Source organism: Geotrypetes seraphini, chromosome 16 (genome assembly GCF_902459505.1).
Source record: "Geotrypetes seraphini chromosome 16, aGeoSer1.1, whole genome shotgun sequence".
NCBI lineage: Eukaryota > Metazoa > Chordata > Amphibia > Gymnophiona > Dermophiidae > Geotrypetes > Geotrypetes seraphini.
The window spans coordinates 55101757-55233140 of record NC_047099.1 but is presented as its reverse complement, the minus strand read 5'-3'; the positions used below and the strand labels follow the sequence as shown (position 1 = coordinate 55233140).

Genomic DNA, 131384 nt, shown 5'->3' with positions numbered 1-131384 from the left:
ACCCCCCCTTGTAACTTTTTTTATCGTAATACCCCCCCTTGTAACTTTTTTTATCGTAATACCCCCCCTTGTAACTTTTTTTATCATAATACCCCCCCTTGTAACTTTTTTTATCGTAATACCCCCCCTTGTAACTTTTTTTTATCGTAATACCCCCCTTGTAACTTTTTTATCGTAATACCCCCCCTTGTAACTTTTTTTATCGTAATACCCCCCTTGTAACTTTTTTTATCGTAATACCCCCCCTTGTAACTTTTTTATCGTAATACCCCCCCTTGTAACTTTTTTTATCGTAATACCCCCCCTTGTAACTTTTTTATCGTAATACCCCCCCTTGTAACTTTTTTTATCGTAATACCCCCCCTTGTAACTTTTTTTTATCGTAATACCCCCCCTTGTAACTTTTTTTATCGTAATACCCCCCCTTTGTAACTTTTTTTATCGTAATACCCCCCTTGTAACTTTTTTTATCGTAATACCCCCCTTGTAACTTTTTTATTGTAATACCCCCCCTTGTAACTTTATACCCCCCCTTGTAACTTTTTTTATCGTAATACCCCCCCTTGTAACTTTTTTATCATAATACCCCCCCTTGTAACTTTTTTTTATCGTATTACCCCCCTTGTAACTTTTTTATCGTAATACCCCCCCCTTGTAACTTTTTTTTATCGTAATACCCCCTTGTACCTTTTTTTATCGTAATATCCCCCTTGTAACTTTTTTTATCGTAATACCCCCCTTGTAACTTTTTTTATCGTAATACCCCCCCCTCGTAACTTTTTTTATCGTAATACCCTCCGCTTCTAACTTTTTTTTAATGTAATACCCCCCCTTGTAACTTTTTTTATCGTAATACCACCCCTTGTAACTTTTTTTATCGTAATACCCCCCCCCTTGTAACTTTTTTTATCGTAATACCCCCCCTTGTAACTTTTTTTAATCGTAATACCCCCCCCCTTGTAACTTTTTTTATCGTAATACCCCCCCTTGTAACTTTTTTTATCATAATACCCCCCCTTGTAACTTTTTTTATCGTAATACCCCCCCTTGTAACTTTTTTTATCGTAATACCCCCCTTGTAACTTTTTTTATCGTAATACCCCCCTTGTAACTTTTTTTATCGTAATACCCCCCCTTGTAACTTTTTTTATCGTAATACCCCCCCTTGTAACTTTTTTAATCGTAATACCCCCCCTTGTAAACTTTTTTTTATCGTAATACCCCCCCTTGTAACTTTTTTTATCGTAATACCCCCCCTTGTAACTTTTTTTATCGTAATACCCCCCTTGTAACTTTTTTTATCGTAATACCCCCCCTTGTAACTTTTTTATCGTAATACCCCCCCTTGTAACTTTTTTTATCATAATACCCACCCCTTGTAACTTTTTTATCGTAATACCCCCCCTTGTAACTTTTTTTATCGTAATACCCCCCTTGTAACTTTTTTTTATCGTAATACCCCCCCTTGTAACTTTTTTTATCGTAATACCCCCCCTTGTAACTTTTTTTATCGTAATACCCCCCCTTGTAACTTTTTTTATCGTAATACCCCCCCTTGTAACTTTTTTTATCGTAATACCCCCCTTGTAACTTTTTTATCATAATACCCCCCCTTGTAACTTTTTTTATCGTAATACCCCCCTTGTAATCTTTTTTTATCGTAATACCCCCCCTTGTAACTTTTTTTATCGTAATACCCCCCTTGTAACTTTTTTATCGTAATACCCCCCTTTGTAACTTTTTTTATCGTAATACCCCCCCTTGTAACTTTTTTTATCGTAATACCCCCCTTGTAACTTTTTTTATCATAATACCCACCCCTTGTAACTTTTTTATCGTAATACCCCCCCTTGTAACTTTTTTTATCGTAATACCCCCCTTGTAACTTTTTTTTATCGTAATACCCCCCCTTGTAACTTTTTTTATCGTAATACCCCCCCTTGTAACTTTTTTTATCGTAATACCCCCCCTTGTAACTTTTTTTATCGTAATACCCCCCCTTGTAACTTTTTTTATCGTAATACCCCCCTTGTAACTTTTTTTAATCATAATACCCCCCCTTGTAACTTTTTTTATCGTAATACCCCCCTTGTAACTTTTTTATCGTAATACCCCCCCCTTGTAACTTTTTTTATCGTAATACCCCCCTTGTAACTTTTTTTATCGTAATAACCCCCCTTGTAACTTTTTTTATCGTAATACCCCCCTTGTAACTTTTTTTATCGTAATACCCCCCTTGTAACTTTTTTTATCGTAATACCCCCCCTTGTAACTTTTTTTATCGTAATACCCCCCTTGTAACTTTTTTATCGTAATACCCCCCCTTGTAACTTTTTTTATCGTAATACCCCCCTTGTATCTTTTTTTATCGTAATACCCCCCCTTGTAACTTTTTTTATCGTAATACCCCCCTTGTAACTTTTTTATCGTAATACCCCCCTTTGTAACTTTTTTTATCGTAATACCCCCCCTTGTAACTTTTTTTATCGTAATACCCCCCTTGTAACTTTTTTATCGTAATACCCCCCCCCTTGTAACTTTTTTTTATCGTAATACCCCCCTTGTAACTTTTTTTATAGTAATACCCCCCTTGTACCTTTTTTTATCGTAATACCCCCCTTGTAACTTTTTTTATCGTAATACCCCCCTTGTAACTTTTTTTATCGTAATACCCCCCTTGTAACTTTTTTATCGTAATACCCCCCCTTGTAACTTTTTTTATCGTAATACCCCCCTTGTAACTTTTTTATCGTAATACCCCCCCTTGTAACTTTTTTTATCGTAATACCCCCCTTGTAACTTTTTTATCGTAATACCCCCCCTTGTAACTTTTTTTATCGTAATACCCCCACCCTTGTAACTTTTTTTATCGTAATACCCCCCTTGTAACTTTTTTATCGTAATACCCCCCTTGTAACTTTTTTTATCGTAATACCCCCCTGTAACTTTTTTATCGTAATACCCCCCTTGTAACTTTTTTTATCGTAATACCCCCCCTTGTAACTTTTTTTATCGTAATACCCCCCCTTGTAACTTTTTTTTATCGTAATACCCCCCTTGTACCTTTATTATCATAATACCCCCCCTTGTAACTTTTTTTATCGTAATACCCCCCTTGTAACTTTTTTTATCGTAATACCCCCCCTTGTAACTTTTTTTATCGTAATACCCCCCTTGTAACCTTTTTTTATCGTAATACCCCCCCTTGTAACTTTTTTTATCGTAATACCCCCCCTTGTAACTTTTTTATCATAATACCCACCCCTTGTAACTTTTTTTATCGTAATACCCCCCCTTGTAACTTTTTTTATCGTAATACCCCCCCTTGTAACTTTTTTATCGTAATACCCCCCCTTGTAACTTTTTTATCGTTATACGCCCCTTGTAACTTTTTTATCGTAATACCCCCCCTTGTAACTTTTTTTATCGTAATACCCCCCCTTGTAACTTTTTTTATCGTAATACCCCCCTTGTAACTTTTTTATCGTAATACCCCCCCTTGTAACTTTTTTTATCGTAATACCCCCCTTGTAACTTTTTTATCGTAATACCCCCCTTGTAACTTTTTTTATCGTAATACCCCCCCTTGTAACTTTTTTATCATAATACCCCCCCTTGTAACTTTTTTTATCGTATTACCCCCCTTGTAACTTTTTTATCGTAATACCCCCCCCTTGTAACTTTTTTTATCGTAATACCCCCCCTTGTAACTTTTTTTATCGTAATACCCCCCTTGTAACTTTTTTATCGTAATACCCCCCCTTGTAACTTTTTTTATCGTAATACCCCCCTTGTAACTTTTTTTATCGTAATACCCCCCTTGTAACTTTTTTATCGTAATACCCCCCCTTGTAACTTTTTTTATCGTAATACCCCCCTTGTAACTTTTTTTATCGTAATACCCCCCCTTGTAACTTTTTTTATCGTAATACCCCCCCCTTGTAACTTTTTTTATCGTAATACCCCCCTTGTAACTTTTATTATCGTAATACCCCCCCTTGTAACTTTTTTTATCATAATACCCACCCCTTGTAACTTTTTTTTATCGTAATACCCACCCCTTGTAACTTTTTTTATCGTAATACCCCCCTTGTAACTTTTTTTATCGTAATACCCCCCTTGTAACTTTTTTATCATAATACCCCCCCTTGTAACTTTTTTTTATCGTAATACCCCCCTTGTAACTTTTTTATCGTAATACCCCCCCTTGTAACTTTTTTTTATCGTAATACCCCCCTTGTAACTTTTTTATCGTAATACCCCCCCTTGTAACTTTTTTATCGTAATACCCCCCTTGTAACTTTTTTTATCGTAATACCCCCCCTTGTAACTTTTTTTATCGTAATACCCCCCCTTGTAACTTTTTTTATCGTAATACCCCCCCTTGTAACTTTTTTATCATAATACCCCCCCTTGTAACTTTTTTTATCGTAATACCCCCCTTGTAACTTTTTTATCGTAATACCCCCCCCTTGTAACTTTTTTTTATCGTAATACCCCCCTTGTAACTTTTTTTATCGTAATACCCCCCTTGTAACTTTTTTTATCGTAATACCCCCCTTGTAACTTTTTTTATCGTAATACCCCCCCTCGTAACTTTTTTTATCGTAATACCCTCCGCTTGTAACTTTTTTTTATTGTAATACCCCCCCTTGTAACTTTTTTTATCGTAATACCCCCCCTTGTAACTTTTTTTAATCGTAATACCCCCCCCTTGTAACTTTTTTATCGTAATACCCCCCCTTGTAACTTTTTTATCATAATACCCCCCCTTGTAACTTTTTTTTATCGTAATACCCCCCCTTGTAACTTTTTTTATCGTAATACCCCCCTTGTAACTTTTTTTATCGTAATACCCCCCTGTAACTTTTTTATTGTAATACCCCCCCTTGTAACTTTTTTTATCGTAATACCCCCCCTTGTAACTTTTTTTATCGTAATACCCCCCCCTTGTAAACTTTTTTTATCGTAATACCCCCCCTTGTAACTTTTTTATCGTAATACCCCCCCCTTGTAACTTTTTTTATCGTAATACCCCCCCTTGTAACTTTTTTTATCGTAATACCCCCCTTGTAACTTTTTTTATCGTAATACCCCCCTTGTAATCTTTTTTTATCGTAATACCCCCCCTTGTAACTTTTTTTATCGTAATACCCCCCCTTGTAACTTTTTTTATCATAATACCCACCCCTTGTAACTTTTTTTATCGTAATACCCCCCCTTGTAACTTTTTTTATCGTAATACCCCCCCTTGTAACTTTTTTTTATCGTAATACCCCCCCCTTGTAACTTTTTTTTATCGTAATACCCCCCTTGTAACTTTTTTTATCGTAATACCCCCCCTTTGTAACTTTTTTTATCGTAATACCCCCCTTGTAACTTTTTTATCGTAATACCCCCCTTGTAACTTTTTTTATCGTAATACCCCCCTTGTAACTTTTTTAATCATAATACCCCCCCTTGTAACTTTTTTTATCGTATTACCCCCCTTGTAACTTTTTTATCGTAATACCCCCCCTTGTACCTTTTTTTTATCGTAATACCCCCTTGTAACTTTTTTTATCGTAATACCCCCCCTTGTACCTTTTTTTATCGTAATACCCCCTTGTACCTTTTTTTATCGTAATACCCCCCTTGTAACTTTTTTTATCGTAATACCCCCCCTTGTAACTTTTTTTATCGTAATACCCCCCTTGTAACTTTTTTATCGTTATACGCCCCCCTTGTAACTTTTTTTATCGTAATACCCCCCTTGTATCTTTTTTTATCGTAATACCCCCCCTTGTAACTTTTTTTATCGTAATACCCCCCTTGTAACTTTTTTATCGTAATACCCCCCTTGTAACTTTTTTTATCGTAATACCCCCCTTTGTAACTTTTTTTATCGTAATACCCCCCCTTGTAACTTTTTTATCGTAATACCCCCCCTTGTAACTTTTTTTATCGTAATACCCCCTTGTAACTTTTTTATCGTAATACCCCCCCTTGTAACTTTTTTTATCGTAATACCCCCCTTGTAACTTTTTTTATCGTAATACCCCCCCTTGTAACTTTTTTTATCGTAATACCCCCACCCTTGTAACTTTTTTTATCGTAATACCCCCCTTGTAACTTTTTTTATCGTAATACCCCCCTTGTAACTTTTTTATCGTAATACCCCCCCTTGTAACTTTTTTTATCGTAATACCCCCTTGTAACTTTTTTATCGTAATACCCCCCCTTGTAACTTTTTTTTATCGTAATACCCCCCTTGTAACTTTTTTTATCGTAATACCCCCCCTTGTAACTTTTTTTATCGTAATACCCCCCTTGTAACTTTTTTATCGTAATAACCCCCTTGTAACTTTTTTTATCTTAATACCCCCCCTTGTAACTTTTTTTTATCGTAATACCCCCTTGTAACTTTTTTTATCGTAATACCCCCCCCCTTGTACCTTTTTTTATTGTAATACCCCCCTTGTAACTTTTTTATCGTAATACCCCCCCTTGTAACTTTTTTTTATCGTAATACCCCCCTTGTAACTTTTTTTATCGTAATACCCCCCCTTGTACCTTTTTTTATTGTAATACCCCCCTTGTAACTTTTTTTATCGTAATACCCCCCCTTGTAACTTTTTTTATCGTAATACCCCCCCTTGTAATTTTTTTTATCGTAATACCCCCCCTTGTAACTTTTTTATCGTAATACCCCCCCCCTTGTAACTTTTTTTTTTTTTAATTCTTTATTTATTGGATTATTCATTACAATACCTTAGTAACAAACATTCATGAATGAACACAAAAATTGCAAATGTAAATTCCATTCAAGGAACAACAAAAATATATGAGGAAACTAATCAACCATATCCTAGTCCACATTATTACTGGTAGCCAGTATTTTAAATTAAAACATCAAATCTTTATATGTACTATCTAGGAACAGGCAAATGGCTTTTATATATATTATACATCATCCTCCAAAAGTAAACTCAATATTAAAAATTAAACTTTCAACAAAGGTTTATCTTTAATAAAATCTTCCACCAGGGCTGGATCAAAAAACACATATTTATCACTTCCATATGAAATCAAGCATTTACACGGAAATTTCAAAAAGAAAGTAGCTCCGACTGCCAAAACCTTGGGCTTTAGCTGAAGGAACTGTTTCCTCTTGAACTGGGTTTGTCTAGAGACATCTGGAAAAATTATCACCCGTTGACCACAAAATATTTCTTGTTTTTTCAGGAAATATAATTTCAAGATACAGTATCTTGTTTTTCAAGCTCTGTCTTAAGGTCACGAGAAGAGTTGCTCGTTTATCAATTATGTCTTTAGATGACTCCAAAAACTGTGATACATTCAAACTATCAGGTAACACTATTCTATCCATTCCACCTTCATCTACCTTTTCCTTGGTATCTCCTGAGATGTAATATAGATTATCAACCTCAAAGGTCTCCACTTTAGTATAATGCAATATCTCCCTCAAATACATTCTCAAGAGCTCCATCGGAGAAAGGTAATGTGTGATTGGAAAATTTAATAGGCGAAGATTTTTAACTCTGATAGCATTTTCCATTTTTTCTAATTTAACATGTATCATCATACTATCCTTTATATTAGAAACAGCACTAGCTTGTAAATTACCTACTACCTGATCTAACTTTTCACCCTTCACAGCTGTTTCTCCAATTTTATCATCTTGTTCTTTAATTTTCACAGTTACATCAGATGAAAATTGACATAAGTTCAAAACGGTTTTTTGTAAAGATGACTCTATTCTGTTAATACAAAGCCAAACATCATTTAGAGTGATCACTTTATCCCTGGGGAGAGCATCCGAGCTTTGCCCAGTAATCATTTGTACTGGGGTTAGTTCTTTAGTTTGCTCCAGGGATTGTCCTGAAACCTCCAGACCAGATAGTAAAGATGATTGAGGGGAAGAAGAAATTATTCCTTCCTTGAAAGGGGAAGGAGATTCTTCTAACCGTAAGGAATATGATGGTTGAGGAGGTGGTGTTGGTTCCCCAGAGGATAAGGAAACAGCTTGAATGTTAAAAGTTACCTGTTCCTCAACATGTGGCAAGATAGGAACCACAAGATGACGATCCATCGGGCCTGTTGTCCCAGCAGATGGTGTTGCTTTAACCTTCCTCTTGCCCATATTGAAGATTCGATAGCTCTGCTCCCTGCTCCTCTTGGGCTCCGAAGGGGCTCAAAAGGGGCAAACCCCTTTAGCCACGCCCCTTCAGCTCGCGACCCCCCTTGTAACTTTTTTTATCGTAATACCCCCCTTGTAACTTTTTTTATCGTAATACCCCCCCTTGTACCTTTTTTTTATCGTAATACCCCCCTTGTAACTTTTTTTATCGTAATACCCCCCCTTGTAACTTTTTTTTATTGTAATACCCCCCTTGTAACTTTTTTTAATCGTAATACCCCCCTTGTAACTTTTTTTATCGTAATACCCCCCCTTGTAACTTTTTTATCGTAATACCCCCCCTTGTAATTTTTTTTATCGTAATACCCCCCTTGTAACTTTTTTTATCGTAATACCCCCCCCTTGTAACTTTTTTTATCGTAATACCCCCCTTGTAACTTTTTTTTATCGTAATACCCCCCCCCTTGTAACTTTTTTTTATCGTAATACCCCCCTTGTAACTTTTTTTATCGTAATACCCCCCCCTTGTAACTTTTTTTATCGTAATACCCCCCTTGTAACTTTTTTTATCGTAATACCCCCCCCTTGTAACTTTTTTTATCGTAATACCCCCCTTGTAACTTTTTTTTATCGTAATACCCCCCCCCTTGTAACTTTTTTTTATCGTAATACCCCCCTTGTAACTTTTTTTTATCGTAATACCCCTCCCTTGTAACTTTTTTTATCGTAATACCCCCCCTTGTAACTTTTTTTTATCGTAATACCCCCCCTTGTAACTTTTTTTATCGTAATACCCCCCTTGTAACTCATTTTTCTGATAATAATGTCTATGAAATCAGGCATTTCAGTACTTGCCAAACTGATCATGTAGTTTATATAATGACATGCTCTCGTTCCAAGTTTTACGTCGGCATGACAACTAGACCTTTTAAAACTCGTCTCGCTGAACACAAGTCCAATATCAAAAGAGCAAACATCAAAGAACCGCTTGTTCAACACTGTATAGATTGCGTCCCATACATTCAACAACTTGAAAGGTTTTGTTATTGATACAGTTAAGGGGAGGCGACAGAATTTCAGCTCTTAAACGAAGGGAAACAGATTGGATTTATACTTTAAACTCGCTGTTTCCAGATCGATTAGTCTGTATATTATTAATAATCTATCCAAACTTTGGTTGGTTAATTCTTCTGACTTTAAATTGTATTTATGACAACTCCATTTGAAAGTTTAAGGATTTACATTAATCAGTATGCTGAAATCATTAGGATGTTTCACGTCCATTACATCATCACGTATTACTAAGGGCTCGGCATTTTCAATAGCCGACGCCATCTTGAAAGCAGCATATTAGAATGAATCACAAATCGTGTTCCGTAAGTTTGCCATCTTTAAGCGCTAAGGGTTTCAAGTGCAGTGCCGATTCCTAAGATTAGTTATGCACTATCATATTGAATGTCTGACATCATTTATCTTTGAAGCGTTTTACATAGAAAAAATTTTTTACAAAAAATTTTTATATTTAAAAATATTTTAAAAACTTAAAATTTATGTGCTACAAGCCTGTGATTGAGACTCTGACCTTTCAATCTATTCAGCAGCACACTGCTAGACCAAAAGGTCTCTGAGGCTTGTTGCTTTTTAGACTTATCACTACGGTCGCTAGTTTCAGAGGTGATTTTTGGCTCAGACTGTCTTTAGTACACCTCTTTTGTATTTGATTTTTGGTTTCTGTCTATAATCCTCATAGCAATAGGGTCAATGTACAGATGGATCAGAGGCCCTCATTACTGATCCCCACTGTCTGTCTTCTGTTGCAGAACCACCGCCATGGCTGGGGAAAGACATGGGCACCGAAGAGCAGGGTTTGCCCATTGGAGGAATTATTGGCCTTGTCCTGGCGATTGTGGGCCTTGTTTTTGCAGTAACGCTAGGGCTGGTCAGCTGGCAGAATTGGAGGCAAGGTAAGAAGGAGAATCTTCTGCCAGTGCAGGATGACTGAGGGGCAGGGGAGGGGGGTCTATCAGCAGGTATCCCCCCTCCCCTAAGAGTAGAAAAGTTATTACTGTACCCCTATAATTTTCTGTGGAATAAAATGTTCCATGCAGGACCAAAAACAGCATCAACAAACAGAAACTCCCTAGGAAGTAGGAACAGTCCTGCCACCCGCAGATGTCAGGTCACATAAGACGTTCACAGCGGTGCCCCTTAAGGTGTCTCCCTGCCCAGTTGGCATGTCTGCGTGGCCGGTCCATTAAGATGCTGGTCCCTCCCATGCCCAAACGGGTTTGATTTGGACGTTTTGAATGTGGATGCTTTTGTATTCAAAAATGGTTCAAAAGGTTAGATATCCTAAGGGCCAAAGTGGGTCATTTAAAAAAAAAAAATTTGGATGTTTAGCGGTTTCGAGAATGGATGTTTCTCCGCCCTTACTTATGGACGTCTTGCGAGAAACGTCCAAAGTCTGACACACTATTGAAAATGGCCCTCCACGTACTATGTAATTCTATGCTGCTTGTAACCCGCCTAGAACTCTGATTTGTGAGGATTCAGCAAGATATAGCATAGCATACCATACCATAACATATAACATAATATAATATTCCTTCTTATTCCTCTCTCTACAGCTCCACTCTCAGCCTGTCCCTATCACCCAGCCTCTCTTCCCCGTTTAGTTCCTTTCTGCTCAGGTTATATATATATATATATTTTTTAACAGAGGCTCTTGGAGAAAGGTTCATCGATACCTGAAGCTGCTGTGCCCCCCAGAAGGGGTCTCCCTGAAGCCCACCTGAACACTAGGACTGGGACACATCGACACTTATCTTCACTGTATTTTATGCTCTTGTCTTAAATATCTTTATCCCTCATTGCCTCAAGTACTTTCCTAGGTTGTAATCTCCATGGGACAAGAACGTAGCATATTGAATAATTATCACCATTGTACTGCTCTGTGAATGTCCTTCGACATGGAAGATTGACCAGATTCAAAAGCCCCATTAACAGTGAAAGTCCGTTGCTCCAACAAACCCGAGACCGAGACATCGCTTTCCTATAACTCAGGCAGTGGCGATGCTGGATACAAGGAAGCCAGACATACAGTAATGGTACAGGGGAGGGGGGGGGAGGAACACCAGAACATCATTGATATAGAGATATCAGTTTTTAGTGATTATCCTGTAAATCTTGTGGAGAGAGAGAGAAGATCCTTAAGTTCCAAGAAATGCTGACCCAGACCTCGAAAATGTGACAGAAAGATACAGAAATATTTTCCATCGTTTTGGATGCCACCAGATTTTCCCGAAGGAAAATCCAGACCTATGGCCACGCCCCCCAGACACACCCACTCTGGCCCCGTTCCGCATGTGTCACATCCTGTTCCATCCCCCAGCCCCGCCCCCCCCAGCCACGCATGCACGGATGTGACATTGCCGCGTTGCGTCCATGCGTGCCCCTTCTTGATGCAATTTTGACGGGAAGCTTTTCAAAACCCGGACAAAATACCGGGTTTTGAAAAGCCGTCCGGACCCCCGGGCATGCCCTCGAAAAGGAGGACATGTCCAGTAAAATCCAGACATCTGGTAACCCTAGCCACAAGCTTGATTAAAAAAAACAAAAACCATCCAAGTACACCCGGATAAGTTGTCTCTCCATGTTCCATCTTATGAATTGCACAAAGAGGCTTTCTTTGGCACGATGCAAGTCCTAAGGCGAGCGATGGCAGTACATTTGAGAGACTGAGATAACACTCCACGTTCCCTGGCTTAGGAACGAGGTTCATTAATGTCATGATATGTACAAAAATAATATATCACCACCTAAAGATATTCATTTAATAAATTCCGTTATCAGAGATTATTTAGAGCAGGTTCCTACTACGGAGAAAAGACCTCAGTGTTCCCCGAGAATAAACTTGGGAAACTACTATGACAGTGACTAAGTTGTCATAGGAAACACATCCTCGGTCAAAAAAAAACTCCGTTAAAGTGCAATCAAAGCTCAGGCTTCTTAATAAATATATTTTCAAAGTCTCTTCAGATAGAAATACTTTAAAAAATGTAGGAAACCCGCACTTATCTTAATAATGTCCTCAGATACGGGAAAGATCACCGCAGCTCGGTAACATGGTGTCAGGTCAAAAGCGTGCTGGGACAAAGGCGCGTGCAGACAATTGAGCGCAGTGCGGAGGTGCGCGCCGAAGAAAATTACTGTTTTTAGGGGCTCCGACGGGGGGGGGGGCGTGGGGGGAAACTCCCCACTTTACTTTATACAGATCGCTCCGCGTTGTGGGGGCGTTATGGGGGGTTTGGGGGGTTGTAACCCCCACATTTTACTGAAAACTTCACTTTTTCCCTGTTTTTAGGGAAAAAGTTAAGTTTCCAGTAAAATGTGGGGGGTTACAATCCCCCAAACCACACACAACGCCGCTGCGATCTGTATTAAGTAAAGGGGGGGGCTCCCCAACTAAACCCCCCGTCGGAGCCCCTAAAAACAGTCATTTTCTTCGGCGCGCGCCTCCGTCTTGCACTCAGTTGTCGGCGCGCGCCTTTGTCTTCCGCGGTTATGTCTATGAACCCGGTAACATACACTCTCTCAGTGTGGTTATTCAATTTATCATAGTGTGGAAGATCATCATAATTTATTAAATGAATATCTTTAGGCGGTGATATATAATTTTTTTGATATTCTGCTTGCTTAGTTTTACTTTATGTACAAAAATAACCAATGTGGAAACGCACTGCCTCCCAGAGGAAACATGCCACATTGTAAGAAGAAAAATCAGTCTTTACAGGCAGAAATTAACACGCTGCAAAGAGCAAAATGACCCCCTCAGCAGGGGAACGTATCCCAAGGGAAGCTCCCTCACAGACCCCGCAATCAGGGCTTAGGAGGAATTCCAGAAACACGGGAAACATCCCGTTCCGGGCTCCTTTGAGCAACTGAGCAAATAAATAAATAATTCAGAACGATCAAAGGATCTGGAACACAGAGGGCCAGATTCAGTATATGGTGCCCTAAGTTAGCCAATCTTGAATGAAATTCAGCAGAGCGCAGTACAAATCCAGCTCGACAATGTACGTGTTGGGAGCCTCGACCCTGAAGAAAAATCGTGTCGGTGGAGGCGCTAAATACTACTGATAAAAGATAAGTTCACTTTATTTGGACTTTTTCACTAAATCATGCTGCACAAAATATATATATATATATATGTATATGTATATATATATATATATATATATATATATATGTATATATATATATATACAGGAATTGCACATCTACTATAATAAAACCCTAAGCGCGCATGCGTATTCTTACCGGCGTGTTCCGTGATCTGTATGTCTGTGGCCGGCGAGAGTGCACATGCGAGCTTACAAAGGCCCCGCACTCGCGGTCTGGCTGGGTCCCTTGCTAAAGTTTTTCACGGTGGCGGCTCCTCTTGCATCCGGCCCTGTGTCCAAAGCTTCTCCGAAGGCTGGCTCCCATGAAAATGTTATATTTCTGTTCAAAGCCACTGCGGCAGCTTCTCTCAAGAGGCGCACCAGCATCGGAAACCTTGTAAATATATAAACTGATCCGGTGCATGAAAAAAAGCATCCGAGAGGTGAAAAGAACCTGCTGAGAATAAAAAGAAATTCTTGTTTAAAGTATTATATACTGGATGTTGTGTTCTCTTGATTGATGTATATATATTATATGGTTGATAAATAACTCAATGCTATATCTGATATTCATGTATCTAAACGGTAGCAAGACAAATGCACACAGAAATTCGGGCACAGACAATTGCACGCAGGACAAGTGCACGCTACACATATTCGCGCAATGACGCGGAACAAAATGCGTGCAAAACAAACGCACGTGAGACATTCAAGTGCACGACAAAAATGTGTGAGACATTCCCGCGCCACACAATCCCACGCAATATAAATGGTGTATGCGCGTCAGAAAGACGTGACATTGCGACGTTACCGTGGGTCACTCGCGCCACCCAATCACGCGTAATATAAATGGTGTATGTGCGTCAGAAAGATGTGATGTTGCGACGTTACCGTGGGTCACTCGCTCCACCCAATCACACATAATATAAATGGTGTATGTGCGTCAGAAAGACGTGACGTTGCGATGTTACCGTGGGTCACTCGCACCACACAATCACGCGTAATATAAATGGTGTATGCGCGTCAGAAAGACGTGACGTTGCGATGTTACCGTGAGTCACTCGCGCCACCCAATCACGCGTAATATAAATGGTGTATGCGCGTCAGAAAGACGTGACATTGCGATGTTACCGTGGGTCACTCGCGCCACCCAATCACGCGTAATATAAATGGTGTATGCGCATCAGAAAGACGTGATGTTGCGACGTTACCGTGGGTCACTCGCGCCACCCAATCACGCGTAACATAAATGGTGTATGCGCGTCAGAAAGACGTTGCGACGTTACCTGGGGTCACGTGACCATCTTGCGCTCAATTGTCCTGAGCGTATTTGACTACGCGCATTCGTCTATGAACCATCTTAAACAGTGGCGAGGTTAGACAATGGTCATGTGTTATATGTCTTATAATACGTATGTTGGTTTTTGTGGAAACCGCTTAGGCTTTGGCGGTAGGTACATTTTGGTCTTATCCTCTCTTTTCAGTTAATGATGCTTTGCTGATGGAGGTGTTTGTTTTATATCAGTTTTTACTTTGCTTGATTTGTAAACTGCTATGGTGTGGTAACGAGCGGCGATATACCACATCAAAAGAAAGATTTTATAAAATAGAAAATTACGCCAAATTAAACGGCGCCCCCATCCATGCCAACTGTTGCAGGGTTACCATATGATTCCAGAAAAAGGAGGACGGATCCAGACATCCTAATCTCTTCTCTCTTTTCCTCGACCCAAGCTTTCTTGAATTCAGATGCAATCCTTGTCTTCACTTCCAGTGAGCAGTTCTGTAGCCAGACACCCGGCTTTGGGTGGTACTGGGCTCAAAGTGGGTGGGCATAAGAACCCTGCCCCCCCCCCCCCACATCTGCCATCTCTCCCTCCTCCTCCCCCCTGCAGGCAAAACAGTCTCTCAGCTCCCCCACCGTGTACCTTTTACACATCAGTTCTTTGCCAGCAGCGGCTGATACAAACTTCCTGCTTCTGCATAGGCGAGACGACATCAGAAGGAAGGCTGCGAGGCCAGCACAAGCAGCCTGTATCAGCCCCTGCTCTTTGTCGGCAAAGAGCCGAGGCACACGGGAGGGAGAGATGCTGAGAGTTTTCAGCTGTATACCACAAAACTTCTTTCAACTGGAAAATGTACTGTGGAGATACTGATATCGTGCGCAACTCCACACAAAGTGGCAGACTGAGGGGTCCTTTTATGAAGGCATGGTAACCGATTTACCGCACGCTAAATGCTAAGGCGCCCATAGGAATATATCGGATGCCTTAGCATTTAGCGGGCGCTAAATCGGTTAGCGCGCCTTCCGTAAAGGAACCCCTAAATTAGCAGAATATTTGAATGTGGATAACGGGGGGTCCTCAGCTTTCACAACTCTACACAGGAACCCCTGATTACGAGAGGTGTTGATTTTCATTGGCCCAATCGGGTGACTTGCTGTGAAACATCCCTGGATCTCTCGGCACAATGTGCTACATCAAAATAATGATCCAGGCGGGTGGAGGTCGGCCATATTGCATCTGATTGGCGCAATGGCTGACTTCTGCGTTAGACAGGGAAAGGTTTAATATGCTTTAGAGGGGGCCTCCATCAGCTGGGATGTCCATAACTTTTGACTCTCTATAATCATTATTTCCTATGTACGTTTTAGGACTGCTAAATATTTTCATTATTATTATTATCACAGTCTCTATTAAGCATCCATAAAAAATATCCAGTTCAAAAGGGAAGCAATTCAATCTGTGCCCAAAGATTGATATAATGAAATAATAACAAAAAAAAGAGATCAGGACTTAGGGATATTTGGAGTATTGAGATAGGACAGATAATTTCTCCATCTCAATGGCAAAAATTTTGGTCCTGGAGAATACATACTACAAGATCAGCATCTATGAGTCAAACATGGTTGTTTTTATTACATAGAGTTTTATGGACCCCTACGAGATTACAAAAATTAGATAGTAGTAGATCTAATAGATGCTGGCATTGTAGGATAGAAGTGGGGACATTGGACCATTTACTATTCTTTTGTCCCTGCATTAATTCCTTTTGGAAATTAATTTGGCCCCAAATTAATAATTTATTAGAAAATCATGTTGGACTATCATATGATACAATATTATTTGGAACAGCAATGAGAACACAAAGTCCGATTTCAGCTAGCAATAATAAACTTTTATTAATTTTAACAGGGGTCGCCATACAGCAAATTACTCAGAACTGGAAGGATTACACTAAATTGAATTACACTTTTTGGTGGAATTCAATTTGTCATATATATAAAATGGAAAAAGTATTGGCATTACAACAAGGTTATATTAAAAAATTTAATAAAATATGGGGACCATTGACAAATTATTCTACTGATCAGATATAATAACACATGTATAGAATATATAGAAGGGGTAGGGAGGGAAAACTATTGTAATATTAATATGATATAAAATTCTGATAAAGGGTTTATTTAATTCAAATTGTAAGAACATTTAATAATAATTTCAAGTGTTTTTTCATAATTGAATGTATTACATGTATTTCACTTGATGTAAGAATTTAAAAAAAGAATAAAAAATATTTATTAAAAAAAAAAAAAAAAGAAATAATAATAATAATAATAACTTTATTTTTCTATACCGCCATAGTCAAATTGACTTCTAGGCGGTTCACATAGAAAGAAGGCTGGACAATCAGCGAATTACACAATGTAAGAAGAAGGAAGTTACATAATAATTAGGGAAGGAATACATGGGGTTATAAGGGGAAAAAATACCCGAGAGAGGTCATCTGATTAGGCAATGAATTTGTCAAATAGAGCAGTTTTAATTGATTTTCGGAATGTGTTGTAGGTCTGTCTGGCTTTATTTATGTGGTTTCCCAGCCATGATTGCTGTCTTTACTTATCTTAAAGCTGAATGAATTCGCTCGACGGAGGTCCGTTTCGCAGGTCTCTCCTCCGTTGGGAGCAAACCCACTGCTCGGATCGAGAAAAGTCATCTACGTGAAGAGGATAAAGAAATTAAAACGGGGCTTGGGGGATCCCTGCCAGCAACATCATAGGTGTGCCGCTACTGGGTGGGGCCTTAGTCGGTGGTGCAGCGAGGGAGGTTGGCACCCAGCATCGCTGTGCCACAGGCACTCCTGATACACTGCATGCCCCCACCTCCTGGCAGCTTGGGCAGCCCCCAATCTTCCCTGACAGCATGAGTGCCCCCTTGCCTCCCCCCCACGTACCTCTTGAAACGTTTGCCACGTGAGCAACACCTTCCACCAGCTGCTTGCGCCGGCATCGGCTCGCTTCTGAAATCACATCCTGGTCCCGGGGCCAGGAAATGACATCATAAAGGAGCTGATACTGGGCGGGGCACCAGTTTTCATGAAGAAAACTGCCCAGGGCAGTCCAACCCCCCTGCCCGTTACTATACCACTGGCCTCAGCCCACCTGGACCCACTCATGGCTATTCCACTGCCATTGAGGCCATTCCATGCAAAAGAACCTAAGAACATAACAATAGCTTTACTGGGTCAGACCAGTTCTCACGGTGGCCAATCCAGGTCATCAATACCTGGCCAAAATGCAAATAGTAGCAACATTCCACACTACCGATCCCAAGGCAAGCAGTGGCTTCCCCAATAACAGACTATGGTTCCATGACTCCATGAACTTGTCCAACCCTTTCTTAAAAGCAGCTATGCTATCTACCCTTACTTTATTCCTGAATCTACAGAGATGCCGAGTTACCCAAGTAGTTCCAGACTGGAGACTCTGTGACAGTCCTGTTGTGGAACTTACATCCCAAATCAGGGTGGAACTTGGACTGAATGAACTGCCCATTGAAATCAGTGCTACAGGTCCCATAATGCACCAGAAATCCAGGACTGTCCTTAAATCTCCAGCTTGCAACTGGGTAACTTGGCATTTCTGAGTTTATTCCCTTCTTGATAGCTGCCTCCGGAGCTTCCTTTCAACTGAAAGAGACTCAGCTCCTGCTCATTTATAGTTAACAGTTTATCAAAACTTGTGATCGCTTTTTCTGAAACACAGAGAAAAGAAAACAGTCAAGCAAACAGGACAGAAAACACTCAAGCAAAAAAAAAAAAAACAAACGTACATCCGGCCAACAGAGAATAAGTTTTACATCACATCTTAATCTGAGAACATTACCAGTTTAAGACAAATTTTTAAAAATTCAAATAATGAAAATAATGAAAAGCCTCCTTTTCTCCAGAGAGAAGAGCCCCAGCCTATTCAGCCTCTCGGCGTATGAGCAGTGTTCCAGCCCTCTTACCATTTTCGTTGCTCTCCTTTGGACTCTCTCAAGTACCGCCATGTCCCTATTGGTCGCCGCACCTCAAGAAGGACATGGCGGTACTTGAGAGAGTCCAAAGGAGAGCAACGAAAATGGTAAGAGGGCTGGAACACTGCTCATACGCCGAGAGGCTGAATAGGCTGGGGCTCTTCTCTCTGGAGAAAAGGAGGCTCAGGGGAGATGTGATAGAGACCTTCAAGAATCATGAGGGGCATAGAGAGGGTGGATAGGGACAGATTCTTCAGACTGAAGGGGACAACAAGTACGAGGGGGCATTCGGAGAAACTGAAGGGAAACAGGTTCAAAACAAATGCAAGGAAGTTTTTTTTCACCCAAAGGGTCGTGGACACTTGGAATGCGCTACCGGAGGAAGTGATCAGGCAGAATACGGTACAAGGATTCAAACAGGGATTGGATGGATTCCTGAGGGATAAAGGGATCGTGGAATACTGAGGGAGGAGCTGGGATGTAACACAGGTATAAGAAGTAAACCAGGTAATGAGTAAACCAACCAGGTCGTGCATGTGCAAGACCGGAGGGTTAGGACTTCGATAGGAAGGCAGGACTTAAAGGGGAAACCAAGGTGGCAAGGGAGCCCCTTCTGATGATTCAGACAGATCTTGATCTGTTTGGGCCGGCGCGGGAGCGGACTGCTGGGCAGGATGGACCTATGGTCTGACCCGGAAGAGGCACTGCTTATGTTCTTATGTTCTTATGTTCTTATAAAGTAATTTTAGAGGCAGATTCGCACCAGAGGACAGGCTTTTCTGGCCTCTCACAAAAACACCTTTTTTTTAAAAAAAAAGAGAATAGTTTTTAGGCATTTTGTCAATTTCTTAAGTGACAATTCTGCCCGACGTTCCAAAGAAAAACGATTTCATAATGCCGGTGCCACCGAAAGAAAGCACGACGACAGGAAGATTCATATCGCACCCTTGCTGGACTTGAAAACGTCAGCCTAAAACCATTTAGGGGTCCTTTTGTTAAGGCGTGCTAACCGATTTAGTGCGTGTTAAGGGCTCCTTTCACGAAGCCGCGGCGGCGGCTTTAACGCACGTGACTTTTCATCCCGCGCCAACCCCCGCACTAGCCGGAAAACTGCCATCTGCTCAAGAGGAGGCGGTAGCGGCTAGTGCGCATTGAACCGCCAGCGTGGCTTAATTAAAGGAGCCCTAAGTATCAAGGGACAATAGTACAGAGTAGATGATCCAGTGTCTCTACATCGAGATGACAGTGCCAGCATCTGCAGTAGAGCTTCTTACCGCGGGTTCAAAGTCATTGCTCTGACACTCAGAGCATTTACCTTTGCGGGCCTGCGGTAAAAAGCCCACCCGCGGTTTAGTAATAGAAGCCCTAAATAAAGCATGGAACGGTCAGTACTCTATAACTTGCAAATCCAGGGGGTCTCTGTCCCAGTACAGACCCTTGGGTCACATAAGAACATAAGAACTGCCATCTCCGGATCAGACCTTCGGTCCATCAAGTCCGGCGATCCGCACACGCGGAGGCCCTGCCAGGTGTACACCTGGCGTAATTTATAGTCCACCCTATCTTTATATGCCTCTCTTAAGGAGATATGCATCTAGTTTGCTCTTGAAGCCTAGGATGGTCGATTCCGCAATAATCTCCTCTGGGAGGGTATTCCAGGTGTCAACCACTCTCTGAGTGAAGCAGAACTTCCTGACATTAGTCCTGAACCTGTCCCCCCTTAGCTTCATTCCATGTCCTCTAGTCCGTGTCAAATTGGACAATGTAAATAATCTTCTCTGCTCTATTTTGTCGATTCCTTTCAGTATTTTGAAGGTCTCGATCATATCCCCACGCAGTCTCCTTTTCTCAAGGGAGAACAATCCTAGTGTTATAAGTCTATCTTCGTATTCCAGTTTCTCCATACCCTTCACCAGTTTTGTTGCTCGTCTCTGCACCCTCTCCAGCAGTTTTATATCCTTCTCACTCCACTAGTGTTCCTTTTCCATGTGGCTAATTGATCGTTCAGTCCTCCTCTCTTTCCTGTCGTTCAGCCACTTTGCGTTGTCTCCTCTTAACCTCTATAACCTCCTAAGGAGTATCTCGTGAGGGACTTTGTCAAACATCTTCTGAAAATCCAAATACACCATCTCATCTTTATCCAGAGGTCTGCAGACGTCTTCAAAAAATATCTAGTGAATTGGTAAGGCAAGACTTTGTTGGATCCCTTGGAACTCATTCCCATTAATCTAAACTAAACTAAACCTTAAGTTTATATACCGCATCATCTCCACGGATGTGGAGCTCGGCATGGTTTACAAGAACTTAAAATATAGGAAGAGAAGGAAAAAAAGGTTTACATGAACTTATATATAGAAGAGAAGAGTAAGGGGGGGATAGAATTACATTTTAGTGAAAAGCCAGGTTTTCAGTTGCTTGCGGAATAATTGGAAGGAGCCCAGTTTCCGCAGCAGGGGAGTAAGGTCGTTCCAAAGACCTGTGATTCTGAAGAGAAGGGATTTTCCCAGTTTACCTGCATAGCGAATACCGTGTAGAGAGGGGAAGCTGTGTCTATCTATACGGTTAGGAATTCTGTATTTCTGAATAGCTCGAACCATCTGCCTGGCACCGACAGGCTTCCCTGCCCGGCCCTCCAGTCATATTTGAGACTTTCTTACTGGATGAGGAGGGAGGAGTCAGGTATGTGGAAATGTTCGTTGCTTACTATTAATACAGAACACGTTTCTGGTGTACAGATTCCAGGTGACATTTTAAACCTGTTCCCAGGCATGGGTGGGCGGCTGCTGTCTGTGTGTACCTGACGTTCTCACTGGATTATTTCCCATCGGTTCTTCAGTCTTAGCAAAGGAGGTGCCTGTGTCCTGCCGCCCTCTGCCGCTCCAGCCTGTGGTGCGGTATAACTCTCCAGCCGGTGCCCAGGGTTGGCACAGAAGATCCTGCTGCAGCAGGTGGCAGGGATTGGAGAGAGGGCACCAGCCCTAGGATGCACCTGCTGCCTCTGCTCCTGCTTCTGGGCTGCCTCTGGGCTCACAAAGCTGTTTCTGGTGAGTACCAGGGAGAGGAAGATCTTACCTTGAAAAGTCAGTGCCCTCTGCCAGCCTGTCCTGTGTGGGAAGCAACATTATTTGAAATATGCCAGACAAGCTGTGTACAAGTGGATGTGTATTGATGAGAGATGGGTGGGAAGGGGGTGCTGTTTCTTCCAGGGCGTGTGGGGGCTCTCGAAGATGCAGGTGGGGGGTATCGGGCTACAGGACACTTTCTGTTAACTGAGGGTTCAGATCCTTGCTTCAAGACTTTCAAAACTTCATGAGTCACAGTGTGCAATCAGAGCAAAATTCCTTCTTCTCCCCCTCCACCGAGAAAATTTATACCGGGAAAAGCTTGAAATATTTCAAGTATCTCATAGAATATCACAGGTCTACCCCCAGCTTAGAAAAATATTTACTTTTAACAGTATATGGACTTTTGATGTGATGCCACTGTTACCTCTCTTGCTTTCTCTGTCTTTTTTTGTGCCAGAGAATCACTCTCTGACATATTTCACAACAATCGTAGTCGGTGGACCGCCCAACTCCCCTTATTTTTTTGACGTTTCATATTGGGATGACGTCCCCCTGGAGTGGTACGACAGCAAGACAGAGCTGTTAGAGCCTCGAGCTCCATGGATGAAGGACATGGTGGATCCCGCCTACTGGTGGAACAGAACGCAGGAACTATGGTACCTTCAGAAGATCTCAAGGTCCACGCTGCTCTACGTAATGAAGGAGATGAACCAAACGAAAGGTGAGTTCCGTCAGTGGACTGTTAACAGGTGAAATTATCCACCTCATAAATCGCAGAGTCAAGCTTGCACGCACATAACAGCTTTTTAGAGGATCCCCCAAAACTGGACCTGGCATGCATTTCTTTCCCAGAGCTGAGAGAGAATAACAGAGTTTCCGCACAGGAACGAGCAGGTAAAACTCTGATGCATATCTGTCTAGGGATTTGGTGGGAACAGACAAAGGTGTGTCTTGGTAGGGTGGCAGGGCTGTGTGACAATGTGTTGGGGGAGGGGTCTATCGAGAGCAGAGGGGTGTTATGTTGAGGGTGGGATGTGGGCATTGGGGTGAGGGTAAGGTTGTGGGGGTGGAATGGGTGGGCAGGTGTCTCTGTGCGTATGGTGAGATTGGGGTTGTCTGTGTGTGTGCTAGCAAGTCTGGGGTTGGTGGGATGGGTCTGGGTGGGTGTTTGCGTGTGTGTGTGTGTGAGAGAGCAAGCCTCTTGGCATAGAGGCTTCCTTGCTTACACACACGCTCTGCTCCCTCTCCTCCAACCTCCTTGTTTTTGCTTCCTCTGCTCTTTCATCTCCATTCTCTCACCTCCTCTCTCCCCACCCCCCTTTCTCCATGCCATCTTGCTACTTTTCCCATCCTCCCAATCTCTTTCCCTCTCCCCAGGTCTTCCCCCTCCTCTGCTTACTTTCTTGAGCCTTGGGGCTTTGGGGCCCTTGTGGCTGTGGCTCCATTTTGCTTGCCTGCTGTCTTAGCTCTTCCGTCCGGTGGTGATCTGCCAGCACCATTCCGCCACCAGGGAGGTGGGAGGGGTTGCGGCTTCTCCCTTTTCTTTGTACCACAGGGGCTTCTCTTCCAGCGTCGGGGGTCCAACTTCTTCGCGGCTCCGCTCTTTGTTCTGAGCTCGCCCTCCCTCTGCTTAGAAGCACGGAGTTGTTCGTTTAAGCACAGAAAAGCTTATGTCTACAGATGAACGGACACGGGGCCATAGTGAGCCACGTGTGGCGGACAGAGTAGTTGCATAGGGCTCAAGGGAGGTGGGGCTCCAAATTGTGTCCCTGCTTGGCTGCAACAAGGTGGGAGGGATAGGGAATGACTCATGGGGTTCATTTTTGGCTTGGGACATTTCTGGATGGACATAAAGATAGACGGATGGATCCTCCATAACAAGCATAATGTGCCAATCTCCTTCATCCCCTCACCCCCGCCATCTATAGAGAACCCCGGTTGCAAGTAAGCAGCTACCAGGAGGATAACATTAGCTACACTTACGGGAATGTCCAGCGCTTAGGGTCGCGTCTTCCATTCCATGCAAGTTCCAGTCAAAGTGAACAATCCAGTGAAAAAGGAGGGAGAGTTCACTAGTAGTTAAATACGACTGTATCTGAATCTACTATAATTCTGGAAGCAAATCTAACTCGTGCTTTGAAAGACTGGGAGTGAATACCAGTGCTCGCACCTTGCAGAGTTTTTCAAAGGAGAGGTTCTGGCTCTTTGGGTTATTGGTTTGGTTGGGCCGTGGAGGTTCCTGTTTTCTCGCATTAGGTTTCGCAGTCTCAGTTTCGTGAAATTAGAATAGAAGAACATAAGTTTTTTTTTTCCCACACTGGGACGGACCAAAAGTCCATCAGGCTCAGTATCCTGTTCCCAACAGCGGCCAATCCAGGGCACAAGTACCTGGCAAGATCCCAAAACGGTGAAACAGATTTTATGCAGCTTAGCTTATGGGCATTTCTTTGGAACTTGTCCAAACCTTTTTCGAACCCTGTTAAGCTAAGCTTTTAGCACATTCCCTGGCAACGAATTCCAGAGTTCAATTACACACTGAGTGAAGAAATATTTTCTTTGATTTGTTTTAAATATACCACTTAGCAGCTTCATTGCATGTCCCCTAAGTCTAGTATTTTTGGAAAGCGATTCCATTCAGTATTTTGTAAACATCAATAAGAACATAAGCAGTGCCTCCGCTGGGTCAGACCACAGGTCCATCTTGCCCAGCAGTCCGCTCCCGCGGCGGCCCGAACAGGTCACGGCCTGTCTGAGTCACCAGAAGGGGCCCCCTTGCCACCTTGGTTTCCCATTGAGTCTTATCTTCCCATCGAAGTCCTAACCCTCCGGTCTTGCACATGCACGACCTGGTTGGATTTCTATACTTATTACTTGGTTTGCTTTCTATACCTGTGTTACATCCCAGCACCTCTCTCAGTATCCCACGATCCCTTTATCCCTCAGGAATCCGTCCAATCCCTGTTTGAATCCCTGTACCGTACTCTGCCTGATCACTTCCTCCGGTAGCGCATTCCAAGTGTCCACGACCCTTTGGGTGAAGAAAAACTTCCTTGCATTTGTTCTGAACCTATCTCCCTTCAGTTTCTCCGAATGCCCCCTCGTGCCTGTTGACCCCTTCAGCCTGAAGAATCTGTCCCTATCCACCCTCTCTATGCCCCTCATGATCTTGAAGGTCTCTATCATATCTCCCCTGAGCCTCCTTTTTTCCAGAGAGAAGAGCCCCAGCCTATCCAACCTCTTGGCGTATGGGCAGTGTTCCAGCCCTCTTACCAGTTTCGTTGCTCTCCTTTGGACTCTCTCAAGCACTGCCATGTCCTTCTTGAGGTACGGCGACCAATATTGAACGCAGTATTCCAGATGTGGACGCACCATCGCTCGATACAATGGCATGATGACTTCCCGCGTCCTGGTTGTTATGCCCCTCTTTATGATGCCCAGCATCCTGTTGGCTTTTTTCGAGGCTGCTGCGCACTGTGCAGATGGCTTCAGTGATGCATCCACCAGCACACCCAAGTCTCTTTCAAGACTGCTGTCTCCCAATAATGCCCCCCCCAATTTGTATTTGAACAACGGGTTCTTTTTCCCTATATGCATGACCTTGCATTTTTCCACATTAAAGCGCATTTGCCATTTGTTTGCCCAGTCTTCCAGCTTGTCCAGGTCCCTTTGCAGGTCCTCACACTCCTCCCTAGACCTGACTCTGCCGCACAGTTTGGTATCGTCTGCAAATTTTATAACCTCGCTCTTTGCCTCTTTTTCCAGGTCATTGATAAATATGTTGAAGAGTAACGGCCCCAGCACCGATCCCTGTGGCACACCGCTTGTGACTCCCCGCCAATCATATCTCCCCAGAGCCATCTCTACTTTGTTGAAAAATCCTAACCTCTTTGACCTTTCCTCATAAGGAAGCTGTTTCATACCCTGAAAATAAAAGCCTCCACTTAGCTGAAACATAACAGAGAACAGTAGGGTGTCATAAGAACATAAGAATAACCTTACTGCAGGGGTGTCAAAGTCCCTCCTCGAGGGCCGCAATCCAGTCAGGTTTTCAGGATTTCCCCCAATGACTATGCACGAGATCTGTTACCATACAACGAAAGCAGTGCATGCAAATAGATCTCGTGCATAGTCATTGGGGAAATCCTGAAAACCCGACTGGATTGCGGCCCTCGAGGACCGACATTGGACACCCCTGGTCTAGCCCAATATCCCGTCTTCATGGTGGCCATTCCAGGTCACAAGTGCCTGGCAAAACCCCAAATGGTTGCAACATTCCATGCTACCGATCCAGGGCAAGCAGTGGCTTCCCCAATGTCTGTCTCAACTTACCACATCCTCTGGCAACGGGTTCCGGAGCTCACGTATTCTCTGAAAATACATTTCATGTCCCTGTAACTTCACCGAGTGTCCCCTAGTCTTTGTAATTGTTGATGGAATACAAAAAAATCGATCCACATGTACCCGTTCTACTCCACTCAGGATTTTGTAGACTTCAATCCTATCTCCATCAGCTGTCTCTTTTCCAAGCTGAAGAGCCCTAACCTCGTTAGTCTCTCCTCATACGAGAGGAGTTCCATCCCCTTTAGCATCTTAGTCGTTCTTCTTTTAACCTTTTCAGGGAGTTCGGCTTGGGTTCTTTCTGCTTTCATGGCTGGCATGAACGCCAGAATAACATAGGGACCCCTGAGGAAGACTATTTTGGGTCCATAAGTTTCCCAGAGGTTCAGGCCCTAGACATTTTTATGTGGATTATTTATTTGTTTGAATAAAGCCTTCATATTGGACGCCGACTCTCCACGATCTCTTTGTTTCTCTGGCAAGAACGCCAGGCCCCACAAGCTGAAAATGTCCCCTGCACCAGTCCAGCCTTTGCTGAAGGAGCGGCCCTTAACTCAGCAGACAGGCTTTAGCCACTACTGCTGGCTTTTCCGCACGAGCTCAGTTCAGCAACTGAACTGAACACGTGCCAGCCAGCCAGCCAGCATCAGTGGCCATAGCGTGCCTGCTGAATTAAGGGCTGCTTTTTCAGCACAGGCCGGACTCATGCAGATACCTTTGACTGGCAGGGCTCGGCATCCCTTGCCAGCCATGAATGCAGAAAGGACCCAGGCTGAAGGTGAGGGGCCCGGGAAAAGTTCTCAGCCCAACCGAGAAGAGAATGACGTGGATATGGTTCAATCAATGATCTGAAACAATGTCAAAACATAGAATTTCATTCCTGCAAATTGTCACGTAATGAAATAAGATAACACTCTTTGCAGGGAAGGGGTAAAACGCAGACCTCACGGACCTGACGGACCTCGCGGATCTAAACCCGCACGTCCTTAAAAATCTGAGGTCCGTGCCACTTGTAGTTAGTTTCTGGGTCTGACAGACCTCGGTCTGACAGACCTCTGGGTCTGACAGACAATTTAGCGCTGACGGATCCGTATCAACATAGGGAGGGAAAAGTATTAGGATCCGTCAGCGCTAAAATGTCACCGAGGTCTGTCGGAGCCAGAGACCAGTGCTGGAGCAGCTGTAAAACAAATCCTTTAAACTGGTTTCCTGCAGCCCCAGTAAATCGGCTCTGACAGACCTCGATGACATTGTAGCGCTGACGGATCCTAATACTTTTCCCTCCCTATGCCGAGACAGATCCGTCAGCGCTAAATTGTCACCGAGGTCTGTCAGACCCAGAAACCAACTACAAGAGGCACGGACCTCAGATTTTTAAGGACGTGCGGGTTTAGATCCGCGAGGCCCGCATTTTACCCCTTCCCCTCTTTGCAGCTACAGTCGCAAAATAACGCTCAGAATTTAGGAAGCTGGTTGGTTGGGCTAAGAACTTTTCAGCACCCCCTCCTGCAGTGTTCCACCCCCGAAAATCTTGTTGTGTTCCAGTTGCAACAAGCGTGGCCTATCAATTTAGGTTTGCAAATGGAGGGATGTGAGGAACGCAGTATTGTAATATCACATGAGAAGCCCGAAGTGCAGTTGGGAATTTTCTTGATTGTTTGCCAAATCTCAGACCAAGCGGAGTGGGTCGGGGGGGGCATTCATAAATCACGTGATCAAAGGGGCCAGGAGAAAATGAACAGTGCCAGCAGTTATCATGTGGTAGAAGTTTGGCTCTCCACATTTTCCTTGGAGTCCAAAAAGCTTTGAATAAAAGCAAATGAAGAGTCTGAGACATACCAGCAAAAAGTAAAGGACCCCTAACTATAAACTAGGTGTCTTTTTGATGCCCGACATTAGCGCCTAGTTCATGGCATCGCCTTCCACGTGTCTCTACACATCCTAGGCCCCTATGGCTGTATTTCACTGTATTCGGGTGGGTGTGGATGTGGGCTATATTGGGTATTTCTGGCTTGTAAGTGCTGGCGTTGGCGATTATTGGCTGTAACCGACAGTATGCCTCCGTTTTCAGGTGTCCACACTTACCAGATTATGGAAGGCTGCGATGTGTCGGAGAACACCTCTTTCGGCTTTTTTAGGACGGCGTTCGACGGAGCGGACTTTCTCTCCATCACTACAGACACCGAGTTCTGGGTGGCAGAAATGCCAGAGGCCGAGGCAAAGGCGGAGGCTCGGAATGCCAACGAGACCCTGACTCAGCAGTTCCTACAGTACCTGGACGTACACTGTTACAATGCGGAGGTCTTCCTTTCCTTTGCGAATGAGACTCTCCCTCAAAGCGGTAAAGGAGGGGGGGGGAGGGGGGAACAGGCATGTAATTACCCTAAGGGGGATTGGGACTTGATGTACTGCCTTTTCTGTGGTTACAATCAAAGCGGTTTACACATTTTTTTTCGACAGATGCTTATTTTGGCGTGTTAAGTGACTTGCTCGGAGTCACAAGGAACGGCCGGGGATTGAACCTGCATGCTCAGGGTGCTGAGGGCAGCAGCTCTAACCACTGGGCATAACTACCCCCAAAGTCATCTCCTCACTGCCCCTACTGGATAAATACCCCCATTTTGTTTCCAAGGGGGGCACATCTAACTATTGCCTTATAATTGAGCCTTTCAGGCTTGATCTACCCCCCCAATTCCACTCCAAGAAAGAGGTACACCTCTATGTCCCTTTTATGAGATGTGAGAGGGCTCACAATTGTTACTTGGGCAAAGAACCTCCAAGAACCTCCCCTCACCCTGACCAGCACCACATTAGCAGTGGAATGGAACGGGCCACTAGGGTAATTTTCTCATTCATATTTTGCCAGCTCCGTATCAGCAACCAGAGAGGGTTGAGGGCAGGGATGAAGATTAGTTTGTTGGTCCTTACATCCAAAAAGGGGTTCATAGACAACCCCGCGAAAGACAAAGGCGCGCGCCGACAACTGAGCGCAAGACGGAGGCGCGCGCCGAAGAAAATGACAGTTTTTAAGGGCTCCGACGGGGGGTTTTGTTGGGGAGCCCCCCCAGTTTACTTAATAGAGATCACGCCGGTGTTGTGGGGGGTTTGGGGGGTTGTAACCCTCCACATTTTACTGTAAACTTAACTTTTTCCCTAAAAACAGGGAAAAAGTGAAGTTTTCAGTAAAATGTGGGGGGTTACAACCCCCCAAACCCCCCACAACGCCCCCCCAATGCGGCGCGATCTCTATTAAGTAAAGTGTGGGGGTTCCCCCTCACGCCCCCCCCGTCGGAGCCCTAAAAACAGTAATTTTCTGCGGCGCGCACCTCCGCGCTGCGCTCAATTGTCTGCGGTCGCCTTTGTCCCGGCGCGCTTTTGACCTGACACCCCAAAAAGGTGTTCCGTTGGTCCTGCCCCACATCACCTCCTCACCCCTCATAGGGAATATGCTTTATGGCCTTTGCCCTTACCTTGATTCCCTGGAGTGGGACCAGAAGCGCCCCATTCCCATCCGGTTCTTATCAGTGACGGACCATCGAGGCTACTAGGCAGTCAACGTCAACCACTTTTTTCTCACTCTGTCTCTCGGTTTGTGTACAGATGAACCCAACGTAAGAGTCAAGGAGAGGCGATTGCCGAATGATTCTGTGACCTTGTACTGTCACGCCAACGGGTTCTACCCCAGCTATATCGAGATGACGTGGATGACAAACGGAGCGGAGACGCAGGTCACATTGGATCCAGAGAACATTCTTCCCAATCCAGACAGGACCTACCAGGCCATCATGTCCTTAAGTGTCACTTCTGAGACCCGAGACGATTACTCCTGCCTGGTGCGGCACAGCAGCCTTGAAGAGGACAAGATCGTGCTCTGGGGTGAGGGGCTGGAAACCGGGTCAGAGTGTACTTAAAGGTTCATGCTGGAAAAAGCATTTGAGAGAACAGCCGAACCTGATTCATGTAGCGATAGGATAAGATGAATGCGATTCAGAGAACAAGCTGCTTCCTGGAAACCAGCCCCCTACACAGAGAGGCTTGAGATATTCATACGCTGTCTCTGAAAGGAAGGGACTATTTTGGGGACCCTGCGTTATACACCCCTGTTCCCAGTCACACACCAAGGTCCTTCTGCTACACATTCCCGCTCTCTTATGTCACCCCATTCCCACTCACACGCTAGGGGCCCCTCTGCTCTATACCCCCATTCTGTTACATCACAAGGTCCCTACGCTATGTCACCCCATTCTAGGGTCCCTTCTCTAATCCATCTCCAGTCCCTGTCATGCAATGGGAACCCTCCAGTATACATGAGTCCATGTATCCAAACAGTTTGCCATGGGGCTTTTGCATAAAACCCTTTCATGCATGCCATTTGTTACATGGGGTTCCCTATGTTCTTCTCTTCTTGTATTGCTTTGAGTTTCCTGACAGACCTTTCGATTCTCAATTTCACCTCCTTATCCCTGACCCCCAGGGGGTCTGATGAATTGGATTGATTATTTGATTTACCGCTATTGATATGAGTATTTAGCGGTATACAATTTAAATTTTAAAAAGAAATCAACTATAGGACAGAAACTGGTCCTGATCCGCGGCTGCTGTGTGTCATTCACTACTCACCGAGAGTGTGGGTCTGTGATGTCATTAGTGACCTCATTCCTAGCACAGATCTATCAGAATACCCTGAGTGGGTGATATCATTAGTGACCTCATTCCTAGCACAGGCCTATCAGAATACCCTGAGTGGGTGATGTCATTAGTGACCTCATTCCTAGCAAAGGCCTATCAGAATACACTGAGTGGGTGATATCATTAGTGACCTCATTCCTAGCACAGGCCACTCAGAATATCCTGAGTGGGTGATGTCATAAATGATATCGCTCCCAGGACAGGCAAATCCTGGAATTTCTATCCACCAGTACCTTTGTGTGAAACATTCTTTCTAGGTTTCAGAACTCATACTGTGCTCTTCAGTCCATTCTGCCTCTCACTGAAGAGGTGACAGGGGAGGGGGAAGATCTGATGTCAGGCTGCTGTTTAAGCACCCCGCGACACGGTGCCTATGATCCCCAAAAAGTAGGGTTAATATACAGATGGGTCTCAAGCCCTAATGTCTCATTACTGCGCTCAATTGTCTTTCTCCTATTACAGATAGAGGTCAGATGGAGCCGCCACCAGAGCAGGTGATAGACAGGGACAAGGACCAGGAGGGTCTGTCCATCGGGGGAATTATCGGTGTGGTCGTGGCCCTTGTGGCTTTTGTGTTTGCTGTGACCCTGGGGCTGGTTGCCTGGCAGAAGAGGAGGCGAGGTAAGAGGAAGAATCCTCCGCCAGCGGAGTCTGACTGGAGGGAGGGGAGGGTCAGCTGGCAACCCTTCCTCTAAGAATGTACAAGTTATTCTATATCCCACCCACACCCACCCACAAAATGTCCATATTCAGGTTATGTGGAATAAAGTGTTCCATGCAGGACCAGAAACAACAACAGCATAAAAGGATCTTCCTAGGAAGCTCAGGGTCTGTTCTCCTCACAGCCAATGTCATCGCACAAAGCAATGCCATTAGTAGAGGATGACAGTCCTGGACGTTTCGTCAACTCAGAAGCAAAGAATAACCACAGCAAACTGAAACAGCACAAAAATGTGGGCTTCAGTGCAGAAAATTATAGAATTATCAGGAACGAACTGACTGAGTACAGATTTTGCCCAATAAATGCCCTTCAGTCTACATGCCAAGACACTAAGGTGCCATTTTATCAAATCATGCGTAGCCAGATTTTGATAATCGTATGAACATTCTGATCATTTAAATTTACTCATGATGCCTAAATATTGGGATCCTCATTACTGAATTATTCCTTTTGCGCATTTATAATGAATTTTTTAAAAAGCAACAAAATTATTTAAACTAAGGATAGCTGAATCCTTTTTTTAATTTAGTGAATTTCTCTCTTTTGTATTAATTTTGGTCTATGACTCTTCAAATCCATGCCAATAATTAGGTGAAATTTAATGTTATAATTTTCCACAGCCCATACTTTAAAAAAAAAAAAAATGTTTAGTTCATGTAAGAACACATCCTGGACTTTGTCTTCCATTGTCACTCTTGCAGTAGCTGATTGTAAAAAGAAGTGACTTCCAAACAGTAAGTGGATCAGTTCTCAGTTTGGAATCATAGGGGAATAAACACACATTAGAAAACAGCCGGAAGAATTGTCTAGTAGCTACAGATCTATCTTCAGGGAGGGTAGTTTGTGTTGTAATTTGTGACATCATTCCTAGCATAGGCCTATCAGAATATCCTGCGTGTGTGATGTCACTAGCGACCTCATTCCAAGCACAGGCCTATCAAAATACCCCGAGTGTGTGATGTCATAACGGATGTCACTCCCAGAACAGGCAAATCCTGGAATTTCTATCCACCGGTAATTTTGTATGAAACATTCTTTCCAGGTTTCAGATCTCATACTGTGCTTTTGTGTTTTCCAGCGGAAGCTTTCGGAGAGAGGTTCCTTAATACTTGAAGCTGCTGTAACCCTCACCCTGAAAAGATTCTCTCCTTTCCCGCTGGACACTGAGGCTGGGATCCATCTCCTTACTGCAAAACACACGGATAATGCTTTATGATTAAGCGGTTTCACCTACCAGGGTCTCAGACCTCTATTTGGACTGTTAGGGACTTAATTGAACCTATTTATCATCATTGTACAGTGCTGTGTATGTCAAATAACACCATAACATAAATGTTATTATTAAGTCACCAAGTATCCTCAGTTTATCAAAATAAAGAACATATACATTGTATATGAGGGGGTGCTGAAAAGTTCTCAGCCCAAGAAGGGAATGACGTGGAGCCATGAAACTGACAAGTTATTCCACATATTCGCCACTAAGTTTAACATACTTGGCACGTCATAGAAACATAGAAGATGACGTCAGATAAGGGCCATAGCCCATCAGGTCTGCCCACTCTACTGACCCACCCCCCAAGTCTACTATCTTAGGGATCCCACTCCTGGTGACAGGTTCCCTTGGCTTAACCCTCTAAGGGATCCCACATGGGCATCCCATTTGCTCTTAAATTCTTGCACGCTGTTTGCCTCGATCACCTGCACCGGGAGCACGTTCCAAGGATCGTGTCTGATGTTTCTGTAATCCTTCCAAAAATTTCTCTGCTATCTGGTCACTGAAATACTGCTCCGCTGCTGCATTCACCTCCGAATCGCTCGAAAAGTGTTGCCCTTTCAAACTCTTTTTAAGGTTTAGAAACAGAAAACAGTCAGATGGAGCAAGATTTGGTGAGTAACGCGGATGGTCTGAGCACCGAAACCCCAACTGCGTCAAGACATCCATCATTTTGTCAGCCTTGTGAGCTGGTGCTTTGTCTTGCAAAAAGAGACAACTCCTTCCCACAGCTTGCCTCTCCCTTTTTTCTTGCAATGCCTTCTTTAATTGGCACAGCCAAGTTACAGAAGTATTCTGCATTAACTGTTTGGCCTCTTGGAAGATAGTCAGTCATTGCAACACCTTCCTGATCCCGTGACCTTTCCTGCTGACTTTTGGGTCTTGAATTTCTTTGGCCTTGGAGAACCTGAGTGCCTCCATTGCATGGACTGTTGTTTTGTCTCAGGATCATAGTGGTTTTAACCATGTTTCATCAACAGTAACCAGTCTTTCCAAAAAGTTGGCACCAGCTCGCTGAAAATGCTGCCAAATCAACTTGGAAGTTCCCACAGGACGTCTTTCTTGTCAGCATTCAAGCATAGGGGCACCCACCTGGCTGACAGCTTCTGCATACCCAGCTGCTCATGGATTATACACCCCAAACCTTCCCTGGATATTTGTATATCCAGCAATTGTTTAAGCCGATATTCCCCGATCTGCGAAAATCAGGTCATGGACATGGTCAACAATATCGGGAGTTGACACCGTTTGAGGCCTCCCAAACCTTGCCGCAACTTCAGTTTTGAAATCTCCACACTGAAAGTTTGCACACCACTTCTTCACCGTCTATCGACTCCTTCCCAAATTGAATTGAGGTCAGCTCGCCGTCCTTACAGCACCTCTTGTTGTACACCGTCTTGAACTGAAAAGGTATGACGGGATATAAATAAAGCTATTATTATTATTCACTGTGGAGCATGATGGGCATTTGTCACTCAGTGTTTGCATCGTACATTCATGGATTTCCTTTGGAGTTTCTTCTGCAGGAACAGGAACTTCATGACGGCTCGGAGTGCCACACTTTTCGTCAACATGGTTCAATCAATGATCTGAAACAATGTCAAAACATAGCGTTACGATTCTGTAAATTGGTACTTTGCAAAAGAAAATAACGCTCTTTTCAGCTACAGTGACAAAATAACACTGGTTGGGCAGAGAACTTTTCAGCACCTCCTCTTAAACCCCATGTCCACCATCGACCTACCACACCCATGGTGATGCATGCGTAAGTCCCAGTGATGACCCTGGAATACCCTAATCCCGTCCACCCCCCCCCCCTGCTTGCACAAAATGATGCGCCTGCTCCTGAATTCTATATACTGCGACCACAGTTGCACGCACGAAACTATGTGCATTGCCAATCTGCACCGGCAGCTTAATTGGTTAACAAACCAATCAGCGCTAATTGCCAAATTAACAAGCAATGCTGGCGTGAATTAGAATTTACATGCAGAACTTTCTAAGTGTGTTCTATATAGTGGTGTGCGCCCATTCTACGTGGATTCAAAAGGGGTGTGGCCAGAGGTGGGGCGTGGACATTCCTAAAAGTTAGGCGCTCTGTTATAGAATGCACACGATCCGCGCACAGTTTAGGCGCAGGCATTGAAGCCTGGTTTTCATTTGCAGAACTGTTAATTACGTGGAGGGGCATTACGCATATTCTATCAATCATGCCCACCTATGGAGGCGGTTTATGGAATAGCGCTGAGCGCCGATCTTTTCGGCGCCAATTTTTGGGGTGACATATATAGCATTCGATCCGTAGTGCAGAGCTGCCGGGAGGGGGGGAAGCCCGATTTTTGAGAGGACGTTGCACTCCACTCTGTGCTCTCACCAAATGCCTTTTTAAATAAAAAAAAACAACAACATTTAAAATGTTTTACATGACAATTCTGGCCAAAGTTCCAAGGAAGAACTATTTCAAAACGCTGCTGCCAAAAAAACAAGAAAGCTCAGTGACAGGCAGACGCATGTCAAGCCCTTGCTGGACCTGAAAGCATCAGCCTATAATAATTTATCCCCTCCCCCCTTTTACCATAACCCGGAGTGCTACATTTATCTACTCCGATGCTCACAGAATTCCGAGGAGCGTTTAGCACCCCAGGCTACGGTCGAAACCTCACCCGCGGCTTAATAAACAAGATCCCTAATGAATAAAGTAACCGTGAACACATTTAAATGTTTCTCGTATGAGGGTGGTTTGAAAAGTTTGGTTAAAAAAAAGCAAGTTATACAGCGTAGTCTCCATCAAGAGCTATACACAGAGTCCAGCAAGTTTGCAGGGTTGTTTTTTTTTCATATCGTAGGAAAAAACTGGAAACTCGCTGAATTAAGTGTATAAACCTCGATGGAGACTGCGCTGTTTAACTTGCTCTCTTACCAAATGTTTCAAACCACCCTCGTAGCTCCCAGACCATTTTTCTTCTAATTATCAGCTTCTACTAAATTAAGTATGTTATAACTTGTGAATGCACACCCTTGGGTCACTCCACTGGTGTCCTTTCTCTGTGTGGCTAGTTGATCAGTCAGACTTACTCTGTTTCTTGTCATGTATCCAGATTTCATTGCCTCCTCTTTAACCTTCTCTCATGAGGGACTTTGTCAAGCATCTTCTGAAAGTCCAAATGCAGTATCTCAACCAGCTCACCTGTATCTATTTGTGTGAAGATACCTTCAAAAAAAAATCTTAATAAATTTAGAGGCGAGTCTGCCGACTCATTCCCATTAAGCTTTATCTATCTGTACGGTCAGGAATTTTTAATACTTTCTAGCATTTGCCTGGCACCGACAGACTTCCCTGCCCAACCCTTCAGTCATTTTTGGGACTTTCTTGGCCTGCATAGAGGGAGGAGGGAGGAGTCGGGTGTGGAAATTACTGTTGATTACTATTAACACAGAACACGTTTCTGGTGTAAAGATTCCAGGTGATTTTAAACCTGTTCCCAGGCATGAGTGAGCGTCTGATGTCTGTGTGTCCCCGATGCCCTCACTGGATAATCTCCCATTGGTTCTTCAGTTTTAGCAGTGAAGGTGTCTCCGCCCTGCTACCCTCTGCCACTCCAGCCTGTGCGGTAGTATAAAGCTCCAGCCAGTGGCCAGGACTGGCACAGAGGAGCCTTGGTACCTGCTGTTTGCCTTTCAATAGTATCTGGAACATAGTAAGTCTTAGTAACAATTGGAAAGGAAGTAGGAGGCTTATGAAGAATATTACCAAAATATTTTCAACATTCTTTTAGTTGAAATTAAATTACAATAAGGAAAATACAGGTGGTTCACTTGCCTCAGGCACCAGAATCTGGGTGGCCAGTGCTTAATTTTATGCAATCAACAAGGGACGTCTTGATTAACGTGGAAGCAGATTTTAACGATGCCACGTCACACTAAGAGACTTACAGAAAAAGCCTCATCCGCTTTGTTCGCTGCTCTAAATCTACCAGACTTGGGAACGCTGGAGACCCTCAGCCATGTTTTCGCATTTGAACTGGCGGCTGCAATGCATCATGGATGCTTATTCTGGAGGCCACCAAATAGGACACTGAGAAGTGAAATCCTGGAAACAAAGTGGGGGTCCTGGTCACCCTATCCTCCACAGCAGTAGCGAAGCCAGACAGCCAATTTTGGGCAGGCCTGAGCCTTAAGTGGGTGGACATCGCTCTCTTTCCCTCCCCCTCCAGAAGACTCTCTCTCCCTACCTTCCCACCCACCCCCCAGCCCATGAACCTTTTCTTCAGGTCATTGGAAGCGGCTTCCAAATGCTGGCAGCCTTCCCTCTGACACGTTTGCATTTTGCATCAGAGCAAAGGCTTCTGGGTCAGCCGTCAGCAGCAAGTAGAAATTGTTGCCGGCGACCTCAAGAAAAGGTATGCGGGCTAGGGGGGGGTGGAAAGGGAGGGAGCGAAAGAGGGAAGGCTTCAGAGATAGCTGCCGGCAGTGTGTAGGACCCGCTGCTGGCAGCCTGTATCTGCTGGGCGGACATGCCTGAGCCCAAACTGGGCGGGCAAGGCCCATCTAGCTCTGTCCACAGCTAAGCCCCTGCTCCACAGAGAGCCTAGGATAACACTCCCACATCAGAGACCATCTGGTAATGACACGGACACCTTTACTCTGCCGTGTTGGCAGTTGCCGACAGCGTGTCAATAATGCGACAGCATCGAGTACAGAATCGTAGGCCAGAATTTTCCAGAGAATGAGGGCCTAAGTTATTTGAAAGGTAACGAGTTTAATAACAGTTTCTAGAGAAAGGCAGTTTTTTAACCCCCAAATCTTACTCAAAATTTATTTTACAGTCCTGTTTTGAGTCTAGAGTTCCAAGCTCCTTGCTGATGTATTTCATTTTCTTCGGTTCTGGAGTGCATTTGGGTTCATTTAGGAATACACATTCATATACATAAGCTTGAGACGGATACATCTCATAAGTGTCAACCCACACATCTGGCAGGGGCAGGTGTTAATCTCCCACCGCCTCATTCCGAATCCCCGTTTTGGGTGAAGTGCCTCTGGACCAGTCGATGGTACATGCCCTCCTTCTGCATAAGCTGTCCGTGGTCCCCTTGCTCCACCACCCGTCCGCTTTCAATCACGATGATTTTATCTGCGTTCTCCACCGTTTTCAGCCGATGAGCGACGACCAGCACCGTCAGCCCCTGCATCTTGGAGAGCGTTTCCTGGATCTGATGGGGCAGAGACGGACAGTTAATATCACAAGGGAAAAATCCTGAAGACAGAATGGATGGCAATCACCCCGTGGGTGCGTGTATCTCATTTTCATGGTTGAGAACTGAAGAGAGACACAAGGGGGTTCTCACCTTGCTCTGTCTGGCTATGGGTTGTGAGCACATCAAGGTGAGAGAGTACTTTATGCATTCAGTATACATATAGGCAATGGCATAGTAAGGAAGGACGGGTTGGGGACCGCTCTGGGCTCTGTCTCAGTGAGGGTGACGGCACCTCTCTGCCCCCCCTATGCCATGCTCGCATCATCCCTCCACCCCGTATCTCTGTAAATCTTCACCTGCGCGAGCAACTTCTCCTGCCTGTTGCTCGCGCTGGCCTGTCTCCCCTATGAATCACTTCCGGGTCACAGGGCCAGGAAGTGACATCAGAGGGGAACCCAATGCCGGTGACAGCAGCACGCTGGAGAAGCCACTCACGGTAGTGATGATTTACAGAGGTATGGGGGGAGGGAGAGCGCAAGTAGGGAGTGGGGAAAGAATGGGGAGTGGTACCCCCCACCCCGGGCACCTCTTAACCTCACTACACCACTGCTTATAGACAGAGGGGCATACTCTAGCATTTCAAGCGGCTTCCCACGATAGAGAATTTCGATCGTTATTGCTCAGAGCTTGCTCCTATAAACATTTTAGAACCCAATTAAAAACTCATCTTTTTTCAAAATACTTGGTCAAATAATTGTCCTAAATAAACCAACCCTAGTGGAGTATATAGTCCAATAATATACTAGAAAAAATTCCACTATCACTTATTCAGAGAAGTGCACTCACTTTTTAGCTTTAATTTCAATTTCAACGGGAAAAGGCCTCAGAAATGGAGCCTACGCACAGTCATAGACAGAGTTGATCAAATTGATCATCCAGTCATCGGCCAGCAAAAACCCGTTTATTTAACTTACTTTCTAGAATGCTTAAATCTTATTCTATCTTAATAAATTACTAACTTTGTGTTATTTAAAACTTAGCTTATATTCCTTCTGAAAATAGCTGATGGAATAGCACAGTGTAGTAAGTATTGAAAATTTTCTATCTTTGTCTGGTTTTGTTGTAGACAAGAATAATAAGTGAATATGTTTTTTTCTTAGGTCAAAATTTGGTGGAATGCCCTGAATTCGGCCCTGACGCAGCGGTTTTTTTGATAGATCCGCGAAACGCTGGCCACGTTGGCGTTTGTGGGAGGGATCCGTACCACTGTGTGAAGCTAAGTTACAATTACAGCACTGTTTTCAGGGAATATAGAGCTGTGCATGAAAATTTATATAAAAATGAAAACCCATAAAAATGCTTTAGAATATAAGCTAAGTTTTAAATAACACAAAGTTAGTAATTTATCAAGCTAGAATAAGATTTAAGCATTCTAGAAAGTAAGTTAAATAAACGGGTTTTTGCTGGCCGATGACTGGATGATCAATTTGATCAACTCTGTCTATGACTGTGCGTAGGCTCCATTTCTGAGGCCTTTTCCCGTTGAAATTGAAATTAAAGCTAAAAAGTGAGTGCACTTCTCTGAATAAGTGATAGTGGAATTTTTTCTAGTATATTATTGGACAAATAATTTTCCTGCCGTTGTTAAATTGTTTTTAGTTTACAATCTTTTGTAAACCGCGTAGAGCTTATGGTTACGAGGTTAAGAAGCACGATGTTATGTTGTTATGTTATGAAACAGCCTTGCAGCGTGTCAAGCTGAGACAGAGAGTGCTTTGTGCTTGCCGTCTATGTAGAGGCAGAGACAGTACCTTGTGTTCGCTCTCTATGTCCAGACTGCTGGAGGCCTCGTCCAGGATGAGAAGCCGCGGTCTCCGGATGAGCGCGCGAGCAATAGCGATGCGCTGCTTCTGTCCCCCGGCCAGCGTCCCACCAGCCTCACCCACATCTGCATGGAAAAGAGAGCGCCACAGTCAGTCAAAGGGGGGCGGGGGCCTAACGGAAGCCTTTTCTCCTTTCTCCCAGGATTAACTGAAAGGGACAGAGGCGCAGAGACTTCTCGGCCTGTCTCTCCCATCCCCCATATCAAAAATGTGGGATCACTCTTGCCTCCGAGACCTGGTGCCCCTTTTGTAGGTCGACAGCAACAACTGGGAACAAAATTTAGCACTGATACCCCAAAAATGTAAGGATCTAATCTAAGCTAATCTAACCTAAGGCTTGGCTTTATATACCGAGTCATCATTCTAAGAAAGCTCGACTCGGTTTACAATAATTAACTTAACAAAAAAAAAAACCCATAAAAAATAAGACTAAATTTCGGGAAATTAATTTTCAAAGTGTTTAGCAAATAAAGTAGTTTTTAAAGATTTGTGAAAAAATTGAAGTGAGCCGGAACTCCTCAAAAGAAATGGAAGATCATTCCAAAGTTGAGATAACTTAAAGATCAGAGATTGACTAAAAATCTTGACTCCTTTAATCCCTTTTTTGGAAGGAAGAGATTATTTAAATTGTTGGTTCCCTCTTGCAAAAGAAAGTCTGTAAGCATTCCAAGATAAAGGAAGGAGAGGGGTACAGATACCATATAGGATTTTAAAAACAACACCAGCACATTTAAAGGGAACTCTAAAATAAACCGGGAGCCAATGGAGATTCTGGAGCAACGGAGTCACGTGATCAAATTTACGCTTCCCAAAGATCAATTTCGCAGCAGTATTTTGAATCAGCTGCAATCTATAAAGACAGGTTTTTGTGGTACTGTGGTAGATAACAATGCAATAATCGAGGCGAGATAATAGAATTGACTGAACTAATATGGAAAAATGACGATGGTGAAAGAGGTGTCTGACCTTCCTCAACAAACGCAGAATTAATTTGATCCTTAAGAGAGAGAGAAGTCAAAGAGGACTCCCAAAACATTACATTACATTACAGATTTCTATTCCGCCATTACCTTTCGGTTCAAAGCGGATTACAAAAAGAGTTATGGAAGAAGGGTTACAAAGTTAGATCAGAGATCGTTTCCAAGAGAGGGATAAGAAGGATCAGGGGTTGGGGAGGGGACGGTAGGAAGGGATATTCATGGTATTAAGCTTTATTAAGGGATTTCTTGAAGAGTATAGTTTTTATTTCCTTTCTGAACATCTTGTAGTCTGGGGTTGTTATCAATAGGTTGGAGATTTGGTTATCTATTTTTGCTACTTGAGTGGCTAGTAGGCAGAAAACTCAATCTGATAAAACAGGATGGTTTTGACTCCCCTGAAGGGGAAGCCCGAATCCGACTAATTTTTTTGAAAGTTTTGATATGTTCTCCAGGCCCCCCCCCCCCCTCCTCCCTTAGTCACACTCTCAGCCGAGAAGGCTAAACGGATGCTTTTGAAGTCTTATTTTAAAAAGATTTAGGACACTAGGTTTAAACTGTATTTTCTTACAAGGTGCTATTGATTATTCCCCTAAGGTGATGTTGTAGATCACCCTTAATACCTTGTAAAGTGTAGTTACTTACCTGTAACGTAGGTTCTCCGTGGACAGCAGGATAGTCAGCCACATATGGGTGTTGTCCCAACAGCTCCCAATTTACGGATAAGCTCTCCAATAGCTCAGAGAGATTTTTTTTTTTTTTTTTTTTTTTTCTCTGAGCACGTGCAGAGCCCGGGCCCCACTGGGCATGCCCGAGCCCTACCCATTTCCCCCTGCTTCCCCCTAATCCCCAGGATGTTCCTAGCTGTGGCCGGGTCGGCCGTATGGGGAGGCGGGTGGGTTGTGTGGCTGACTATCCTGCTGTCCACGGAGAACCTACGTTACAGGTAAGTAACTACACTTTCTCCTAGGACAAGCAGGATGAGTCAGCCACATATGGGTGACTCCCTAGCCGAGGGATGTACCGACTGGACCTGCGCCTTAGCGCTTTGTGCATCCCTCGCCTGGCTGTGGAGGCCGAGCCGGGCAGGGTAATCAGGCAAAGCAGGTAAAGTTGTGGAAACAAGGTTTTAGATAAAGTGCTGCGTTAACTGAGCAATAATACTCACAGAACAGTGAACTGGTCAATGACAATCAATGAACAGTGAGAAACCAACTGGTCAACAGTGACAATTCGTACTTGCATGTGAGAATTCATACTTGTCTATTCCACGTTCAGTCTAGACAGGAGTGCTGGGAGACCTACTTAACTCGCAGAACAGCGAAAACTGGTCAATGACAATCAATGAACAGTGAGGAAAAACCAACTGGTCAACAGTGACAATTCGTAACTGGTCCACAGTGACGATTCGTGCTTGCATATGAGAATTCATACTTGCCTATTCCACGTTCAGACTAGACAGGATTGCTGGAAGACCTACTTAACTTACAGAACAGTGAAACTGGTCAATGAAAATCAATGAACAGTGAGAAAAACCAACTGGTCAACAGTGACAATTCGTAACTGGTCAACAGTGGCGATTCGTACTTGCATATGAGAATTCATACTTGCCTAGTCCACAATCAGGCTAGACAGGATTGCTGGAAGACCTACTTAACTCACAGAACAGCGACAAGTGGTCAATGACAATCAATGAACAGTGAGAAACCAACTGGTCAACAGTGAAAATTCGTACTTGCATGTGAGAATTCATACTTGCCTATTCCATATTCAGTCTAGACAGGCGTGCTGGAAGACCTACTTAACTCACAGAACAGCGACAACTGGTCAATGACAATCAATGAACAGTGAGAAAACCAACTGGTCAACAGTGACAATTCGTACTTGCATATGAGAATTCATACTTGCCTATTCCACGTTCAGACTAGACAGGATTGCTGGAAGACCTACTTAACTTATAGAACAGTGAAACTGGTCAATGACAATAAATGAACAGTGAGAAACCAACTGGTCAACAGTGGCAATTCGTACTTGCATGTGAGAATTCATACTTGCCTATTCCACATTCAGTCTAGGCAGGAGTGCTGGAAGACCTACTTAATCAATATCTATAACCCCCTACTTGATCAGTGTTTGTCGATATTTATAACACCCTACTTGATCAGTGTTTGTCAAGGCTGTGCTAGTGGTTGCTGTCCCTCCTGGGAGGGAAGAGACACTTCCAAGACTGCTCGGCCGAATGCATTTGGAGCGTGGAATGCTATGTCGAGGCAGTAGTGCTTGGTGAAGGAGATGCACTCTTATATCCAGCGCGAGCGCCTGCGTTTGGTGGCCGGAAGTCCTGGTCTGTTTTGGTCGTAGGAGACGAACAATTGAGGCTTGTTTAATCTGCTGCATAGTCAGGGCCCACACACAGTCAGGAGGTGTTGCTGAGGTGGCAGTGTGCCTCCCTGTGGGAAGATGTAGAGTGCCGGGAGGCACGCTGAAGCTACCTTCGGCAAGAATCGGGGGTGGTTCTGGGTACCACCCTGTTCTCATGGGGGAGTGTGTAGGCAGAGACGATGGTCCGGGTTTTCCCGGCCAGGAATACGGGATCTGCCTCCCCCAAAGGTTTGAAGGGGTCGAGGTGAGCTGATGCGGCACCAAGTTGAGGTCCCATCCGGGCGGTGGTGGTCTGCCCGGTGGGTGCAGATTGGACAGTCCCTTCATGAAATTTTGTGATTACTGGATGCCTCGACACTGGTTTGTTGTCTAGGCCAGCGTGGTATGCTGCGATTGCACTTAGGTGGACCTTGATGGAAGTGGGTTTTAGGTCCCCCTGAGATAAGCTCAGTATGTACTGCAGGATTTCCGGTATGGGGCAGTTGTAGGGGTCTCGCTGCGTGTCTGTGCCCTGGTAGCGGAGCCTTCTCCCTTTCAACCCATAGCGTTTTCTGGTTGAAGGTCTTCTGACTGCCATAAGAGTGTGCTTCACGTCTTGTGGTAGGTTCATCCTCTCATCATCAATGCGGTCAAGCTAAGGAACGCAGGTTGTGGTGGAGGGTAAGGTTCCCGCGTTGTGTAATGAGAACTGCACTGATCGGGAGGGGGGAGAGGAGGGTGAACCGCTATCCCTTGCCGGAACGGGAACCATGGTTGCAGGGGCCCGAACAGGGCAATCATGATCACCAATGCTCTGTCCTGAAGAATCTTCTGCAGGACTTAGGGTGTGGCGGGTAGGCATATAAGAGACCTTGGTTCCAACTCACAGACAGACCGTCGGGGCTGAGACGGCGAAGGGTTGATCTCTTTGCGCAGAAGGTCGAGTATTTTGAGTTTGGTTCGGTTGCAAACAGGTTGATACTCGGTGTGCCCCAGGTGCTGAAGATCTTCTTCATCGCCGCTGGGTTGAGACACCACTCATCGGGATCCAGCTGGTGGCTGAATCTTTCTGCCAGGTCGTTCTGCTCCCACGGGAGGTAAGTTGCCTGGATGGGGCATTGAATGGAGTTGGAGAACTCCCACATGTGGCAAGCTTCCTTGCATAGCGAGGTTGACCCTGTCCCTCCCTGTTTGTTGATATAGTGCAAGGCCACCTGGTTTTCTGTTTGGGTGAGGACTGCCCTGCCTGTTTGAGGGTTTCGCGGGCATTCCCTAAGGCCCTGAGCTACAGTAGGTGGGTGGTCAGAGGTTGGGTACACTGGTCCCAGTGACGTCTGAGGTGCCCTTTCCGGGATCACATGAGTAGTCAGGTGTGCTGCACAACAAAGACCAGAGCGTGCTGACGATGAGCTGCTGGCAGGGAAGCACTGGGCCAGGGATGTCATGGCGGCGATCTGGAAGTCCCGTAGGACGGCCTTGGTCTGCGTGGTGTCGATGACTGCCCAGATGAACGATATCCCCTGGGTGGGTATCAGGTGGGATTTCATGTAGTTGATGAGGAACCCCAGTTCTTGGAGGAGGGTTATGGTGGTTGACGGGGCTGCTAGCTGTCGAGATAAGATAGGACGCGCACCCCTTGAAGGCGAGGATGTGCCACTGCCACGCACTTTGTGAACGCTCTTGGAGCCGTTGAGAGTCCATGGTGACGCGGGGGTTCCTGGAGTAGAAACCCCTTGGTGATCTCCTCTGTTCGTCACCGCCTCTATTGATTTTGCCGAAGCAGGTCCTCTCCTTGCTGCGGGAAAATTAGATCGTCAGATGGAGGGTGGCCTCCTGATAAAGCCGCATCTGGAACTGGAGCGCAGCAATACGTGCGCTCAGCATTGCGCCCTTGAAGGTCTTTTTCCCCGTGGAAACCAGGGTTTTTCAGTTCCTTCCCTGACGGTAGTTGGAGGGGGGGGGGGGGGGTCGTGCTGCCCTGTTTCTCTTAAGCTACCGCAATGTCCATGTATGGCTGCTGCGGGTTGTGGAATCCCTGGGCTGGAAAGATCTGGTACTTCAATCCCAGTCTCCTTGATGTTGGTTGCCCTGAGGAGGGAGGCAGCCAAATCTTGTCTCTGCAGTCCAGGAGGTTCTTGTGGGCTGGAATCACCACTGCCTGCGTGAAGTACTGGTACTGGTAGTTCAGGCCTTGTAGTACTCTGCCTTGGGTACTTGTTGTCCACCCACATGGATCTTGAGAAAGCTGTGAGATTCTGGAGGGACTTGGGGTGAGTCCTCGTTTGTGGGGGTTTTTATTTTATTTTATTTATTTATTTATTTTATTTTATTTTTTTTTTTATTTTTTTTTTTTTTTCGGGGGTGGTGACTCGGGGCATGGTTGGAGGCTGGTGTGTAGCTTGTTCCTCCGTTGCTTGGTTGCATGGCATGCCGCTGGACCGCGCCATGTTGTTGTGCGTGGCTCCCTCTAAAGGGCAATGTGGGGAGTGTAGCCCGCTGAGAGAGGAGTGGGTCAGCAGGAGGATTAACTGTGGCTGCTGGTCCCACCCCTGGTGGTTCGCAGGTTCATGTGCTGCTCCACTTGACTGGTTGGGTGGCTCCATGTATCTCACCGCCCTTCTCTGTCCATCTTGAGAGGGGGGGGGGGCCTGCAGAGAGGGGGCAGGGTGCACCCCTTCATCTGTGCCAGTGCTCCTGGCTGCGTTTCCCACTGTGCCTGTAGGCAGAGAAAAGGGGAGAGATAATGCCTCTTGCGTGGGCTTCTCCTGCTGTACTGCCTATTGTATATTAAACTGTACAGCACTACATATGCCTTTCAGTGCTATAGAAATCATGAAAGTATCAGAGTCCCTCATACTAGCTGGAAAAGCACTCTGCCTAGGTATTATGAAGAGCAAACAGCTTTTTAGACTGAGGAGTTTCAAAGCCCCACCTTTGGAGAGGCAAGGTCTGACCTGCCGCATCTCTGAAGATATCAGCACCCTGCTGAGAAAAAACCGACTCCTCATTCCCAACATGAGAGGGGGAGGGGGGCAGGGAGAGAAAGGTGTGAATTGTAGACTCTGCAGGACCCCAAGAGAGAAAGAAACATCGAGGAGTTGTTTTTTTTTTTTTTTTTTTTTTTTTCAGCATGTCCTTTATAAGCTGAACTCTGGGGCAGCATGTCTCCTACTGGGGGGAGAGATCTGCAGGTCCCCTCCAAGGGAAAGAAGCATGAGAGATTCTTTCTCCTTAACATTCAGATTGGGAGGAGGGTGGGGCAGAGCCCTCGGAGCTGCAACAGATTATCAGAGGTTTTTTTCCCAAAAACAAGCAGATAGGACTTACCTTTGAACCCCGATTCTTCTCCCTGCAGCGTGCCTCAGTTGTGCCCCTTTCTCAGGCTGCTTGTAGCTGAGCCGGCATCCTGAGATGATCGGGGAGGCGTGCCCCTGCAATCTCCCTGCCTGCTGATGTCAGGAGGGGTTCCCCGAGGAGTTCTCTCTTCGGAGAGGCGGGTCTGGCTGCTGGTTGGCTGGTTGTGCAGGAGGGGCGGACCTGGGCGGCGATCCCCTGCTGCTGGGAGGCATGGCCGATCGGGGATTGGCTCCTCCGTTGCTAGGGGGCGTGTTAGGCCGGTAGCTGGCTGCTCCTCCATTGGTGGGAGGCGTGGCTGCATGCAGGCTGGTTTCTCCCTGGGCTCCCTTTCCATTTGCTGCTCCCTCGTTGCTGGGGGGCGTGGCTTCACGCTGGATCGGGCTGTGGAGGAGCAGGGAGATGGCTTCTCTTCCGGTCCACACGTGGGGGTAGGTGCGAGACCGGGAGGCGCCCCCAGCGATGTGCCCATTCGGGCAGAGGCCGATGGTGTTCCCGATGACTTCGGGAGGGGGGGGCCGGATGGCAAACCCCGATCGGCTTCTTGCAGGGGCCGACGGCTAGCGACAGCATGCAAGACCTCCGGGAGAGATTTCTCGACCGGGCAAGTTGCAGTCGGGGGGGTCGACTGAGCCAGGACGTCCTGGAGGCTCCTCACTGGATTCTTCTGTGGATCCCCCGCTGCTACACTCCGATGAGGATGGCTGCTGGAGGACGATTCTCGGGCCTCACTTCTCTTCAAGAAGTCTCTCAGTGCCCTCTTCCTTAGCTTGCGTGCCCGTGGAGACAGACGGACGCAGAGCATGCAACACTGTTCCTCGTGTGCTGTGCCCAAGCAGCGAACGCACAACTCGTGAGGGTCCAGTGTGCTCATCCTTTTCCTGCAGCGCGGACATTTCTTTGATGTTTCTGGCATCTTCAAGATGGTAAGTAGAACAAGTTTTGATTGTAGAAAAATGGAGAGCTGTGGAAAAATCCGACCGATGGGAACGGGCGGAAACTAAAGACTGGGGATTAGGGGGAAGCAGGGGGAAATGGGTAGGGCTCGGGCATGCCCAGTGGGGCCCGGGCTCTGCACGTGCTCAGAGAAAAAAAAAAAAAAAAAAAAAAAAATCTCTCTGAGCTATTGGAGAGCTTATCCGTAAATTGGGAGCTGTTGGGACAACACCCATATGTGGCTGACTCATCCTGCTTGTCCTAGGAGAACTAAGGTGTACCAATCAACTTTACATGGCCCTCAGAGATGTCACCCAGGGATCAACACGATCATATCCCTCGGCTTTACACACCCAATCGTCATCGGGTCAAATCTAATGTGCAAATAATTTTAACGTTAAAATTTATAAATTATTTGCACATTAGATTTGACCCGATGACGACTGGGTGTGTAAAGCCGAGGGATATGATCGTGTTGATCCCTGGGTGACATCTCTGAGAGCCATGTAAAGTTGATTGGTACACCTTAGTTACAAGGTATTAAGGGTGATCTACAACATCACCTTAGGGGAATTATTTTAAAAAGAAACACGTGTTCTGTGGACAGAAGATCCAAAAATTTCTGGAGGTTCTGACCACGACAAATCTTCCTAAATTTGTGTCCTGTTTTTAGCCAAACTAAGATGCATTAACGGATTTAGTGCACGCTAAATTCTAAGAAGCCCATTTTATTCGATGGGCTGGAAAACCTCAACTAGAAACTGAACCTCCCCGGGCCTCTTATGTACCTATCTATTGGGGGATGAGGGCGGTCTCACCTGTCAGGTACTTCTTCTCCATCTGCTGTATGAAAGGATCAGCGTAAGCTTCCTGGGCGGCTCTCACCACTTCCTCCATCGAATAATCTTGCAGGCCAAAAGTGACGTTTTCTGTCACGGAGCGAGCAAAAAGCACTGGCTCCTGCCCCACTAGTGAAACCTATGCACAGAGAGAGTGCGACGGCGTGAGTTAATACGACCAGTGTCATTAAACCAGAGAGAAACACTATCCCCTCCCATCAGCGAGAGTGTGCGACAGGGAGCTAATGTCACTAAACCGGTGACCCGTCAAAAGCGCGCCGGACACTGGCGCGCTGACAATCACGCCCTGACATTTGCGCCCAGGACAAATGCGTGCTGCCCCTCTAACCGCTTTCAGGCCTGCCCGTTTGCGCTCTGAGGGGTGTGTGGGGGGAACCCCCCAACACACTCGCACTCTCATGAGGGGGGTGTGGGGGGAACCCCCCCCCCACTACAGTACAACTTGCGTTCTCCTTCCATAAACTTCTCTTTTCCGCTCTTTCGCTCTGAGGGTGTGTGTGTGGGTAAACCCCTCCCCCACTACAATCGTGGCAGATGCCGACGTGCTCGATTGCCGTTAACCCCCCCAACACACTTACAATTCTGCCCCGAAAATCCCACTCCTTTCATGCGTGCACTTGGCAGTGGGTGCATTTGACGGAGCGGAATTGTCAGGGCGCAATTGTCCTACGCGTTACTGACGGTGTACCCATCAAACTAGAGAGAGAGAAAGACTGCACCCCCTCTTCCACCAGCGAGAGCCATGAATAAGTGCCCCTGAGATTTGGGGATTTCTGCCCCGATGCGAAATTCCCCGTTTCGTACCTTGGTATGGAGGTATTTATGATCGTAGTCCCGCAGGGGTCTTCCATCCAGCAGGATCTCTCCCTCCTGGGGCTCATAGAATCGCTCCAGCAGTGAGATACAGGTCGTTTTCCCACCTCCCGAGGGGCCCACCAGAGCTGTGACTTTCCCGGGCCTTAGCTCAAAAGAGACATTCTGAAAGACACAGGAATGAGACAACAAATGGTCATATATGCGACATCCATAAAACGTGGGTGTGGCTATCCTTTCCTGCCTCTTGTGTGCTACGTATGAGCACAGAAGCTGTACACAGAGCAAAGGAATAGTTTTATTAAGGAACTGCCACAAGGCCATGAGTTTTGGATGAAAACGGCTCATGTTTCCACCTCAAAAATCTCCCCCATCCATCTTCTGCTCCAGTTTGGCTCATGGTATTTCCAGCACTTAACAGGGTCAGTATAGCAGATTGTGACATCATCAGCCATTGATAGAACTGCTCGGCTGCTGTTGATTAGTTGCATTGTGATGTCAGCATCTGCTAACACAGGCTAAGGGCTTTGTGGTATTCTTTTAAGGAGCAGCCTTCTACGCCCCCAAACTCATGAGAGTACGCCCTCAGAGCAGTGCTTCTCAACCCAGTCTGGCTTTCAGGATACCTGCAATGAATATGCCTGCGCTGTCTCCTTGGTAGGCAAATCTCTGTCATGCCTATCCACTGTGGATATCCTGAAAAACCAGCTGGTTGGATGTGCCACAGGGCATTGGATTTACCTTTAACGCTGGCACATCCGGACGGGTCGGGTAGGAGAAGGACACATTTTTGAACTGCACAGAGCCCTTTGCGCTTTGGGGCTTCAGGACCCCCTCCAAGGTGACCTCTGGCTTCCTGTCCAGGTACTGGAAGACCTTCTCTGCGGCTCGCATGGAATGAAGCATGTCCCCGTATATGTACACCAGGTTCTGTAGGAAGAGAGGAAGAGCTCGATCACTGTGTTTTCTTTTTTTTTTTAAACTTTATTTACGTTCATTGCTGTCATCGTGTTATAGACCAAAAGTGTTATAAACCCTAACCATATCATTTTGATTTCAGCTGCTTTCAAAAGATACATCGCACCCAACATCCAACGCCCGGATCCTTTTAATTTTCTACCCTGACTAGTACCTTATCTAACATTATCGTCCCTTCCCTTGTGTGCGTTTATGCCAGCACAATTCTAGGAACCTAAATGGCCCTTGCTGATCCCCAGGGAACTATGGGCAAATAGAGCCCAACCTAATTTTGATTTCAGTTATGGTGCCAAAACCAGTCCATAATCCTTTTTCTCTCTAGTTTTGGCTCAAAGGTTATTTTAATTTTCAGCCATTGTTTCAGTTTCAGCCAAAAATGACCATGTGTTTTTGGTGCAAGCCAAAAATTTGTGCTTTTTCTCATGGTTGGATAGGCTGAAGTGAGCTTGGTTGGCAACTTCAGCAGTTGGAACCTAGGACGATACCAGGTGGACTTCATTTTAAGGCGCAGAAATATCAAAGAAGAGACAAGTTAATTTAATCGTGTATTTTTAATGGGTTCAACTAATGGGCCGTTTAGGTCTTTATCTGCTGTCATTTACTGTCACTATGCAATGTCCCCATACTTTCTTGAATTCAGACACAGGGGCTAGATTCACTAAGCAAACCGATCATGTACCGATCGGTTTGCAACCCAATTTCCCTCCGACATGATTCACTAACCTGTGTCCCGACCATCCTCCGATCCGCGCATGCAAATGAGGGGGAATGGCATTCAAATGATGGCAGGCAGCGATTCACTAATAAAAAAACCTGCAACACCGTCTGAGCTGGCTGATCACAAACAAGCGACTGCCGAGGACCAGTCGCTCAGGTCCTTTCCGACTGCCCTGCTCTTCTGCTCTCAGCCCCAATCTCCTGCAGCCCTGATCTCCTGCCTGCCCCGAATCTCTCCTGCCACCCCGACTCTCCCACCCTTCCCCGCAGTGCAAGCCCGTGGGTTTTAACCCGCGGGCTTAAAGCGGGTTAAAACTATGGGCATGGGAAGAAAAAAAGAAATTTCCCTGCTCTGCCGAGCACAGAGGGCCAGTACATGCATGAGGGCGATTCGTGAATCAGCCTCCTGACACAGATCGGATCCCTCATGGATTGGATCCCATCTGTGCCCTTAGTGAATCTAGCCCACAGTCTTTGTCACCACCACCTCTACCAGGAGACCATTTCACGCATCTCAGATTATTTCTGAGCTCATCACCTCTTAACTTCATCTTATGCGTACGTCTAGCAGTGCTATAGAAATGATGAGTAGTATTTATAGAAAGACATAAGACAAACAATCTTACCCTTATATATCTCCCCGACTCTGCCTGGTACATGATGAAGACCACCAGGTTTCCGATGGTCATCTGTCCGGTTCGGATTAGATGCTGTCCATAGTATAACATGACCACCTTCATTGCCAGCTCTGCGAGCTACGGAGATAACATTTGGACAGGTTCACTATCAAAATCCTGATCTCTTCCTCAGCTCTGTTGTGTGACTGGGTAAAAGGTGGATCTCACGGAGCCCGCGGACCTTAACTGCATGCCCTCAAACATCTGCTCCCTTTGTTCAACCTGATAGGATGAAAGGATCTAGCATTTAGGACTTGAGGAATGGAAACAAATTTCCTTGTTCTTCTGGGTGTTTAATTCTGGAGATAACGCTACAGAAGGATGTAATTGGAAGCAGATAAATACATCGGCATGGGGCAACCTCCCAGTTCTGATCTGTGAGCTACATCTGGACAGATTTACTGCTGCTGTACAATTTCCCAGATACACCTCAAGGTCTTGCAGTAGCGTATTACCTAACTCGGTGTATCGCAAACTGTGTGCCTCCTAAGATTTCAGATGTGCCGCGACACACTGGCGAGGAGAGTTGTCCACGCTGGCGGACTGCCTACAGGATCGTGCCTCTCACGGCGAGAGGCACGCGTTGTAGAGAGTCAGCTGGCACAGATGACTCTCCTCCTCTCCCTGCATCCCCTGGATCCCTCCACTGAAGCGGGTTGCGGCCAGACGGGCGTGTGCGGATGTTGTTGCGATGATGTCATGCATGTGTGTGATGTCATCGCGTCGACATCTGCACACTTTTGGATTTAGTGTGCTGCCGGCCAGAAAGTTTGCGAGACACTGAGCTAACCGATAAACCTGGTGGGTTCCTAATAGTGGAATGAGTAAGAGACTGTTGTTACAGACTATTTGGCACAACTCATTTAATAGCACCCAAAGTTAAGTGCTGGGAAGTTCCACACTAAATTAGTACTCTGCATGGAGCACCCTTTAAGAACATACTGAGTCAGACCAATGGTCCATCGAGACCAGTATTCCTCAGTGGCCAATCCAGGTCACAAGTACCTGGCAGAAATCCAAAGAGTAGCAATACTAGCCTAGTGCAGATCTCATGCCTGACTTTGGGCGTGGCACTTTCACCTGCAGAAACCTGGTATAAATGCTGGCACTTAATAATAATTTTTATTGATAAAGCAGCCAAAACCATAACAAGAAAAACATAGGCATGGTATACAAAGTAATTAAGGCGGAGGGGCAATGCAGAGACAACCAGTAAAGGGCAGAAAGAAAAACCAACCAACAAATGCCAGGCCTCAAGAAGAAGGAGAGTGTCATCACACTTTGGGGTGTCAGGTCAAAAGCGCACCAGGACAAAGGCACGCCCAGACAATTGAGCTCAGCGCGGAGGCGCACGCCACTCTAAATTACTGTTTTTAGGGCTCCGACGGGGGGGGGGGCGTGGGGGTAATAGACATCGCGCCGCGTTGTGGGGGCGTTGTGGGGGGTTTGTGGGGTTGTAACCCCCCAAATTTACTGAAAACTTCACTTTTTCCCTGTTTTTAGGGAAAAAGTTAAGTTTACAGTAAAATGTGGAGGGTTACAACCCCCCAAACCCCCCCTAACGCCGGCGCGATGTCTATTAAGTAAACTGGGAGGGTTCCCCCCCAAGCCCCCCCCGTCGGAGCCCTAAAAACAGTAATTTAGAGCGGCGTGCGCCTCCGCGCTGCGCTCAATTGTCCGGGCGCGCCTTTGTCTTTCGCGCCGTTGTCTATGAACCCACTTTGGAGTTGGGTAAGTATAACCTCCGAGGACATGGACCAAATCTGGTGCTCTACAAGGCTACCCCTCAGGATAGCTAGTCAAGGCTGCAATAACCTTTTGGGAATAAGTACCCCATTCTCCACTCACATCCACAGCCAGTCCAACCACTAGCAAACATACCACACTAACCACACCAGTTAAGCCCCAGACAGACCCCCAGTCACTCACCAATCAGACTCACACCATCCATACCGGATTGAGAGTAGACAAACAACAGCGGGGGAAATGTTAGGAAATTCTACTTTACGGAGAGGGTGGTGGATGCCTGGAATGCGCTCCCGAGAGAGGTGGTGGAGAGTAAAACTGTGACTGAGTTCAAAGAAGCGTGGGATGAACACAGAAGATTTAGAATCAGAAAATAATATTAAAGATTGAACTAGGCCAGTTACTGGGCAGACTTGCATGGTCTGTGTATGGCCGTTTGGTGGAGGATGGGCAGGGGAGGGCTTCAATGGCTGGGAGGGTGTAGATGGGCTGGAGTAAGTCTTAACAGAGATTTCGGCAGTTGGAACCCAAGCACAGTACCGGGTAAAGCTTTGGATTCTCGCCCAGAAATAGCTAAGAAGAAAAAAAAAAAAAAAAAAAAATTTAAATTGAATCAGGTTGGGCAGACTGGATGGACAATTCGGGTCTTTATCTGCCGTCATCTACTATGTTACTATGGTTAAGGGGCTGGAAGAGTTGCCGTAGAGCAAAAAGCGGACCCTAGAGGTCCAACAAAACAAAGTTATCGCTGGGCAGTAGGGAAAGCCGCCTCAGACAATTGGAATGCCTTCCATAGAGAGGCATAAATGCGTTCATTGCTAGGTAGTGCTGAATGATAGGTACATAGCTCAAAAGTAGCAACCTCCTTCATCTTCATCAACCACTATAGAAAGGAGGTGGGCGTCGGCTCCACCCAATGATGTAACAAAAGCTTTTTTACCAGCAGGAGCGCAGTGTATAGAAACTTCCTATAGGGGAGAGCGAATCCCTCCCGGAGGAGCTCCCTCTGGTCCCCCAAGCCATCGAGGGGGTATTGTCTGCCCCACCAAGCCATCGAGGAAGGGGAGAACCTGGAGCCATATGGCCACATGAGGGCACTCCAAAAAATAGGTGGACTAGAGTACCCGGGGCCCTCTGGCAGTGGGAGCAGGTGGCGTCATCCCAGAAACCCAAAGTCTTCCCCCATGCTCTAGAGATATAGGCCAGGTGCAGGATTTTAAATGACCCTATTTTAGAACATTGTCCTTCCACTTAAAAAAACAATTGTTAATCTGTTTGATCATATACGTTATGGTGCGATTCATTTAGTACTTCAGGGAGAAAATACAAATGCTTAAATAAATTCATAAAACCCAGCCATGTACACTTGGTGAGAAGAAATGTGCATACACACCCTGCGGACCAGCACATACAATGCCCGGATCACATCCCGTCGCACCTTCAGCTGGTGCGTCTCCAGGAGTCGAGCGTTATAGCGCTCGGCCTCCTCCTGCTCGGTGGCAAAGCTGCGCACAGTCCTAATGGCGTGAATAGTCTCCCCGGCCACGTGGTTGGATCGGGCGATGGAATCTTGCACTTCCTTGACCACACCCTGTGAAATGGTACAGAGAAAATCTCTCAGACTCAGGCATAACATGGGCAGGTGGGAACATAAGAAATTCAAAGGCTTACTAAAAACTGATCTTTCTTAATCATTACTTTTTTCTTTGAACTTATCTGGACAAGGAACACCATTAAGTAGAAATTAAGTGGGTACCGTCCCCTAACCTTTTGTTTCCTTACCCACCCTTTTATTTATTTTTATATTGTATTTAATCCTTTTTATTTCCCTCATTTTCTTTAGTGTTTTTACGTCATAATTGTCTTCAATGCCCTGTTTGTTGAAATTTTTTTATTTTCCCTACTTTTAACTTTGTAAATCGCTTTGGATTTGGATACTGCGATTATATCCAATATTATAATAAACTTGAAACTTGAATTGCCATACAGAAGGTCCATCAAACCCAATATCCTGTTTCCAACCCAGATCCCAAGTACCTACCTAGATCCTATGGAGAAAAACAGATTTTATGCTGCTTATCCTAGGAAAAAGCAGAGGATTTTCCCAAGCCATCTCAATAATGGCCTATATACTTCTCTTATAGGAAATTATCCAAACCTTTTTTTTAAACCCCGCTAAGCTAACTGATTTCACCATTCTTCAGCAACATATTCCAGAGTTTAATTACACATTGTGTGAAGAAATATTTTCTTCAATTTGTTTTAAATCTACTAGTTAGTAGCTTCATCGCATGCCCCCTAGTCCTAGAATTTTTGGGGCGTACCACTCTTAATCTATGTCAAGATTTCAGGATGCACACTAAGATGTTCCTTTAAAAAGCATTGATTCCTGGTTCATTAAAGAGAAGGTCTACATACTCAGCAAATTAAGCCAGTGCTCTTGTTTCACCATTTATCTACCATCTTTTTGAAGAAATTCACCTAAGCCAATGTTCATCATTTGCAATCTAGGCATAAATCAATTACAGCAGTACAAATAGTCATAGCACAGCACAGTAAAGGTTTGAAATTAAGTTAGAAGCATGCTACTTGTAATGTCAGTAGGTGGCATGGTTGGCAGACTAGATAGGCCATATGGTCTTTATCTGCCTTCATTTTCTATGTTTCTGTATTGCCATGTGCTATCACCTTCCTCTCCCTTAGAAATCCAACATACAGTAGAATCTCTGGTCATGAACGCTTCCGAATACGAACAAGTCGGTTCCCAACCAAAAAATTTGCCAAAATTTTGCCCCTGGTCACAACCACACGATCGACTGCCGACTAAACACAGCCCCGGCCATTTTCCCCTTCTGCTTCGTACGCACCATTGTTTTCCCATTTTCCGTTGTTTGTGTATATGTACTTCCTTCTCACAAGAAGTCAACTCGTGCAAGGTTAGTTTTCGTGGTTGTTTATGGTAAGTTTTTGTATAATTAAGGATTTTTCAAACTTTTATTTATTTATTTTTTTCTATGCTTAAAACTCATTTTTAAAAAAATGTTTACAGCGAACGGTTCGTAGGGGCCTCGTACGGGCTCGTGCAATATTAGTTTTCTCTGTTGTTCAAGGTTTTCTCAGTGTTATTCAAGGTTTTTGCATTTAGTTTGCATTCTATAATATAATTAACTATTTTTGTGCTTAAAAATCTTAAAAAAAAACAATATTTACATACAGTTCATAGGGTCTGGAATGGACTAATCGTATTTACATACAATCCAATGGGGAAATTAGGTTTGGGTCACGACCAGAGTTTTGGAACAAATTATGGTCGCGACCAGAGGTACCACTGTACTCATTCCAAGCTTCCTTGAAGTCAGATACACTTTTTGCCTCCATGTCTTTCACCAGGAGGCCATTCCACGCAGTCGCCACCCTTTCCACAAAAAAAAAGCATTTTTTTGAGGCTACTTCTTCCGAGTCTGTCCCCTTTCACCTTCATTCTGTGCCTTCTCATTTCAGAATTTCCTTTCAATTGGAAGAGACTCATCTCACGTGCATTTATGCCGCCTAGGTATTTAAATGCCTCTATCCTATCTCCCCTCTCCTGCCTTTCCTCCAAAGTATACAGATTGAGATCATTAAGTTTGTCCCCGTACACATTCAAACATCTCAAATTAGCCATATTCAGCCAGCATCTTTATTTTTTTGTCCCCAATTGGCACTAAAACCGGCTTTGGCACTGACTTTCCATTTATTTTTTTTAAGCTGGTTAATGCATGCCCAGCTGAGTCAATATTCAGAATGGACCAGCGCTTAAAGAGAGGACAGATGTTTATACGATCCAATTCATGTGCTAAATGTGCACGCTTGGCTCTGATTATCGGGATCTAACCAGGCCCCGTATCTGAAACAGCCCCAGAATTCCCCTGTTAGCCGGCGTCTACTTCAGCAGCACTAACCATTTAACCCCCCCCCCCTTTATGAAGCCGCGTCAGTGTTTTTTTATCGACAGCTGCAGCGGTAAAAGCTCTGGCACTCATAGAATTCCTAAGAGAGTCAGAGCTTTTACCGCCATGGCGGGTGATAAAAAATACTAAGTGGGCTTCATAAAAGGGGGAGGGGGAGGGGTAAGTGCTTCTGAAAATGACCAGTAGCTGCGTACAAGTGAGTTAACTGGTCAGCAGCCATTCCCAGTCAATTAACTCATTTGAATATTGGCCTGAAAGGAGATAAGCAGAAGTGGAACATATAGACAGGTTAAGTTAGACTAACAGCACACAGAAATGAGGATATCCAATGACGTAAAACTGGACATGGAAATGTCCAGTTTTCTTTTTGATGTAATCCGCTTAGAACTGCAAGGTACAGGCGGAATAGAAGTCAATGTAATGTAATAAATGCCACGCCCCCCATCACGTGTGAATCGGCTGGGTAAAGATACCAGCCCTGAGCTGCAGTACTGTGCTGTGTCAAGCTAGCCCCTTTCCATATTCACTGGCTCTCACTCCTTTTATGTGCTGTCCAGCTAGGGGGCTTTGCTTCTCCAGGCCCTGTACAAATCTCATTCTGTTTCCTCATCATTGCTCCAGACCAGTCCAGAAATGTGAGTATACACTGTCCTGCCAGCAGAGGGAGACTAACTACTGACCATCCACGGGCACACACTCCCCATGTTCACGCATCCCCTCCCAAAATAGCAGCTCTCCTTCTATTACAGGCCAGGGAATTTATTTAGCGACTCATACCTCGTAATAGCGGTTGTAGATTTCCTGGATCAACACAGTGACAGGCGGGTCAATAAGAGTGAGCAGCGTGAATTGCCAGGAGAGGCTCAGCATGAAACAATAAACCCCTATCACTTTCACCAGGCTACGCACAAAAACATTCACGTTGAGTGCGATGGAGCGGCTCATCTGCGCTGTGTCTGTGGCCAGGCGGGAGGTGATCTCACCTGCAACAAAATCCAGCACATGAAAGCTCAGGAGGGCGTAAGAGGCAGCAGAAGATTACTTCATTAAATGTGAAATCCAGTGCAGATATCATGCCTGGGGACAGCTTCCATTAGCCACAGAATAATGGCCAAAAATCATCTAAATTGCATTTTTATTACAGTCTCTAAGCTGATAAGTTATTTAAAACAAACAACACAAACAATTAACTTAAGATTTTTTTTGCCTAAGGCATAGAGTATTGTACTGAATAGCTTTACCAATAAGATTTCAAAGGGTGGTAAACCTATTTATTCTGCCAGGAGGGGAATGGTTTATATGTTTGGCAACTGATATCATTATGTAGGGCTGGCTTGAGGCCATAAGAGTCCAAGATGTTGGCCATCCTAACACTCATCGGTGAGAAGATTTAGGGGCTTTAGGGGGAGAGGTGGATGTAATTTCAGGCACAGAAGTCCACTCTTGGTAATAAAAATTCCACATACATTAAATTCAACTATTTTAATCTTTGAAAAGAAACTATACAATATGGATATTGGAACACTTTTTGTGGATTCCTGCATTTCTATGGGTGTTTACAGTAACACAGAGAGGAAGGGTGTTTTCTCTTCTTTAAAATTGGGATTACAGTGTTGATTATTATACTTTTCTAAACAAGTTTGAGTACTTTATACAAATTTGTTCCTTATCTATTTTCAATTTCTGATGTTTACTGAAAGAAATCTCAGTGAACTTAGAAGATGTACTGAACCATATCAACAAGTTAAAGAGTGATAAATCACCTAGACTGGATGGTATACATCCCAAGATATGGAAAGAACTCAAACATGAAATTACTGATCTGTAACCTATCGCTATAATCATCTGTAGTACCTGAAGACTAGAGGGCTAATGTTACACCAATTTTTAAAAAGGGTTCCGGGGTGATCTGGGAAATTACAAGCCAGTGAGCCTGGCTTCAGTGCCGGTAAAAATAGTCGAAATCATTATAAAAAAAAAATAAAATTATGGAACATTTAGACAAACATGGTTTAATGGGACAGAGTCAGTATGGGTTCAGCCAAAAGATGTCTTGCCTCACCAATTTGCTCCATTTCTTCGAAGGTCTGAATAAACATGTGGATGAAGATGAGCCGGTTAATATAGTGTTTCTAGATTTTCAGAAAGCTTTTGATAAAGTTCCTCACAAGAGGCTCCTGAGAAAATTAAAGAATCATGGAATAGGAGGCAATGTTTTTGTTGTGGATTAGGAATTGGTTATTGGACAGAAAACAGATGGTAGGGTTAAATGGCTGTTTTTTTCAATGGAGGAGGATAAATAGTGGAGTGCTGCAGGGATCTGTACTGGGACCGGTGCTATTTTACTTATTTATATATGATCCCTCTATCCTGGAACTCCCCAACCCCTACCTCCTCCAGATCCTCCCAAACTCTTAAACTATCCTTCCCTTCCACAAAAGGTATTTCTCATGCAGGCAAACTTGGGTCATCCCTCCCCTTTAGAATCACTGAGATCTGGAATAACCTCACCTCCCCACTCCGATCCTCAAGCTCCCTCCAACTTTTCCGTAAACACCTAAAAACCTGGCTATTCTCAAAACTGTAACTTTTCCCCCCTCTTAGGCCTCTCCCACCTTCCCCACCCTTTTACATCTAACTCTTAAACTCTCCACTGGAGTTCCTCTCTCATCCAAATTCCTGTAAATCGTGCCGAGCTCTGCATTTACTGAGATGGTGCGGTATATAAACCCAAGGTTTAGTTTAGTTTAGTTTATGATCTGTAAATTGGAATGATGAGTGAGATGATTAAATTTGCAGAGGACACGAAACTGTTCAAAGTTGGTAAAACAAATGTAGACTGTGAAAAATTGCAGGCGGACCTTAGGAAAGTGGAAAACTGGGCATCCAAGTAGTAGATGAAATTTAATGTGAACAAATGCAAAGTGATGCCCATTGGGAATAACCACCTAAATCACAGTTACCAATGCTAGGGTCTACTATCTATCTAATTTATTTGGAGCAATGGGAGATTATGTGACTTGCCCAGGGTCACAAGGAGCAACATGGGATTTGAACCCATAACCTCAGGGTGCTGAGACTGTAGCTTTAACCACTGCACCACACTATCCTCCATAGAGAGAACCTAAGCACACTACCGGGCAGAGCTCTGGGTTTCTGGCTCCGAAATATCTAAGAAAAAGGACCATTAAATGATTGATCTATAGAGTATGTACGGTTGGGCAGACTGGATGGACCATTCGGATCTTAAATTGCCATAGTGACATAGTAAATGACAGCAGATAGTCTATTCACTTTCCTTGCATAAGAAAGCTTTAAAAGAATTTTTAAGGGTCTTTTAACTATATAGCAGCGACTGAATGGAATCATTTCCCAATTGCATCAAGGTCTTTGCCACTTTATGGTTTTTTCATAGAGATTTGAGATCTTACCTTTTACAAAATATTTATGAAGAGATTGAAAATGATTAGCTACTGTTTGCATTATCCAGGTGGAGTTTGATCCCAGATATAACTGTCTCTTAAATTATAATCTGCTCTGAACTCGAAAGGGGATAGAGTGAAATATGACTCAGATAACATCCCTTTTTATTTGAAACTCCATTAGTTGCCGATAGTCGAGAATTCTGTTCAAATTTTCTTGTATTTGTTCTAAATCAGTTTCGGGTTTGTTACCAGGTTGTCTTGCGTCATGCCAAAAAGACCCCACGTAGAGCGCACTTGTTTTCATATCCCTCCATAAAATCCTGTCGTTATAAGAAGTTCCTTGAGAGAACCCTCTCATTCCCTGCCATGCCAGTATTTTCTGCATTATATTGTAAATGTTTTCTGTCTGTTTTTAAGTCCATTATTCTAATTTGTATTTTATCTGTATCTCATGTATTAGCTCACCTATTGTGAACCGCCTAGAACTTTTTCGGGATGGCGGTATATAAGAATAAAATTATTATTATTATTATTAAATATAGGAGTCTGCACCTTTTTGCATTGGTTGCAGAGCACTTAGCCACTCCTATCAGTTTTTTTTTTAAGTCATTCGATGTCTAAATCCGTCCTCCCTTTTCTGGAGCCATATGGTAACCCCTAGTCATTCTGGCTACTCCCTTAAGGGAGATCTGCAAAAACTTGAACCTCCACCCTCCAAAGCCTTTTCTAGCCTAATAAAACTTGCTTTTTCACTCACTTTCTCTTCACAGCTCCTGTTATCCAGGCAGCCTCTGGACCTGATCTGTCCATGTGTTTCTTGAAACCTGTGGCTTAGAATTCAAATTTTAACATATATCATAGATGTCACCTGTTCTGGTGGACTCAAAGAATCCAATTTCTTGCTGTACCACAGACTTGAAGAGCAGGACCCGGAGTCGCCGGGTGAGTCGGGCTATGGTGAGAGTGAATAGTCCACCTCTGCAGCCAGTGGACAGGGAGCTGGTGGGAGAGAAGGGAAATCTGCGTTAGGAATGGAGAAACCTGTCACTGCACAATGCAGAAATACAGCAGTGATAATACACACACTGGCCTCCTCGTGTCCGGTAGAGAGAGCAGGAGAGCAACTCTACCAAATGGTATCAAAACTGGAAGCAAACAATGAATCAGTTGTATTAATCATGAAACATTTATCTACCCTTTCCTAAGGCTTCCTCTCCCTAATCCCCAAAGATTTCCTGAGTGCGCTGATCTTGCCACAGGGTACATAGACAAGATAGAGATGCCAGAACCCTGGGGCCCCTCTTTTTTATTTTGGGGTTCTCCCATTTGTACTAACCTTGCCATGGAGTACAGAGCCATGAGGGAGATGGTGGTGGAAAACTCAGTCTCTTTGTACTGGGATCCCAGAATATCAATCACTCTTCCTGTGTAATAAGGAATAAACATTTCACCTGGGAAGAGAAGGAGTGGAAAAAAGGTTTTAGAGAAAGGAGTGCAGTCAGAGACCGTGAAAATGTGGCAAAATACAGAAATTGTCCCAACTGTGTTGGGTGCCACCAACCTGAGCAAAATAACTTCCTGTTTCCTGTTTTAATTTTTTATTGAATTTATATAGACAGATGTGAACCAAATTAGCATCACATAATATTTACTATAAAGGCAAAAAGGTGCCTGTAAATTAAACTGAAGTCTAAAAGTCTCCAAAAATTGTTAAAATTTGATAAATTGTACATTTTAACAGCAGCTCTCTCTTCATATTTCCTTACTAAGCAAACAGCATTCCACCAAACACATTCAGACAAAACGGAGTTATTTTTTCCAGTTTGCTCATATTTATTGTAGCTTCCAATTTTTGCAAAATATGTGATAAAGTTAAAGATCGTAAAACAATATGTTTATAAGTCAATGAAATATGACTTCAGTTTTACCCCATATGGAGCACCAAAACTTGGTATATTATCTATATCTGTTACATCCTATAAACTCCAAAAGGAGGCGCTGTTTGACACAATACAAATTTGAAGTGAAGAATAGCAATATAGTTGAAAGACTGGGGCATAACATATTCTGGTTTAGGAGTGAAGTTCATTACTTTCAGGGTATGTGAAAAATTCACCCATCTAGAGACACTATCCCATTCTCCCCACCCCAGAGACTCACACACACAAGGACACTTACATATAACAGCAAGGGTGAGGAAGACAAAGCCTCCAGACAATGGCACTTTGTCGGGTCTAGAGTAAGCCCAAAGTCGCCCCAGTGCCTCCCGGGCTTTCCTCCTGCCATTTGCCTCTGTTCTGGCTCCCTCATTGTCCCTCACAGGATGCCAGGGGAACAGGAGCTCCCAGAAGAGGCCAGAGAGAAGGCAGACTAGGTACAAGGGCAGCAGGGACTGTGCCACACCAGAGTGCAGATCCACAGGTTCCTGCAGGAAGAGGAACCAGATGGTGTCACACACAGGAGATGTGAGGGTGAGCACCATCAGGTGTAGGAAGACATGCTGGGGCGGAACCATCTTCTCCAGGAGTTTGCCTGCCACCACGGAGAGAGACACTAATCGCAGGAGTGCCAGAGCCCAGGTGGCACTGAGGGGAGAGAAGGGATGAAAATGTAGGTACAGCCATGTCAAGAAAGAGGTAAGGGCAACATCCAGGAGGAAGAGAGCCAGGAACAGAGGGCCAGCCTTCATCAGCATCCTCTTCATCCTCCTGGCACGGGAAAAAAAAAAAAAGTATCTGGTTAATAGACATGTAGATCTGCAGACACCCGCTAGAGGGCACCAGTCCCTTGCATTTCATTCTACTGACAGCATTGAGACTGCTAAAGTGAAGTCTATGTAATCATAACCCAAACAAATTAAATAAAAGCAACTATTCAAATTCCTTCAATCGGTCCCTTCTGTCGCAGCCTTGCAAACTTACCTCTTTCCCGGAGAGCTGCACTCACGATCTGTCCCCAGCCTTCTGCTCAGGTTCAACGGGGAGCAGAGATCTCGAGGACCCAGGCTGCAGTTGGGTGTCTCGGAGCTCGTTCAGCGTCGTGTGGGACCAGTCTCAGCCACTACCTGTCCATCCCTGCAGCCTGGTCCTCTGACTCTCCGGGATTCCCCGCGCCGGCAGCGCTTTCACTTTCACTTTCACTTTCGGAGACTGTTCTGGGGCGGGGGAATTCTGGGGGTTGGAGACGCGCAGGGGTAGATTTTGCGTTCAGTCTGCTGCAGGGGATCTCCAGAAAAGACGGACATCGGTAGCTTGCCGGAGACGGTAAGAAGAAGCCCGGGTGGAGAGAGACTGAAGAAAGGGGGTAGCCCTTGCACTGGGCATGCTGCAGATTCAGTGGAGCCCCATTTCTCTTGGGTGCTGCATCATCTCAAAAAGAAGGCAAAATTATTTTTATGAAGTCATTACTCTTGCCTTTTATTCCCAGATACCTCTAGCACTGCACCGGCTTCTCTGCTATAATGGGATGCTGCCATGTACTGGGCTTCCTCTGTAATCTCTTTCTTTGTGCCGTGTCTGAGCTCTGGCTGTCTTTATGCATTGACTGTCTCTGTGCATCATCTCTGTTTCTTAGGTCTCTGGTTTGAAGCCCCCCCCCCCAACAGTCTGAGAAGGATGAAGGCTGCGCTGGCCCTGTGCTCGCTCCCAGCTCTGGACTTTGCAGCCGTGCAGCTGCTCCTGATGCTGTCTCCTCTGCTGCAGCTGCAGGGGCTCCTGGCCATTACCTGGATCTCACTAGCCCGCCTGGGCCTCCTGGTTGTCACCTGTCATACTATATACGCAGTCTGGGGTCTCCCTGTATGGTTGGAGCGGGAGGTGCTGCTCCTGTGTGTCGCACTCCTCTCCCTACTACTCCCCTGCTATACCACTCTGACCTCTTTCATTGACCCTCAGGCCACGGCAGAGATCCTATGTGGCTGGGGCAGAAGCGATGTGTGGGCAATCTCCTACCTCATCACCGTGGTCGTGGCTGTGTTGTGGTTCCACCTCTCCCCCTTTAAGGATAAGAGTGGGGCAAAAGGGCAGCCCTCAGCTTCCCTGGGCAAACTCCTGTCCTGCCTCACTCCATATGGAGGCCGCTTCCTGGCTGTGGCTATTCTTCTGGTTGTTTCATCCTTGGGTAAGTTGTATTCACTGCACCTTTTGGTATAATGTATAACAGAGAGACGCAAAGTGAGCTGGCCATATAGTCTTGATCTAAACTAGAATCTGGGTTCCAATCCCACCTTTACCACTATATGTCACCATGTGACAGCAGTGAGTTGTGCCACCTGCTGACCTGAGTTCTAATCCTACCTTTGCCACAAGCTGTCACTTTGTGATAGCCTAATGCTGTCACCTGCAGACTCCAGTTCCAATCCCACTGCTAACACCAGCTCTTATTGTGTGACCTTCAGGAAATCACTTAGGGCATTATATACAAAAGGTTGGGGGTTTTCCCTGTAGCTCAGAGGCCTCTAATATCTGTTTTATACTATATAAGTAATAGATGGGCAAAGGGATAAAGGGTTTTATCATAAGTCAACAAATGTTAAGGTCTTTGTTAGTAAAATTCAGAGTCCAGGCATTTTTAACCACATGTAACAGCAATCTGTAGGTATTACAGGGCTGTGATCCCCCCCCCCCCCCTCCGAGGTATGACTTTATTCGGAGAAGCTGCCCTGGGATCAGACAGTTGTGCATGAAACCACGTGAAAAGTTCTCTTGCTCTGTTTTAATTCCTCCTGTGCTCATTCACCAAGGTCTGTATCCTCCCCCCCCCAACTCTCCCCACAGGTGAGATGGCCATCCCTTATTACACGGGACAGATGACAGACTGGATCCTGAATGAGGAAAACCCATCAGCATTTTGTACTGCCATCTTGACGATGTCCCTCTTGACCACTGGAAGGTAGAAAGCTCACGACCCCCAGACATGTTGTTGATGGGCCTGAATCAACCTAGTTTTGTGTCTTCTCTTTCCCTGAATGATTGTTTGAGGGGCTCACTCTGTCCTTTAGCTGAGGTTTTTGTTTTTCTGTAGATTGTGCATGCATCCTCTATAATAAAACCCTAAGCACGCATGCGCGCTTAGGGTTTTGTGATCCCTGCCACTGTGCTGTGTGCCTCCGTGCAGAATTCGATTTGTGGCACGTGGAGAGATGTGAGCGGCAGTGGTGATTTGACTCCTGTGCTGCTGCTGCCGGGATGCCTCTTCTCACCCCTGGATCAGCAAACGCAGCAGCCTCAGGGCTTTTGCTAGGCCGGCCCACTTCGATAATGCGAGGTGGGCCGGCCTAGCAAAAGCCCTGAGGCTGCCCGGGCTAGCAGATGCTGGATAGGCAGATCAGGTAAGGAGTGCTGCTAGACACGGGGGAGGTAAAATGAAGGGAGAAGGGCTGCTGCTGGACAGGGGGAGCAGGGAAGGGGTGGTGGTGGACAGCCGAGGAAAGAGAGAGACAGAAAGAAAGACAGACAGACAGCAGCCAAGGAGAGAGAGAGAGACAGAAATAAAGAAAGACAGACAGACAGTGGCCAAGGAGAGAGAGAGAAAGAAAGAAAGACAGATAGATAGAAAGCAGCCAAGGAGAGAGAGAAAGAGAAAGAAAGACAGACACACACATCTATTCTAGCACCCGTTAATGTAACGGGTTAAAGACTAGTATAATAATATTCTTGTAATTGCATTATACAGTTTAAGGAGGTCTGAGGGGTACATTGAAATATTAGATTCTATTGTAAAATAACTTTGTTGGGGGGGGGGGGTGTCTTGTGTCTCTCCTCAGTGCAGTGACAGAGTTCCTCTGTGATTTTCTCTACAATGTTACCATGAGCCTGGTCCACATGGGGATCCAGAGCCGGGTCTTCTGCTCCGTGCTGCAGCAGGAGATGGCTTTCTTTGACACTGCGCAAACAGGTAATGCCTGCATATTTGTGCCACAGCTCTTTGAGGATGCTCAATCCACACAATATCATCACAGTGATAATTAGGAAACATGTTCATATCCCCCAGTGTTTCTAGTCTCTTCTTCCTGCCAGCTAAAAGGACCACTTTTTCCCTTGTTGCATTTACAGGAAGCAAAGAGGGCCTAGGCAAGGTGAGGGTGGTAGACTCTGGTCTGGAGTCTCTGGCCAGACTTTAAATATCCTAGATCATTGATATTCACTGTCCTATTAACTCTGAAACTGGCTCTGCTCTATCTCAGTAGTGGTTACTAGTATTCCACATGTATAGAGCACAGTACTTCACTCAGAAAACTTTACAATAAATTACATACAAATACATTTGGTCCCTAACCATGTATTATCTAATTGGGTACTTGAGGCAAGAGGAGATAAGATGGTTTGGCCAGCATCATACCAAACACTAGTAGCAGAAACATGATTTGAACTGGTCCAGTTTGTTAATAGGAGCCCAAGACCTCGTGTCGACGGGCGTAAAGTAACGCGGGGCTGGTAGAGCCCTCGCGTTGCCCGTCGGCTGGGGGAGTAGGCGGGTTAGTGTAGTTAGGGGGAAGGGCAGAAATAGACAGGCAGCGATTGGCTGCAGAACCTGTCAGGGTAGATAGCTTTGAATTAATTGGTGGAGTGGTGCGGGGGCGAGGGCTTATAGCCGGCACCCTGGAGGACTCAACTCCTCCTCAGGTCCTCCAGGGCGGTTTTTCCCGCCCTCCCGCCCTCTGTTGGGGGTGGCTATAGTAGTTTGGGGGAGGCGGATTCCCGAGCTACAGGGTCAGGAGGCTCATCAGGTGATGAGCGTTGGGACAGCAGGGAGCCGTGCCCGGTGGGTCAGGTGACCCGGAAAAGGGGCATGAGGGTCATGCCACCCCTCTGACTCTTGCTGTGGTGGCAGGGTTGAGGGAATAAATTAAGACATTCTGTAGCTCGGGAGGTTTTGGTTTATTCAAGTTCATTAGCGACTCGGTAATGTTAATAATGGTGTCTCAGATATCTTTGGTTATAATTCCAGTGGCTTTGGTATCACCGGTTACGACTCCCACATCTTCGATTCTCTTGCATCCCCAGGTGACATCACCTCCCGCATCACGGCAGACACGCAAGCGATGAGCGAGTCTCTGAGCAAGAATCTGAATCTTCTCATGTGGTACCTGATGAGGGTCATCTTCCTCTACCTCTTCATGTTGAAGCTGTCCTGGAAACTCTCCCTCTTCACCCTCCTTGGGCTCCCTGTCATCATGGCCATCCCCAAACTCTCAGGAACCTTCTACCAGGTAACACCCCCCCCCCTTCCCCCAGTAGTAAGAGTGTATGGTGAAACAACAGAGAATGCAAAATATACAAACATGTCGCACAACATGAGACAAAAACATACAATAACCTCTGAAGTCCAGGTCACCAAGTTTTAGAATAACAGATCGACCTAGTAACTATATAAGCCCCTCATCCCCCTTCCCCCCACACCCGCCCATAGCTGAAGGAACAAGGCACAACAGATCTTCCAAAAAGAACCTAAAAAAAAACAACTTAAGACAAACAGAGCCCATTATACCATTACCCAAGACCCATACTTTGCATACAATGAGCAATCCGTCCATAGTGTATTATGATACTTCCCAGAGGCTCCCATCCCAGTAGTGCCACACCTGTATTGGACACTGAAAATATAAAAACCCATTAAAAAAAAACCCCAAAACGTGAACCAAACCATACCTCTTACAAGGGTGTATATCCCTACCCATCACCCCCCATCCCGCACTGTTCAATCTGAAGAGTGTAGATGTCAGGATCCCCAAGTCTCAGTGATACCCAAAGCAAGGCAGAGTCTGTCACCAGAGCACAATAACATTATTGACAAAGAAGGCCTTAGGATGTCTGTGAAATAAGCAAGAGCATATAATAATTATATAAGTTCCAGCACGCCATTAATGCACTCCCACACTGTACAACCATGACCCTTCAGATAAAGCTTTCACTCTTCTGACCTTTCAGTGACACCCTTTTTCTAAATCTCATGTGTGGAATAAAGACAGTATGTTGTCCCTAAGCCAGCTACACTCCTTGGTCATGTCACTAATTCACTCTGGTCTTCCCAGCTTAGGTGGTTCAGCAGAGCCTGAACTTGTTTGCCTTTCTAGATTATTTTTTGCCACTTCAACGTATAAGGAGACACTAGAAACATAGAAAACATGATGGCAGATAAAGGCCAAATGGCCCATCCAGTCTGCCCATCCGCAAGCATCCACGGTCTATCTCCTCCCCCTAAGAGATCCCACACGCCTGCCCCACACTTTCTTGAATTCAGACACAGTCTTTGTCTCCACCACCTCTACCAGGAAACTAGTCTATGCATCTATCATCCTTTCTGTAAAAAAGCATTTCCTTAGATTACACTTGAGCCTATCACCTCTTAACTATGCCCTCTCATTCTGGAGATTTAAGAGTCTGATGGAATTCCTGAAAGTCTTGATATCACAGATCGTTTCCTTCCTCTCTTCCAGAACCTGTCCTTCCAGGTGCAGGCGTCTCTGGCTCGAGCTAACCAGGTGGCCTCAGAGACCCTGGCAAATATGAAGACCGTGCGGAGCTTTGCAGGCGAGGAGGAGGAGGCGGAGCGCTACGTGGAGAGACTGAGTGAGACTTACCGGCTGAACAAGAAGGAAGCCGTGGCCTATGCTGGTTTTACGTGGGCCAATAGTGTGAGAGTTTATTACTGATTATAATAATAATTATGGGGGGGTTACAAACTCACAGCCTTAGAGGGAGACCTAGTGGTTAAACATTGGAAATGATTTCATAGAGAACTACATTATTCTGCTGTAAACATTGTCCTTTGCAAGGTAAAAGGTGTGTATGATGACTTCCTGATGAGAACAAAATAGGAAAAAAGTCACATATTTATTTATTCAATTTTCCCAGGGGAGCTCATAATGGTTTGCAATGAATATATTCAGGTACTCAAGCATTTCTCCCTCTCTGTTCTGGTGGGCTCACATTCTATCTAATGTACCTGGGGCAATGGGGATTAAGTGACTTACCCAGGGTCACAAGGACTGATGTGGGATTTGAACCCACAACCTCATGGTACCAAGGCTGCAGCTCTAACCACTGCACCACATTTTCTATGAAAATCAGGGGTGGGAAATTTCATGGCGACACCAGAAAATATTTCTTCACCGAAAGGATGGTTGATCGCTGGAATAATCTTCCACAACAGGTAATTGAGGCCAGCAGCGTGCCAGATTTTAAGAAAAGATGGGATTGGCATGTGGGATCTCTTCATGGAGGTAGTTAGGGGGTGGGCCATTAGGGTGGGCAGACTGGATGGGCCGTGGCCCTATTCTGCCGTCATGTTCTATGTTTCTATTTGGCATGTGGGATCTCTTCATGGAGGTAGTTAGGGGGTGGGCCATTAGGGTGGGCAGACTGGATGGGCCGTGGCCCTATTCTGCCGTCATGTTCTATGTTTCTATTTGGCATGTGGGATCTCTTCATGGAGGTAGTTAGGGGGTGGGCCATTAGGGTGGGCAGACTGGATGGGCCGTGGCCCTATTCTGCCGTCATGTTCTATGTTTCTATTTGGCATGTGGGATCTCTTCATGGAGGTAGTTAGGGGGTGGGCCATTAGGGTGGGCAGACTGGATGGGCGGTGGCCCTATTCTGCCGTCATGTTCTATGTTTCTATTTGGCATGTGGGATCTCTTCATGGAGGTAGTTAGGGGGTGGGCCATTAGGGTGGGCAGACTGGATGGGCCGTGGCCCTATTCTGCCGTCATGTTCTATGTTTCTATTTGGCATGTGGGATCTCTTCATGGAGGTAGTTAGGGGGTGGGCCATTAGGGTGGGCAGACTGGATGGGCCGTGGCCCTATTCTGCCGTCATGTTCTATGTTTCTATTTGGCATGTGGGATCTCTTCATGGAGGTAGTTAGGGGGGGTGGGCCATTAGGGTGGGCAGACTAGATGGGCAATGGCCCTTTTCTGCCGTCATGTTCTATGTTTCTATGTTTCACACACTCTGTCCTATGCTACTACAATAATGAGATCCATATGCATAGAACTCCCTGATAAGAGCTGGTGGAGTGCAGTGGCTTCCTGACAGGAAGGTATACAAAGGATGCCGGGAAAGCACAGGAGCCCCTCCAGCTTCCTAGCATGCAGCTGTGTCTGTAAATCATTCAGTCACTCTTCTGTTTGCTTGTCTGCCTGAGATGTTACAGGACACAGAGGGGGAAGATGACAAACAAGAAGAGATCTCTTACACACAGTGACACTCTGTGATTGGCAGACTGGATGGGATGATTGGTCTTTTTCTACCATCATCTACCATGTTCCTGTATTGTTAATATGGCAGTGTCTTATATCTCACATTGTCTCTAACTTTTGTGGTTGTCTGTAAAAATGAAGCATTCCAGAAATAAATATGTAATGTGACTGTCTGTCCTACCTCTGTGTCTAGCTGTCAGGACTGGCTTTGAAAGTGGGAATCCTGTACTATGGGGGCCGTCTGGTGACTTCAGACTATATCAGTAGCGGGGACCTGGTTGCATTTGTCCTTTATGAGTTACAGTTCACATCTGCAGTAGAGGTGAGTGCTTCATGTGAACTCAGACACACTAACAAGGTCTTGTACTTTCACCTCAAGAGCAGGATGTGAGAGGGGCAAAGACTATCATAGAAATCCCACTGCTAAACTAAACTAAACTAAACCTTAAGTTTATATACCGCATCATCTCCCACCAGAACAGAAGAGAAGAGGGGGTAAAGTCTGAGATACCATAGAATCTCCTTCCCTTCCCTCCCTTCCCCTCCCCTCCCCTCTCCAGAGCAGGATTAGGGAAGCAGTCTCTTTCTGTTGGTAATGTCTCTCTGTGTCTTAGGTGCTGTTACGGATGTACCCAGATGTGAAAAAAGCAGTGGGAGCCTCAGAGAAGATATTTGAGTACATGGACAGGACTCCCAAAATCACAGCCGCAGGGATTCTGACGCCAGAAACCCTTGAAGGTCACGTGACCTTCCAAAATGTGACCTTCTCCTACCCCAGCCGACTGGACACCTTAGTGCTGAAGGTATTCAGAAGAGGCCTGCAAGTTTTGGTGTCGGGCAATTTGCAATGGGCCAACTCTAAGTCTTTTCGTCTGTCCTACAGTAATACAATGTGTATAACAGGGCTTGAGGGATATTCTGGGTCAGCTGTGAAGGGCATAAGTGTTGTGTGAAGGAAACCTGGTCTACCACATCTTCACCTTTCTCTCTCTACTGATCACTCATATCTGCTTTCCACCAGTCACTGATGTTCTGTCTCTGTCTCTCTCTCATGCCTGCAGGATGTGTCTTTCCAGTTGAGACCTGGCGAGGTTACAGCCCTGGTGGGCCCTTCCGCCTCAGGGAAATCCACCTGCGTCTGGCTCCTGGAGCGGTTTTACCAGCCACAAGGGGGAAAGATTTTACTAGATGGGAAATCGATTTGGGAATACGAGCAGAAATATTTCCACAGCAAGGTAGGGGGATAACAAAGCCAAATACATAAGCAGTCTGTAAAAGTTACATGTTTGTAATTTAAAAAAAAAAAAAAAAAAAGTTACAGGAGTTCAAACTGTTTGCCCTAACAGAATTCATTAAACTTTCCTTTTTTGTTTCTGGAGAATTGGTCACCTTTTCCCAGAGATGGTTTCCAAATTGTCAAGTTTATTTTGTACTTCATATACCGTCTGTCAAAGTATACCTAGACAGTTTACAATAGTAAATTTTAAAAAGTTTGACAAAAATAAAGAGGAGGACTTTTCATAGTTAAAATATGTATACAGATACAAAAGGGATCTGGGGGAAGGAAGGTGCAAAGTACATCGAGATAAAAATTAAAAGAGGGGGAGGTATGAAGGGATGGAAAGAAAAGTAGGGGGGTTTTCATTTCTGAAAAGGGGTTCTTTTTTATTTTTGTGCTTAATCTTGTTAGCTGGGAAGAGGGTCCTTTCTGTAAACCACTTGTAACCTTGTTTAATTGATGTGAACCGCCTAGAACTCTTCCGGGTATGGCGGGATACAAAAATAAAGTTATTATTATTATTATTATTTCTCAGGTAAGGTAGGCAACCCCAAAGATAATTTTGAAAAAAAAATCTACAGTTCTGAAATAAAGAACATTTCAGGATTTTTATATCAGGACTAGTCTTTAAGCCTGTTAAATTAACGGGTGCTAGAATAGATGTCTGTCTTTCTTTCTGTCTGTCTCTCTGGCCCCCTGTCTGTCATTCTTTCTTTCTCTCTCTCTATCCTTGGCTAGTGTTTGTCTGGGGGGGGGAGGTTTCTTTCTCTTTCTCTGCTGTCTGTCTGTGTTTATTCTATCTGTCTCCCTGGCCCCCTGTCTTTCTTTCTATATGTCTCTCTATCTTTCTCCCTGGCCCCCCTGCCTACCTGTATTTATCTGTTGTCTCTCTGGCCCCCTGTCTGTTTGTCTTTCTTTATGTCTGTCTCTCTCCCTGGCCCCTGTCTTCCTTTCTGTATGTCTCTCTGTCTTTCTCCCTGGCTCTCTGCCTACCTGTATTTATCTGTTGTTCCATGCCTGACTGTCTCTCCGTGGCCCCCTTCTGTCTCCCTACCCCCTCCCGAAAGCAAGCCCATTACATTAACGGGTGCCCTGTGCATCAGCATTAGCGTTTCCTCTACCCCTTTCCCTTCCCGTGGTCCCGACTACAAAGCTGGTGATTCCAGCAGCTTGTGCAGCAGTCTTCACACGCTGCTTCGGGTCCTTCTACTGCTCTGATTTACTTTGGCACGTCCCTGATGACATCATCAGAGACGCGGAAGAGGAAATCAGGGCAGTAGGAGGGCCCGAAGCAGCGCGTGAAGACTGCTGCACACGCTGGAATCGCAAGGTTCGTAGTCGGATCCGCGGGAAGGGAAGGGTGAGGGTGGCAAAGGACTCGAGTCCCGGGCTGCAGGGTCAGTTTTTCGGTTCGTTCCGGGGGGGGAAGGAGGCGCTCTTTGTGCCCCAGTCCCGGCTTGTGGAGGCGATCGTCAGCGTCTAAAGAAACTTCCGTATTGTGAGGTGGAGAGCAGGGAAGCTTGTCTAGCGCGCATGCGCACTCGTGCCTCTGCGACAGATCAGGGAACACGCGGAGCGAGTGCGCATGCGCGCTTAGCGTTTTATTATATATGATTGTAGTCAATTGCTTAAATTAATTCATTAAAAAACAACAAAATCTAAAGCGGATCTGCAGATTGGGCTGTGCTACTTTTTCCTCTTCCTGCGTTGCCACATGCAGATTGAGAGAGTGGTTGGACCGGACCTCTTCACTCCTCCGGTGAGAAGCTGGCTGCCTCAAAGGAGGTTTTAGAGTTCTCTGTTTAACTCCCACTTCCAGCTGAGGACTTTTCTTCCGGAGCCCCTTTAGTTCCACGCTCCACAAAGGCATCCATTGGACCAGGTAATTGTTGAGCTGACCCAGGTTCAACTAGAAAAACATGGGACTTTGCCTTCCTTTTGGCGTCTTGCTGAGCCATCTTAATCTTACTCCGCCCCTGAAATGTTTACTTCAATTAAGAAGGTGCCCAATATATTCTAAATATGTTTTCCATTTCTGATTTCCTCTCAGGTGTTTTATTGACATTTAAATCAATCAATCAATCAATCATTACTTCTGCAAACATTTGAATGTTGAGACATATCCCCTTGCAATATTTTCTCTGTTACCCGACAGAATTATAGAGAGGGGACTGCAGGTGGTTTCTCTAGACCAGGGGTGTCAAAGTCCCTCCTCGAGGGCTGCAATCCAGTCGGGTTTTCAGGATTTCCCCAATGAATATGCATGAGATCTATTAGCATACAATGAAAGCAGTGCATGCAAATAGATCTCATGCATATTCATTGGGGAAATCCTGAAAACCCGACTGGATTTCGGCCCTCAAGGAGGGACTTTGACACACCTGTCTCCTTCTTCAAGCAGGATCTCCGCTGTACCAAATCCATTTCAGGCAAAGTGTCTAACCTGTTCTTAAAATCCTCCAGTAACCGTGACAGTGTTTCTTGGTGCATGTCCCGGTTACACAGGTATCTCTGCACTACCCTGTGATCAATAACAGATATAAGAAAGGGGAGAGTTGAAACCAGGTTCTTGAATAAAGAGGAGTGGGCTCGGCTAGGCCCCTGCTCTAATTCTTGCATCTTTTTCTCTGGGTCCTCTTGTGACTTACACTTGTTGTTTTTGCAGGTGGCTCTCGTGAGCCAGGAACCGGTGCTTTTTGCACGTTCAGTGCGTGAGAATATCGCATATGGGCTGGGAGACTTGCCACAGGATGATGTGATCACAGCTGCAAAATACGCCAATGCGCATGGCTTCATCACCGGGCTGAAGGATGGCTACCAGACTGGTAAATACCCCCTCCTGGAAATAATTGAGCCAAAAGCTTCTCATGCCCTGCACACAACTGGTCCCTTTACTTCTAAGCTGCAACATTTCAGATCTTGCTTTCTTCTGTCTTCCCTGAAAGCCTCTGTGTTGGGGTACGGGGCATCAAGGATCTGTGGGGTTTAAAACAGAAAGGATTTCCATCTGTGTAAAAAATGTTCCACTAATGCTTAGGTTGAATATTTGTTTCTCCGCAGATGCCGGTGAGAAGGGTGGGCAGCTGTCAGTGGGGCAGAAGCAGAGGGTTGCCATTGCCCGGGCACTGCTTCGAGACCCTCAGATCCTCATCCTGGATGATGCCACCAGCGCCCTGGACACAGAGACGGAACATATGGTGGGTGTGATCTTGAGGGCGGATGAGGGTGTGATCTCTAATACTTGTAGGTAGGTGGCTTTCATGACCTCCAGAATGACATTTCTATTGGTCAGGGATCTCAAATTCAGTCCTAGACTACCACTAAAGGGCATGCGATCAGTGAACTGAGTTAATTTTCCTGTATTGGTAATCTGCAAAACCAGGCCCACTGGTGGTACTCGGACTGGATTTGAGATCCCTGACCAATAGAAGTGCCACAGCTTGACCAGCCTAGTGGACTACAGATAAGTGCTGTGCACTGTTCCACAGGCTAGACTGATGGTCAGGGCTGGCATTGCTGTTGGGTTGAGGAGAGAGGGAGTTCATTATTGCACAATAGTGACACCTATTGGCCAGACTCAAAGTCTATATGAACTGGGCTCGGACGGATCAGCACTACAGTGGGGGTTGAGAGGGAATACTAAAAATAATGATAAAGGCCTAGCTAGGTATAGGATCATGAAGTCAGTCGGAACCAATTTTAAGTGCAGCTGAAGTCGATAAAATGTATATACAGTATAACCTTGGTTTACGAGCATAATTCGTTCCAGAACTACGCTCGTAAACCAAATTGCTCGTATATCAAAGCAAGTTTCCCCATAGGAAGTCAGGGAAACTTACTTGATTGGTTCCCCCCTCCCCCCGAGGCCACTGGCGCTGCTTCCCCCCCCTGCGAACACCTCCTCTGAGAACCGGCATTGCTCCCCCCTGCAAACTCCCCCCCCCCCACTCGCACCGGCACCCCCCGCCCATCCGAACAGAAGCCTTACCCCCATCTGTCACCGGCACACAGCCCACAGGACGTGCCGGTGAACGAAGATCCTTCCTGTTGCCTGGGCCTTGCGCATCTGCGTATGCTCAAGGCCTTCTGGAGAGAGCGAGAGCCAGAAGGCCTTGAGCAAGCGCAGATGCTCAAGGCCCAGGCAGCAGGAAGGGTATTCATTCACTGACACATCCTGTGGGCTGCGTGCCGGTGACAGATGGGGTAAGGCTTCTGTTCGGGTGGGGGGAGGGGGCGTTTGCGAGTGGGGGAGAGCCGATGCCAGTTCCGGGGGGGGGGGGGGGTGCTCGCAAATCGAGTCAATGCTCGGTTTGCGAGTCACGATTTGTGAGAATGTTTTGCTCGTCTTGCAAAACACTTGCAAACCGCATTACTCGCAAACCGAGGTTTGACTGTGTATATATACGGTATATATAATTTTTTTCAAACTTCAAATAATGGCAGTGTTCTTCAATGCCAGGCCTAGGGGGAGGGTCCAATGGCGGCCCCTTAAGTCCTCTGGGGTGGCCCTCATTGTTCTGGGTGTTTATCTACTACTCTTTGCCTGTCTACACAGCTCGTGACACAAAGAGGAAAGCGGATGGGAGGAAAATTCACATGCTCGAAAGAGAAGGCATTTCTTAGTAGATGAAGAAAATGCATTTAGAAGACAGGCTGGTGGGGTAGATGTCATTGACACACACACTGGTCAACAATGTCACAGTCTCACATGGGAAGATAGCTGGAGGCTCTCCAGCTCAGTTGGATCCAAAGTGGCTCCAGCTTAAAAATGAATGAAGACCACTGGCCTGTGGTCTTTTAGTCCTTAGTTTGTACATAATTGTACTGACTCCACAGCCCTGTGAAGATGCAAATGAAGGCCAGTGGTGCTGTAGGTCAACTGTGGCCAGTTCTGATTGAGCTGGAAGCCGCCTCTTCTCCTCCACAGCTCTCAAATGCTAGGGTCCTCTTTTAGAGAACTGTCCAGGTGTCAGACAGTTTCCTGTACTGGTGTGAATTTGTCTGGATTTTGGACTCACGCTCTCCAGTCCAGCCCGCACCCCCGGACTTCAGTATGGTTCTCGAGTCTCCCCTGTCCCCTCGTACCTCCTCCAGCTCTCTTGTTTCAAAACGCTGGCAGGCAGTGGCGTTAGTGGCTGTTCCGCCACTAATTTCTGACAGGTGGAATGATCAGTAACACTCAGGAAAGCACCCAGACAATATAAAGCATAAACAATAACAGTTTATTATACACACATATAAGAATTAAATATAAATTATCCTCACCTTGACCCCAGACCCCATCCTCACTATTGAGAACCCCTAAAATAGATGGATGGAAAGACCAAAGGACTGTCCCGTGAGACGTGGCCAACCGTCATGGATTCTGGATTCTAGGAGCGGAATTCCGTCCTTATAAGCTGCTGAGTTAAACAGCTGGTCCTGCAGTAACAGCGTCCTTTGATTCAGGCACACCCCAGGTCGGTCCCTTTGAAGTTGTTTGGGCAACATTCAGGTCAAAGAGGTCAAAATGTCAGATAAACAGACTTGTGGATTCATGTCAGTTACCCCTCTGGCCAGTTTCTTTGTTTGGATAACATTCAGGTCCCATCTGGCGTTAATGAGGTGTTGCAGGGACTGGTCTTGCTCTTTTGTTCTCTTGTTTTGGTAACACCCAGGTCTGTCTTTACTGATGTTATTTGAGTGTTACGCAGGCAACTGAATTTAGGGAAAAGCTGTTTGGTTCTTAGTAAAGCATTTGATGTTGTCAAGGTAACACTAAGGTTCAGGTAAGCAGACTTGAGGAGACATATAATATTCTGAACAAAATTATCAGTAATATACTGGGGTATAACATTCCACTCCTGGATACTCAAGTTTGCTTCTCCAAATTTAGAAGTCCTCCGAATTAAGGGAGAGAGTGTCCGACAATTAAGAAAGGTTAAAAGATAGTTAAACAAATTTATAGAGTACAAAATGAAGAAACTCCTTTTATGCCATATCACTGCAGTGGTACACATTGTTTCATTTCAAAATTTACACCATTTTCTATCTAAGGGTACAGAATGTGATGTGGTTTTTAAATCAATAACGACATGTAACATTAACTGATCATATCGTAGTGTTAGTTCATAATTATGTACAGTATTTGTCACCCATTCACCTTCCCTTCTAAATACATCTGCTACTCTGGAGTCAAAATATGCTTCTTTGCCAGCCAGTATTTCAGAAACAATAGTATCTATTCTACTTTTAAGCAAAGGTAAAATGGGAAAATTAATTTTCCCTTCATAATTTATTTCCTTATGTGCTAAACCTGGTGTTCTTGCATTCCCTAATATTTCTTGCTAATTAGGCCTTTCACTTGAAAGTATCACGTATTGGGAATCATGAAAATTAATAATCTTATTAATATTATATTTGTGCTCTTACTCATGGCATACATTTAGGGTAGCTTCATATTCACCATCGATCACCGCAGTTATCTGGTATCCCGTTTTTCTTAGCATCTTTGGTTAGGGTCTGGCTATGCTCCAGTTTCAATAGGCTTGCTTTGCCACTCACATGCCTTCACTCATGTAAGTTTCAGGCACCACCTCCACAGACCAGCCCTAATGTTAAGTGGCAGGATATAGGCTCACTTCTATTCCCAAGTCGGTGCCACATAACAGCCTCATGGCACGGCACTGTATGTCCGGTTGCGTCTTCATCTTCTCGGTCTGGTGAAATTTTCTCTTAACCCAGCATGTTAGCCAAATCATCAGAATGAGAGAGCAGAGCTGACCAATTTTATCACAAAAGGATGAAAGTCTATATGGAATAACATTTCCCAGTACGTGATTTTTCAAGGAAAATATTTCCTCATAACTGTTTAATTTCAATGCTTTAGTTACATTAAACCCCCCTAGTGGTAAAAGAGAGTATAAGAGAAAAAGGAGAAAAACCACTTTATGTACAGAAGGTGATAACATGTAACACAATACTTGTGTGTAAAGTAGTATTTGGGTGAGATGAGAGAAGCAACACTAATGCACTTAAAGGTAGTCTGTAGGACATTTAGAAAATACACCTTTTTATGTTCTAGACATAATTATTATGTCATTTTTAAGAGAGACCATACACACGTACAGAATGTGATAACATTTGACACAATACTTGTGTGTAAGGTAGTATTTGTGTGAGATAAGAGAAACAACACTAATGCACTTAAAGGTATTCTGTAGGACATTCAGAAAATATACCTTTTTATGTTCTGGACATAATTATTATGTCATTTAAGAAAGACCATACACACGTACAGAATGTGATACCCAAATAACTTATGTCAGAGATGTGCACTGCACTGTTTATACCTGGTAAGTTAAATAAAGAGAGACCATTTTTTATTTTATTTAGCAAATATCAAATACCAATGAACACCATTTTACCAGGTATAAAGCTTTCTAATTATTTCTCTTCTGATATCCTTTTATAATATAACCCCTAACTAAATTATCATTAGGCTGTATAGAAACATAGAAACATAGTAAGATGATGGCAGAAAAGGGCCAAGGCCCATCAAGTCTGCCCACTCTATAGACCCTTTGCCCTGACCCACGTAGGGATCCCACATGGGCGTCCCCTTTATTCCTAAAAAACTGGCACGCTGCTGGCCTCGATTGCCTGTGAGTCCTAGCATAAAATCATTGTGAGCATGGTTTTCATAAGATACTTTCTGGTATGTGGGGGAATCTTTTTTGGAAAGGGATATGGTACCATTTGGACTAATAGAAGGGGTGGAATAAACTCTGGAAATGGCCAATGTGCAATGTTGGGGTACCCCATAAGCTAAAACAAACAACACATAACAGAAACAGACAAACACAGAGCTCTGGCATGCTTTCTTCCATCGGTAATGATTCAGGGTTGATTTTAATCTGTAAATAAGCACACTATTAATCAAAAGAGTCACAAACAAATGTGGTATCCATTGGATTCCCACTATCAGGTCACATTGCTGGAAGTATTTTAAATGTGGCACAGTGAAATTGGTTCTCCGGACCATGTCTAGATAATAAGCTTCTAAAAGAAAGAGAGATAGAAATTTAAGTTTTACTGGTCTTCTTTTCTATTTTCTTCCATTTCAAAGTTCTGTCACACAATCATAAAAATTCAAGCAGGGACGCTTTAATCTATAAAACATATAAGAGAGGTTTACGTGCAGGTACAGTGGTTCACAATGTTAGTGTTTGAGATAAAAGACACATTTGCAAAATTACTTGGGGTGCAACTTCCTTATACTATCTAACAAAACTTTATTCATTATAAAGGTCTACTTTTTTATTGTCCAACTTCTACTTTTTTATTGTCCAACCTACCCCATATGTTACCCCAGATGTGAAATATGTTGCCTCCAAAATCCAAAAAGGCCCAAGTCTGTTTTTTATTTTGGGGAGAAGAGAAGTTTAGCTTTCTCTCTCACCTCTCGGCATCCTTTTGCCCACTTTCTGCTTTAATCTTGTGATAGAAAGTGGGACTATGTAAGTATTTTTGTGGTAGTCTGGTATATGTATATTGCCTCCCTTGCCAAGTGAATGCAAATTGTTCTGGACATTGCTCCACTATAGGGATAGTAAAAAATGCATTGGTTCATGTTTCCATCGGAAAGCTGTCATGTTAACCCTTTTTGGATATCTGGCAAGGAATCCCATAAATTAATCCCAAATTGGTAATTGTCCAATTTTAAAATTTGTAAAGTTTTTTCTTCCTGCTTGTATAATTTTCCCCCCAATCCTGATATTTATATTCCTACACCCCAGCGTCCACTACAGCTTGTACCTGTTGCTCCCCAGGTTTCTACTAAATATTTATCTCTACCTGCGGATACTGTTCTAATTTGGTCCAGGCACACACTGAGGCTCGGCATTCACATTATTGATCCTCCCAACACTTCCACCCTTTTAAATCAGGATAAAGAATGGAAGCAATTTCCTCAGGGGGGCTGTTGGCACCAAAATATCCTCCCTCTCTCCTTTGTTCTCTATTTTTGTACATTCCCCATAATGTCCCTGTATCTTCTCCGTCTATTTCTTTCCTCTTTACACCATCTTTTATTAATGCCAAAAACATATTCCTCCGAGACACCCGCTTAGCCCTGTTTGAATTGGATTGTCCTGTTCTCTTTTTATCAAAAGTAGTTTGAGGTCCCCAGTCTCCCAGATCTCCTAACTGTCGGACCGCTTCTAAGGCTTCCAAAATAGTCCTGTCTATTTGATTGATCAACAAAGTTATCTTTACCTGTTTGTATGCTGGTGCAGCATACTTAATCATTTTATTTCTCATGGACTCAGTAAAAGGTAATGACATATATGTGTCAGCGTGACCTATTACTAAGGCTGCCTTCATAGACTCCTCCTTAATTCTCATTTGAGCATCTTTTAATGTATACCAAATCTTATCATTTGAGGGCCAATCAGATTCAAGTGGATATCGCCTCGTGACACCCCTACTAATTATCTCTAATAAAGACCATTGGGCATTTTTTACAGGATAAGGATCCTTCCGCAACGTATGTTGCACTACTATTTCTTGACTAATTTGAACAAATTTAGGGGCATCTGTGGCATCTAACATAATCCCTGCTGCACCCAGCTCCTGCACCCGAACTACCCACTGTATTAGTGGTTCCCCAGGCTGCTGTGTAAAGCGTGCCATCATATCCATGATTTCATGTGGAGTAACATCCTCCCTGTTATTAGAATTTGAATCCCAAATATTCCCATCCCGTTTGTTTGGATTCCAATCATTCGGCAGATGATAAATTAAGATTTTAACTTTTCTGTAACTCACTTTCCACCTCCGTTTCTTGTATTTATATTGTGCATATTGCATAGCTGACTGTTCTATTACATTTTGATAGGTTTCTACCTTATCCATTAACAACTTATTCTGACATTGTAGCATTGTAATGGCATGCTGTTGTTTATTCCTTTTCTTTTCCAGCTCTTCTAATTTCAATTGTAATTCCTGTTTAGCTTCATGCAAATTCCTCCAGTCTGACAAAATCATCCTTCCTTGTCTAGAAATTACTTCTTGCTCTTCTCCTTTTGAGATTTTCACCTTTTGTAAGGAGGCACATAATTCATGTGGATCCCCACTTCCAAAAGTACAGGATTCACACAATCCTGCTTCTACAGACCTCTCAGTGGTCATTAATTTTCCCATAATTTCATTCCCATTTGGAATGGAGGGATTGGGAGCCTGCTCCTCCACCCCTTGTTTTCTAGGTAACTTTCCTGACCACATGATTACCCCACTTCCTGGTACCAATTTGTTCCGCCACTAATTTCTGACAGGTGGAATGATCAGTAACACTCAGGAAAGCACCCAGACAATATAAAGCATAAACAATAACAGTTTATTATACACACATATAAGAATTAAATATAAATTATCCTCACCTTGACCCCAGACCCCATCCTCACTATTGAGAACCCCTAAAATAGATGGATGGAAAGACCAAAGGACTGTCCCGTGAGACGTGGCCAACCGTCATGGATTCTGGATTCTAGGAGCGGAATTCCGTCCTTATAAGCTGCTGAGTTAAACAGCTGGTCCTGCAGTAACAGCGTCCTTTGATTCAGGCACACCCCAGGTCGGTCCCTTTGAAGTTGTTTGGGCAACATTCAGGTCAAAGAGGTCAAAATGTCAGATAAACAGACTTGTGGATTCATGTCAGTTACCCCTCTGGCCAGTTTCTTTGTTTGGATAACATTCAGGTCCCATCTGGCGTTAATGAGGTGTTGCAGGGACTGGTCTTGCTCTTTTGTTCTCTTGTTTTGGTAACACCCAGGTCTGTCTTTACTGATGTTATTTGAGTGTTACGCAGGCAACTGAATTTAGGGAAAAGCTGTTTGGTTCTTAGTAAAGCATTTGATGTTGTCAAGGTAACACTAAGGTTCAGGTAAGCAGACTTGAGGAGACATATAATATTCTGAACAAAATTATCAGTAATATACTGGGGTATAACAGTGGCTGATCTTGCTGCCATCGGCCTGCCCCAGAAGCCTTTGCAGGAAGAGGAAGTACTGCAGAGTGAAGGCTTACGGGGCAGGCCAACAGCAGCAGGATCACGTTGCTAATGCTGCTGGTGTTTTGAAATAGCAGAGCCAGAGGAGGTACGTGGGGGACAGTGGAGACTCAAAGAGCCATCCCCGATTCCGGGCTTGGCCTGTGTGAGTGGCTGGAGAGAGAGAGAGAGAGAGAGGCTGCATTGGGGGGGAGGGAGGTGATGGTTTAGGAGCATAACTAGGGGGAGATAGGCAGGGTATGAGCGGGGCCAGGGTGGGGTCAAGTGTCCTCTTTTTTGACTTCCCAAATCGGGTAACCCTATCAAATGCCCTTTCTTTGAGATTCAGATGTAGAAATTATTATGCCCTTGTTGAGGCTGGTGACATCACGGTTTCCTCTGCAAGCTTTGTTACCCTCTCTGGAACCAATTAAAAGCCAGGAATGACAATGACAATGGCATTATGATGTCATAGGCCCCAGTGAAACAGTTAACAACTCTTAGGAGCCAGTAAAACAATGTTTACTGATTTCTTTTTGTAGCTATGATCGTGGCCAAATGAAACTGTGTGTTCACGACCCTCCCTGCAATGGTGCAGAATAATAATGCACCTGTGGAGAGGCTCTCTCCCCCCCCCCCAAGATCCCTAACCCAAACACTGTTTTGGTAATCCCATATGGGGTTTTGACCAACAGTGCGGGAAGCTCTGTAGTAGAATAATGGTTAACATAGTGCAGTCACTAAAGACATGTCAACTGATCACATGACCATTCTCAGCCAATCAGAAGCAAAAGAAATTTATATCTATGTATTACTGTGCACTTTTTTCAGGATTATGGGACATGTAGTCTTCTCCAGTAGTGTAAGACTCAGTATATGAAATTGCTGTTGGTTCTTATTCTGGATTCTCCTACACAGGTGCAGACGGCGGTTTATAACGGTTCCAGGCAAAGGACAGTACTAGTAATTGCTCACCGGCTCAGCACTGCAGAGCGAGCAGACCGGATTCTTGTGCTGGAGGGAGGACAGATCACAGATGAGGGGACGCACCAGGAGCTGCTGGAGAAGGGGGGAAGCTACAGCCGCATGGTACAGAAGCAGCTGCAGGGCTTTCAGAAAGACTCCACCAACGAAGAGGAATAAGGACAAGATGAGTATATGTGACTCCCAACCCCAGGCTTAAAAATCACTTGTCTTGTGCACTCTTACTGCAGAGTAGCCTTGGCATGCAAAGCCTGGGATGTGTTTTTGCCAGTTTGGATCTACTGAGATTCCAGGTTTAAAACTCAGGAGATCTCCTTGATTGTCCACACAAAGTAGGGGGCAGCTTGGGAAGTAAATATTTCATAGTTCTAGAATGAACTAAGTATTAAGCGGAACACACAGAAAACATGATTTTTGCTCTGTCTGTAAGCTTTGTTGACCAGGGTTCGTCTCTTAATGTACAGCACTGCTTGCATCTGGCAGCTCTATAGAAATAAGTAATAGCAGTAGTAGCAATTAGACAAGGGAAGTCTAATCAGACAGACAAACAGGACAATTGGGAGGGAGGGACAAAATGCATTAGGCATTTTCACTGTCTCACAAGATTGTGTGCATGTAAAGAGCAGTGGCTTATAAGTGTGTGTGCATATCTTGTGTAGACTAGAGTTTGTGGGAAGGAGGGGGGTGTCTGATATCACACTGCACTAAGATTCTGAACTTTTGTGTGATAAATTCTCTCTGAGGTTTTCCTGTACAGAAGCTCTTTTGCTGCGTTGAAGGTCATTCTGTACTCAAGGGAAGACTTAGAACCTTTCTGATTGCCCAAGATAAGCCGCCTTTAGTGCACAAAAAAATTGTATTTCAGCCTTCAGTGGCATATTTGGAGTATTAAAAGTAACATCTACACTAAGATTGGAAAAAATAAAACTGCAGTTCTTAGGGAAGGGAAGAGATTAACAGATTTACATCACTTTGTCCAAATATGGAAATATCCCACCAGTCTAGGCATGAGGTTTTGGCTTGGGGGAGGGGCGGAGTAGAGCCATTAAAAGATCTCTCTGGCAGGAGTTGCCAGCCTGTATTGGTCCCCGTTTAGGTGAAAGCCATAGCTCCATTCTGTCCAGTGCTGGGTGAACCGGCTCCCTTGCCCCATGGCAGGATCAGAAATTACCAACAGGGGTCAGCTTTCTTCTCTGATAAATAATAGATAATTTTAGAATATTGAAGAACTTGTACATTTCTAATTTGTTTTAAATTTTATCTAAGATATTATTAATATATTTTTGTAACCCATTCTGGGCTTTTCTGGGAGAATGGGGCTAAATAAATAAATGATGGTCAGCTCTATTGTTCCCTTTCCTTTATGTAATAAACGAGACTCTCACCCAGCAGCTGAAGGGACTGGCAGGATCCGGCTCTTGCCCATCTCCTCCAGGACCACAGAACAGCTATGGCTTCATTTTCAATGTTCACCAAGGACTCAATGCCACTGAATCAAGCAGGTAATCGAAGGTGGCATATCCAGTGCCAAAAAATAAGAAACAGAATCCCATGGTTCGAAAGCCTAACAGATGAAATGTGGGAGTTCACCCTGGGAAAAATCACTGAAACAGCTACTTGATATAATGCACTGGACAAGGTAACTTTATATCCCAAATAATTCTTTATTGACAAATTATATGGAGACCTGACACTGGTCTGTGTTTTGGCTCTAACGAGCCTCCATCAGGGGTCACAGTAGTATATCATAAGTTGATTTACTCAGGATAAAGAAAAAAGTCAAATATATAAACTTTGTCCAATATAGAACTCTTTGTGATGAACACCTCACAAGCATGGTGTGCTATACTCAATAAATGTTCTTTGGATTAATAATCCCATTATCAATTTATCCTCCTTTGATCTTACTTCTAACCAGTGATGAGATTAGAACCTGGATCTTCAGGTGTCACAAACTATCGTACCGTGAAAGCTAGAAATTCAAACCAATATACAGTATACCTCTGTTTAATATTGAGAGCACACATGGTTGGAAAGCCGTGACAGTCAAGTAGAATTTGTGGCATAAGTGGTACTGCAATCAGGTCTACAAGTAGATCGATTTTTCACTCCGTCAAAAATGACAAAGACTAGGGGACACTCAATGAAGTTACAGGGAGATACTTTTAAAATAGGAGGAAATTTTTTTTCACTCGTAGAATAGTTAAGCTCTGGAACACGTTGCCAGAGGATGTGGTAAGAGTAGATAGCGTAGCTGGTTTTAAGAAAGGTTTGGACAAATTCCTGGAGGAAAAGTCCATAGTCTGTTATTGAGAGGGACATGGGGGAAGCCACTTCTTGCCTGGATCGGTAGCATGGAATGTTGCTTACGTGTTCTGTTTCATCACTGAATTGTTCAGTCCTCTTACATTGTGAACTGCCTAGAACTCTTTGGGTGTTGGCGGTACAGAAAAATAAAGTTATTATTATAGTTATTATTATTATGTTCTTATGTTCTCTTACCCCTAGACTTAAAATATGAAACCAAAGCATAATATTTCAAGCGTTAAAAGAGGCTTTAATGATTCAGTGAGTTCACTGCTTTACTGCATCCGAATACAGTCATTAAACCACACAGACAATTCTGCTTTATCAGTTGTACTGTGTGGGCACGTTGCACATGGCTCTCAGGACACAGTGCTGCACCCTCGCTGCTCCTGAGCCTCTGTACTAGGCGACTCCTCAGCTTCTCACTATAGTTTTTCATCCGTGTACTTGTGCAATAATTCGCTGACATCGTTCTTACTGACCTTGATCCAGCCGTCTTCCTTCATGTGGTACACTGAGGGGAGGGAACAAAGTTTCAGAAGCAGCCACAGACAACATTTAATTTAGAGCATGGCTTGTAGCCAGGTGGGAATTTTCAGCTGTATTTCTGATCTAAAGACTTTGGAGACAGGCTGCAACCAGGAGAAGATGCAGGACCTATCCAAGCTGCAATTCTGACCTCCAGACACTAGGGGCAGAGCATGATCAGTTGGAACTATGCGATCTTTCTTAAATGCAGGTCTGACCTCCAGACACCAGAGGCAGGTTGTAGCCATGCTTTGAATTAATTTCTTACTATATAATAGAACTCCTGTAAATAGCATTAAAGACATCTATTAATTAGGTTACTCACAGTTCACTACGCCACCAGAGTACGAGTCACGATGAGTGGCATAAGCAATTGCTTGACGTCCCAGCGCATACGCCTCTTCTACAGAGAGGTCGTGCCGGTAGCCACTGTCCATCACTCCATAGGCGTAACTGTTTCCAGAGCCTGTGGAAAACATGTTACCGGAAAGACGGGTCCCATTATCATCAATATAGTAAAGACCCGGACCCTGGGGAAGAAAGAAAAAGGGAGCCAACTTTAGCACTGTATTAAATACAGAACCGTGAGGTTACCCCGTTTCAGGAGAGAGACACGTTTTGACCATTCCTGGTTTTGAACTTGCATCCCAAAACAGTGTGGGGTTTGCAGCCTCCTATTCTAACCACTGAAATCACTGCTGGAGGTCCCATAATGAATGTCTTAGTTTTTGGTGGTAAGGACTGGTATGAGATTGATTTATATATGAGAATTGATTCATAAATCATGGCAACTAATTTTTTTCTCTCAAAAATGCACCAATGTTGCCACCAGATGAGAGATGAATGCAAAAAAACATGACATCTGAAATCATGACCAGCAAAGTACAAACGCAAACTGTTTAATTGTTAACATCCCTCATCCTTGTTCATCCTTTTTCAACTGGCAGTTGTGCCCTTGTTTTCACACTTTCATTTAAACTATCTCTTGCACTGACACACCATTGTATGCTTTTATAGGGTCCATGTTTCAGCTGTGAACTCCTTCCTCAGGGGTCCGAATGCCAAAAACCACATGATTTGCCCAACCTTCCTGTAATGGGATGATCCATCATGGCCGTTTCATCGCAGCTGCGCTGAAATGTCCCATGATGAATTGCCCCGTTCCATGTTTTTATACAGGGTGTCCAGGGCCCACATAGTCTGCTATTGAGATGGACATGGAAGAAGCCACTGCTTGCTCTGGGATCGATACCATGGAATATTGCTACTCTTTGGAGATTCCGCATGGGATCTTGCTGCTCTTTGAGATTCTGGAATGTTGCTACTATTTGGGTTTCTGCCAGGTACTTGTGACTTGGATTGGCCGCTATTGGAAATAGGAAACTGGGCTAGATGGAGCATTGGACTGACCCAGTGTGGCTGCTCTTATGTTCTACAAAGGTTTGGACAAGTTCCTGGAGGAAAACTGCATAGTCTGCTATTGAGACAGACATGGGCATGCCTCTTGCCCGGGTGACCTCATGGGGCATGTGGAATGTCGCTATGTCCTGTACCTTCTTGTCCCAGCCGCAGATCATGCTGCCCACGGACAGCCCCATTCCTCGGTATTCCAGCATCATGTTGGCGAGCAGCTTGGAGGCTGCAGATACCGAGATCCGCTCATTGTTCCTCAGCCTATAAAGCCTGATAGAAACACACAAAGACAAAACATCTCAACTTATAGTATAAGATGCTTCTCCCTCTCTCTAAATTGAAAGACCCACCCAGTGACTGTTCCACTGACTCCCCCCACTGAGGAATCCAAGGAAAGTTCTAAGCTGGAGATCTTATTAACTGGATTAAAAATGGCCTTGGGTTTATGTGTTTTCATAGGGTTTAGCTTCAGCCCTCTGGGAATAGAAAAATATCCAGTGTACCTAAAAGTGCTTTCACTTCAATAGCTTTCAGGTTTGCAAGCAATATATAAGAAACTAGCTGATGCCCCGGCGTAGCACGGGTATTTAATTATAGCAATAACACTGTAAATGGATTCAAATAAAGATACTTTATAGTGGTGAATGAAAGTAAAATATTCAAATTATAATGTGAAATATTTGACAAAATGAATACAATACAACTAACGCAAAACGTGATTATAAACAACAATTTTAGTTTCACCTCCTGGAGCAAGAACATATAAATTCTTGGGTGAACCCACCCTTGAGCAAGCAACATAGAGTTGTGGGCTGCGAGACCCCCAGAACATATCACCCCAGGTAGTGAGGGATCTGCATACCAAGTTTCGTTCAAATCGGTCAAGCCGTTTTTGAATTACTGTGAGAATGGCAGCTTTTTACATTTTTTCCATTGACATAATGGGTGAAATCTGATTTTCTGTTTGTAGCTCCGCCCACGTGTGCAGGTGGGCCGCGAGACCCCCAGAACATATCACCCCAGGTAGTGAGGGATCTGCATACCAAGTTTCGTTCAAATCGGTCAAGCCGTTTTTGCGTGATCGCAGCACATACACACACACATATATACCTCCGATTTTATATATAACAAAAAAATAAAAAGTATCAGAGTTCAATAAAATTAATGTAATATTCACTTGAAATCTACTCTCACCACTTTTATGATATGCTGAGTGTGGAAGAGCGTGGTACCTGCACTCCTTAGCCAAGACCCGCTCCCAGTATTGGCAGTCCCCAGCACTCCCCGACATGGTGCCCAGCAGGTAGGGGTTTATCTCGTTCACTTTGTTAAACTCCAGCGTAGCTGTAAGAGGCAGAAATGGAGAACGACAGAAGAAAATCACACATTTGGAAATAACTAGTCAATGTTTACAACACAGAATTAAATATGTACTTGGTTATCGGCTGGCCAAAGTAGCAATCAAAGAAATCATCTGTACATAGGGAGATAAGCTACAGAAATAAAAAATAAAATCAAACCCCTAAAAAAACACATTTCAGGAACAAGCCCTAGCCCTTACATATATAACTCCCAGAAGTCGCCCGGGAATCCACCGCCACTACAACTCCATGCTGGAACTTGAAGGCTAAGGTGGTGGTTCCGTGCCAGAACTGGATTTTTACTCCGGTGCTTCCGTCCACGTACGGCTTCAGGAACTCAGAGGGCTGGAACAGAAGAACATGAGGAACCACATGTGAGCAGAATGAGAATATCCAAAAATACGTAGCCCACAGGCCACACGGTGATCCATTCCCTGAGCACCTACTACCTGTTCCTCATGCAGACACTTCTTTCTGTCTGGCTTTGATAAAACAAAGCTACATTGTTAATAGTTTTATTTCTGCTAAGTAAACTAGTGCTGATCAGAAATTATTCACATCAATAGATTCCTTTGATGTAACCAGGATTCAGGGCTGGGCCCTACCATTCAGTGATTGTGTATTTTCACACATGGTCCCACTTTTCAACTCCTAAACATTTATGCAAATGAGGTGAAGGTCCCCCCCCCCCCCCCAGTGGGTCTGTGCACATGGGCGTCTGCATCCCCAGGCTCAGTTGAAACACTGGAAGAAAGGGGAGACACTATGACAGGGTTTCTCTGCTCTTAGTGATGTCATGGTCCTGTCTGAGAAAGCTCCAGACTGCCCCCCACAAAAAAAAAAGGAGCAGCCGAGCAGGGAATGAGCTTGGGTGTACATCTGATCCTCAAAGCTAAAAAGAAAAGCTGTAGTTTCTCCATTTAAACGCTGTTTTTACACTCAGAATGCTCATCTTCCACAATATACATTATTGGAGGGAGCAGGTTGAGCAGATCTGCCCTTTGAACGCGCCTGCCCATGTCACATGTGCCTTAGATTCTTAACTATTCCATTCAACCTGTAAGCTCCCTGGGACAGAGACCAAGTATCTAGATGTGTTATATTCTGCCTTTTGTTCATTCTGCCAAACAGACTGGCAGTCTGCAACTGGTCCTGCTTATCTGCTCTCCCCAAACAGGGCCTAAATGCGGCAAAACAGATAAAAAAAATAAACGAACAACAACACCTTAGAGCAGGGGTAGGCAATTCTGGTCCCCGAGAGCCACAGGCAGGTCAGATTTTCAGGATATCCACAATGAATATGTACGAGATGGATCTGCATGCACTGCCTCCTTGAGATGCAAATATATCTCATGCGTATTTATTGTGGATATCCTGAAAACCTGACCTGCCTGTGGCTTTCGAGGACCGGAATTGCCTACCCCTGCCTTAGAGCAACAGTACTATATCACTGGGGCAGTGCAAAGGATGCATCTCCATTTGGAAGAGTAGGTTGAGGGTGCGGAATAGAGAATGGCACGGTGACAAAATTCATCACCGTCCCCGTCCCTGCGGATAACCGCAGGAAATAATCCCATGTCATTTTCTAGTGTCTATTTCATCCTCGGTCCTTCTACACCATTCTTCAAAGCAAAGCTTGCGGGTCAGTGGTTGTGGCCATTCATACTCTGATTCTTATGTGAGCCAAGGATAATGAAGCCATTGTGACATCACTGATGTGATTGGCTCTTAGGCACTGGTGGAATGAGGCATTATGACATCACAATATCTGCTCTGGATACCAGAGACTGTCATTCTGTAGTGTCTGTTTCAACCTCAGTCCTTCTACACCAGCATTCTTCAAAGCAAAGCTTGCGGGTCAGTGGTTGTGGCCATTCATACTCTGATTCTTATGTGAGCCAAGTATAATGAAGCCATTGTGACATCACTGATGTGATTGGCTCTTAGGCACTGGTGAAATGAGGCATTATGACATCACAATATCTGCTCTGGATACCAGAGACTGTCATTCTGTAGTGTCTGTTTCAACCTCAGTCCTTCTACACCAGCATTCTTCACAGCAAAGCTTGCGGGTCAGTGGTTGTGACCATTCATACTCTGATTCTTATCTGAGCCAAGTATATGACAATGAAGCCATTGTGACATCACTGATAAGCTTGGCTTTTATTGGTGGAATGAGACATGACATCACAATATCTGCTCTGGAATGTTGATGCTCAATCTCAACATTCTTCAAAGCAAAGCTTGCGGATCATTGGTTGTGGCCATTCATACTTTGATTCTTCCCTCTCTCCTTAAAGAATGACATGAAGATGGTTTCCCACGATTATCCGCGGGGACGGGAACGGTGATGAATTTTGTCACCATGTCATTCTCTAGTGGGGAGCACACTATCCTTTTAAATGCATTGACTGTTTATTATGCCTAAAAGGGGGAAAGGGGAATATTTAAACGTATTAACGTAGAACAAAATATTTTCCAGAGAAAGGAAAATGGTACAACCAGAGGACATAATTTGAGGTTGACTCAAGAGCAATGTAAGGAAATTCTTCTTTACGGAGAGGGTGGTGAATGCCTGAAATGCACTCCCAAGAGTGCATGGAGAGGAAAACGGTGACGGAGTTCAACAAAGCGTGGGATGAACACAGAGGATCTAGAATCAGAAAATAATATTAAATATTGAACTAAGGCCAGTTCTGGGCAGACTTGCCACAGTCTGTGTCTGTGTATGGCCGTTTGGTGGAGGATGGGCTGGAGAGGGCTTCAATGGCTGGGAGGGTGTAGATGGGCTGGAGTAAGTCTTAACAGAGATTTCGGCAGTTGGAACCCAAGCACAGTACAGGGTAAAGCTTTGGATTCTTGCCCAGAAATAGCTAAGAAGAAAAAATTAAAAAAATTTAAATTGAATCAGGTTGGGCAGACTGGATGGGCCATTCGGGTCTTTATCTGCCGTCATCTACTATGTTACTATCATAATGGGATCAGAAATCTCTAATTCTGAGTTTCAGGGTACAGAAGATGATGGAGAGAAAAAAATGTACCACACAACGAAAGCAAGGGCTAGGGGAAAGAGGATCCTTAGCTGTGCAGAAGGGAGGGGAAAACCAGAGACCAGCTGGGGAGTGTGGCGTTTTACCAGGAAGTAAACTGGGCAGAGATGAGAGAAGTCTAATGCAGGAAAGTACTTGGAAAAAATACAGCACCGTGAGCAAAGTTTTCTGTTGGCTTCTCTCTCCCCTTACATGCAAAAGAGCAGCTTCTCCCTGGCTTTATGGACCTTGGCTGTCTTCAGATTTTAGGTTGGCTTTACCTCGTTCCTCATATCTTCCCTGGGGTGTAATGTAATTAATCCCTCCTCCCCAAGTAGTCTTGGCATGTAATGAGCTTGTTGGAGCAGCGTCAGGTATGGACAGAGAGAAGAGCTTGGTGTGCCTGCATGGCTGACTGAACATTTGGAGGGCGGAAATGATCTAGCAATGAAATGAAGCACTGGCAGCCAGGAAGACAAAGGAAACGTAGCTTTCTCTCCTGGGCCAGCAGTGCCACTGGTCCCACTCTGAATCTATGCCCCCTCTTTTTTTTTTCATATATCCCTTTTTCTTCTCCCCAGGGCTCCTTACCTGAATCCCCTCGGGCACAGCAAGGCAAGGCTCGTGCATACTGAAGGAGAAGTGGCCAATCCCATCGCCCCTCTGGGCTGGTCTTGGTGCCCCCAGGGGCAGTGCCCAGTCTGAGGGTCCCTCGCACACCTCAAGCAGTGCCATGTCCAGGGACAAAAGGGGAGGAGCAGCTCTCTCTCTCTGACACACACAGTGCCAGGGCTCGGTCTCTGCCTCTCCTCGGATCACTGCAAGGGCAGTGTTTCCAGATCTGTTTCCTCGGATCACTGCAGCGTCTCTTGATTCTCTCTGATGGCTGTCAGCCTGCCTCAAACTGCAACAGAAAGTGAAAGCTAAAAAGCAAATAGCAAAAAGGCGGCCGGGGGAGGGGGGGGGTTTGGCAAGATTTCTCCATCCTTCTTTTCCTGTTCCAACCACAAAAAATAAACAGAAAGTCCAGGACTAAACTAAACTAAACTAAACCTTAGGTTTGTATACCGCGCCATCTCCACAAGCGTAGAGCTCGGCACGGTTTACAGGGTTAGGTTGAAAAGGAGCTACAATGAAGGGTTATAGGAAAGGAGCTAGGAAGATAAAGAACCAAAGAGCGGGAGGTGGTAGATTTTTTAAAAGAACCGAGTTTTCAGGTGTTTGCGGAAGGATTGGAGGGAGCTTGAAATTCTGAGCGGGGATGTGAGGTTGTTCCAGAGTTCTGTGGTTCTAAAGGGGAGGGATGTTCCTAGTTTTCCTACGCGGGATATACCTTTTGCAGAGGGGAATGATAGTTTCAGTTTTTGGGAGGATCTAGTGGAATTAGGGTTAGAGGAGTTCCAGAAGAGTGGGATAACGGGAGGGAGGATGCCATGTAGGATCTTGAAAGCTAAACAGGCACATTTAAAGAGGACTCTGGAGTGAACTGGGAGCCAGTGAAGTTTGGACAGGAGTGGGGAGACATGATCGAACTTGCCTTTTGCGAAAATAAGCTTGGCCGCAGCGTTCTGGATTAGCTGAAGTCTATGGAGTTTTTTTTTAGTTAGGCTTAAATAGATGGAGGGGGCACCCTAGTTAAACCTTCAACCTTATGTATAACACACACACAGTACGAGGGGATATGAGTCATTTGACAGCTGCATGTAAAAGTATTCATTGATGGTTCTTTGGCTTTCACTACAGCTGCTCATTGCTACCCCCAGACACTGCTGCCTTAGGCAACAGTCTAGTCTCGCCTAGCTGTTGGACCGGCCCTGGGATAGTTCACAGTTCCTTGTGACCCTTGGGGGTGGGGGTGGGGGGAGTCACCAAATGGAAGTCATTTTTTCCCGTCTGCAGCAGAAGACAGAGGGGGTATCATTACTTCCTGGGGGCATATAGGAACCACCTCTGTAAGTGCTCAAATACTCATTATACCATGGGATCTTGCTACTTTTCTGAGATCTTGGCAACTGGAAATTGAGCTTAAATAGATGAATCTTTGGTCTGATTCAGCAAGCAATTTGTCAAGTCTGAAAAGTGGCTTTTTTTGAATCAGCTCTCTGTCTCCTGCTTCCTGTGAAACTCCCACTGAAATGCTAGAGAACAGCAAACAGAGAGTGGGCATAAATAGGAAGTTCTCAGAATGGGAAAAAGTGACTAGCGGTGTTCCCCAGGGCTCGGTACTTGGACCCATCTTATTTAATATTTTCATAAATGACCTGGAAGAAGGAACATCCAGTGAAATCATCAAGTTTGCAGACGACACAAAGCTATGCCGGGCAATCAGATCGCAGGACAGCGAGGAACTCCAAAGCAACTTGAATCAATTGGAGAAGTGGGCAGATAAATGGCAGATGAATTTTAATGTGGAAAAATGCAAAGTGATGCATTTAGGCAGAAAAAATAAAGATCACAAGTATAGTATGTCAGGTGTAACTCTGGGAAAGACCGAACAAGAAAAGGACCTGGGTGTACTGATAGATAGGACCCTGAAACCGTTGGCGCAATGTGAGGCGGCGGCGAAGAAAGCAAATAGAATGCTAGGCATGAAAAAGAAGGGAATTACGAGTAGATCAGAGAAAGTTATAATACTGCTCTACAGAGCCATGGTCAGACCGCACCTGGAATACTGCGTCCTGCATTGGTCTCCATACCTAAAGAAGGATATAAAACTGCTAGAGAGGGTGCAGAGACGAGCAACGAAGCTAGTGAAAGGTATGGAGAACCTGGACTATGAGGAACGACTTAGGAGACTGGGGTTGTTCTCCCTTGAGAAGAGGAGACTGCGAGGGGATCTGATCGAGACTTTCAAAATACTGAAAGGATTTGACAAAATGGAGCAGCAGTTATTTACAATGTCCAATGTGACACGGACAAGAGGACATAGACTGAAGCTGAGGGGGGACAGGTCCAGGATAAATATCAGGAAGTTCTGTTTCACGCAGCGAGTGGTGGACACCTGGAATGCTCTCCCAGAGGAAGTAATTGCAGAATCCATCGTTCTAGGATTTAAGGGTAAACTAGATGCAGATCTCCTTAAGAGTGGCATAGAGTGATACGGGTAAGGGTAAATTAGATGCACATCTCCCTTGAGAATCATACAGTGATATGGGGACTAAAACTATGCCAGGCGGGGCCTCTGCGTGTGTGCATCACCGGACTTGATGGACCCAGGGTCTGATCCGGAGATGGCAATTCTTATGTTCTTATTTCCTTTGGGGGGGTTTTCTGTATATTACTTTGGATACTGGAAAGTCAAAGAGCTGATAACCCCTCAAAGAAATGGGACAGTACCAGGATCCTTAGGGTAAAGGAAGCACTCTTTTCTTAGAATACCTTAAATCACATAGACTAGCATAAAATCTGCTTACTTGTTTGTTTGTTTTTTACTTGGGGTTTGCCAGGTACTTGTGGCCTGGATTGGCCACTGCTATAAATAGAATACTGGACTTGGCAGACCTTTGGTTTGTCCTAGCACAGCAAAGCTTATTTTTTTTATGTATAAGGCAGTGGTTTTCAATTTTTCTTCTATTGTGACACACCAAAAAGCATGCCTAAATATTTAATTGTTTAACTGTAAGTTTAATATGAATTTGCATATTCCATATCAAAACTTTGAATGCAACACATCAGTCCCAGACTTCTCACGTACCATACAACAAAACCAAATATATATATTCAAATTATAATGTCACCTCAGTAAACAGCAGCACATAATCCTTCCACCGCCAGGTATTGTGAAGCACCACAAAAAAACTGCAAATAATGCTACTCAGAAACTTACAACATTTTCATTTGGGGCTGGAGGCACCAGTAATGGGGATTTCAAGATCCTGGCTCTCATAGTGGGTCTTCCCAGCTTGCAGGTACTGATGGTTATAAAGCAGTGGTCTCAAACTCAAATCCTTTGCAGGGCCACATTTTGGATTTGTAGGTACTTGGAGGGCCGCAGGAAAAAAAAGTTAATGTCTTATTAAAGAAATAACAATTTTGCATGAGGTAAAACTCTTTATAGTTTATAAATCTCCCCCCCCCCCAAGGCCTGCATGTTTCCTTCTTTGCAGCGTCCTCCAGCTTCTCCCCTGGCTTCCCGGTCTTAGTTTCAGCTAATTACCATGCCTGTAGAGAGGATCGCCGGTGCTGTAACATTCCTTGCAGGCTGCCATCGGCCTTCGCATGTTCCCTCTGCCGCGGTCCTGCTCCTCCTTTAACGTCAGGGGCAGGATCGCAGCAGAGGGAACATGATACTGAGGATCGCTACAGCACTGGCAATCCTCTCTGCATGCTACTGTAATTATTTGAAGGTAAGAGCTGGAGGCCAGGGGGGAAGCCGGAGGACGCTGCAAAGAGCGGGCAGCACTAGTACAGACCGTGGGCCGCAAAATAGTACCTGGAGGGCCGCATGTGGCTCCCGGGGCCACGAGTTTCAGACCACTGTTATAAAGGAAATACAGGCTTGCTGTCTACACACCTCCCACCTTTGAGAACTACTGGTCTAAGGGGACTGAGTTTAGCAATTTTTGCCTCTCCTATTATCTTTAGGACTAATTTATCATACTGCACCCTGAAGTTCAGAGCAGCCAATTTACCCAGACCCAGGAAGGAGACTTTTTGGCCAAAGCTGGTTTTAAACTTTATTTCTGATCTGAACAAGATCAGAAAGCAAATAGTGGATGGGATTTGGATATACCACCTTTTTGTACCTGGGGCAATAAGGGACTTCCCTCCTGTCAAAAAAAATGTGTGTTTAATCCAATAAAGAAGGTAGCATCCTATTTTATGTCTATTAAATGTATATCCCAAAGCAAAGGGGGATTTGTGGTTCCTGATGCCACCCACTGAAATCAGTACTGCTGGTCCCTTAAATCTAGGACAGGGAAAGTCTCTCTCCTGGAATTGGATAACCGTGATAATTAACCAGCTTCACCGTTTGAGATTGTTGCATGTGCCCAGAGGAGGTGTGATAAACTAAAAAAAAAAGTGCAGACTTTAGCATTGCAAGTCACATGTCCATAAAAAAAATCAGACAGTCTTTGCTCTCCCTACAGTCACCTTGACACACTCAACCCCTCACAAACGGTCCTCTCAGTTATCCGGTTAGGATTCTACTCCACCCACTCGTGTGATTAGCCAATGGGAAATAGGAGAGCCTCAGCGTCACGCGTTGCCGAGCAGATGCCGTCCGTGCAGGTTATGCGTTATGCATCCAGCGTGGGGATTTTCCATAATTACAGTAGTAGGCTATGGTCCCTTGACAGATTGTATCTTGACCTAGAAAGATGCTGGGTAGTGGGACACAGTCCATGAAATAAGGAGAAGTCTAGTAAGAGAATTTTCCCTACGGCATAATGCAAAAGCAGGACCCCCCCCCCCCAGCCCTACTATAAGTGCAGGACATATAAATTCCGCAGATTAGATCCTAGTCTAGGAGAAGAAACACTGGGAGCAACGCATTATACATAACAATGCATTAAAATCCCTCCTAAGCGTTTTGCCCCGACATTGTCTAACACGTGTAGGAGCGCCGGCCAATTGTATATTAGTACTAGCGCCATCTGTAGGTCAGGAGAAGAGTGGGCGCAACAGCACGTTACTTTTTTGGGCTTTGGGTGCAGCACCAGCGCCGCCCGCTGGTCGACTAAGGAGTGGTCGTAATACGATATCATAAGTTGGCAAGGGCAATCGTGGGCAGTGGAGCTCCTCCGGCAGTGGAGAGAGGATCGCGGCGTAGATCTGCGGCACTTGGGACTGTCGGAACTGCTCTGTAGCCTTCGTCCGCTCCTACGTTTATTTATTCCAGGAGGGGGCAGGAATGTCTGGCGTGGGAGATCCCGGATGGACAACGGCTGAAGTGCACACTGGGGTAAAGACTGAAAATTCCGGGCAGCTGGGGCATGGACAGGCAGACAGACAGACAGACTAGGGCGAATCGATCATATCTAAAATCTGAGACTATTGGGGAGAGACTGACTGCCCTTAAAAGTGAGGATCTATATTCGAATAGCTAAAAGTTTGAACATCAGAGGGCACAAGTTACAGCTCTGTTATGCGTATATATAATGTATATTATACGCGTATCTCAGATTTTTTTGGGGTGGGGAGGGTCAGTATAAAAATGGAGCTAAAACATACATTGTGTTGCTAAAATGTGTAGATTATACATTGCAGCTCCTTTCACTTTCGCTTTCATTGAAGGCTGCTTTGGGTAATCTCTGGATGATAGAGAAATGCTGCCTCTGCCCCCCCCCCTCCCCTACTGTATGATGTACAGACAGATCTTGAACCCCCTACCCAAAGGGCAGAGGCAGACACCGAAATGAGAAAGCAGAATTGGGAGTGGGTGTCGACTTGTTTAACATAGTAGATGACAGCAAAGACCTGCATAGTCCATCAGTCCTTGCCATTCCCAGATAAGAACATAAGAAACGCCTTCACCGGATCAGACCCTAGGTCCATCTAGTCCGGCGATCCGCACACGCGGAGGCCAAGCTAGGTGCTCCCGGATGGAGACCTTGATTACCCGTATCCCTCAATGTGATTTGCAAGAAGATGTGCATCCAACTTGCGCTTGAATCCCAAAATGGTAGTCTCCGTCACAACCTCCTCCGGGAGAGCATTCCAAGCGTCCACCACTCGCTGTGCGAAACAGAACTTCTTGACATTTGTCCTGGACCTGCCGCCCCTCAGTTTCAGTCCATGACCTCTTGTTCGTGTCTCATTTGACAATGTGAATAAAGGTGGCATGAGCTGCCATGCTTATGCAGACCCAAGGTCCATCAAGCCCAGTATCCTGTCTCAAACAGCGGCCAATCCGGGTCCCAAGTACATGGCAAGATATTATGCTGCTTATCCTAGAAATAAGCAGTGGATTTTCCAAAGTTCATCTTAATAATGGCTTATGGACTTCTCTTTTAGGAAATTAGCCAAACCTTTTTTAAACCCTGCTAAGTCTGCCCCACACTGGCTTAAGTTTCAACTAAATACTTTTATTGTGACTTGTCCAAGTGCACCATTTTTTATTATCATATCTTTAATGCAATAAGGGGATTTCCAGTTTACAGATGTGGTTATCAGCATTTTGAGCCAGGCTATAGACGGATGGCTATAAGCGGGAGCTACTCGTGTTTTTAGACTTCACTTAAAAAAAAAAATCAGAATGTTATTATTACACATGCTGACCTGAGCTGGATGATGTGCTGACCCGAGTTCCTCTCTCCCCAGACCACCATCATCGCTGTGGAGTTTGATGGAGGGGTGATCGTGGGCTCCGATTCCCGGGTGTCTGCAGGGTGAGGACTGTGATTTCCCTTACATTTTGTAAACCTTCATAAGCAAGGGTTTAATTTTCTTATAGCCCATGTCTCTGGCATTTTCAGCCCTATCTAATATTTTCAGTTCATGCTCTCTGTAGTTTGTTGAAGTCTGTCTGCACTGTTATTTTCAGTCCCTTGGCTTTCTGAATTTTGCTGGAGTTTGCTCTGAATTTGATGCTAAACCAGTTCTAACCGGTTTAGCATCACCCTGCACTCCATATATTTTGCTGATGTCTCCTTTGGTATTTTCAGTCCCTTATACTATCTGTATTTTGCTAAAATCTTTGTTATTTTCAGCCCCTCTGCATTTTTCTGAAATCTCCCCCTGCTATTTTCAGCTCCTGCTCTCTCTGCATTTCGTTGGCAACATTTTCGACTGGTATTTTCAGCCCTTGCACACTGCATTTTGCTAGCATCTTTCCTGGTATTTTCTGCTCGGCATTCTCTTTTTTGCTACAGTCTTCTTCAGTACACTCAGTCTCTGTGCTCTGCATTTTGTTGGTGTCTCTCTCTGTGCTGTTTTCAGATCCTATTCTTTGCATTGTCTTGGAATTTGGTATTTTCAGTCCAAGTGCTCTCTGCATATAGCTTCAGTCCCCTCTGGTATTTTCAGCTGCCTCCATTTACAGTAATTGGCATTTCTCTCTTGTATTTTCAGCTCCCTGTTTGCTGAAATCTCCTGTTATTTTCAGCCACCTTTGTTTCTCTGCATTTTGCTGAAGCCTCACACTGGTATTTTCAGCTTCTGCCCTCTGCATTTTGATGGAGTCTCCTGGCAGTGTGTACATACCTTCACATTTATATGGCTTGTCTCATTTTCCTTTTAGTCGGGCTGTGACAAATCGTGTCTTCAACAAACTGGCTCCATTGCATGATCGGATCTACTGTGCACTGTCGGGGTCGGCAGCAGACGCGCAGGCTGTGGCCGACATGGTGAACTATTATCTGGACATGCACAGGTTTGGAAACAGGGAACAACAATTTTTAACTCATGCTATAGAGCAGGGGTAAGGAACTCCGGTCCTCGAGAGCTGTATTCCAGATGGGTTTTCAGGATTTCCCCAATGAATATGCATGAGATCTATTTGCATGCACTGCTTTCAATGCATATTCATTGGGGAAATCCTGAAAACCCGACTGGAATACGGCTGTTGAGGACCAGAGTTCCCTACCCCTGCTATAGAGGCCAGTGACATGAGAAAGGTTGCAAGTCCTATAACATGGCATAACTGTGACCACGGTGGGAAACATTGTAAATTCTGTGCTTGACACAGCTGTGGGTAAGGGTGGCAGATTCTGTACGTGGCATAGTTGTGGCCACGGTGGGAAACATTGTTAATGCTGTGCATGACACGGCTGTGGCCACGGTAGGTAAGGGTGGCAGATTCTGTACGTGGCATGGCTGTGACCATGGTTGGAAAGGTTGTAAATATGACACACTTTGTTTGGTGTCTAGTTTGGACATGGAAGAAGCTCCTTTAGTCATCGCTGCAGCCAACCTGGTGAAGGGTATTACCTACAAGTACAAGGAAGAGCTGCTGGCGCACCTGATAGTGGCCGGATGGGACAGGAAGAAAGGTGGACAGGTGAGCTTGGCCCTCAGGTGACGTCTGTCTCTGAGGTGTTACTTTCATTGAGTCTGCTACCCATCTGGTTAGGCTAACTCTTTAAACAAATCCTGCAGCATTACAAGAGTGGTATGAAAAGTTTGGCAAAATTTCTAATGAGTATTTTGCAAAATTTGACAAAAAAAAAACTATTTTCTCGATGGGATGAAAAAAATGGAAACTTGCTGAACTAAGTGTACAGCCCTCGATGGAGACTTAAATTGAACTGTGTTTACCTTGCTTTTTTTCCAAGCTTTTCAAACGTGCACCTCAGATTTCCTGTCCGCAGTGTCTGTGGAAATTTATCTGTGTACTTGTGATACTCTAGATCAGTGTTTTTCAACCGCTGTTCCGCGGCACACTAGTGTGCCGCGAGATGTTGCCTGGTGTGCCGCAGGGCCGCCGGGCCCGGAGCTGACAGGGGGCCCGAGGCAGGGGCGCCAGTAGCTCGCCAAGGCAAAGTGAGTCGATCACCCAGGACTCACTTTGTCTTGGCGAACTAAACTATTGAGCCGCTAAGTCTTCTCCCCAACGTCAATTCTGCAGTCGGAGAGGAAGTTCGGGCCAGCCAATCGCTGCCTGGCTGGGCGGAACTTCCTCTCCGATTGCAGAATTGACGTCAGGGAGAGCATGCGTCGGCGTCGGCTTTGGGGCCTGTTATCCATTGGTGGGTCCTGTTCCCCGATAGCAGCGGCAGTGGCAGTGGCTTGGGGAACGGCAGGGAGAAAGAAAGAAAGGGGGCAGGCAGGGAAACAGAAGGAAAGAAGAGAAACAGAAAAAAAGAAAGAAAGGCCAGGGAGAGAGGAAGAAAAAGTTGGGGGAGGGAATGAGGTGTGGAGGAGAGAAAGCATACAGGCTGATAGAAGGGAAAAAGATTGGATGCACAGTCAGAAGAAGAAAGTGCAACCAGAAATCACCAGACAAGGTAGGAAAAATGATTTTATTTTAAATTTAGCAAAGTGGAGGCAGTATTACCACAGTTTTCAAAGGAATTTGCCCAAATAACTTAATAGTTAACTGGGTAAATTCCCAGAGATGAAAACTTCCCTTCACTTACTATGCACAGTTCTGAATTTATATCTGCTGTCTATATTTTACAATATGGTCCCCTTTTACTAAACCGCAATAGTGGTTTTTAGCGCAGGGAGCCTATGAGCGTCAAGAGCAGCGCTGGACATTCAGCGCAGCTCCCTGCGCTAAAAACTGCTATTGTGGTTTAATAAAAAGGATGGAGGGTATATTTGTCTATTTTTGTATGCTATAAAAACCAAATACAGAGAGAGACTGAGAGCTGTTGACGAAGAGCTACGTGTGTGTCTTTCTTCGATTCCAGCCAGAATATCAGCTTTGTGTTCAGCCAAACAGGCCCAGGTTTCGCACTGAATAAAGTATTTTATAATTTTTATTTCGTAATAAAGTAATTATAAAATACTTTCTTTGTGTTTATTTGATTCCTATTCAAGAGAATTACTTTATATATAGTCAATATAGGCAGAGAGTTAAATTTTTTAACATTTTCTAATGGTGGTGTGCCTCGTGATTTTTTTCATGAAACAAGTGTGCCTTTGCCCAAAAAAGGTTGAAAAACACTGCTCTAGATAAACCTTGCTATTGCATATAAATTATATGAACAGTTCTGTTCCCATGCTGGGTTAACAGTTATATTCTGAACTCTAACAGGGGGGGGGGGGGTTGACCAGTGGCAGAGTTAAAGGGGGCAGGGGAGGGGTGGACTGCCCTGAGTGCCATCTTCACAGGGGGGGGGGGCTGGCACCTCTCCTCTTTTCTGCCCCCCGCATACTTGTTTAAAGGTTCACCAGTGTAAGCAGCATATTCCACCTGCTGCTTGCGCCAACCCCCTTCTGACATCACTTTCTGGTAATGGAATCAGGAATCAATGTCAGAAGGAAGCCAAGGCCATCAACATGCTGCTCGTGCCGGTGAACATTTCAAGAGGTAAGTGGGGGTGCACAGCTTGGCGTGATGGGGAACAGTAGGAGCCAGCCTCCCTTTGCTATGTCACTGGTTGTGCCTGTGCTTCCGTCTACAGGTTTATGGGACTCTGGGAGGGTTACTAACTCGTCAACCCTTTGCTATCGGTGGATCAGGCAGCTCTTACATTTATGGCTACGTGGATGCTGCGTTCAGACGGGGGATGTCCAGAGAGGACTGCGCACAGTTTGCTGTTAATGGTAAGTCCCGTCCCCTGAGAAACAGGCAGAAGGTGTGGAACATAGCATGGTGAACATAAGAAGTGCCATCTCCGGAACAGACCCTAGGTCCATCAAGTCCGGCGATCTGCACACGTGGATGGCCCCGCCAGGTGTACCCTGGCATAGCTGTAGTCCCCATGTCACTCTAAGCTTACCCATGTCACTTTATGCCACTCATAAGGAGATGTACACCTAACTTACCCTTGAATCCTAGAACGGTGGATTCTGCAATAACCTCCTCTGGGAGAGCATTCCAGGTGTCTACCACTCGTTGCGTGAAGCAGAACTTCCTGATATTTGTCCTGAACTTGTCCCCCCTTAGCTTCAGTCCATGTCCTCTTGTCTGTGTCACATTGGACATTGGGAGAGCATTCCAGGTGCGTGAAGCAGAACTTCCTGATAATTGTCTTGAACTTGTCCCCCCTTAGCTTCAGCCCATGTCCTCTTGTCTGTGTCACATTGGACATTGTAACCTCCTCTGGGAGAGCATTCCAGGTGCGTGAAGCAGAACTTCCTGATAATTGTCTTGAACTTGTCCCCCCTTAGCTTCAGTCCATGTCCTCTTGTCTGTGTCACATTGGACATTGTAACCTCCTCTGGGAGAGCATTCCAGGTGCGTGAAGCAGAACTTCCTGATAATTGTCTTGAACTTGTCCCCCCTTAGCTTCAGCCCATGTCCTCTTGTCCGTGCCACATTGGACATTGCAAATAATTTTTTTCCCTGCTCTATTTTGTCGATTCCTTTCAGTATTTTGAAAGTCTCAATCATATCCCCTTGCATATCCCGGTGGTACCGGTGTGATAGAGAGAGGCGATGAACATTACAAGTGTGGCATTGTGCAATGGGCGGACCATCTTCAAAGCAAGGTGTTCTGCGCAGTAAGGCTGTGCATTCGTTTGAAGTGACCTAGGAAATGTCAACAAACATACCTTATGTTGTTTTATGTCATTGGCGAATGAAAACAAGCAGAAATATGAAATGTCATGGGTTTTTATTCATGAGCTAGCGATAATGTGCACTCTTCAGAAAAAGTATGCATTCTTAATGACAATGTTCGGGGGTGGGGGGGGGTTCCTTATGTTGTTACGGAAGCAAAGTAAACATTCCCTGAAATGACACAAAACTAAAAATTTCTGACTGCCCACCCCTATTGTGCAGAAATGTGGTCTTTGAAAATTGCTTGTCCTATACTGAGAAAAATTTATATTTATAATTCCAGTAGGTGCATCGGTTTATCTGCACTATGAGAGGTTGTCTTAGAAGCAGAATTGGGGTGGGCAGTACACTTTCAGCATATTTGTCCCCACACAAATAGCAAATTGATGTGAAGCTTGAGAGTGGTATAGTGCTTAATTTTTCTAATCTCTTTATTAGTTCTTTTTTTTTTTCCATTCTTTATTCATTTTCATATCTCATAACAAGTATACAATAATTATTCAATATTCATACAATTCACTTGTTTACTTCATATAATATTAAATCTTATATTATCCCCCCTCCCCCCTTCCCTTCCACACATATCAACATTTTATTTGAATCTCACACCCAATCCCATATCATATTATTCTTCTATATAAAAAAAAAGTGTCTAATCATTCGAATATTCAATCAATGGCCCCCAAATTTTTTTAAATTTGTTATAATTTCCTTTTTGCATAGCAAGAATTCGTTCCATTTTATAAATATAACATATAGAATTCCACCAAAAAGTATAGTTAAGTCTTGTATAATCTTTCCAATTTCTAGTTATATTTTGAATGGCAACCCCTGTCATAATCATTAGTAATTTATTATTATTTGCTGAAATTTGACTCTTTGCTCTCATCATTGTTCCAAACAAAATTGTATCATATGACATAGCAACTGGATTTTCTAGAAAATAATTAATTTGAGACCAAATTGACTTCCAGAAGGCGTTAATACAAGGACAATAAAAAATTAGATGATCCAAAGTCCCTGCTTCTAGATTACAGTGCCAACATTTATTAGATCTAGAGCTATCAAACTTTTGTAAACGTACTGGGGTCAAAAGAGCTCTATGCAACAAAAAGAACCAAGTCTGTCTCATAGATGCCGACACTGTACATCTAATTCTCCAAGACCAAATTCGTGGCCATTGAGAAGCAGAAATTTGATGCTTAATCTCAATGCTCCAAATGTCTTTTAGACCCGTTTTTTGTTTTTTATTTGTAAAACCATATATCAATTTATACCACTTAGCGGCTTGGTGACCCAAGAAATCCGCCTGGAAACACAGGATTTCCAAACTATATTGAGTATCAAGATCTTTCCATTCAGGGAACCCCTCCTGAATAGCCTGCTTCAGCTGCAACCATTTAAAACTTTGTGACTTAGTAAAACCATATTTATGTTGCAGCTGTGAAAAACTAAGCAGCTTACCATTTGAAATAACATCATTTAAAGTTCTTATTCCTGCAATGATCCATTGTTTCCAGAGAATTTTATGACCGCCTATTTTGATCTTGGAGTTTAGCCAAATGGATTGATTTAATGATTTAAAAATTGGAATAGGTGATAATTTAGTAACATATCTCAAAGTCTTCCAAGTATCAATCAAAATTCTATTCCCTTTGTATCTATTAGGCATTGGTATACTCAAAAGATGAACCAAATGTATAGGAAACATGAGTCGCCATTCCAAATACAACCAGTCTGGGACATTCTCCATGAGCTCTGGAAGGACCCAATACATACCCTGTCTTAAAATATAGGCTTGATGGTACCTATAAAAATTTGGAAAATTTACCCCCCCTTCCACAATTGTTTTTTGTAACTTTACTAAAGCAATTCTAGGTCTTTTCCCCAACCAAACAAATTTTGTAAGAATACCATTCAACTTTTTATAAAATGACCCCTGAAAAAAAACTGGTATCATACTCATTTGATAACAAACCACAGGCAATATCATCATTTTAATTGTTTGAACTCTCCCCCACCAAGATATATATAAAGGATTCCATTGCTCACACATTTCCGTTACTTTCTTTAATAAAAGTTTTTCATTTTCCTTTACTGTATCTTCAATATTACTTTTGATATTGATTCCTAAATATTTTAATCCATCTTCTTTCCAAACAAATGTAAATGAATCAAATAATCCTTTGGTACAATGTACATTAAGTGGTAGCACTTCCGATTTGCTCCAATTAATCTTGTACCCAGAAAACTTTCCAAATTTTTCAATCAATTCAAGCAAACATGGAATAGTAGTCTCTGGTTTCCTCAAATAAAGCAGAATATCATCCGCATAAGCGGAGAGCTTATATTCCCAACTTGAAAACGGAATTCCTTGTATCTCCTTTGCCTGATTAATAGCTATCAACAAGGGTTCCAGAACAACATCAAAAAGCAAAGGAGACAAAGGACAACCTTGTCTAACCCCCCTTTGTAAACTAAATCTATCTGATAAATTATTATTAATATATAGCCTAGCACCAGGGGAGCTATACAATGTCTGAATCATTTGAATAAAACCAGTTCCTATACCAAACCATTCTAATGCTTGATACATAAAAGACCATTCAACTCTGTCAAAGGCTTTTTCTGCATCCAAAGAAATTAAGAATGCCGGATCCTGAATATCTTTTGTTAAATTTAAAGTATGAAAAGCCAGTCTGGTATTATTGGAAGAATGTCTTCTTGCAACGAATCCTGTTTGGTGAGTATCAATAATAAAAGGGAGAGCTTTGGCCAATCTTAATGCCAAAACTTTGGCTAAAAGTTTACCATCTACATTAATTAATGAAATAGGCCTGTAGTTTGATACCAAAGTATGATCTTTGTTTGGTTTTGGTAAGACAATAATTAATGAATCTGCCATAGTACCTGATATACAATTTTTATTCAGTTGGTATTGATATAATTTTAACAAATAGGGTAACAAAGTATTTTGAAATAATTTATAGAACTCTACCGTATATCCATCACCACCTGGAGCGGATCCAACTCTAAGAGACTTCAATGTTGTTTCTAACTCTTTTAAAGATATAGGTTCTTCTAAACTTCCTTTTATATGTTCAGGAATTTGAGGCCCCTTAAGTGAACTTAAAAATTCCAATCCATCCTTTTCTATATCTCTGTAAGATTCAGAAGAATACAAGTCTTTATAAAAACTAAAAAATTGTTTTAGAATCTGATCAATTTTATTATGTGATTTTCCATTTTTATCTTTTATTACAACAATTTTTGTTCTTCTTTTCCTTGCTTTAAGATAATTTGCTAGCATCCTACCTGCCTTATTTGAATTTCCATAGTATTGAGTTTGTTGAGAAAATAAATCATTCCTTACAAATTTAGAGGATAACTCATTATATTTAACTTTTGCTTTTAATAATAATTGTAAAGTATTCCACTCCCATCTATTAATTAAATTACTTTCCAATATTTTAATTTCCTTTTCCAAATCAACAAATTGTTTCGTAAACTTTTTCCTAACGTATGCTGAATATGAGATAATATTACCTCTCATGGTTGCTTTAAACGCATCCCATAATACTTCCATATTTATATCATTAGTATCATTAATTTGGAAGAATTCAATCATTTTTATTTTAAAATCTTCAGTAAAATTTGAATCTACTACCAAAGAATTATCAAATCTCCAAATCGGCTTAGAATAATCCTTTTCACCATCCTTTAACTCAATCCATACAGCACCATGATCAGATAAGAGAATAGGATCTATAATAGCTTTTATTACATTTTTCGCTAAATTATTTGAAACAAAAATATAATCAATTCTTGAAAAAGAATTATGGACCTGTGAACAAAAAGAGAATTCCCGATCATTAAAATGAAGAATACGCCATATATCTATTAAATCACAAGATTTTACCAAATTATCTAGCCCTAATGATTTCATAACTCTACTTGGATTTTTATCCATAATTGAATCCATTACAGCATTGAAATCTCCAGCCACCACTAAATTAGAAGCAGCCAGTGGCATTAAAATTTGTAGTAGGTTCTTAAAAAACTCCATCTGATTCGTATTAGGAGCGTAGATGTTAAATAAGTCCAGGGTATTATTTTCCATGCTCATTTCAATATGCACCCACCTTCCTAATGGATCCATTTCTACCATCTTAAAATCAGCTGTACATTTTTTATTAATTAAAATGGCCACTCCAGCCTTTTTCCCATTTGCTGGAGCAAAAAATACTTTTGAAATCCATCCCCCTTCCAGCTTTCTAGATTCTATTGTGGACAGATGGGTCTCTTGGATGAAATATACATCCGCCTGTTGCTTTTTAAGGAAATTTAACATTTTTTTTCTTTTAATTTGGTGATTCAGGCCATTGACATTTAAAGAGTAGAATTTAGTCTCCATCTTTCAACTCAATATAATTCCAGCATTGACACTCCAGTTTATATAAATGAAATTGATTAGACACCATCCTTCCCATAACATCCATAAAATATAAGAATATGATATAATATCCCCTACTACACAGATATTCTTTCCCTTTACTCTTAAATATCCCCCCTCCCCATATCCCTCCCACCCCTCCCTTCATTATGGATAAACTTGAACCACGCATAGGATATGCAACCACTTCCACCCCCCAGGCATTTATACATTGTCTCCCACATATAAATGTACTTTTTCCCATCTTATATCTTACTACCATGACATATTATAAATATTAACATAACCATTTATTTCATTATTTTTCCATACTTTTATATAACCCAATTTCCAAAATGGTCAAATACCACCTTTACCTTTTTATCAATTCTTTTTTTTTAAATCTTTTAAGTTCCCCCATATTCAATATTAATAAATGAACATTTCAAAACTTTACTTATTTTATAAATCCTCCTTAAGTTCATCTTATATTCCTCCCTCCTCCCACTTTCACAGCATAATATCTATATTTCTTTTAATTTATTTATGAATATGTTTCTTTAAATATATTTATATTAGAATTCTATACCATTTCATTCAATTTCATATTCACTACACACATACATAGAAGAAGAAATGTAACATTTTCATAAATCCTTAGCATTCCATCCATTCTATTCCAGTCTTACTTTTATATTCCACTCCTATTAATATATTTCTGTCTTCTAAACCTTTTCTTCTTTACATAGTCATTGGTTCAGAGTTATTCAGAAAGTCTTTCAACTTCCCTGGATCCTCAAAATATAGTGATTTACTCCCATAGGAAATCCTCATCTTTGCAGGGAAATATAAACCGTATCTATATCCTTTTTCTTTAAGTTGTGGTCTTAACTGCAGAAACTGCTGCCTCAATGCTGCTGTATTTTTTGCAAAGTCAGGCAAAAATAATAATTTTGATCCTTTATATGTCAAATTTTTTTCTGCTTTTGCCAACTTCAGTATTTCAAAGGCTTGCTGAAACCTTAACAGTTTAAAGATAAGTGGTCTGGGCTTTGACTGACTTTCTGACCGTTGGAACGGAATTCTGTGGGCTCTTTCAATTTCCAGAGGTTGTTTTGAGTTCAGCTGAAAAAGCTTTGGTATTAAAGTCTCCAGAAACTTTATGGGATTATCTCCCTCCAATTTTTCCGCCAGCCCAATTATTTTTATGTTCTTCCGACGTCCACGATTCTCATAATTTTCAAGTTGTTGTTGCATTTCTGAAATGATTTTTCTTTCAGCTTTAAACTGAACTTCTGTTAGTTCCAACTGTTCCATTTTTTTTTCCAGTGTTGTCACTCTCTGGTTTGCCAATTCCAATTGCTTATTTATGTTGACAACCTCTTCCTTTACTTCCTGTATGTAATCTGTGTTCTTTTGTAGCATCTGCTGTATTTTTTCCAGCGCTGTCATCACTTCTTTTTTATCAATTTCTTCCTCATCCAGGAGTGCAGTCTTTACTGGTGTCACATGATCATGTTTGACACGCTTACCAGTGCCCACAAAAGCCGTCTCAAGTTTTGTCTGTCTTAAAGTTGCCATCCTCTGACTTTATAGTAAGTTCTTTTGATACAAGAAACTTTATTTTGTAGCAAATTCTTCAGAATTAGTGCCTGGGGGAGCAGAGCAATGTGATCACACCTCCATCTTGTGCGTGTTCCAAGCCACGCCCCCTCTCTTTATTAGTTCTTTAAAATGATTAGACATTCTCAACTGTGCATACCATCTCGCCCATATTACCCCCCCCCCCCCCCCGTTCCTTGAGCATCACCATTGACCCCGTGCTTCTTTCCATATCCAGCACAAAAGTCTGACTCTTGCTTACATAGTATTGCATTTTGGGATTCCCATGTTAGTAGGGCAAGATGACATTGTTCTCCAAACAGATCATTCTATCTATAGTATGAGTTCCTTCATCTTGGAAGATATTTCAGTTACAAACCTTGACATCAATACAGAAGACCATGCTTTCACTAAGAGCTACTTACTGTCAAGGTGATCTGTTCCCCTCAACATAATATTTGTGTGGAGACAAATAAGCTCAAAGTGTGATGTGATGTCATAGAACTTTATGGTTATAGAAACATAGAAACATGATGGCAGATAAAGGCCAAATGGCCCATCCCATCTGCAGCATCCACTATCTCCTCTTCTCCCTATTGGCTAAAGTTCTTAACATTTGCATCTCCTCTTCCTATAGGCTAAGGCTCTTAACACCTGCATTGTGAGGTCATAGAGCTTTATGGTTATAGAAACATGATGGCAGATAAAGGCCAAATGGTTCATCTGCAGCATCCACTATCTCCTATTCTCCCTATTGGCTAAAGTTCTTAACATTTGCATCTCCTCTTCCTATAGGCTAAGGCTCTTTACACCTGCATTGTGAGGTCATAGAGCTTTATGGTTATAGAAACATGATGGCAGATAAAGGCCAAATGGCCCATCCAGTCTGCCCATCCACAGTAACCATTATCTCTTCTTCTCTCTTAAGACAGTGGCTCCCAACCTTGTCCTGGAGGACCACCAGGCCAGTCGGGTTTGCAGGCTAGCCCAGATTTGCATGCCTGCCACTTCCATTATATGTAAATCTCTTTCATGCATATTCATTAGGGATAGCCTGAAAACCCGATTGGCCTGGTGGTCCTCCAGGACAGGGTTTGGAACCACTGGTCTAAGAGACACCATGTGCCTATCCCATGCTTTCTTGAATTCAGACACAGTCTCTGTCTCCACCACCTCTTCCGGGAGACATCTACCACCCTTTTTGTAAAAAAAAATATTTCCTTAAATTATTCCGGAGACAGTTAAGGCAGCTTTGTTTAGGAAAGTGCACTCCTCATAGAATCACATAGCACACTTAAGAGCACACACCCAGTTAAAGACTTTACAATAGCGACCAATAGTTCAGACTGAAGTGCTAGGATATAATAATAATAATAATTTTATTCTTATATACCGCCATCCCGAAAAAGTTCTAGGCAGTTCACAATAGGTGAGCTAATACTATGGGATACAGATAAAATACAAATTAGAATAATGGACTTAAAAACAGATAAAGAGAGAAAGCATTTACAATATAATGCAGAAAATACCGTCATGGCAGGGAAAGAAGTAATACATAGATCAGATAAAATACCTCAAGTTGAATATAAGGAACTTGATTGAAAAAATGAAGCAGAATGCATTAAGATACCAGCCTATCAAAGAGTTGAGTCTTAATTTTCTAAAATCAAGATAGAAGAGACCTCTTACATCATTTTTCCAAGCCATACATTCAGTTTAGCGCCTTGAAATGAGAGGGTTCTCTCAAGGAACTTCTTATAACGACAGGATTTTATGGAGGGATATGAAAACAAGTGCGCTCTACGTGGGGTCTTTTTGGCGTGACTCAAAAAAAATGAGACGCAAGACAACCTGGTAACAAACCCAAAACTGATTTAGAACAAATACAGGAAAATTTGAACAGAATTCTCGACTCTTAACGGCAACCAATGGAGTTTCAAATGAAAAGGAGAACTGCTTGTATAATATCACCGTGTTTCCCTCTCTTTGATACTTTGTGATGCTAATTCGAGTCTTCCTCTCCTTCCCTAGCCCTGGCCTTGGCCATGAACAGAGACGGCTCCAGCGGCGGAGTTATCTACCTGGTGACCGTCACCAAAGCCGGAGCCGAGGAGAAGATCATCTCAGGCACCAGCTTACCTCTCTTTTTTGATGAATAAAATAGAGTGCATTTTATTTTATTGTCTGTTATTCCTGTTAAAGTGTCCAGGTTCTTCCTCTATTCAATTGGTCCTTGTATTAAGGGGTGATTCTCAAACCCTGAGCTTGTATGCAAAGTTTGCATGTACCGTGTTTTATGCTAGGTACATTTTGCTGGAGAATGCCATCCTTCAATATGTGTGTATGTTATTTTCCAGTCCTCCCCAAAACAAAACCTTCTTCCCCAGGTTTGCTGCACTTTATCAGACTAAACCAGTGTTCTTTAGTGTAAGGCCCGAGGGCCAGTGATGGCCCCCAGAGACCTCTTTGGCGGCCCTCATTGTCTTTCTGTGTGTTTTTTTCTGCTTCTCTATCTCTCTATCCAAGCTCAAGACAAAAAGGGAAAAGTAGATGGGGAGGAGTACACGCTTGAAGGATAAGGTATCTCTCAATAAACAAAAAAAAAATGCATGTGGAAGCCTTAGTCTATAGGAAGAGGAGATGCAACTATTGAGGGTACACCTCAATGACGTTTGACGGTGGGCTGTGGGAATGGATATCATTGACACACAGCAGTCAGCAAGGGTCATGGGAAGGTATTTGATGGCTCTCCTTCAGCTCATTAGAATCCAAAGTGGACCCAGCTTAAAAATTAATGAAAACCACTGCTCTAAGCTAAGCGGGAGTCCTCCAACTGCACTGTTGCCAGTGGGGGGCAGTGCTTCAATATTGTGTTTTCAATTGCTAAGGACAGTCAGGTCCTCTGGAGTTCTGCAGAGCTCGCCTGTCCCAAAACTAATCTTAACATAACCTTGCTACTTTATATTCAATATTTACTCCATGAACTTGACACTTTGAATCAACTAGGAACAGTTATGTCTGCAGATGTGCCAACTTTCAAATAAATATAAATTTTCTTTCTTTATACTTAATGTGGCCATTTATTTTTCCCCTCAAAACGGGACATCTACTAATTTTCAGTCCCGCCCCAATCTCACCCAAACTCTGCCCCTGACCTGCCCAAACTCCGCCCCTGACTCCACCCCATAATACTAATACTAATTCTAATGCAATTTCTTCCATCTATTTTTCAAATACACACAATATAATCTTATTAATACATAATGGTAACCACAAAATTTAAAAAACACAAAGCACACTGTACGCAGAGAAAATGTTATCATTTATGTTTTAGGTTTTTTCAAAGATGTCAAGGCAGATAACTTTAAAATATGCAATGTACCTCAGTAACAACTACAGAAAAAAAATAGTGCAAAATATAGACACACATTTTGATAACTAAATTGAAAATAAAATCATTTTTCCTATCTTTGTTGTCTGGTGATTTCACAAGTCTCTGGTTGCACTTCCTTCTGATTGTGCATCCTTTCTTTCTCTCTCCCCTCCCCTTCCCAAGCATAACACACATAGCATGGCACCTGCCACACAGGAATGCCTGACTTGCTCTTTGCCCTTTTTCTCTGGCTCTCCTGGTTGTGTGACATCGCCAAAGCGTCACTGAAAATTCCCCTACAGATTGTAGGATGGACAGAGAGGAGGTGGAGCCATCAAGCTGCGGCAGGAAATAGTGGCTTAAAGATCTGCTATGGACAGAGACTAGCCCTGGCCCTCTTTGGCACTGGCAGTACAAGTGCTCAGAAGTGCTCCAGGAACTGGCATTGTGGACTGTTCCTAGACAATTGCAGTTGGTAGAGGACAGAAGTACAAAAAGGAGCTTGTATAATGTTCACTTCCCAAGCCGCCCCGATGTCAATTCTTTCGTCGGAGAGGTAGTTCCGGGCCAGCCCGGCAGCGATTGGCTGGCCCGGAACTTCCTCTCCGATGTCAGAATTGACGTCGGGGATGGGGGGGTGGGATGCTTGTGCAGTCACTGCTGCACGCATCTGATCTGTTCTGTGTTGGCAAAGCAGGGAGAAGCGTTACCTTTAGATCAGTGTTCTTCAACCTTTTTGCACCTATGGACTGGTGGAAATAAAAGAATTATTTTGCGGACTAGTGGTTGAAGAACAGTGCTTTAGAGGGCAGAGTTAACTCCCCAGTACACATTCCCACTGGCAGATGAAGGCTGTTTAGCCACTTGATCAAATGACAACTGCAACAGTTTTTGGTTACAATTTCTGGGACAGAATGCCTGGTCCCCAAATTAGTGTACATGTACATGTCGAGTCATTGAGTCGTGAATGTGTCATTTAGATGTTTTGAACAATAAAGATCTTCATATCATCAGACGGATTGGAAGACACTTTTTTACAGTGCACATCTCTCTGTTTTGGACAATTCCACTCTTGTGGTTACATATTCGGTTTTGTGATGTTGTTTTCCCCCCTTTATCTTTCTCTTCCCCAAATTAGTGGAGCACGGGTCTGGGTGTGTGTACTTGTGGTCATTCCATGGAAGTTATGCTTAGATGGCCACAATCGGGGATCTTGGTTGTTGTAGCGTTCCAAAAGGAGCCAAGTTATGTGACTTGTGGTCCGGGTCAATCATTGCAATGACCCTAGTGCAAAAGAGAGAGGTTCCAGGTCAAACAAATTACATTTTGAGCGCCTCACGTCCTGCTCACCACTTTCTCACTGATCTTATTGGATGTGAGCTCAGCTAAAGACTAGCGATCTGAAAGAAACTCTAACCAGGGGGGGAGGGGGGAGAGTAAAGGGTGACATATAGTGTGCATCTGCAGGTTGTACTCCTGTTCAAATATCTTATTGGAGGCTGACCCTATTTCTTGTCATTTGTGGGCAATTGCAGCCCTCCCGGGGAACAGTGCAGGCCGACTTCATACTCCAGCGTGCAATGTGCAAGGCTTGGGTCCCAGGCCACATTGCCCACCGCTGCCAGAAAAGGGGAACAGGTGGGTTTGCAAGAGCAGAGCCGGTACTGGGAAGTGGGGATTCATCCAACCGTCCGTCCCTCCTCTCCTCCCTTCCCCTCCCAGCAGCTCTCAGTACTGTCAGCACAGCGATTCAATTAGGCAGTCTTGGGTCCTTTGATGGGTCACGCCCACCTCTGAGCAAAGAGGAAGTTGCATCATCAGAGGTGGGCCGCAACTCAGCAAAAGCCCCAAGGCTGCCTAATTGAATCGTTGCGCTGATGCTACTGGCACTGCCGCAGGCAACTTCATCGGGCCCCCCGATCTCCACGGACCAGCAGGACATATTTGTGGACCGGCGGTTGAAGAACACTGCTTCAGATTCCCTGTCCCGTTGTCCCCACTCACAGCTTTGGGATGCTCTTTGTGAAAATGGGACATTTCAGCGTCCCGAAGCTGTGCATGTGGGCAACAGGACAGGGGATCCAAAAAGCGACAGTCCCGTTCAAAACGGGACGTATGGTCACCTTATTTACACTAGTCAACAGGTCTTGTAGCCTGAGCTTGGCTTAAAAAAAGAGTCACTAATGCAGTTTCCACATTAGGCCAGCTTAAAGGAATAAAAAAGACAAGTAATTTGGCACCCTCAAGACGGAATGGAACAGAGGGTTTCCTGACATTATAAAATCCTAAAAGTAGACCACTTTATCACCTTCAGATTGCCATCCTGTTTTCCCTCCCCTCAATTCTTTCCCCATGAGACTGTCACTGGAATGCTTTTGTTTCATTTATATATTTTATTGTAATTTGGCTCATATTTTCTTGGCTTGAGTAAAGTTCTGCCGTCAAAAAAGTTAAACCAGGAAAGAACCATTTTATTGGACCTATTTGGTTTTCACAAAGAAACCAAAAAGAGGGAACTAAGTGTTATGAGTACCAGAAAAGGAGCACAAAAAAATAGGGCAGTTGTGATGGTTTTCTTGAAGGGGATCAACAAAAAAATCTAAGGAATGTTCACATAAGAACATAAGAATTTGCCTCCGCTGGGTCAGACCAGAGGTCCATCGTGCCCAGCAGTCCACACCCGTGGCGGCCCATCAGGTCCATGACCTGTCATGTTATCTTGATTTAGCTCTATAGCCCCCTTGTTTTTATCTATACTCTTTCCATACTCTTATCTACCCTTATCTGTATCCCTCAATCCCCTATCCTTCAGGAATCTATCCAATCCCTCTTTGAATCCCCGTAGTGTACTCTGCCCGACCACTTCCTCCGGGAGCGCGTTCCATGTGTCCACAACCCTCCGTGTGAAGAAGAACCTCCTGGCATTGGTTCTAAACTTGTCCCCTTCCAGTTTCTCTGAATGCCCTCTTGTGCCTGTGGTTCCCCGTAGTCTGAAGAATCTATCCTTGTCTACCTTCTCCGTGCCCTTCATGATCTTGAAAGTTTCTATCATGTCTCCCCTAAGCCTCCTCTTTTCCAGGGAGAAGAGCCCCATCTTGTTTTCAAAAAAGTCTTTATAACTTAGGCCCTCTTTTATCAAGCTGTGTTAGGATTTTTATTACCAGCCACTGTGGTAAAAGCTCCGACACTCGTGAGTGTCGGAGCTTTTACCGTAGCGGCCAGTGATTTTTAAAAAGCCAAAACATATGTGGCTTGATAAGAAGAGGCCTTGGTTTCTTGTTGGGTTTGTTGTATCTAATAAAGACTTTTTTGAAAATACAATTTGAACATGCCTTAGAATTTTTGTTGATACCTCAGGAAAGCCATCTCAAGTATCCTATACATATATATATATTTTTTTTTTTTAATTCTTTTTTATGCTCCTTATTTGGTTTTCAGACAAGAAGGTCTAGCTGAGACAAGCACCTAGAAACTCTGAGGAGGTATTAATCCTGACATGTGAAATGTCCCCCATCTATGTGTGTTTTCTTTGGAAAATGGAGAATAGAGGTGTACAGTAGCTGCTCCCCACCTCAATCCATACCCCCTGAATGGTGTGGATATCCACATATAAATAGCAGATAGGGGACGCTCAAAGTTACAGGGAAATACTTTTAAAACCAAAGGAGAACATTTTTTTTTTTCACTCAGAGAACAGTTAAGCTCAGGAACGTGTCACCAGAGGTTGTTGTAAGAGCGGAGAGTGTAGCTGGTTTTAAGAAAAGTTTGAACAAGTTCCTGGAGGAAAAGTCCATAGTCTATTATTGAGGAAAACAAGGGGAAGCCACTGCTTGCCCTGGATCGGTAGCATGGAATGTTGCTATGCCTTGGGTTTTGGCCAGGTACTAGTGACCTGGATTGGCCACCGTGAGAACGGGCTACTGGGCTTGATGGACCATTGGTCTGGCCCAGTAAGGCTATTCTTATATACACACAATCTCAACTTCAGGTTATATAGCCTGCCACCAAAAAGCAGTAATGCCTTGACCTACCTCTAGTGGGTGACATTTCCAAACAGCAATGGCCCCCTCTCCATCCTGAGTCACAACTCAGTAGCCATTTTACTTCTGGGTTCATGGCTTGCTATCACCTTAGCATCCCTAACAGCTCAATCACTGGTCTTAAGCCCTCTCCATATGGTCTAAGGCCCTGATTCTGCAAAACGCATCTACAGGTAGGCGCCCTTTGTAGAATCATGCTCAGTGAAGTTCAGCACTGTTTAGGTGCCTAACTTTTTAGGTGTCCTTTAGAGAATTAGGTTTTAGGCGAGATTTAGACATCCAATGTCCTTAATATTATAATATTTTATTATGTTATTAGAATGACAATTTTATGCTGTTTTTCATTATAATTGTAATATTGGGAGTTGGATCTGTTTAATGCTTTTATTTATTTCTCTTCCATCAGACAGAATGACTGGGATTCAAACCAGCAACATTAGGATAGAACGATATAGGTTTAACCAGTATGCTACAGAGTGAGCTAGCAAGCTGCATAGCAATTGTAAAAGTAGGTCTTATAGGCATTGTAAGGAAGTCTACTTTTGAGCACAGTTTAGGCTTCAGATAGACCTGAGTTCTAAGGACGGAATTTAGGCATAGTTTGGACGTGCTTAATGGGATCTGCTAAATAATAATAATAATAATTTATTTCTTTTATACCACTATACTGTGAGGTTTGAAGCGGTTTACAGTAAAGATAACAAAAGAGATGCAATAAAATAAAATAAATGAAGAAAAGTACTTAGAAATTCCTGACTGTCCCGAAGGCTCACAATCTAGCTAAAGTACCTGAGAAAATAATTATTAGAATATGAAGCTAGAATAGTTAAAGACAAAGATACAATACATAGGATGTTTTTTTTCTGGAAACATTAAAAAGAAATTATTTCTAGTTACATTACAAAGAGAGTTACATTACATAGGCAGTACTTAACATAGTAAATTATATATCATTGGAGAATTAAATCTGGTTACATTACTTAGAGGCTTAACTGATTTCCATACGATGATTAAGTAGATGATTTAGTAGGAGATGTTAGGAGTCATATTGATTACATGGAATTCCAGTTACTTTATTAGGACATTGAGAAGATGGTACCAGGTAGTAGACTATACTTAGGGGTATTATAGAGAGGATATGGGAAGGAAGAGTTTAAGTAGGTTGAATATACCTTATAAATAGCTCTCTGGGGTTTTATTTTTGCTTTATTAAGTTCAACATACATTAAATAAGCCACCACATAAACAGGGCACATTAATACAAAGATATTGTATGCAAAACCTTCTATTTTTCTGGGCAAACAGTAATGCTATTTGCTAATTAGAGGGAAAGATCCATTAACTGAAGCACAGCAAATGAAAAAAGTTTGTTTCTTGCTAAAAAGCTACCCTTTTTTCTCACTAAAGATTGCTCCAATGAGGTCATTCTTGAAAAAGGTGGATTCAGCAAATAAAGCACATGACAAAAATATATAGATTGCATACATACTTTATTTGCAAAAGGTTAAAAAACAGATACAGTCTTTAGCATGGCTTCTACTTCATTGAAAATGGAGGTTTGCAACTGCACAATGGTGACCTCATTGTGAGATCATCAAGGTGCACCTGCAAGGTAGAATGCCACAATTAAAATATGTGCTAGGGGAGCTAGTTGGGATTTGAACCCATGACCTCTGGAAGATAAATACAGGGCTTTTACTTATTGAGCTATAGCAGCTTCCAGGAAGGTGTCTCTGACTGCCCTGTGATATGATAGCTTAGCAGATCTCTAAGCTATCATATCACAGGGCAGTCAACACCACCTACCCAGAAGATGCTTTTGAGTTAGGCACAAATTTTTAACATGGGCATCCATGAAATTGTGGCTGCGTTTACAAAGTGGCGTCTATGGGCTAGAGATTCACAAAGCAAACTGATCGTGTACCGATTGGTTTGCGACCTCTTAGTGCAGTGGTTCTTAACCTGGGTTCGACCGAACCCCAGGGGTTCGGTGAGTCAGTCTCGCGGGTTCGGTGGAGGTCAAAACACACCTCCAACTCATATAGCACTTCAGTCACGTTCAATCATCTATCAGTTATTCAGTGATTTTGATCAAGACTGATCGTGTACTCGGTTTCTTGATCTATCAATCTGTAACTAACGCCTTATATACATCAATCAATTCCTGATCAAAATTTGTGATTTAACTGATAGATGATTGAATGTGACCGAAGCGCTTATGATTCGTGATGATACGCCCTGCTTGTCCATAATTGGCTGCAGGTGATCACGAAACATCGCTTGGCCTATCTGTGCTGCAGGGGATTTGATGCATACAGTAGTCGAATTGTAACTGTTGTGATGGTAAGTCGTGTGATACCTATCTTAATATTTTAATCCCTTACTAACTATGTCGAGCAAAATACGAAAGTGGTCGGACGAATATGTACAATACAGAGATAAGGAATGCTGACCTTGACATAGTAGCGATATCCGAGACCTGGTTCACGGACTCGCATGAGTGGGATATGGTTATACCAGGCTACAATCTACTTCGTCGGGACAGAGAGGGCAAATTAGGAGGGGGGGTAGCACTATACACTAAGGATAATATCAAAACTACCAGGATCACAGAGATTAGATACACAGGGGAATCACTTTGGGTAAACCTGGCCAGAGGGAAAGAAAAATGCCTTTACCTCGGTGTGGTATACAGGCCTCCAAGACAGCAGGAAGACAAAGACAAGGAATTGATTGAGGACATAGAGAACATCACTCTGCGTGGTGACACAGTACTGTTAGGGGACTTCAACATGCCAGACGCAGACTGGAACACCCTCTCCGCGACTACGAGTGGCAGCAGAAGAATATTAACCTCCATTAAGGGTGCACAACTCAAACAAATGGTATTAGAGCCCACCAGGGAAAAAGCAATACTGGACCTGGTACTCACAAATGGAGACAGTGTCTCGGAAGTATCAGTGGGAGACACGCTGGCTTCCAGTGACCACAACATGGTATGGCTCAACCTCAGGATAGGCTTCTCTAAATCAAACACAGCAACGAAGGTCCTCAACTTTAAGGGCGCAGATTTCGACCACATGAGAGACTTTGTCCATCAGGAGCTGCAAAACCATGCAGTAACAGACAATCCAGAAACTATGTGGTCAAATCTAATATCCATCCTGAACGAAGCATCTAGCCGCTACATAAATACAGTAAGCAAACGCCGGAGAAACAAAAAACCACAATGGTTCAGCAAGGAAATTTCGGACCTCATAAAAAAGAAAAAAGAAGCATTTATCACTTACAAACATCTTGAGAAAAGAGAGGCAAAAGAAGACTATCTGGTCAGATCTAAGGCTGTCAAAAAGGCAGTCAGGGAAGCCAAACTTCAAACAGAGGAAGATCTGGCACGGAATATTAAAAAAGGGGACAAATCCTTTTTTAGGTACATTAGCGACAGGAAGAGAAACAAAGATGGGATAGTACGCCTTAGGCAATCAGACGGAAACTACGCAGAATCTGATTATACCAAGGCAGAACTGCTAAACGAATACTTCTGCTCAGTATTCACCTGTGAAGCGCCAGGAGCTGGTCCGCAACTACAGATAAGAGACAGCCAAAATGATCTGTTTCATGATTACGAGTTTACACCCAGTAGTGTCTACCACGAACTTTCAAGACTCAAAGTAGACAAAGCCATGGGACCTGACAATCTACACCCCAGGGTACTCAGAGAGCTGAGTGAAGTTCTGGCTGAACCACTATCCGTGCTCTTCAATCTTTCCTTGCACACGGGAAAAGTACCCCTAGACTGGAAAACAGCTAATGTAATTCCACTCCACAAAAAGGGCTGCAGAACAGAGGCAGAAAATTACAGACCGGTGAGTCTTACATCCATAGTGTGCAAACTCATGGAAACACTGATCAAGCAGAGACTCGACGAGATTCTAGACGAAGAAAATTTACGAGATCCACACCAACATGGATTTACCAGGGGAAGGTCCTGCCAATCTAATCTGATTGATTTCTTTGACTGGGTGACCAGTCATCTGGATGCCGGGGAGTCCCTGGATGTGATATATTTGGACTTCAGCAAAGCTTTTGATAGCGTCCCACACCGCAGGCTGTTGAACAAACTAAAATCGATGGGATTAGGGGACACATTCACTGCATGGGTAAAGGATTGGTTAGATGGTAGGCTTCAAAGGGTAATGGTAAACGGTACCCCTTCCAAAACATCAGCAGTAACGAGTGGAGTACCTCAGGGCTCCGTCTTAGGGCCGATTCTATTCAATTTATTCATAGGAGATTTGACCCAAGGGCTTAGAGGAAAAATATCACTGTTTGCCGACGACGCCAAACTATGCAACATAGTAGGCAATGACAGTGTTCCTGACCTTATGATGCAAGACCTACAGAAATTGGAACAGTGGTCATCAACTTGGCAGCTAGGCTTCAATGCTAAAAAATGTAAAGTAATGCACCTAGGCAAAAAAAATCCACACAGAACTTACTCACTAAATGGTGAAACCTTGTCCAGGACCACGGTGGAACGTGATTTAGGAGTGATCATTAGCGATGATATGAAGGCTGCCAATCAGGTGGAGAAGGCTTCGTCCAGGGCAAGACAAATGATGGGCTGCATCCGGAGGGGTTTTGTCAGCAGAAAACCTGAAGTCATAATGCCACTGTACAGATCCATGGTGAGACCCCATCTCGAGTATTGTGTTCAATTCTGGAGACCGCACTACCGGAAAGATGTGTTGAGAGTTGAGTCGGTTCAGCGTATAGCTACCAGGATGGTCTTGGGGCTCAGGGATCTCACGTATGAGGAAAGGTTAAAAAAATTGCGGATGTACTCACTGGAGGAGCGAAGAGAGAGGGGGGACATGATTGAGACCTTTAAGTATATCACAGGGCATATAGAGGTGAAAGATGATATCTTCAGTCTTACAGGGCCCTCGGTAACCAGAGGGCACTCGCTGAAAATCAGGGGAGGGAAGTTTCAAGGTGATGCTAGGAAGTATTTCTTCACCGAAAGGGTGGTCGATCATTGGAACGAGCTGCCTCAGCAGGTGATTGAGGCCAGCAGCGTGTTGGATTTCAAGAGGAAATGGGATATTCACGTGGGATCTATAGGGGAGTAGAAGTCAGGGAGTGGGTCATTGGTATGGGCAGACTCGATGGGCTGTGGCCCTTTTCTGCCGTCAATTTCTATGTTTCTATGTTTCTATGTTTCTATGTTAATATGGATTCACATGTATAACGGAATGTGATGGGAGTCAACGTCCTAATTGCATGATTTGCAATGCCAAGTTGAGTAATTCTAGTCTAGCTCCAGCAAAACTAAGGGAACACTTCCTTAAGCTGCATGGAGATGGAAAATACAAGAACACAACGCTCGCTGAATTCAAGGTGAAGAGAGCAAGATTCGATGAAAAGGCTACTCTGCCTGTTCTCGGCTTTGTACCCATCAACAAACCAATCCTCACAGCATCGTACGAAGTTGCTTACCTGATCGCAAAGCAGGGCAAACCACACACCATTGGTGAAACACTCATAAAACCAGCTGTGTTGAAGATGGCGAATATCATGCTGGGAAAAGCGGCTGAAGTTCAGTTATCTGAAATTCCTCTTTCAAATGACATCATCAGCAACAGAATAGAGGACATGAGCAAAGACATCTTGGCTCAAGTAGTTGCAGATCTGATTTCAAGCCCGGCAAAATTCAGCCTTCAACTCGACGAGACCACAGACGTTTCCAATCTAAGCCAGCTTTCAGTATTCGTGCGCTATGTGAAAGACGACGTGATAAAGGAAGATTTTTTATTTTGTAAGCCTCTTACAACAACAACTAAGGCAACTGCTGTGAAGAAACTTGTGGATGACTTCTTCAAAGACAACAATCTTTTGTGGGATATGGTTTCTGCAGTTTGTTCGGACGGAGCTCCAGCCATGCTCGGAAGAAAGTCCGGTTTTGGTGCGCTAGTGAATGCCGATGCACCACACATCATTGTTACGCATTGCATTCTGCACAGGCATGCGTTGGCAACAAAAACCTTGCCTCCAAAACTGGCAGAAGTTTTTAAAATTGTTGTGGAATGCATGAACTATGTGCAAAATAATGCTCTGAAGCACCGCATCTTCAAGGAACTGTGTAAAGAAATGGGATCTGAATTCGAGGTACTTCTGTACCATTCTAACGTTCGGTGGTTATCCCGGGGACAGGTGCTGAATCGTGTTTTTGCCATGCGTGTGGAATTAGCTCTGTTTTTGCAAGAGCAGCAACGATGTCATGCAGATTGCTTCAAAAATTCTGAGTTCATTCTCATTTTAGCGTACATGGCTGATATCTTTGCAGCTCTCAATCATCTCAATAAGCAAATGCAGGGTGGTGGAGTCAACATCATCGAAGCGGAAGAAAACCTGAAAGCTTTTCAAAAAAAAGCTACCATTATGGAAACGACGAACAGAAAACGATAACTTCGCAAACTTTCCCCTGCTAGACAACTGTGTAAGTAAGATCGAAGATGTATCTGGAATCGGAGACATTTCTGTACCCGCGGAACTGAAGCAAACTATTGCCACGCACTTAGATGAGCTTGCAAAGTCTCTCGACGGATACTTCCCTAGAAGAGAGTCATATCCAGCATGGGTGAGACAGCCGTTCACGTTTAGTGTTGAGACAACAGATGTCAATGATGAATACCTCGATGAAATCATTGAAATTCAGTAGAGCCAGGTTCAACAACAACTCTTCAGAACAACAACGCTCTCAACGTTTTGGTGTCAACAATTGGTAACGTATCCTGTTATTGCTAAGAAAGCTCTGGAAATTTTCATACCGTTTGTTACAACATATCTTTGCGAACAATCCTTTTCGAGGATGCTGGACATAAAAACGAAGAAAAGGAACAGACTTTGTTGCGAAAACGACATGAACGTGGCACTTGCCAAGGTAAAGCCGCACATTTCTGAACTGGTCTCTGAGAGGCAACAGCAGAAGTCACACTGATTTGCAGTAAATTTCATTATTATGTTATTATTATTCGAAATATAGGAGAACTTTTTTGTTTTCAAAATTGATATTATTTTTTCCCTCACTGTATACCTATGTTTTGAATTTGTAAAAATCATATTTTATTTTTCCAATAAAGAAGGGTTTGGTGAACACGCATATGAAACTGGTGGGGTTCAGTACCTCCAACAAGGTTAAGAACCTCTGGCCTAATTGAATCGCTGTGCTGACGGTACTGAGAGCTGCTGGGAGGGGAAGGGAAGAGAGGAGGGATGACGGTTGGATGAATCCCCGCTTCCCAGTACCGGCTCTGCTCTTGCAAGCCCACCTGTTCCCCTTTTCTGGCAGCGGTGGGCAACGTGGCCTGGGACCCAAGTCTTGCACATTGCATGCTGGAGTATGAAGTCGGCCTGCACTGTTCCCCGGGAGGGCTGCAATTGCCCACAAATGACAAGAAATAGGGTCAGCCTCCAATAAGATATTTGAACAGGAGTACAACCTGCAGATGCACACTATATGTCACCCTTTACTCTCCCCCCCCCTGGTTAGAGTTTCTTTCAGATAGCTAGTCTTTAGCTGAGCTCACATCCAATAAGATCAGTGAGAAAGTGGTGAGCAGGACGTGAGGCGCTCAAAATGTAATTTGTTTGAACTGGAACTTCTCTCTTTTGCACTAGGGTCATTGCAATGATTGACCCGGACCACAAGTCACATAACTTGGCTCCTTCTGGATGATGGAGACAAAAAGGGAGTGATAAAGGAGCAAAAAGAGGTAGCCGACAGGTTAAACAAATTCTTCTCGTCAGTCTTCACAAGCGAGGACACATCCAGTGTACCGGAACCCAACGTGATCTTCCATGGTGATCAAGAAGAAAAACTGTCAGCAATAGAGGTGAGCCATGAGGATGTCCTCCAACAAATAGATAGATTTAAAAGCGACAAATCACCAGGCCCGGACGGAATCCACCCTAGGGTACTAAAAGAAGTAAGAAATGAGATAGCGGGAATACTCCAACGAGTTTGCAACCTATCCTTGAAAACTGGAGAGATTCCGGAGGACTGGAAGATAGCAAATGTTACACCTATCTTTAAAAAGGGGTCAAGAGGAGTCCCGGGAAACTATAGGCCGATAAGTTTGACATCGGTTCCAGGCAAGATGGTAGAAGCACTGATAAAGGACAGCATCTGTGAGCACATCGAAAAAAATGGGCTGATGAAAGCGAGCCAACATGGCTTCTGCAAGGGAAGATCGTGCCAAACAAACTTACTGCACTTCTTTGAGGGGGTAAACAGCCAGTTGGACAAAGGGGAACCTGTAGACATCATTTACCTTGACTTCCAAAAGGCCTTTGACAAGGTACCCCATGAGCGGCTACTTAGGAAGCTGTGGAACCATGGGTTGGAAGGGGACGTACACAGATGGGTCAAACACTGGTTGGCAGGCAGGAGACAGAGGGTTGGAGTGAAGGGTCACTACTCGGGCTGGAGGAAAGTCACGAGCGGAGTTCCGCAGGGGTCTGTACTTGGACCGCTGCTGTTCAATGTATTTATTAATGACCTGGAAACGGGGACGAAATGTGAAGTTATAAAATTTGCGGATGACACTAAACTCTGTAGAAGGGTTAGAACTACGGAAGAGTGTGAAAACCTACAAAGGGACCGAAACAAACTGGAGGAGTGGGCAAATAAATGGCAGATGAAATTCAATGTAGGGAAATGCAAGGTCATGCATATAGGGAGAAAGAACCCGATGTTCAGCTACCAAATGGGGGGAATACTTGAGAGGGTCCAGAGGAGAGCGACACGAATGATTAAGGGCATGGAAAACCTTTCATACACTGAAAGATTGGAGAGGCTGGAGCTCTTCTCCCTGGAAAAGCGGAGACTCAGAGGAGACATGATAGAGACCTACAAGATCATGAAGGGCATAGAGAAAGTAGAGAGAGATAGATTCTTAAAATTTTCAAAACATATAAGAACAAGAGGGCATTCGTAAAAATTGGAAGGGGATAGATTCAAAACAAATGCTAGGAAGTTTTTCTTTACTCAGCGGGTGGTGGACACCTGGAATGTGCTTCCAGAGGACGTAATAGGACAGAGTACGGTACTGGAGTTCAAGAAAGGATTGGACAATTTCCTGCTGAAGAAAGGGATACAGGGGTACAGATAGGGGGCTACTGTGCAGGTCCTGGACCTGTTGGGCCGCCACGTGAGCGGACTGTTGGGCACGATGGACCTTGGATCTGACTCAGTGGAGGCATTGCTTATGTTCTTATGCTACAACAACCAAGACCCCTGATTGTGGCCATCTAAGCATAACTTCCATGGAATGACCACAAGTACACACACCCAGACCCGTGCTCCACTAATTTGGGGAAGAGAAAGATAAAGGGGGGAAACAACACCACAAAACCGAATATGTAACCAAAAGTGCATTGTAATACATAGATATAAATTTATTTTGCTTCTGATTGGCTGAGAATGGTCATGTGATCAGTTGACATGTCTTTAGTGACTGCACTATGCTAACTGCATTAGTCTACAACAGAGCTTCCCGTACTGTTGGTCAAAACCCCATATGGGATCACCAAAACAGTGTTCGGGCTAGGGATCTTAGGGTTGGGGGGGGAGAGCCTCTCCACAGGTGCATTATTATTCTGCACCATTGCAGGGAGGGTCGTGAACACACAGTTTCATTTGGCCACGATCATAGCTACAAAAAGAAATCAGTAAACATTGTTTTACTGGCTCCTAAGAGTTGTTAACTGTTTCACTGGGGCCTATGACATCATAATGCCATTGTCATTGTCATTCCTGGCTTTTAATTGGTTCCAGAGAGGGTAACAAAGCTTGCAGAGGAAACCGTGATGTCACCAGCCTCAACAAAGGCATAATAATTTCTACATCTGAATCTCAAAGAAAGGGCATTTGATAGGGTTACCCGATTTGGGAAGTCAAAAAAGAGGACACTTGACCCCACCCTGGCCCCGCTCATACCCTGCCTATCTCCCCCTAGTTATGCTCCTAAACCATCACCTCCCTCCCCCCCAATGCAGCCTCTCTCTCTCTCTCTCTCTCCAGCCACTCACACAGGCCAAGCCCGGAATCGGGGATGGCTCTTTGAGTCTCCACTGTCCCCCACGTACCTCCTCTGGCTCTGCTATTTCAAAACACCAGCAGCATTAGCAACGTGATCCTGCCGCTGTTGGCCTGCCCCGTAAGCCTTCGCTCTGCAGTACTTCCTCTTCCTGCAAAGGCTTCTGGGGCAGGCCGATGGCAGCAAGATCAGCCACTAACGCCGCTGCCTGCCAGCGTTTTGAAACAAGAGAGCTGGAGGAGGTACGAGGGGACAGGGGAGACTCGAGAACCATCCTGAAGTCCGGGGGTGCGGGCTGGACTGGAGAGCGTGAGTCCAAAATCCAGACAAATTCACACCAGTACAGGAAACTGTCTGACACCTGGACAGTTCTCTAAAAGAGGACCCTAGCATTTGAGAGCTGTGGAGGAGAAGAGGCGGCTTCCAGCTCAATCAGAACTGGCCACAGTTGACCTACAGCACCACTGGCCTTCATTTGCATCTTCACAGGGCTGTGGAGTCAGTACAATTATGTACAAACTAAGGACTAAAAGACCACAGGCCAGTGGTCTTCATTCATTTTTAAGCTGGAGCCACTTTGGATCCAACTGAGCTGGAGAGCCTCCAGCTATCTTCCCATGTGAGACTGTGACATTGTTGACCAGTGTGTGTCAATGACATCTACCCCACCAGCCTGTCTTCTAAATGCATTTTCTTCATCTACTAAGGAATGCCTTCTCTTTCGAGCATGTGAATTTTCCTCCCATCCGCTTTCCTCTTTGTGTCACGAGCTGTGTAGACAGGCAAAGAGTAGTAGATAAACACCCAGAACAATGAGGGCCACCCCAGAGGACTTAAGGGGCCGCCATTGGGCCCTCCCCCCAGGCCTGGCATTGAAGAACACTGCCATAGGATATATTATTTGAAGTTTGAAAAAAATTATATATACCGTATATATACACTGTCAAACCTCGGTTTGCGAGTAACGCAGTTTGAAAGTGTTTTGCAAGACGAGCAAAACATTCTCACAAATCGTGACTCGCAAACCGAGCATTGACTCGATTTGCGAGCACACTTCCCCCCCGGAACTAGCATCGGCTCTCCCCCACTCGCAAACGCCCCCTCCCCCCACCCGAACAGAAGCCTAACCCCATCTGTCACCGGCACGCAGCCCACAGGATGTGCCGGTGAATGAATACCCTTCCTGTTGCCTGGGCCTTGAGCATCTGCCTCTCGCTCTCTCCAGAAGGCCTTGAGCATACGCAGATGCGCAAGGCCCAGGCAACAGGAAGGATTTTCGTTCACCGGCACGTCCTGTGGGCTGTGTGCCGGTGACAGATGGTTGTAAGGCTTCTGTTCGGATGGGCGGGGGGTGCCGGTGCGAGTGGGGGGGGGGAGTTTGCAGGGGGGAGCAATGCCGGTTCTCAGGGGAGGTGTTCGCAGGGGGGGAAGCAGCGCCAGTGGCCTCGGGGGGGGGGGGGGAAACCAATCAAGTAAGTTTCCCTGACTTCCTATGGGGAAACTTGCTTTGATATACGAGCAATTTGGTTTACGAGCGTAGTTCTGGAACGAATTATGCTCGTAAACCAAGGTTCCACTGTATGCATTTTTATTACGTTCTGTTTAATGGGAAAATATATATATATATATATATATTTTTTTTTGGGGGGGGGTGAGGAGGAAGTAGAAATAGAAGATAGGTAGGTTGACTGGAATGCTTTTATGTTTCATGTATATAATATTGTAATTTTGCTCATATATTTTCTTGACGTGAGGTAAGTGGTTCTGGCCTTCTAGTCTAATAAAAATGGCTTATTTTCTTATTTCTACTTGTTACCCTTACATTTAATGATGAGAGCTTAATATACCACCATTTGTATAGCATTAAAGCTGTTCACAATAAATATTTAGATGAAAACCAAATAAGCCAGGAAAGGTCTGGTTGAGACAAGTACCTAGAACCTCTCAGCAGGTGTAAACTCTGACCACATGGGAAGTTTCCCCCACCTATGTGTATTTTGTTTGAAAAATGGGGAATAGAGGTGGACATTAACAACCCCCCTCCCCCTCTGAATGGTGTGAATATCCACATGTAAATAACTTTCTGAAATTGCAATTTACACCTCAACTTCCAGGTTTGTGGCCTGCTATCAAAAAGCAGCCCACAGGCCACATTTCAAAACAGGAAATGGCCCCTCCTCTCCATCCTGAGCCACAACTGGACCCATTGCATCACTGCTTAATAACATTTTTATTTCAGGGTTCATGGCTTGCTAGCACCTTGGCTTTGTGCTGCAATCGCCAGAGTTTTAAATGGGGTTCTTAGAAAGACCCAGGACTTATTGGCTCTTTGGACCAATTTTCCTTTAACATTGCAGGGGAAAATTGCTTTGTTTAAAATGGTATTGTTTCCAAAATGGATTTATGTGATGCAAACTTTTCCTATGTATATCACGAATAAGGATATTTGTCTTTATCAAAAGGTTTTGCGCAAATTTCTTTGGACCAATAAGAAGCCTAGATTGACTTTAGCGCAACTTTCCTTACCGCTGGGGAGAGGCGGTTTGGCATTACCGGACCTGAGGAAGTACAATGTTGCCTGTCTCCTTCGACATTTGGTTGACTGGATCAAGAATACTGCATATTACACTCCTGTATCCCTGGAACAACAGTTGATGGCACCTACACATCTGTTGTATTATCTTCATGCTAAACAACCCTATCGGATTTTCCCAACTCATTCTCATCCTTTGCTGAAATCTATGAGACAGTGTTGGCAATGGTTATGCAAACTAATGCATTTGCCTTTTACCTCTACTGTGCTCTTGCCCTTGTGGGGGAATCGGGATCTGGATCCAGATGACTCTAAGACTTACTTGCGGACTTGGTCTGCCAATGGTCTTTGTTATGTACAGGATGTTTCCTTCACTGATCTCCAAGCTCGGGGTGTTTTGCAGGCTCGGGATTGGCTTTATTATGGTCAAGTCATCCACTATCTGCACTCCCTGGACCGCTTTACTTTGAATGAAGATAAGGCGGATATGGTTCGGGAAACCTTGAC

The 131384-nt window shown here is 44.2% G+C and overlaps 5 protein-coding genes across 12 annotated transcripts; 3 read left to right on the top strand and 2 right to left on the bottom strand.

Annotated features, from left to right (window-relative positions):
• The first annotated feature begins 21273 nt into the window (after positions 1–21273).
• Positions 21274–32761, top strand: LOC117349887 (major histocompatibility complex class I-related gene protein-like). Of its 2 annotated transcripts, none has more exons than XM_033923571.1 (6): positions 21274–21643; positions 22158–22385; positions 28074–28343; positions 29603–29878; positions 31154–31312; positions 32491–32761. In XM_033923571.1, the coding sequence occupies exons 1-6, from the start codon at positions 21583–21585 to the stop codon at positions 32523–32525; spliced, it is 1029 nt and encodes a 342-aa protein (XP_033779462.1). In that variant the 5' UTR covers positions 21274–21582; the 3' UTR covers positions 32526–32761. The 2 variants fall into 2 exon arrangements, with proteins under 2 accessions (XP_033779462.1, XP_033779461.1); XM_033923570.1 differs by having other exon boundaries at positions 21278–21643; positions 22122–22385.
• Positions 32762–37424: 4663 nt separating this feature from the next.
• Positions 37425–63660, bottom strand: TAP2 (transporter 2, ATP binding cassette subfamily B member). 2 transcript variants are annotated; one of them, XM_033923547.1, is made up of 12 exons: positions 63479–63660; positions 62736–63265; positions 61894–62008; positions 61426–61556; positions 57910–58115; positions 54621–54773; positions 51386–51514; positions 49806–49994; positions 49056–49229; positions 48210–48369; positions 39692–39828; positions 37425–37895 (listed from the first exon to the last, which is right to left on the bottom strand). In XM_033923547.1, exons 2-12 carry the CDS (start codon positions 63259–63261, stop codon positions 37689–37691), a joined length of 2127 nt encoding a protein of 708 aa, XP_033779438.1. In that variant the 5' UTR covers positions 63262–63265; positions 63479–63660; the 3' UTR covers positions 37425–37688. The 2 variants fall into 2 exon arrangements, with proteins under 2 accessions (XP_033779438.1, XP_033779437.1); XM_033923546.1 differs by having other exon boundaries at positions 54576–54773; positions 63479–63658.
• TAP1 (transporter 1, ATP binding cassette subfamily B member) lies at positions 46405–85922 on the top strand. 5 transcript variants are annotated; one of them, XM_033923545.1, is made up of 13 exons: positions 46405–47381; positions 61328–61499; positions 64131–64676; positions 65333–65447; positions 66322–66452; positions 67562–67767; positions 68995–69192; positions 70952–71080; positions 71373–71561; positions 71820–71993; positions 74703–74862; positions 75098–75234; positions 83982–85922. In XM_033923545.1, the coding sequence occupies exons 3-13, from the start codon at positions 64172–64174 to the stop codon at positions 84204–84206; spliced, it is 2169 nt and encodes a 722-aa protein (XP_033779436.1). In that variant the 5' UTR covers positions 46405–47381; positions 61328–61499; positions 64131–64171; the 3' UTR covers positions 84207–85922. The 5 variants fall into 5 exon arrangements, with proteins under 5 accessions (XP_033779436.1, XP_033779433.1, XP_033779432.1 ...); XM_033923542.1 differs by lacking the exons at positions 46405–47381; positions 61328–61499 and adding an exon at positions 63679–63820; XM_033923544.1 differs by lacking the exons at positions 46405–47381; positions 61328–61499 and adding an exon at positions 63788–63937.
• Positions 85923–86583: 661 nt separating this feature from the next.
• On the bottom strand, positions 86584–99971 carry PSMB8 (proteasome 20S subunit beta 8). Of its 2 annotated transcripts, none has more exons than XM_033923548.1 (7): positions 99907–99971; positions 93277–93589; positions 89857–90001; positions 89528–89639; positions 88436–88565; positions 87208–87412; positions 86584–86868 (listed from the first exon to the last, which is right to left on the bottom strand). In XM_033923548.1, exons 1-7 carry the CDS (start codon positions 99957–99959, stop codon positions 86780–86782), a joined length of 1047 nt encoding a protein of 348 aa, XP_033779439.1. In that variant the 5' UTR covers positions 99960–99971; the 3' UTR covers positions 86584–86779. The 2 variants fall into 2 exon arrangements, with proteins under 2 accessions (XP_033779439.1, XP_033779440.1); XM_033923549.1 differs by lacking the exon at positions 99907–99971 and adding an exon at positions 96512–96537.
• On the top strand, positions 98376–113006 carry PSMB9 (proteasome 20S subunit beta 9). Its single transcript, XM_033923550.1, has 6 exons — positions 98376–98590; positions 99949–100016; positions 100868–100999; positions 101497–101626; positions 103698–103839; positions 112863–113006. Exons 1-6 carry the CDS (start codon positions 98540–98542, stop codon positions 112988–112990), a joined length of 651 nt encoding a protein of 216 aa, XP_033779441.1. The 5' UTR covers positions 98376–98539; the 3' UTR covers positions 112991–113006.
• Positions 113007–131384: the final 18378 nt, after the last annotated feature.

What these genes read in the sequence shown, in the direction of transcription:
- PSMB9 (XM_033923550.1), top strand. Translation starts at nt 98,540, where the DNA reads ATGTCTGGCGTGGGAGATCCCGGATGGACAACGGCTGAAGTGCACACT. An exon ending in GATTCCCGGGTGTCTGCAGG is followed by an intron (nt 100,017 to 100,867) that starts GTGAGGACTGTG and finishes TTTTCCTTTTAG; the next exon opens with TCGGGCTGTGACAAATCGTG. An exon ending in ACAGGAAGAAAGGTGGACAG is followed by an intron (nt 101,627 to 103,697) that starts GTGAGCTTGGCC and finishes TTCCGTCTACAG; the next exon opens with GTTTATGGGACTCTGGGAGG.
- TAP1 (XM_033923540.1), top strand. Translation starts at nt 64,031, where the DNA reads ATGTACTGGGCTTCCTCTGTAATCTCTTTCTTTGTGCCGTGTCTGAGC. An exon ending in CTTTGACACTGCGCAAACAG is followed by an intron (nt 66,453 to 67,561) that starts GTAATGCCTGCA and finishes TTGCATCCCCAG; the next exon opens with GTGACATCACCTCCCGCATC. An exon ending in TGGACACCTTAGTGCTGAAG is followed by an intron (nt 71,562 to 71,819) that starts GTATTCAGAAGA and finishes TCATGCCTGCAG; the next exon opens with GATGTGTCTTTCCAGTTGAG.
- LOC117349887 (XM_033923570.1), top strand. Translation starts at nt 21,583, where the DNA reads ATGCACCTGCTGCCTCTGCTCCTGCTTCTGGGCTGCCTCTGGGCTCAC. An exon ending in GGACAAGATCGTGCTCTGGG is followed by an intron (nt 29,879 to 31,153) that starts GTGAGGGGCTGG and finishes CTCCTATTACAG; the next exon opens with ATAGAGGTCAGATGGAGCCG. An exon ending in CTGGCAGAAGAGGAGGCGAG is followed by an intron (nt 31,313 to 32,490) that starts GTAAGAGGAAGA and finishes TGTGTTTTCCAG; the next exon opens with CGGAAGCTTTCGGAGAGAGG.
- PSMB8 (XM_033923548.1), bottom strand. Translation starts at nt 99,959, where the DNA reads ATGATGGTGGTCTGGGGAGAGAGGAACTCGGGTCAGCACATCATCCAG. An exon ending in CAGCACATCATCCAGCTCAG is followed by an intron (nt 93,590 to 99,906) that starts GTCAGCATGTGT and finishes TTTCTGTTGCAG; the next exon opens with TTTGAGGCAGGCTGACAGCC. An exon ending in GACTTCTGGGAGTTATATAT is followed by an intron (nt 89,640 to 89,856) that starts GTAAGGGCTAGG and finishes TGCCTCTTACAG; the next exon opens with CTACGCTGGAGTTTAACAAA.
- TAP2 (XM_033923546.1), bottom strand. Translation starts at nt 63,261, where the DNA reads ATGAAGAGGATGCTGATGAAGGCTGGCCCTCTGTTCCTGGCTCTCTTC. An exon ending in CTTTGAGTCCACCAGAACAG is followed by an intron (nt 58,116 to 61,425) that starts GTGACATCTATG and finishes ATTTTGTTGCAG; the next exon opens with GTGAGATCACCTCCCGCCTG. An exon ending in ATAAATACCTCCATACCAAG is followed by an intron (nt 48,370 to 49,055) that starts GTACGAAACGGG and finishes CTCTGTGCATAG; the next exon opens with GTTTCACTAGTGGGGCAGGA.